Genomic DNA, 144,179 nt, shown 5'->3' with positions numbered 1-144,179 from the left:
AATGAATGGCATGAAAACTTTCGAGTTCACCGACGCTTGAGCATCATTATGATTCCTATGCGGTGGAGTTAACGCTGAAATTCCTTCGACCACGGCATAATAGCCTGGACTATTTCATTATTTGTGACAATTCCGGCGGTGAAAGCTTACATTTTACAAATGCACCTAAGTGCAAAGCTTCAGGACGAAAGTAACTTTCGCATGATGTTCAAAAATGGTTCAAATGGCTCTGAGCACTATGGGACTTATATTCTAAGGTCATCAGTCCCTTGGAACTACTTAAACGTAACTAACCTAAGGACATCACACACTCCATACGCGAGGCAGGATTCGAGCCTGGGACCGTAGCGGTTGCGCGGCTCCAGACTGAAGCGCCTAGAACGGCTCGTCGCATTATGTGTCTCTACCATGTAACCCGACGAAATATGGACCATACATAGACAGAAATGCTAAGGTTTAGTACAGAAGGTAACTGAAAGAAATACGCAGTGAGAAGAAGACAAATGATACATTCAAAGACAATAATTAAATTGAGGTCACTGTGCTTTACCGTGGTCGCCTGGACATTCCGAAAAGCTAGACACGTTTCTTAACATCGTAAGTGATCACCAGAGTCGGCAGTGCATGGTCTGGAACGTGCTCGCACGCTGGCCGCAAGATTGATAAGGAGTCCTTGTGGTAGGGCGTTCGATTCCTCCATTAGCGAGATTGACAGTTGCTCATTTGCCATTGGTAAATGTGAACAAGTTGCAATAAGTCTTCCCAAGCACCCCACAATCATGTGCTTGACAGGATTTAAATCGGGGAAAGGGAAAGCCATTGCATTCGCTTAATATCCTGTTCACCCAAGGGCTTCTCCACCTGCGCTGGTCGACGCTGTAGCGCACTGTCATTCTTAAAACTGAAAGAGTCGAATGCACTCCTGCGAAAACGGACATTGGAAAGGAATTGTTTGTCACAATAACGTTGATTGTTGAGTGTATCGTGGTCAAAGACGCAGAGGCCAGTACGCCCATGTAACGCAGTGCCATCCCACCCCATAACACCTGGGCGACCAAAACGATCATGTTCGACAGTGTTCCGCGATGCAACAAGTGTTGCATCCTCTAGCCATAAGAGGGTACGACCAACATTGACGAACATGATCGTCTTGATGGTCCATATGTTACAGTGTCAGGAGGCATAATGTTGCATGGGTGATCTGGCACACGGTACACTGATCGGTCAATGCTATTGCAAGACTGTACTTCTTCCGATGTGCGTCTTTTCCGGGGTCCATTCGGTCCTGCCTTCATTTTTTTGATGACAATGCGCGACCGTGTTGACCTGCGCAGACGGAGGAGGGGCTGGAACAAGAGGCTGTTCGGCAAACGTACTGGCCTGCCCATTCCCCTGACTTAAATCCCATAGAGCACGTATCAGATGCGTTCGGAAGACATACTGCAGCACGTTCACATGCACTAACGACCATCCAGCGGGTATCAATAGCGTTGCTAGGGAATTGGACGCACTCCCACAAGAAGTCATCAGACTTGTAGCCGGCATGGGAGCACGTTTCAGAGCATGCACTGCCGTCAGTGTGTTCACACGCCCAGTTAAGAAAGATGTCCAGCTTTTTGTAATCTGCCGAGGAACGTCACAAATCGCGGCTACTTCGGTGTAATTATTGCCTTTGAACACAAGTGACATTTCTGTCCGTCTCCTTGTGTGTTTCTTTCAGTTATCTCCTGTACTAAACTATATGTTGTAAACTTGGCCGTGACATCATATGAAAGTTACGTTCACTGTACGTTCTGAACAGCAGTGCATTATCTTTACTCTGTTGTTTTGTAGACGTTGTATGCGGTTTCTTCCGTAAGTAGAATGTAAGTTCATGTGCTTTGTCCTATACATTTACGTGCATCGAAGACACTTTCATGTGACTGTTACAGTTCGCATATTCAAATAAAGTATTCTGACAAGCGGGAGACATAGATATTACTCTCCCAAATTTTCATCCACTGGAGATATTTACTCTCGAGTTGTTCCATGTCAAACACAACATGATACTGAAACATGCAATTCGCCTGAACAAGTTGATTTTCAAAATACACTCAAGCACCAAAGAGACTGGTATAGGCATGCATATTCAAATACAGAGATATGCAAGCAGGCAGAATACGGCGCAGCGGTCGGCAACGGCTATGTAAGACAACAAGTGTCTGGCGCAGTTGTTAGATCGGTTACTGCTGCTACAATGACAGGTTATCAAAATTTAACTGAGTTTGAACGTGGTGTTACAGTCGTCGCAAGAGCGATGGGTCACAGCATCTCCAAGGTATCGATGAAATGGTGGTGTACGACCATTTCACGAATGTACTGTGAATATCAGGAATCCAGTACAACATCAGATCTCCGAATCGCTGTGGCCGGGCAAAGATTGTGGAAGAAGGGGAACAACGGCGAATGAAGAGACTCTTTCAACGTGACAGAACTGCAACCCTTTCGCAAATTGCAGCAGATTTCAATGCTGGGCCATCAACAAGTGTCAGCGTGTGAACCACTCAACGAAACATAATCGATATGGGCTTTCGGAGCAGAAGGACCACTCACGTACCCTTGATAACTGCACTACATTAAGCCTTACGCATTGCCTAGGCCCATCAATACCGACATTGCACTGTTGTTGACTAGACACATTTTGCTGGTCGGACGAATCATGTTGCTGGTCGGACGAGTCTTGTTTCAAATTGTATCGAGCGGATAGGCGTGTACGGGTATGGAGACAACCTCGTGAATCCATGAATGTTAGCAGGAGACTGTTCAAGCTGGTGGAGGCTCTATAATGGTATGGGGAGTGTGCAATTGGAGTGGTATGGGACCGCTGATACGTCTAGATACGATTCTAACAGGTGAGACGCACTTAAGTATCCTGTCCGATCACCTACATCCATTCATGTCCATTGTGCGTTTTGACGGACTTGGTCAATTCCAGCAGGACAGTGCGGCACTCCACAAGTCCAGAGTTGCTACAGAGTGCTCCAGGAACACTTCTGAGTTAAATACTTTCGCTTGCGACGAAACTCCTCAGACTTGAACATCATTGAGCATATGTGGGATTCCTTGCCACGTTGTGTTCATAAGAGACTTCCACCCCCTCGTACTCTTTTAGATTTATTGACAGCCGTGCAGGAGTCATGGTGTCAGTTCCCTCCAGCATTACTTCAGACATTAGTCGTGTCCATGCCACGTCGTGTTGCGGCGCTTCTGCGTGCTCGCGACCGCTCTACCCAATATTAAGCAGGTTTACCAATTTACTTGGCTCTTCAGTGTATTTGTAGCACTCACTGCTGTGGGTTATGGGGTATCGTCACTCTGTTAGAATGTACTGTAGCTTGTGAATTATACAGGGTGGCGCACGAAATGTGTTACCAATTGTTTCTTTCACAATTTACGACGCACATTAGATACCCCGCTGAGATCTCTACAGCAGTCCCAGGAGAGCTTGGAAAAACAAATGAGTTACGAAATGACGTGTAATTCACGATACTGGTGCTAGGAGACTAGTAAGCAGAAATGGCTGACAATGGAAGACTGACGACACAGCAACGATCGGAAATTGTGTTACTTTTTTATGAAACGAAAAGCATTGTTGTGACTCAGAGGCGTTTTCGACAACAGTTTAACACACGATGGGTCCCTTGCAAGAAGAGCATCCACAGGTTGTACGATAGATTTGTACAGAAAGGAACAGTATTGGAAGCGAAGCGACCTCAGGCTAAACCTGTTTGTTCGCCGGGGAATATTGAAGCGGTACGAGTTGCTGTGCAGAGAAGTACCGGAAAATCGTGAAGAAAAGCAGCAGTGCAACTGGGAATATCCAGACGCTCCGTTCAACGCATTCTTAAAAGTGACCTCCGTATGAACCCATACAAGATGACCTGTGAACAGAGGCTCACTGAAAAACACAAGCAGCAGAGACTACTGTTTGCTCAGTTGGCGGAGGATAGGGAAGAAACTCTCAACAACGTTTGGTTTTCAGACGAGACGCATTTTGATTTAGACGGTGTGGTTAACAAACAAAATCTACGCTTTTGGGCCACTGAAAACCCAAAAGTGCATTATGAACGACAACATTATGCTCCGAGGATTACAGTGTGGGTAGCAATTTCCAGTCACGGACTTATTGGACCCATTTTCTTTGAAGACACTGTGAACAGCGAGCGTTTTTTGAACATGCTTCGCAATAGCTTCATTCCACAGCTTCTTGCTACTGCCTGTCCCTTCAACAAGCAGTGGTTCATGCAAGATGGAGCAAGGCCACATAGTGAAAACACTGTGTTGTCGTTTTTGCACGAGCATTTCGACATGTGGATAATTTCACTCAGGTTTCCAGGTCGCTTCAATGACGGACAAAATTGGCGCCCCAATAGTCCAGACCTCAATCCATGTGACTTTTTTCTTTGGGGGTACCTACAGGAAAAATTTTCCCCGAAACGTCCACGTGAAGTAATGGAGCTCAGAAGACTTATTCTTCAAGCTTGCAGTGAAATTACGGAAGACATGTGCGGTAGGGTAATCACTAACATCAGTGTTCGTTTGGAGGAAGTTAGGAAACGAAATGGTGCACATATTGAGCATGTACTGAGTTGGAACAAATCTCCATGGACGGCTCTTCATTGTAGTATATATTCCTTTCAGATTGTATTGACAATAAAGTTTATACTCAGAAAGAAAATGGTAACACATTTCGTAGGCCACCCTGTACGCTGCAGTACCGCCCTCAAACGGGAAGTTTTCGATCACCCCTAATAATTATCTCTCCTTTCGACATTTTTCTGAAGAACTTGCAACCATTGTCATGTTTCAGCCGCGATATCGGAAGAAGAAAATTATTGACACCTGCGATGCACACCGCGTAATGACACAGGAAAACACTGGGGAAAAATCTGACTTTTATGAGAACATACTGACTGATTCTTTTCACACGTTACCTGCGAATGAAATGCGAACAGAGGGGGAGGGAATTCTGATACTGGTCCATAAATATGGTTAATTGAGCAAAGGGGAGCGTAGATTTAAGTTTGTTGAAGCAGCAGATCATCTAAAACGTATCCGGTTCCTCTCGTTACGTGGACTAGACTCGTCACACTAATTGGTGAACATCTCTAGATTGTTGCTTCACGAATGCACTGTTCCAGATGCGACAGAGAGCGGAACAGATGGAGGAAGACAGGCGGGACCTCCTGGAATCTGTCCGCGACGCAGCCAGCGGCGCGGGGCGAGGCGTGTCCGGGTTAGGAGGCGGCGACCCACATCGCATCGCACCGCGGCCCCCTCGGCACCTCGCGGGCGGCGCTGGTCCACTTCTCAGGACGCGCAGGTCGGCAGACGGCCCACAGCCCGCACCGGTTCGCTGTTCTCAGCAGCGGGTACCGTTGGCCGTGTGCCGCTCCTATTGCCAGCCTACCCTACTTGTGCCATTGCTCTTGACCGCGAATCGGGCCGCTACGCGAAATTCCTACACGAGAGAGCTTGTGAGCCAATTTAGTTATCGCCGTCCCGCGCACTTGCCAACTGCAGCGAATGAGTCCGCGACCACATGCGTCAGAGATTGGGCAGTGAGTGCTACGACCCTCTTGCACCGCTCTGACGGGGTTCGCTTGGAAACTAGCCGCGTGTTTTATGTGGGATACCGTGTACAAGGACGACAGCAGCAGCCGCACGACAGTCATCATTTGACAACGGCCGAGGAGCACTCTGGCGGAAGCTCGTGCATTTCACACTTACAGGGTGGCGCACGAAATGTTTTACCATTTTCTTTTTGAATATAAACTTTATTGTCAATACAGTCTGAAAGGAATATATACTACAATGAAGAGCCGTCCATGGAGATTTGTTCTAACTCAACACATGCTCAGTATGTCCACCATTTCGTTTCCTAACTTCCTTCAAACGAACACTGAAGTTAGTGATCACCTAACGGCACATGTCTTCCGTAATTCACTGCAAGCTTGAAGAATAAGTCTACTGAGTTCCATTAAATCACGTGGACGTTTCGGGGAAAATTTTTTTCTTCAGGTACCACCAAAGAAAAAAGTCACATGGGTTGAGGTCTGGACTATTGGGGGGCCCATTTTGTCCGTCATTGAAGCGACCTGGAAACCTGAGTGAAATGATCCGCATGTCGAAATGCTCGTGTAAAAACTCCAACACAGTGTTTGCAGTATGTGGCCTTACTCCATCTTGCATGAACCACTGAATGTTGAAGGGGTGGCAGCAGGAAGAAGCTGTGAAATGATGCTATTCCGAAGCATATTCAAATAACGCTCGCTGTTCACAGTTTCTTCAAAGAAAAAGTGTCCAATAAGTCCATGACTGGAAATTGCTAACCGCGCTGGAATCCTCAGAGCATAATGTTGTCGTTCATGAAGCACTTGTGGGTTTTCAGTGGCCCAAAAGCGTGGATTTTGTTTGTTAACCACACCGTCTGAATCAAAATGCGTCTCGTCTGAAAACCAAACGTTGTTGAGAGTTTCTTCCCCATCCTCCGCCAACTGAGCAAACAGTAGCCTCTGCTGCTTGTGTTCCTCAGCGAGCTTCTGTGCACAGGTCATCTTGTATGGGTACATATGGGGGTCTCTTTTAAGAATGCGTTGAACGGAGCGTCTGGATATTCCCAGTTGCACTGCTGCCTTTCTACACGATTTCTCGGAACTACTCTGTACAGCAACTCGTACCGCTTCAATATTCCCCGGCGAACAAACAGGTTTAGCCTGAGGTCGCTTCGCTTCCAATACTGTTCCTTCCTCTACAAGTTTATCGTACAATATGTGGATGGTCTTCTTGCAAGGGACCCATCGTGTGTCCGCAGCTCGTGGTCGTGCGGTAGCCTTCTCGCTTCCCACGCCCGGGTTCCCGGGTTCGATTCCCGCCGGGGTCAGGGATTTTCTCTGCCTTGTGATGACTGGGTGTTGTGTGCTGTCCTTAGGTTAGTTAGGTTTAAGTAGTTCTAAGTTCTAGGGGACTGATGGCCATAGATGTTAAGTCCCATAGTGCTCAGAGCCATTTGAACCATTTGGATCCATCGTGCGTTAAACTGTTGTCTAAAACGCCTCTGAGTCACAACTAGGCTTTTTGTTTCATGAAAAAGTAACACAATTGCCAATCGTTGCTGTGTCGTCAGTCTTCCATTGTCAGCCATTGCTGCTTACTAGTCTCCTAGCATCAGTATCGTGAATTACACGTCATTTCGTAACTCATTTGTTTTTCCAAGCTCTGCTGGTACTGCTGTAGAGATCCCGGCGGGATATCTAATGTGCGTCGTAAATTGTGAAACAAACAATTTAACACATTTCGTGCGCCGCCCTGTATTAGCAATATTTGGCGACTCCAGTGCACGTATATAAGCACCGACATGGAGGCAAGTGATTAGTTTAGCATTCGTGTCTTCCCGACGTGTGTGCCGTAAATGCGGAAACGTAAACTATGGCGTCGTTATTACCAAATACTTCCAAACAGGACCAAAGTTCTGTAATTCTATTCTTGGCTGCCGAAGGTGATGGGGCAGCATGTCTATCGGAAACAACCGTTGTTGAATGGTGCTGCTGATTCATGAAAACGTATGTCCCCATATAGCAAATGTCGTAACGAAGAAGTTCCACTAACTCAAGTCAGAGACACTCGAACACCCGCACTGTGGACCAGATCTCTCCCAATGCGATTATCATGCCTTCGGCCCCTTAAATAAATGCGTTGACGGACCGACGATACCTGTTGGACGAGGATGTGCGACAGGCAGTTACGGATCTGTTCATACAGCAAGATACGATGTTTTACCTAACGGCTATCTTCAACCTGGTGCTTCAGTGAGATAATTGCCTCAATGCTCACGGTGATTTTGCTCGATTGGCATACCGATTCTGGACTGCAAAGCCTTCGAACGGAAACTTTTTGTCTCACCTTATGTATCCTGGATGTAAGTTCGAAAAATAATGGTACACTCATTTTCCAGGCATTATGCCAGAAGTGATCTGTTTTTTGACTCATTTTGGAACGTCCACACTTAGTATTTCATGCAATAACGTGTTTTCAAATGGCTCTAAGCACTATGGGACTTAACATCTGAGGTCATTAGTCCCCTAGACTTAGAACTACTTAAACCTGACTAACCTAAGGACATCACACACATCCACGCCCGAGGCAGGATTCGAACCTGCGACCGTAGCAGCAGCGTGGTTCCGGACTGAAGCGCCTAGAGCCGCTAGGCAATAACGTGTGTAAAAATAGCAACAAGCATAATCGATGGTGGCATTAAATCCAAAGAAAATTACTGCGACAGGAGTGTACCAATGTAAAACGATTAAAATAACGGATAGGCAGTGAACCCGTAGGTCCAACTGCTCTCTGTCTCGTGTAACGGGAAGCGTCTGTGTTAAATCAAGTTGAGCAAGTGAAGTGCTACTAAAGAAAGGAAACATGAAAGAAGCTAGTATATCTCGCCAATGTCACTGAGTTCGAAAGGAGTAGATTAACCGTTCTGGGAAATATTTCCTATTTTTTAATGCTGTGAGATTTCGGTTCGCTCAAGAAATATTTCTGTGTCAGTTATTGTGCTTATACCTCGCAATGTGATCACAGTATAGCATGACCGCCATGCTGTCCTCATTCCCGTTAATCGTTTAAGCGAACACAGCGACTGTCTCTTTGGAAAGGCCATTCTTGCTTCAAATTTACCTAATCCTAACCACACTCCCTCTCGAACAATTTAGGGATCAACAGAACATACGCTTTAATCCTGATAGCATGGTTATATAGATACAGATTTCCAAAAACATAATTCATGAAGGCTAAAATTATGTTATAGTATAACTGACCGACGTCCGTTTCTTTTAGATCTACGGTATGTCCGCCATGTTATTATTCGTACCCAAATGTGTTTGTTCTTTGAATCAACCGCATTCCTAAATACTCATGCACTTACGAATCTTTTGAATTCGACGAGCTGCAACTGTGACCTGTTACTTAACTTGCTCTCATAACACACCGTTGCTTTGTGTGACTGAATGCCTGTAATAATGCCAGACGTCGGAGAAAATTAAAGTTTCATCAAGCACAGCATATTAATCTCTTTCTTTATTATTCCTGCGTCATCGGAGAAGTTTCTTCGATCAGGTGACCTGTCGAGAGGACAGCCCAAATCGATTGTGAGATACGCTCTAAGTCGGCAAAAGGCTGATGGAATGAGTAACGGTTGTTTCATACCGTCGCCGGTGTGCGTCTTTGTTAGTTCTTTGTGCGCATTCTGTAACTAATAGGAGAAAGTTTATTCATCAGGCTTAATTTTAGCTACTATCAGATATTTACATATTTATTTTTCAGAATTGTGTTCTTATAAACTCCTTATAAGTGTACAGCTGTTCTTCTATACAGAACCGTATCGAGCACATACAATGATCTATATTTGAGGTAATTTAACAGAACTGTTACACAGGATGAATTTTCATTTTAGTTTATCCTTTCTTGCTCAATGTACAGCTGAAGGGTCCTCTCAGAACTTTTTAGGGGGCGCATCTCGTCCCGTTTTTGGCTATCGATAGCAGCAATATAGAGTTTTCTGTATGCTTATTTGAGAAGTATTATTACCTAACCTCTGTAAACCATCTGAAACTGAACACTACCAAATTCTGATACGAATTCATACGAAGCGCCGTATGCCTGTTCCCATGTTTTTCGTTATGGTCATCAGCCATTTGACATTAGCATCTTAATATCTTCTAGGGATTTTTTTTCTAATATTGCTTTAACTTTACAAATCTATTATTCGTCTGCATTCCATCAGATCGTCATGTTGTTCCTTCTTATATCTTGGAATCACCAAAAAACCTTCTCGGTCCACACACATTCACCCGACTACACGTCTCAGTCAATAACAGTTAATTTACATCACGATCACAATCTCCTCTCCCATTGTAGATAATTCCCTAATCTATTTGTTATCACGTGTGAGCTACTAATTGCCAAGATTCACCTTTACATTACTAGCTGGAAAGCCCTATATTTTTAATGCCTCAGTTATACACGATAATGTCTTTAGCAACAGAATTTGTAAATTCTCCTATATTTTAATGGTTTGCTGATTAAAGAAAATGACATACGTTGTAACGCATAAGCCAGGGAAAAAACCTACTGTGCGGGCTTAAGATATTCCAGTGATGTATGCTGCGGCAACGGTTTCGTGGGAATTAGTGCAATTTAAGTGTAAAATAAAGTGTTAATGAACGTAGCTGATATTCAACGATCCAGAAAAGGTTTTATGGCTGAAGTAACCTTATAAAGCGATCGTGTACTATTTCAGACTGACGCTCCAAATAGGTGTACATGGTAAACACATTTAATTACTGACGATCGTCTTCAGAGCCAGACACATACAAGTCTCACACACACACACACACACACACACACATTCTTTCCATGCATTGCTACAAGCAGCGTAAACAATTCGTCTGCTGCCACTACAATGATCGAATGTAAACTTGTCAGAGAGTTTAAAAAGAAAAAAAAAGGACACAGACGAACAACAAATACGTTCATCAGCTGTTAAGTTATAGATACCTATTAGTAGCGAGGAACACAACTTTTCGCCATTACAATGAGTGGAACGACTCTTTGGTATGAAGTCCATGACAGACTGAGAGTTCCGAGATTCCAACCCTATATATAAATATCTCATCTCTCCCAACTTCCTTCAATGGACTTGGCACAGACATTCCTTTCACTTTCAGGTTGCTGGGTCCTTGGGATTCACTATTCAACGTGACAAATGACATACAGTATGTAGAAACACCTGAGAAAAAATTTGTCACTATGAGGTGACATTACGCTAATATCAGGTAACATTGCCTCTCGTCTTGATAATGGCCCCACTTCAGTGAGGGGAGGGGTCCAAAAGTCTCTTCACGTATGTCACATCTAGCTTAAACCACTCATTGACGATTAGATCTCGCAGAGCTAATCCAACTGAAGAATTGCTGATTGGATCATCTCGCGGGTCAGAGGAGATATGATAGCGTGGCGGAGTGTTCGACAAATTTATGCGTCAGCTCTGTGAACACGGGAGATGTCATTTTGGAAGACGCGAGGGTAGACAGCAAACGTATCATTCAGACGTGAAGAAAGGTTCTAGGCGCTTCAGTTTGGAACCGCGCGAGCGCTACGGTCGCAGGTTCGAATCCTGCCTTGGGCATGGATGTGTGTAATGTCCTTAGGTTTAAGTAGTTCTAAGTTCTAGGGGACTGATGACCTCAGATGTTAAGTCCCATAGTGAACCGTTTTGGGAAGAAAGGGTAACAGTTGATGACCGACCGATAAGATTAAGATAAACATAATGGTTCATGTTCACTGAAAACTGAGTAAAGGGGCCACGTCATGGTACGAAAAATACCCCAAAACCCCCTCCGGCTGAAAAATGGTTCAAATGGCTCTGAGCACTGTGGGACTTAACTTCTGAGATCATCACTCCCCTAGAACTTAGAACTAATTAAACCTAACTAACCTAAGGACATCACACACATCCATGCCCGAGGCAGGATTCGAACCTGCGGCCACAGCGGTCGAGTGGTTCCAGACTATAGCGCCTAGAACCGATCGGCCACCTCGGCCGGCCCCTCCGGCTGAACAAGACCCAACCCAAGATAAACTACAGCTTAGCAGCTTTATTGTCTCGTTGGTGCATCAGACGCTACAACCATTTTTAACAGATGCGAAATCGCGACGACACGTCTCCATTCTGGTGATATGCACTTTCTGTGTTGTTTGAGACGTGCATCTTTACGTGCCGCAATGAGCAATGCCCTATGTGAGGTGTTAAACTCTAAAGGTCCACTGTGTGCCATTTCTTCACAATGTTAGCTTCGAGAAATGGTTGACATGGACCTGCATTCACTGGAAGCAGGAATCTGCTCCCCGTTTGCAAACGATTGTGAAGGATAAGGCGTGACACTCGGTCTCTGTTCCGTGTCGGTTACAATCGTTTTACGACCACTGCCACTGCTTCCAAGCAGTGTTACATGGGACAAAATTCCTCGAAGGCATTCCCGTCGTAATCATTTAGCGAGACGTATGAAAAAGTAATGTGGTGTCCATCTGTTCCCAAGTCGCCAGGCGTTGTGGCCGAGCGGTTCTAGGCGCTTCAGTCCGGAACCACGCTGCTGCTACGGTCGCAGGTTCGAATCCTGACTCGGGCACGGATGTGTGTGATGTCCTTAGGTTAGTTAGGTTTAAATAGTTCTAAGTCTAGGGGACTGATGACCTCAGATGTTAAGTCTCATAGTGCTCAGAGCCTCTTGAACCATTTTGAACAACGCGCAACGCCTCTGTTCTTTACGCCAGCCAGCAGCGTTAGTTGGGGGTCTCCGCAATACTCTTGCGCCGACTAAACAGTCCTGTGACGAGGCGAGACGCCGTTCTTTGGATTTCTCTATCTCTTCTATTAGTCCAACATGGTAAGAGTCCAACACTGATGAGCAATACTCAAGAATCGAAGTGTTCTGAAAGCTACTTCTTACGTGACTGAATTGCATTTTATAGTTATCTTCTGAATCTGGTGCCTAATTTTCGTACAATTTGTGTTATGTAACCATTGCACTTTTTGAGATTGCAGGTGGTTAGTCCTAGATATTTTGTGGTAATTACTGTTTCCATCAGTTGTTAGTAACTGTCGGACAGCAGTAGACCCATTCCCTTACTTGTGCTCTATACGTTTCGTTTGCTTACTTTCAACTTATAATACCATTCCTTATAACATTTGTTTTTCATTTACTGTAACATATATAATGATTTACATTTACGAAATGACTGTGAGATACTACTACTATTAGTAATGCAAAACCAAGTTCGCTCGTGATTTTAGCTGGTGGGCCCGAACCCAGGGCGAATGAGTCATAGATTAGATTTAAATCAATCTCATCAGTATTAGAACGAAAGAGTAGCTAACATAACATGTGCAGAGCAATTTCGCAAAGCAATTACGTGGAATACGTACAGCAGGATATAGGTGTCCATCAAAGCCAGACGTCACTACCACGCAGCTGTTCCTATAGAAACACTCCGCGGTACGGCTACGTGATCATTAACTTCCAGAGTAAAAGATATCGAGAAAATTTAAAGATAAATACTGGAAAAATATTTGGAATCAAAACTCAAGGAGGTATCTGAATAGGCAAAAGTTCATAATAACGATATTCGCTGACTGAGCGGTTCACCTCACTTGCACGTAAAAGACGTATGACATTCTATGTTTATATAGCCAAGAAAATCTTCCAGATCATCAGTAAAACCCAGCATTCCAAATATTATGTTGTCTGGTAGACATCCAACGTGACCTCACAGAAACCGGTATTGAGCCACTGGCGACTACACGAGCTACATATAGGTAGAAAATCAGTACATTTAACTTAATTCCCAAGATCCCAACAGGAAGGAATTTCAAGCTTTAAAAACGCGTGAACGCAAGAAGGAATACAGACCCAAAGTGAAAGGACGAGTAAGTTTCGGGAAGATAAGAAGAACAAGTAAGCCAGTGCTAAGTAATGGTTCCACGTGCTCCTTAGAGGGCGAAACGAAATATGCAAGGTGGTCAGAAACATTCTGAAAAAGCTTGTCACAGTGTTGTAGGGTAGGTTGTGCTGAGAAATAATTAGTAAAAGCCCGCATCTCGTGGTCGTGCGGTAGCGTTCTCGCTTCCCACGCCCGGGTTCCCGGGTTCGATTCCCGGCGGGGTCAGGGATTTTCTCTGCCTCGTGATGGCTGGGTGTTGTGTGCTGTCCTTAGTTTAGTTAGGTTTAAGTAGTTCTAAGTTCTAGGGGACTGATGACCATAGATGTTAAGTCCCATAGTGCTCAGAGCCATTTGAACCATTTTTTGAATTATTAAAAACAGTCAATACGTTGCGCCGTTTCCGAGTTAATTAGTATTGAAGTTAGCCAATCGGGCCCTTGCACGAGCAAATGCAAGTGACCCGCCAGATACATTTAGTGTCAGTTGTTTTCATAGCGTACGTGATAGCGCATGAGGCTCCTCAGCCTTTGTCTCGGGTTAGAACCTTACTACCGTTCATGTCCGATGTCTGTGAGCTGTCTCGTACGGTTTTAGGAAAACAAACGAAGAACTCTTTCCTGATGGATACTATGTGGGGAACAGTGGTTGGAAGAGGAAGGAGGGTGGATGGTAAAAGGACAGGAAACAAGTATCAAAAAACGAAGAGGGTAGCAAACGACAGGAATGCATGCAGACTAGATGTGAAGACCTGCCCAAGAGCAAAACAAAAAACCATCTGAAATGCAAAACGAAGTATATTTCTGTGGCCTTTATTTGTGACAGCCGCTGAAATGTCATAGAGGGTGTAAGTAGGCTGTTTAGGTTTTTATGTTGGTAACGCCACTGCTGTGTGCAGTCTGTGGCTGGTTTGCATGGTTGGAATTTGCTATTGTAGTGTTGGGCAGCTGGATGTGAACAGCGCGTAGCGTTGCGCAGTTGGAGGTGAGCCGCCAGCAGTGGTGGATGTGGGGAGAGAGATGGCGGAGTTTTGAAATTTGTAAGAGTGGATGTCATGAACTGATATATATATATTATGAATTTTGAACACTATTAAGGTAAATACATTGTTTGTTCTTTATGAAAATCTTTCATTTGCTAACTATGCCTATCAGTAGTTAGTCCCTTCAGTAGTTTGAATCTTTTATTTAGCTGGCAGTATTGGCGCTCGCTGTATTGCAGTAGTTCTAATAACGAAGATTTTTGTGAGGTAAGTGATTCATGAAAAGTTTGGGTTATTGTTAGTCAGGGCCATTCTTTTTAGGGATTATTAAAAGTCAGATTGCGTTGCGGTAAACATATTGTGTGTCAGTTTAGTGTTGATGAGAATAAGTAAAGAGAGTAATGTCTGAGTACGTTCAGTTTTTCTCAGCTGTTTGAAAAGCAAATAATGTAAGAGGTTTATCAGCACAGTCATTCATAAATTTTTCTATGGGGATGTTTCAAGCGGTATTCTGGCTGTAGTCTCCAGTAATGCTTGGTCAACATATTCGTCGACTCTCTCACCATACCGGTATCCAGTTGTGTATCTCACTGGACAACGTCTGTTCAGTCTGCACTTCTTAGCTAGTGTACAGACGAACCCTAAAATTACTTTGTTGAGTCAGGTAGCTTGCCGCACAGAGGTCTTTCGTGTACTGGACGGACTTGGGAAGGTTCTCGTTGAAATTAGAAAAATTGTATTCGTTTCTGTGGAATTTTGAGTATCATTTTTTCCATACCGACTTTGAACTGTATTGTTGATTTCCTGATGCGGAGATCATCGGAGGAGGTTGGTAAGAGCCAGTTGGAGGTGGTGTATGAACTTTTAGCAGTATCCATATTCCAGTCGAATCGTAGGACCTTGGAAATTTTTACAAACTGGTTAGTACGCTGCAGGGCTTTATTTATTGGCTTTGGGGTAATTAGAACTTTCCGTCTCGCTGGTCAATGGGAGAATGGCGACGCTTATTTAAGCGTCTTTGTTAGCATCTGATCTGGTCCGCCAAGAAGGTTTCCGAGGAGCACTCCAACGGCGTTAAGAGCGCGTGGGTGCTGACTGTGGCTGCCAGAGGGACTATTTCGCTCGACGCTGCGAGAAGGAACTTTCAAGGCGGTGAGAAACACGGCCACTCCCGATGACCTCTGTAAACGTCTCTATGCACAAATGCAAGACTTCTTTTTAGGTAGAGAGAACTAAAATAGGTCAGGTCCATGTGAGCACGACGCTGGGTTTATAGCGTTGAGTCCGCGCAAAATACCGTGGCCGATGCACAGTGACCAAATTTTGTAAATTCGTGGTAAGTTCTATGGGACCAAACTGCTGAGGCCATCGGTCCCTAAGCTTACATACCACTTAATCTAACTTAAACTAACCTACACTATGGACAACACACACATCGATGCCCGAGGGAGGACTCGAGCCTCTGACGGGGGAGTCGCGCGGACTGTGACAAGACAGAAGTCCTAGACCGCGCGGCTACCCCGCCCGGTGCAAAGCGACCAGTTTTCGTCCAAAGCGCTGGGCGTGTTCGTTAGTTTGTTCGAAATGGGAGACCGACAGTATTTGCCATCTCTCGTCAGTCGGCGATGACAGAATCGAGGCGCACGCCCTGCGATGTTTCTCAAATGATTTTACAAAAATTATTCTGTAAAATGATATTCATTTTTGCATTACATATAGCTTTATATGTATGAGAGCATAATTTCGTTATTGGTCATAGCATTTGTGATATTTACATGGAAGCAAAGCAGCGCGAAATTCGGAAAAGATTGCATTGAAAAATAGGGGTCGCTGTGGTTTTGGCGTTTGTTTCATATTTCATGATATGTTGCTGCGCATGAAATTTAGTTAACGTACCGAGCTTTCCTTTAGTCCTGGGTGGAAGTCCCTGTCACCAATATAGAGAAAATTCATGTGGTGTAGCACAATCATGTGCAATCGCGCCGAGCCAGTGATATAGTCAGAATGAAGTATTCACAAAATTCTTCATATTTCTTAAATATTTTGAGATATCTAATGAGGTTTTGGTAAATGATAGCACACAAAGAGGAGAGTATTTTGCCATATGATTATTGTACAAAACGTTATTACCCACCATGTCATTCCACTAACTGCAAACTTTTTGTATATGGAAGAATGTAATTTTTAGAGGCCATCGGTACCTGGTGAAACAAGAAAAGCTATGGGTTTTGGAAAAACATATGTGAAAATATTACACGTTAATTTTGTACCGAGGATGTGCTTTTTCACAAGATACTGACCTTACTTTTTCTCAGTTCCTCGTTGATGATGAGTTCCCATACTCTGAGGAGCGTAGGGGACGATGCGGGAGAGCCGCTCCGCTGTACTAGGCAAGGTCCTAGCTGAGGTGGTTGGCATTGCCTTCCTCCGTCCGTAATGGGGATGAATGATGACGATGAAGACGACACAACGACACCCACTCATCTCAAGGTAGGAAAAGTTCCTGACCCCGCTGGGAATCGAACCCGGGATACCGCGCGTGGGAAGCGAGAACGCTACCGCAAGACCACTAGCTAATAAAGTGAATCTAGCATTGTTTCAGAATTCTCTCACATCTCAGAGAGGTGACACTGTGTAAGAACGGCTGTGTTTTGGCTAAATAAGCAAATTTTAACATGGCAAAAAGAGAAATGTGAATATTCGCCACTCGTGATCCTTCTATGAAAGTTACAAATGATTAACAACCCAGGCGAAAATAAATAGCTGTATTTCAGTGGAATTCTTTTTAGATGCTAACAAAAGAAGAGGTGAGAGATCTTTTTGATTAGTCACCATGCAGGTTTGGGAATGGAGGGGCACCACTTAATATTTACAGAAAATGTGAGCGTAGGTTTCGATTCAGTACGGCTCTTTCCCTCCAGCGCTCGGCATTTCCCCTACAGTGCCTCAACCGCTACTGCTCTCCCCATGCGTGCCCTGCTCTACGACTTGTGTGGCGGGACGGGCTGTTATTTCAGGAGATATTATGTCTTTTGCTTCAATCACTGAAAAATAGCAATGAGAAAGAACGTGTACACAGCCCTGTGTACGATCTCCGTCTCGGTGCAGCGGGCTACCGAAGCAACGGCTCGCCTTCCCCCGGCCGGCGGTCCTGGACGCTGCTAGGCAGTCCGTGGACCGCGAGGCAGGCCGCGGCGGCGAGCTGTGACGCGCGCTGACGGCTGACAGCGGGCAGTGACCTCGGGCAAACGGGGCCCGGCTAGCGCTAGCGCGTCCCGGCTGTTAACTTCATTACCGGCACACGCTGGCCCGCAAGCGCCGCCGCGGCTCTCCCAACAAGTGCACGGAAGAGCGTAACCTCACCGCTCACCGACTCTTACTGGCGCACCGCTGCTCGCTAAGATACTTGCCAGGCGACGACTTCAAGCTGGTTGTTTTCCAAACAGGGACCCTCGGCGGCCATCCTGAAACTCGAGCTGTGACTGGCGCTTTCAAACTCGGCCTGACAGTGGCTTTGTTTGGTGGACTGCACCCCGTTTTCCTGGTTTCTCGGGCACCATACATCTACAGTTATACGCTGCAAACCACTATGAAGTGCCTATGAAAGGGTAGTTACCACTGCACAACATACTAAGATATTTTCCCATTCCGTTTGCATATTGATAGCTGGAGAGTGTCCGTTGGTTCGTTGATTTGGGGGAAGGGACCAAACATCGAGGTCGTCGGCCTCATCGGATTAAGGAAGAATGGGGAAGGAAGTCGGCAGTTCCCTGTCAAAGGAACTATTCCGAAATTTGCCTGAAGCGGTTTGGGGAAATCACGGAGAGTCTAAATCAGGATGGCTGAACGCAGGTTTGAAAAAAATGATTCAAATGGCTCTGAGCACTATGGGACTTAACATCTATGGTCATCAGTCCCCTAGAACTTAGAACTACTTAAACCTAACTACCCTAAGGACATCACACGACACCCAGTCATCACGAGGCAGAGAAAACCCCTGACCCCGCCGGGAATCGAACCCGGGAACCCGGGCGCGGGAAGCGAGAACGCTACCGCACGACCACGAGCTGCGGACCGCAGATTTGAACCGTCGTCCTCCCGAATGCGTGTCCTAGCGTGCTAACCACTGCGCCACCTCACTCGGTAAAGAGTTTGTGTTCCGTTGTCTACCAGCTCAGGTTTCTCGGCCTTTGCCTGACGCTTTCCCGTGGATTAAATGAAACTGTGACTATTCGTGATGTTCAGTCTCCGCTGGCAGTCCCTATCTGGTATCGATCCAATACTCAGTATTCAATACCGCTCAAAACAAACGGGAAAATTTGATGTGACTCTTTATAAGTCCGAGAAAGTGCTTTAGATGGACGTTATGCATTCAGGGCTTGCAATTGTATCTCCTTCACTATCACCATACCAATGAAAACACTTTGACGCGAACGAAGCACTGTTTACAGTCATCACATGATAGAAGCCATTTTTTTCGCTTCGCAGCACTGCAAATAACGCACTCAGCCAGCAATGAGAACAGCTCAGCTCTGCTGTGATGTGCCAGCAGTGAGCAGTGATACGCCAGAAGCGAGCATGCAACGTAAATATGTGATACGCTCCTGTCACCCTTTGGAAAGCTTAAATTGGAAGCTCAACAACGAATTAGCTGGAATTTCTTTGTCTATCGAACATTTACCAAAATAATCAGAAATACACCAACTTTCTAGTTGCTTGATCTCAGCCACACAACTTCCCAATTTCTGCGGCGAGAATCTCTTCTCAAGCGGGAGTTTACAAAAACAGATTGTGACTCTTTCCTCTATGCACATGAGGACATTCCTGCACACAGTAAAAACAACCTTCGCTTCCTTCATTCACCTCTACGAGGTGCAAAATATTTGGTGGACAAAAGAGCAACAGAAATACACCTTTGGACCGGATAGGGCCGAACTATGCTACGCGAGAAAAGTTCAAGATGCCATTTATCCAAACCAGACCGCCAGGTTTTGAAGAGCATCGCAAGACACGGTTTGTACTGAACAGAATAACGACAAATAATGGAAGGTGTGCTGACTCAATGTGCAAACGGCGTTCAACGACATCGGCCAGCTGTGACTGTGGTGCAAAACGACAAATTGTTCAGCATATCACACATACGTGCACAAAACCATCCTTTCTTCGGAGGAGTTCCTGTTGGTAAGAAACACATTAACGATGTGTGTTCAGTAGTTGAATGTATGTCTGTAATCATATTGTGCTTTGTAAACACTGTTAGTGTAATTAACTTATAATTATGATTTTTTTCTGTATGTTACATATATGTATATTTATTGTTAAAGAAAAAAATGTTTTCTTACGTGATGTGGTGCTAGCCACACAATAGGAAAATGAATACTTAAATCTACAAATTCTAATACAAAAATGTTGTTACAGTCTGCTTTAATTTCTAAGTAGCAGACATAAGCGAAAACCATTTATAAATAAAAAGATTAATTTCCTTGGAATGTATCACACGTATTAACTGCCATATGTAGCGTGGAAAGAATGAAAAGCAAAGACGCCGATGTGATATGAAAAGCCTACGTCACATGACTTACGCGTTGCAGTGTACTCAACTGAAAATACACGGTATCCCCTTAAAAGTTGGAACAAAAATAGCTGTTTAGATAATCAGACACGGGACACAAGCTCGGATAGGAAACCATGCCAACAGCCGCTTTAACTGACGTAAGAAATCCACAGAAGCCAGTGTGTGGATAGCCGTAAGGTAATCTGAGCCCTTGCACCATCAGTGAATGCAAGAGCAATTCTTAAAATCCTATGCCTTGAACTGTCTTTTAAAACTATTTATGAACTATTGAAAAACCGTAGGTTATGAAGTACGCAATGGTTCTGTGAGTTGGAGGGCCGCTACCAAGCCACTGTTACACACGCAGGGACCGCTATGCTAGTTTTTCTAAGAAATAGACATCCTTGCATCTGTACAAGCACAGAATATTACCTAACCCAGCAAACAAATAATATCTCTCGTTGTGTTATGTCCCTTTTACTTCCAGTTCGTATTTCATTTCGAATCATAGCTTCATCTTAGACACCGGTTTCAGGCCTCTCTTGTATGAAAATTGTCAGACTGCTGTTTGAGCCTCTCCATATATCGTATGTTTTACATGAGACTCTTACATTAGAGCCTTTCCTAGTCACACCCTCCAGCAACGTCTCTACATAGTCGCCGCCCCGTCTGAGACATTTGTCATAGCGTTGTACCAACGCTCCAATACGTTCGCCACAGAAGGCAGCCGCCTGCACTTTTCGCCAATTCTCTACGCTGATCTGCAGTTCGTTGTCTGCGTCAAAACGTTGACTTCATAGCCAACGATTCATTTCAGCAGAGATGAAAAAAGTCCGGGCTATATAAAGGGCAATCAGACACATCCCATGGAAAACGCTACAGGCGCGCCCTCATTGCCCATGCAGAGTGCTGCCGAGTGCTGTCATGAAGAAGGAAATGCATAACAGTTATATTGCGTGGGCTGCATCAAATCAGGCGAAAACTCTCACGGGCACTCATACTTGGTGGGAGACACTGTTTTCTAGGCATCTTTACGTGCTCACTGTGTGCTCAGAAGTGAAAAGACAGACGTGACGCAATGAGAGGGCATACCGGAGACACTGTCCAACACACCTATGCAAAGTTTTGTCGAATTTTCCGTGTGGTTTCCATTTCGCGACCGATCAGACCTTACTTTCAGAATACGCCTCGTATTTCAGTCTGTTCCTCTCTCTCCCTTTCTCTCTCTCTTTCTCTCTCTCTCCCTCTCTCTCTCATCCCCCTCCCTTTTCTTCTTCTTTTTTTTTTTTTTACATAAGGGAAACACTGGGATATTCCAAATCTAATGACATCGATCACGATGGAACATACACAAACTTAGTGCACCCGTTTACTAGACTATTTACCCTGAACTCTGCTAAATGCATACTTGTTTCTGTACCCGCCGGCATGTAAGACTAACGAATCTTTTTTTCCACTCAAACACAGTCCTTTAATTGAGATAAAACGATTCTGCTGTTTCTTCGATCGGATGCTTCCTCGCTTTCCATGCTTGTACTGGCTGAGCATTTCACCTACACCATCTCCCATCCTCTCATCGCTAGTTTACACTTTAGGCCACTGCTACCTCCAGTGTCTCGTCCAATTTTATCTCCCGCCTGTCGATCCTCCCGCTCAAATCCTTCAAGAATCAGCCCCTTACCACTCTGTCGTAAAACAGCAGTGTGAGGCATATGGCATGCTTCTCTTTTAGATTCAACAGATCATTGATTTTCTGCAGTGAGAGGAGAATTCTCTCACCTGTTATGATGTGAGAGCACCAAGGGCTCGTTAGGCCATTACACTACACAGACGGGAGCATAAGCAAGTCTTCTAGACCAGACTATCTTTGTGTCTCAACAGGAGCCACTAGCAGAACGGCCTCTCTCGCCGGAGGTTCGAGTCCTCTCTCGGTCATGGATATGTGTGTTCTTCTTAGCATAAGTTAGCTGAAGTTAGTTTAAGTAATGTGTAAGTCTAGGGACCGATGACCTCAACAGTTTGGTCCCTTAGGAATTTACACACATTTGAACATTTGAACACTAGCAGAAAAAACATCCATGTCACTATATTTATAGGTCTCTGCGATCGTTCCTTTCTGAACTTCACAAACACTAATTACGTCGTTTCACACGTACTAAAATGATACAGTGCAGAATTTGTGTACATTTTTACTTCAGTTAATAATATTCAACTGTGGTGATAAATACGCTTCAACCTTCTGTACAATGTTAACTGCTTCTTACGGTGTTGATGGTCTATTTACATTAGTTCCTCATTAAAATATTGGTCTTCCTGATAACGTATCTCATGAACCAAAGCGTGGCCTATAAATGCGAGCAGCACTCGACCTCTCACTACAGCACGGTGGCAAACAGCCGGCCGGTGTGGCTGAGCGGTTCTAGGCGCTTCAGTCTGGAACCGCACGGCTGCTACGGTCGCAGGTTCGAATCCTGCCTCGGGCATGGATGTGTGTGATGTCCTTAGGTTAGTTAGGTTTAATTAGTTCTAGGTTCTAGGGGACTGATGACCTCAGATGTTAAGTCCCATAGTGCTCAGAGCCATTTGAACCATTTGAACGATGGCAAACAACATAAGGGGCTACATTCTTCGGGCAAACCCCAACTTGCCAATGATGTCTGATAACGACAAGAAGAACTTTGTCTCTTATAAGTTCAGACGTTGTGAACAGAGTGATAGAAACGAGAAGTCTCATCTGAAGGCAGCATTTGAATAATAACAGTACAATCTTCGCTCAGTAAATTCCATGTTCCACGTTCACATATAAATGTACAGCTCTCCATCCAAGCCTGTCTCAAACCCGAGATTAACTATCACGAACGACTTTCGTCTGCGTTGGCGCCAATAAGTGCTCTGTCTGCCAACATTGCTCTCGAAACTTCTACCCTCCACGCCGTTGACTTATGCTAACAGCTTCGTAATCAGTCTTCGCATAGGTAACCACTAACTTGCCTGGCAATGCCGACAGTATGACAAAAGCTTGGGTGTCTTTGAAAAGTAAAACACATCCAGGAACTAAACTGTTTAATACACTATATTTTAGTAGTATGAAATATTTTGTCTTATGAGAAATAATTCTAAGAGCAGCCATAACATACAACATACAGCGGAGAACCTTAATCTCCTTCTGATCTTTCCATCATGGCAAAACGTAATAATAAATGGTTCCTGTTTACTTGGATATCCTCTGTTGATCTATGTAATCATCCTGGAAAACGATGCCAATTTGTTAAATATTTTCTGTTTCACTATGGTTGACTTGGACGGGCAGAGAGTCTAGTTATTTCTTTATTCAGCCAACGGAATATCAAAGTAAAAGAATGCGTGAAATGTTACACCAAGTATTACTGATAACGCTGTAAGCTTCGAACAACTTATGTGTAATCTAAATATTTAAAAATGGTCACCGAACCCCGACTGACTGTGAAATTTCGTCGGCATATCGCAGCTCGACGTAATGCCAGGAAGTTTCGTTAAAATACGGCTTTGATCTAGTAAGATCACAGGGAGGTCATCTGATTGTTTCGAAAAAAACTTTGCTGCCTCTGAAAAGTAAAACACACACAGGAAAATGGAAGTTATTACGCTGTTTAATATACTGTGTTTTTAGTAGTATGAATCATTTTTGCCCTATAAGAAGTAATTCTTCGTCCTGCCGTAACGTCTACCACATGTGACAACATACAGTGGAAAACAGGAACAAGCAGGAACCTCTAGCCTACTACAACGAAAGTTCAAAAGGAGAGCATGTGTCAGAGAACATCTGTGCTAGTGAATTACAGGGTGCTCGAGGGAGCCAACAAGGATCAGATTAAATCCATTATACATGGAAGACCCCAGACAAAAGTTTCGAGCTCTTTCAGTGCATATGCTGAGACGGTGAGACAAGTAATGAAATAGGAACCCATGCAATCAGGATACCGAAAAAGGTCCTTGAAATGACAGTAACAGGCAAGAAACATAGAGGAAGACCAAGAGGTTGATGGATCTAAGGAGTGAAGGATAGTTTGGCGAAGACAGAAGATGACCGCGACAGAGTGGTAGGCGGACAGGGAAAGACAGATAACCTTTTATTCCAAACAGACCCACCCAGGTGCCGGTAGCTGTGAAAGATGTGATGATAATGAATTTATATATCTTTGACCCACATTTTTATAAAATCGGAGACGATAGTGGGTAAAATTATTTAAAATTTTATAAGGGTGATCAAAAAGTTTTCGTTCGAGGCGCATACAGTCCAGAAAAGGCAATACGCTCAGGCAAAATCGCCGTGAGCTTTGAGGAAATCATCCGATCGACGCACCAGGTTCCATTTGTTAAAACCGTTTGCCCTGCTGCGTGAAGAAGTCAGTAAGTGCCTGCTGGACATCCACGACCGACGGGAGTTGTCAACCCATCAAGGCCATTTTTTAGGGGACCGAAGGCGTGATTATCGCACGGGGAGAGATCAGGACTATAAGGCAGGTGCTCAAGTGTCTCCCATTTGAGTTGGCTTAACTTACACGTTACGAAATCTGTGATATGGGGATGTGCATTATCATGAAGCATCAGTACATCACCCAGAGCGGTAGTTTCGACAGACACGCTGCCCTATACGCGTAATTAATTATCCTATAGTTGTTTACCGGCGTTTGTTCTTCGGCAGTCAAGAAAAGGATAACAGCATGTTAATCCTGTCTGGACCATAGCTCATGGATAGTTCATGTTTTCGCATTTACCACATGTACGTCGGAAAGACACGGATGCCGTCCAAATCCCGTGCATACACGTCGATGTTTGTATACCAGCGTCAGAGTCGCACTATGTTGCATATATGCTGTAGCAAACCCCGTCCAACGGAAATGTTTTGATCGTCACTTACACATCAATTTAGCGTCCCTGTCATTTCACTGTCCTAGTGACAACAGCAGTACGCGAGTAGCAGACTAGCTTCGTCGTCCTCGAGATGTTTGTTCCAGGACGCCGGGCCGTAACATCCCTCCCTTCGTCAGGTTGCTGATGTCAGTGGAATGGCCCGTTCGTCGTCAGTGTCGTTGCGGAATAACTTCCCGCTCGTCTCTCCCCCTTTCATATACTTTTCTTACCGCGTCAGATGCCCGCAACGCCAACCAGGCGACAAACAATCTGGCGGTGAGCAGTGGTCATAATGTTTCTGCTCCTTAGTTTGCAGCAAATCTGTTCGTTAAGGATTGCAGGCTGTCCAAAAATAGATCGAACGAAAGTTTTGTTCCCCATCTTTAACACAAATTAGCTGTATTTTTTCTAAGTACTTCTAATGAACATCAGTCTGATGTTATCGTCTTTTGAATGTTGCAGTCCTTCATATTTCCGTGCTTGCTAGGGAAAACTGGAGAAGAATTCTGCCTTACGCAACATATCATTTTGTAGCGTTGTTTTCTCCTACACACAGCTCACAGCAAATCAGCAGACAGTAAACAACAAGTGATACTTCATGTATTGCAATAAAAAAGTTACACACGGGGTGGGCAATACGTTAAAGAGACAAGAACTCAACGTAGCATACCGAACTACGAAGTGCGGTCAATAAATAATACAATTTTTTTCTCAGTCAGTTTCGGTTGGAAAAGGCATAATTTCTTGTAGGACATCGTGGAACATTCCCGCTTCAGCCTCTGAAGTTTCATGAAGTTCTCATTGGTGCCGGCGCTGTAAGTAACCTACAAAATGGTGTCTGCAACAGAGGTGCGTTCTAAGCAGAAATATGTCATCGAGTTCCTCTTGGTGGAAAACCAGAGCACCGCATATATCATAGGCGCTTGCAGAATGTCTACGGAGACCTGACAGTGAACAAAAGCACGATAGGAAGTTGGACGAGGCCTCTGTCATCATCGCAACAAAGTCGCGCAAAACTGTCCGATGTCCTGCGTGTCGGCCGGCCGGCCACACACAGTTGTGAGTCCTGCAATGTTGGAACGTGCAGACACTCTCATTCGAGGTGATCGACGAATCGCAATCAAACACATCACTGCGCAACTGGACGTCTCTGCTAGTAGTGCTGGCGCACTCGTACGCCAATTGGGGTACTCCAAACTGTGGCTCCGCAGGTCTCCTCGTCGCCTAACAGAAGACCATAAAGAGCAATGAAGGACCAGCTGGGCAGTATTGCTTGCGCGTTACGAGGGTGATCCCGACAATTTTTTGTCGACCGTCGGCTCAGGCGATGAAACATGAGCCTATCTCTTCGAACCGAAAACAAAGCGGCAATCCATGGAGTGGGGCTAGGACACCTCTCCTATGAAGAAAACATTGACAGTCGAGCCCTCAGCCGGTAAAGGCACGGTGACCGTGTTCTGAGAATCTGAAGTGGTTATTCTGCTTGATGCAGATGAAACGGTGAACTCTGAAGTACACTGAGATCCTCAGCAAACTGAAGTAAGGATCTCTGCGTGTTCGTCGCCACAAAAATACAAACGAATTTCTCCTTCTCCATGACAGCGCAAGGCCTTCCACAACTCTGCGCACCCGAGAGGAGCTCGCAAAACTTCATTGGACTGTTCTTCATCATCCACATACATCCCAGTCTTCCACCTTCCAACTTCCATCCGTCAGGTCCAACAAAGGATGCACTTCACCGGAAGCGGTACCTAAATGACAGGTATGTTATTGATGTTGAACAACGTTGGTTCCCACGTCGACCAGTTGAGTGGTACCATGCGGGCACAGACATTCTCAAAGAAAAGTGATATACGGCCGTCACATTGAAAAGAGATTATGTTGAAAAATAGGATTTTGTAGCCGAAAGAATGGGGAACAATATGGTGTGTTGGAATCCTGAATAATACAATCCTGCTTTCACAAAAACTGGACGCCCCTTGTAACGACACAATACGGAGCAGTCTTGGAAGAAATAACAGCAAAACTGACAAATTCAGCCAGTCTGGCGTGTATGAATTAAGTTCAAACAGTTACCAGTCTGTATGGCTGTGTTCACACTGCAGCCACATATCGCTATGAGATGTTTGTCTTTTTGATTTATCATTTTTTGATTATGTTTCAGGAAAGCTACGGACGAACGTTTCAGTTAGCGCTGGTGGGAAGCGAGCGGGCTGAGTTGCTGCATAGCGGTTACGGGGTGGCCACAAGAGGTCTGTTACAAAGGCTCTGTTGGAAGGGGGCCTGACTCATGGGGGCTGCCATCCAATTCGGCTACGAATGCGGTTTTGTCTTTTGAAAGAGGTTGCTGACTAGCCACCAGAGAATTTCCATGTGTGACGAATTCACCTTCCAGTACACAGAACGCAGAAGGGAACGATCTGCCGCCGCTAGCCTACCGTGGGAAAACTCGTTTCTCTCGCTCCAGAAATCTAGTCATCCAATCATATGAATCTTGTCCGACATTATGCTTAGGCATGAAGGACTCGACCAATGGTGGAACATGGCTAGGAGTCAATACCAACTTTTTACACACTAAAATGAATTCATTGAGCCAAGAGTGGCACGATAATGATTGAAGCAGAAGAAGAATGGTGCATTTATGCAGGGTTCCTCCTATTCTGGAGAAGAAAGCGAAATTTCGCTGGTCACCGTGGCAATGCCTGGAGATCCTCCCTTCCAGCTTGAATTTTTCGGGAGCTGAGACAGTTAGGAGATGACGACAATTCCGTTTTGAGTTCTGCCGTGGAGAAGACGCCTGGACCTGTCCTGCTGTCGGTGGCAGCGTTTCCCGGCCGTCATCTCAGTTACTTGCATTCTGTGCTGACTTGTGCGTAGGGGTGCACGTTCCCTGAGTTATAAGTAAGTTTCGCATTTCACAATTATCGGTGACCAATACATGAGCAGCTCACATTTTACCATATTTACAGCGGAACTTCTGTTACTCGATCACTTGACTAATTTCGCGAGTATTGTTCTCGATTACTTTGCGTTTGCGAACTGTGCAGGTTACTAAAGTTTGATGCGCTTCCAAGACAGTCTTCCAGTTATAGTTCACGTATGCTCCAATGCATTAAGGGTACACTTAGGTACAAAAATGAAATGATCGTATGGCATCGTTGGCCGGGAGGTCCTGTCGGGGGTAGTTCGGCCGACGTGTTGCAAGTCTCATTTGATGCGACGCCACATTGGGCGACTTGGGCGTCGATCATGATGAGATGACGATGAGGACAACACAACTCCCAGTCCACGGACTGAGAAAATCTTCAAGCCGGTCAGGATTCGAAGCCGGGCCCGCTGTATTGAAGGCAACGCGTTAGCACTCAGCCTAGCAGGCGGACACTCAGGCACAATTTAGCTTCTAGTGAGCCATTGTTTGCCGTTTAATGGCCACGATAGTAACTGCTTAATAGTTATTTTCTTTGGTTCATGTAGAACTTTGTTCACAATAAACAGATACTGCTTAGTGCATTCTTGCTTTGCAGTTATAAACCGACTGATCTACAATTAGTTCTAACTAGGTGACATGTAAACAATAAATATAGTTAGTTACTTCCGTATCTAATTTGACGTCTGACCGTGACAGTATTTGTTTTGCAATACAGAGCCTCACGTTTCGGAGATCTTGATTAATTTGTTTACATTAATGTATAAAGAATAATGCACTCAGTCAGATAGCATTTCGATGTTGAGATCGTAAGTGTGGTAGGCAGACAGCAACCACAACTGCCGAGCTCCAGTACGACTTCGACATAACGTCTCGTTGGGGCGATGACAGCTTAACCTACAAGGGTGAAGTTTCAATTGCTCAGACATGCAGGAATTTTAGAAGCAGGTATACAGAACATCTCAGAACACTGAAAAGTAATAGCTGCTGCTCAACGTTTCCTTATCACAGAACCATCACACCCATTTAACACTGAAACTGATTTAAAAATTGTAATAACAGTCTATGCAAAAATTAACAATAGAAGAAAATTATCAAATCCAAAAATCGGTTGCCCAGGGAAAGAGTGTACCAGACGAATACACGTCTCTGTGCAATAAAACCCTCTTTGCCACAATAGAAGGACTTTATAAATAACCGCAGTCGAAAACTGCGTATGGTCACGCCCTAAAATCAAAGTCCGCTCCCCATACTCCACACAGTTCACTCTGTCTCCTTACCCTTAACTCCTTTATTTCCCCTTCCCTTCGTCTCTCTCTCCCTAACCCCAACCCCTCCTCCCCTCTGTCTCTCTGTCTGTCTCTCTCTCTCTCTCTCTCTCTCTCTCTCTCTCTCTCTCTCTCTCTCTCTCTCTCTCTCTCACCCTCATTCTCTCTCTCTCTCTCTCTCGCTCATACGCACACACATACACACACATACACAAAAAAACCACGAAGCAGATGACCGCCACACAGCCATAACAAACTCATAATTGCTGCAAAAACTTTGTCCTTGTCGAACAAATCTTACAAAATGCGTGTGTAACAACAACAGCGAAACAACTAATCGTCATACCTCGACAGAAACCAGGGAAAAGATACTACTGGGTCAAGAAATGTGAGTAACACGCTTAGTTACCCGGTATATAGCAATTCTCAGTGGTAAAAGAAGTATAAACAGAAAAATAAAATACGTTGTGTGCAGATGAGGAGCTGTAAATTGTATATCTGGTTTAAAACTACCACCAAAGAAGAAAAAAACCAATAGCTTGATGTGAGACACGTAGACAAATGTATATATCGATGTTATTTCAAAATTTACTATGAAATTAAAACCTTTAGAGACATCGTAAATGAACAACAAGGAATGTGTCAACGCTCTCCTGTAAGCAGACTAGTGTAAAATATTTGACAAATATCGATCAATTTACAAACGTAAATATTTTATATCAAAAGTTCATGTAACCCACACAAGAGGTTAACATGTAGTAACAATTTTCCCGCAAGAAAATAAGCAAATACGCCCACTGAAGTTATCACAGAAAGTGCTAAGACATGTCTGTGTGAAAATAAAATAGTGTCTTGCATAAGAAGGAATTCCTCTCTAATTATCGGTCTAATTTTTGATTCCCCAAAACGAATGTAACGTGGACAGGTATGAGCAAAAATTTAATGTGAGTTGCAATTATTTCTTGGCCCCAGATTTTGTATTCATACAGTACAGTATCTCTAAATATGCATTTGATGATACTGTGCTTTTATACTGATTGCCTGACGTCGAGATTTACATCTTATGTTCTAGTGTCCTTGTTTTTCGCAGGTACTATCATACGCTGTCACCTGTGGCCAGAGAAGAATTCTTGGAAAGTCTGAAGGAGATATGTGGAAAAAAGGAACATCCGTTCCGTGAAGGAATGTAAATGACATTATTGAACTTTATAAACGAGGAGCTCTCTCATTGCAAGTGGACGAGGTACAGCAACTCATGAAATATAGTGCACTCATATTTGATCCCCCAAAATGACGTTAGCGTGGTCACTATAGTTAGAAATGAGCAAAAATCTATTACGTGTTGCCCCCAGATTTTGTATTCATTCAAGCATTTGACGATACGTTGCATTTGCTTTGCTATCATGAACGATGAAACGACCAATCAGATAGACGCAATGCCATTTTCTGGTTGATTCCTGGTTGTGGTTTGCTAAACGGAAAGAAATGCTGTGTCAAATTCTGCTCCATTGGCTTCAGCGCTTGTCCCTGTTCCGAAATGGAAAAGTTTTACTTCGACGCCTACACCCTCCAAAGTAATCTTATCACGCGAGGGCCCTTTTAAGCTCTCCAATTGTGGCTCTGGCCAAAAGTTCTACAATATGCTGTGCGTTATTGCTTCCAGTATTGCAATATTGGTTATCTGACTGTATTAATCCTCTCGGGAATTATTTGAAGACGCTTTTCATTTAGTGCTCGCTTGCTGACGCGTACCAATAACGCGAAAAGGCAATATCGGTAGCTATCGCAGGGTGTTATTACAACTGGACGGACTTCGTGATGGCTGTTGGGCGACTCTTTGCTTCAGCAGTTACCCGTACATGTTCTGTATCCATGGGGATTTCTTGCAGATACAAAATGAAGGATTGTGGTAATAACAGACTTATTTATTGACTGTTCCGTCTTTCTTGTTAGAATATTTTATATATTGTGAATGAAACACACACATAACACTGTTGTAATATTCTACAATATTTATTATTTGTTACACGTACCAATTTTCGGCTGTTACGTCATCATCAGGCACAAAATTGCACTGCACCACATACGTTTCTTTGTACCTGATGGTGGCTTAACAGCCGAAAACCGGTTCGTGTAACAAATGATAAATTTTGTAGAATATTACACCAGTGGTGTGCATGTTTCGTTCGTAACAGACTGTTGTTATCGAAGTTGAATGTCACACGAAAAATGCATCGTGAATGAAGTAATCCAAGCTGCTTGAAGTACAGACCAGGAGAACAAGAATTGTTTTATTTCCGGTGATAATTCTGTAAAAAAGGATGTTTGGCGCCTTCTGTTCACTTACTTTGTAAGTTTATGTGTAATTTTGTTCAATACACGTAATTACGTCTTGAAAACCATTGTAAGATGAACTCTAGCGAACAGTCACACTGCAAGACATCTATAAATGGTTTGTTGAGAAATTTCCTCAGTTAACTGGATCCAGTATTAGCGTTAGTTTAGATTACATGACAGTTGCAAACTTTGAAGAAATTACAGTGAACTAACACATTTTAAAGAACAGGGAACTCTTTTTACTAGAACGACTATGATTGTCAATGTCTGGTGCGCATTTCACGACGGTAACGCAAGACGCTGAAATTTTCACGTCTACAAATCATATCACTCTGACAAATTATGATAGATTTGAGGGAGTTACTGTAGGTTAAGTAGTTCTTAGGAGCTCTACGCCAGTCATATTACCATAAAAATAATGGGTTAGCTGTAGGTTTTAAAAACGAGGGATTTTCACAAATCGTGGGTATCATGGTTACGAAGTTAAGTTTCACTAAAAGTTTGTAGCTGCTTACTAACTCTTCTTCTATTATGTGGGCTTCCAAATTACTCTCAGTCTATGCTTGTATGAGAAACATTGGCAAGTTTCGAGATTAGATGTTCGTGATACCCCTTCTTATGAAATTACTGATGAATACGAAAGTATGGTGCACATCCGGACAGTACTCTTCTAGTCAATCTATGGGCGACGCCTACTCAGCTGGCAACCAGATGATCCGAGCTGTAGGGCACGTAGCATAACATCCGAGCAAAGTATGGATGGCGATTGCATGCTTCGCAACAATGAGTCCGTATTACTGTGATGTGTTGCAAATATGCAGACGAATGATTAATCCTGGTTTCATTTCTAAAGATAGCTTTAATGTGATTGTTAAGGTATGCGTTTCGCAGTAGTCACTAGTAATATGCAGTTAGCATCTCTGACATCACTTAAAACCAGATTCCACATTTTGCAAATAAACAAGCTGCTTGAGGCAACTCTTGTATCATTGATTGAACGACTGTTCTTTTAATATCTTCTGTTGTATTAATTTACAATTAGCATCGGTTCCGGTCACAAACAGTCATCACGGTATTAAAGAAGGAACAATACGATTCACATGTGTTGTTCATTCTTTCATACGCAGATGATTGTTTATGATCGAAACCGACAGTAATAATAAATGAATAGAATACAGCTCTGCGTCATACATTTTTCAGAAGATATTACTGCTGAAGAAAATATTTGATTTTCAAGAGTTTTATTAGTCGATACTTATACCACAGCGGCGTACGCATCATTTATTATATCTTATATTTAACAACTGTTTAGTAAAAACAACATGTTATTTCGATGTAACAAAAAGCTGGAAAAATACTACTGCGTCGTTTTGACATAACTGTACGGATAGACATAGTATCCTGATTTAAACTATTAAAGCCGTTCTTAAGAATGGTTACAGCTTTTAGTGAAAAATTTGATACCACTGCTATGGGATTATTAGTTTCAGTCTGCCGCAGCTACAAATTAAATGTTAAACATTATTTATTTTAAATCTGAGCTTTACTGCCGTGTCTTCATATGGACAATAGGATTACATTATTTTGGACTAGGTAATGTGGATTTTATGGAATTCTTCCTACGTTTAGCATCTATATTAGGCGAATACAACTCATGCAAAACCGCTATAAATTGCTTGTTACCTACAGTACATAATGGATTTAATGCAATTGTCTTCACTGCGATAAAGGAAATTCTGGACACATTTCGTGAATCGATTACATAATATTACAGCTTATAAGCAGTAGGTTACATTTGTAATTTAATATTTGCAGGGGAATAGGAAGGTTGAAACTTCGTGCAGTTACGGTGCCATTTAAAGGAGAAGGTGCGTTAATTGTCGACAGGGCGGTTGATAGTCAGTCCATATTACTTTCCTCTTAGGTCGTCCAGAAAACCCTTTCTGATATCGATAGTGATCGATTTAGAGACGGTAATAGAGCCATATGATGTGGCAAATGAAACTATTCCATCGACAAATGTATCTTCTTTTATGGAATAAAAGCCGTCCATGCCGGCCGCGGTGGTCTAGCGGTTCTAGGCGCTCAGTCCGGAACCGCGGGACTGCTACGGTCGCAGGTTCGAATCCTGCCTCCGGCATGGATGTGTGTGATGTCCTTAGGTTAGTTAGGTTTAAGTAGTTCTAAGTTCTAGGGGACTGATGACCTCAGATGTTAAGTCCCATAGTGCTCCGAGCCATTTGAACCATTTTTTTTTTTTTTTGAAAAGCCGTCCTCTTTCCATATCTCTCTGCGGAACCCATATTGCACTAATAGCATAAAAGCCTCAACAGCGCCTATGAAAAGCGTTTATTACAGTTTCGAATAAAAATCACAGAAAGCTTTTCAGTCACGGTATTTCTGTGGATACATACATGAAGTCCAGACACATACTGTGTAAGATCAAAAATCCAAATTCAGTGTCAGTACCTGATACACCGTTCAGTTGTCTCAACAACTAAACACTTCAACTAACTTGACTTGTGAATCTTTTAAAGTTTTTGACAAATCGCGTAACTGATTATCACGTATGATAATCGAGACTATGTAAGAATACAGAGATAGTCATAATGTTTTCACTGTCACCAGGAAACAGTAAATTAAGTATTTAGACAGGCTACTTACAACTAAGTATTACTGCCCCCCGCCCTCCCTCTGTATTCTGATTTGGTGAGAATGGAATTGTCAGAGATTCCCGCAAAGATGTAAAGCTCAGTTTTCACTGAGATTTTTTCCTCTTTTTCCTCTTAAAAATGGCATTGCATATAATTACACGTACCTGATAATGACGAACTTTCCCTTGGGTACCAGAGCTTTCTGGTGGAGGAGTTTTCGGGTCTTTTGTAGGTGCCGCAGTATCGTGGTTCTCCCAAAGGTCTGTTTTGCCACCAGAGCCTCCTCCACTACTCCTTCACACTAGTCGTTCTCCAGGACCGAATATATTGTCACCGTCCGTCAGGCGGTATCCTCGCCGACAGCTTTCTTTTCGGTATAGTTTCGCAGGCTTAAGCCACTTGAGTTCTGTACACTATCGACAATGAAAAGGGATACTATGTGAAGTCAAGGATAATCACTGCTACCCGGTGCACAGAGAAATTTGGTGGGTAAACAAACTGACTGTGTGTGGATTCCAGAGTAAGTGGAGAGACGGTTTAAAAATTGCAAATGACAGAATCATTGCTGAACAGCAACTTTGTTGCCTACCTAACGAGGCAGCTGTGCAGATTAAGAAATGAAGGCATAACTGCAGGAAAAGTGTCTACAAAAGAAAAAATAGTGCCTATTTTCCAAAATTTTAGAGACGATTATCAGAGTTGAAAGACAAACGTTTAGATTTAGTCGTAAATGTGCCAAATTATCAGGATTACATGACTGCATTGTAAAAAGCAAGAAGGATAGCTACTGCGAAACCCAGAACCATGGCACTAGTTTCGGGATTCAGCTGAGTGAAGACATTTTGAAGGTAACTGAAGTTAACAGCTTTTTGTAAATTGTCAGTGGGTCTGATCCTGACAAAAGAATGCGGGTGTTTGGTTGTGAGGAGACAGAGACAGTTCTGTGTAAAAGTGTGACTGTTCTTATGGACAGGACATTTGACAGCCATTTCAAAAAACTCATACAGCTGTACACCATAAACGTTGACATCAGAATAACAGAAGAATAGACGGGGGTATTTCCTGTTTTATATTCTTTGTTCCCAGACAAAAGTCAAAACACATATGACGACTTTTTTTCCTGATGGAAAAATAAGACTCTGGGTGGTTACCGAAAACTGTAGTGCTAGATTTCGAAATTTGAAATGGCTAGAATTAAAGCTATGATAACAGTGTTTCCTGATACGTCTATTTCTTGTTCCAGTTTTCACTTCAACCAATGTATAAGGAAAAAAAATAAAAGAACTGGGGTTTACAGAGAAGAAGTCTGATTTGCTGCATGTGTATTGCAGTAGCACATTTTTCACCAAACAGAGCTGATGAGGTGTGGATGGTCTTAACGGAGGAAATGGCGAGAAAAGGACATGAAACTCGCAGATTACAAAAAACCCTAACACACCAAGGGAAATGTGGAACGCTGTTAACCAGCACCACAGACCACCAATGCTGTTGAAGGCTAGCGTAGGAAAGTAAACAACTGAGTACACCAAAAACATCCGAACATATAGTCTACTTCCTGATAGATAACTTGAAGGAGGCAGAAGTAAATATTATATCTGAAATTAAAAGAAGATTATATTGGTCTGCGTCTTCTAAAAAGAATGAAAAGGTACACAGATATCGACAAAATGCAAAATAAATAAAAATATTTAAAGACTCGGGAGATTTAAGAATATTTTTTAAATCTCTGCCTTCCTTATAAAAAATTGAGTGCGAATTAAAATTCATAAAATTAGACACTGATTTTAATCATTTGCTGCAGTAATGTTGTGGAAAGGAAGAAAGTTAAAAACAAAAAAGTAGAAGAATAAATAAAAAAGTAAGAAATCTAGGGTCATCCTTGAATTCCCAAAATAAGAGCGGGTTGTTGACCTGTAATATTACCGATTCGTCCGCCTCTAACATGTGGAACAGACGCTGTTGGGGTACCGCCACTAACATGTGGCTGTCCACTTCAGACTTGGACAAGAGGCTGCCTCTTCCGCCAGCTCCGCCGTACCGAAATCTATCTTCACCATCTTCGCTGCCGTTGAGTTCTTCATCGAAACTGTAGCAAAGGACCTTTACGTGGTATTGTCAGTCAGACCTGCTGAACCAAGGCTTTTTCCAGAGGTGTTACTTCTCTGGCACTCCTCTCTTATCCTGACTTGTGACAGGAAACCCTGGAACCTTTAGAACCCAGGCTGGTTGACTTTCCAGCCATCTTTAGTGTATATTGCACCCACTATTTTTCTAACAATCCGACTTTCAAGTATTTCCATTCTGTCCATCTTACATTTCATTGTTACGCATTCACATCCATATAAACATTATGTTCGTATGACTATAGCACAGTGGTATGACCAGAATGTTTATGTGGATGCGAATGCCCAAAACCGAATTACAAGCTGGACTAAATAGAGGTAGGTACCTGAAATATGGATTGTTAAAAAAATACTGGGTGCAATACGAACTAAAAATGGCTGGAGCATGAGCAGTAATGCGTATATCTACAAAAAATAGAGAAAATATGTGAAGTAATGGCTAGAAGAACATTGATCTTTTTTGGACACCTATACCCAATGACTGAGAACATGCTTTCTATACAAATCAAATACTCCTGTATTTCTAGAAGATAGAACCCTTTTTAAAAATAAACTCTAAGTTTAGAGGGCTTACAGTCACAAAAACTAAGAAATTGGGAAGGACATAGACAGGAGAAAGGAAAAGACAACGAGGGGAGAAGGTGAAGAAGTACTGGAAAAAAAGAAAACAACACGGAACGAAGGGGAACTGAAGTCGTTATGTGATCCTAGTTGGTCAATACGAAAATAAAAACCTCAAACTCTGGATAAACTGTAAAGGATTAGAAAATGGTTAGCATCGCCTCCCCAACCACTGGAGTTAGCTTTAACTGTCGGAAAAGCCACGACAAAAATACTTGTGGTCGAAAAAACCACACTGACGTCATGGGTTAGAAAGTCCACGCATGGTGTACGAAAACTGCTGGGTCAATGTGCATAAAAACAAGACAGCAAAAAAAAGCAAAAAAACACTCTACATGCGCAGGTCGGCAAGCGACAACCAACTGAGGTGGTCGCCCCCTTGGAACAGTGGGATGGACTCACCCAGTGCTCAAAACCAGAATGAGTTTCTGCGTACAGAGTTCTACGCTTCTTCAAAGTCCTTCATAGCAAGAACTGACGCTATGATATGATTCTCGGTAAGTTTCTACAAGCTATGGGGTACTACGTACTGGAAAAAAAAAATTTTTTCTGTTCTAGACTTTATACTGGACGATTCAAAGAAATGGGAAAATTTTAAACTTGTGTTGGTAGCCGTGAGCGATTTATAGCAGTGAATAAAGTTTTCCAGCCTGTCAACGACACCTTGCTACTTAGTTATCACCGAATCGTAGAGTGGCGCACAACATGCATTTGCGATCAAAGTGTTTTACAAGAACTTTAGGAAGCCACTATCGTGTTCCATCAGCAAATGCAATTAAAACCAGATATGTAATTTCCAGGAAGCTGATCCGGCAAAGGAAAAGAAACCTCCAGGACGTGCTCAAACCGTTCATACACTAGACAACATCAAAGCCGTCCGAGATGCTGACGTAAGAATTCCATGTCGCTCAATCCATTGACACTCTGGATCTTCAAGTGTCCGAAAATATTGGTACAGAGCCTGCAATGTTAGCTATACAAATTGCAGAACTGCAGGAACTGAAACCCAACAATCATGTTGCGCTGCGACATATCTGCCAATTAATGCTTCAAAAGATGAATGAGAACGAAGAGCTTATTAACAAACTGTGGGTGTAGGACGAAGCTCATTTGCACCTCAGTGTATTTGTTAACAACCAAAATTTTACATATGTACACAATACAATCTTACAAAGCTACAACAGCGTTCATTATACAGCAACAAAGTTACCGTGTGGGGCGCTATGTCATCATATGGTGTGACAGGCCTCTATTTTTTTGAGGACTAAAATGGGCACCGTGTGGTTACAGCCACATCGACTCTTTACGTCGTCGTGCTTGAACCGTCTGTTGTTCAACAACTACAGAGTTTTCCACATATTATTGAGACAGCCTGGTTTCAACTAGATGGATCAACGTCATACACAGCACGAATATCGATGGCTGATGTACGCCAGTTGATCTGAAGAACGTGTAATTTCCAGAAATGCTGACATTCAATGGCCTCCCACATCCCCTGATCTGTCAGCTTGTGATTTCTTTTTGCGGCATCGCCTTAAAAGTAAAATGTTCCCTAGTCGACCTGCTGCAACGGAAGAACTGAAAGCCAACATCCGAGAAGCAGTTGCCGAAATTCCAGCTAAGATGTTACGTCAAACCACGGACAATGTAACGGAGAGACTGCAAAAATGTTTGCGTATAGAAGGAAATCACCTGCAAGGCGTCATCTTCCGAAAATGAATTGTACTGTATGTATTCTAAAATGGCACAATTTTTCTATTAAGAGGGGTAGGACGTCAAACGGGCCGACTTGCAGCAGGAGAGGCACAACAGGACATTTTAATTTCCACTGTCTATACTTTTACAAATAAATTCATAAACCTTGTCAGCATGACCAGGAAGAATTCAGTATTCACACTCATAGCAGTGAAAGTTCGAAAACATAACGAAGTAATTTTTTTTACATGTGAAATTTCATCATTTTTTTTCACTTACTAATGGCAGCATTTGTTGCTATAGGTACACTTTTCTTCATAAGTAAGAGAGATGCTTCGATGAATTTTGCACAGCATACAAACCATACGTAAAGGTGTATGAAACTCTAGAATATTCCAAATCTATTAAAAACTGTGGTAAAAATTGAGGTATCAACTACAAAATTTGTGTTTTTTCTAAACATGAAGTTTAAAATACAACAAACCACCGTTTTTTCATAAATTAAATAAATTCCAGAGTTTCATACGCCTGGAAGTATGGTACGTAAGCTGTGCAAAATTCATCGAAGAATCTCTCTAACTTATGAAGAAAAGTGTACCTATAGCAACAAATGCAGCCATTAGTCAGTGAAAAAGTTATGAAATTTCACACGTAAAAAAAATTATTTTGTTATGTTTTCGAACTTCTACTGCAGTGAGTGTGAATCCTGAATCCTTCCTGGTCATGCTCACAAAGTATTATGAATTTATTTGTAAAAGTATAGACACTGGAAATTAAAATATCCTGTGATGTCTCTCCTGCTCAAACTCGGCCCGTTTGACGTCTTACCCCCCCCCCCCCTTAAATGACATACATAAATTTTGGATAAGATAATTTTGGCTGCCGGCCGCGGTGGTCGTGCGGTTCTAGGCGCTCCAGTCCGGAGCCGCTCTGCTGCTACGGTCGCAGGTTCGAATCCTGCCTCGGGCATGGATGTGTGTGATGTCCTTAGGTTAGTTAGGTTTAAATAGTTCTAAGTTCTAGGGGACTGATGACCACAGCAGTTGAGTCCCATAGTGCTCAGAGCCATTTGAACCATTTTTAATTTTGGCTATTGGGCCGAGTCATTGTAACTACCAAACAGGTAAACAGTTAAGCCGCCGAAGTTTCGACCAACTTGCTATAGTTCTTTTCAGGGACTGCACTGCTGAAGAGGATCCCAGAAAGTCGGTCGGAACGTCGGAAGTTTGTCTGTTTAGTAGTTACAATGATCCGGTCGAATACCCCGAATTATTTTATCCAAAATAAAGCGGGCCATGGAAGCCTACGAACTTATGAACAACATTTTTTAAAAAAATTGGGTTTCATGAAATTATTCACTCATCTAAATTTCCCGTTTCTTTGAATCACCCTCGTTAGGCTCATCGGTATGTAGTGCCCGTACTTTTCTGTCTTTAGCTCCCGAACGATTCCTGTGCTGGAGCAACTCTTGAACGTCTATACAGTGGCAGTGCTGCGCTCTGCCTACAAGCCGTGAGACGACGAGGGAAAGTGTTGTCAGAGTAGAGGCCCGGTCTCAGCCCTGCTGCCTCTAACCTCCTCCCCCCCCCCCCCCTTCCCTCACCCAGCCACTCGTTAGGATGCAGCGTGGCACTGCAGCGCCCTCGTTAACACGGTCGTTAGCAGCGCAGCGCAGTGCTCGCTCCTCGCTCTACTACCGCGCCTGCTTTCCGCTCCCCCCCCCCCCCCCTTTCTCACCCCATACCACGCCATCCTACTCGGCGACCTAATTTGGCCGCTGATACTCGTCGCACGGACGACAAGTTAGATTAGCGTAACAGAATCGTACGCGAACACGATTAGCGTTGACTCGGCCTCGCCGTTATCCGTTGGGCGCGTTGTAGGTTATGGCGAAAAATATGGCAGGGAGCACAGGTAACGCGTCTCGACTGGTTCATTTCCTAAGTTTATCTTTGCGCGGCGAGTGCAACGGAAGACGTTTTACTGCGGTATATCTTTCTACGAAATACAGCATCCTACTGGCATTTTACTAATATCTGAAACTGAGATAAGAAATTAATCACTGGTATACAGATTTCGCCATTTATCTTGACCACCTAAATATCTTTACGTCCAGAAACAAAATTAAAATAAATTGTGCTTGATGTACAGACACCACCCACAAATCGGTTTTAGGTTACTTTATTCAAAAAGTACCGTTACCGGTTTCGAATTTATACAATTCGTCAACGGAGAGTTTTCATGCGTTCATCAAAACATATGATGCATTTGTTTATTGATGAGTTGCTATGAAATATCCCCCTGGAACATTTGTTTATACGGCTTTCTTCCAACAAATAGTATTCGCAAAGTTGTTTGTTTGTTCACCATCGCATTATACGAGGCGTATTCGGAAAATAAGGTCCAATTAGGTGCAAAATGGAAACCATTGTCAAGATCTGATGGACAAATGTGTTTGGCAGTGTCTTTCGTATGCCTGTCGATCTCTTCACGTCTCTCTTTTCAGTTCAGAGCTCAAAGTGATCACTTAGAAATGCCTAAAACAACAGTGTCTCCCACCAAGTATGTGGATCTGGTAAGAGATTTCGCCTGAAGCTATACAGCCCACAGATCCTAAACTTCATGCGTTTTTTTCTTCAAGACAATTTTCAGCCGCATTCTGCAGGGGCAATGAAGAAGCTCTCACAGCGTTTTCGATGGGAAGTGTTTGTGCACCCACAGTACAGACCTTAATTGGCTCCTTCAGTTGTTCATCTCTGCTCACATGAACCGCTGGCTACGAAGACAACATTTTTGTACAAACAACGAAAGGCAAACCAGCGTAGAGAAGTGGCGGAAAGCACAGGCGGCTGTTTTCTGTGACGAGAGTACCGGAAAATTTGTACAACGCCACGACAAATGTCTAAATCGGAGCAGCGACTATTTAGAGAGGTAGCTCGAAGGTGGGACTAACTGTTGCTAATAAAAAAATTTTGATTTTCACTGTGGTTTTCATTTTGCGACTGATCGGACCTTACTTTCCGGACAGACCTCGTAAAATTGTTTCGTTTGGTCAGAAAACGTATTTCCATACTACATGTTATGGATCAAAACGTATGTAGTACCAAATTTGGCAAACATACTGCGTAGTACCTTCATCTGGAAAGAAATACTGAGGTGGGTAAGGCCCACCAACCTCCTGTTGTTTTAAGGATGTTAACTTGAACAGCAGATGGAAAAGCGGGGAGGGAGAAGGAGACACAGATTGGGGACACAGATGAACACAGATTGTAGAGAGGAGGAGATGGGCAAACAGAGGGGTAGGTTGATGTCGACAGAGAAACAGATGACGAGGAGGAACAGAAAAAGGGAAGGGGAGGAGATGGTGAAAGAGGGACGAAGAAGAGGTGGGCAGAGAGCAGGGGGAGGAGATGGACAGAGAGAAGATGGAAAGAAACTGGGGGGAGGGGATAGACACAAAGTGGGAGAAGGAGGAGATGGATAGAGAGGGGGAAGGCGAGATGACCAGAGAGAGGGGTAGCAGGAGATGAACTAATGGAATATTGGAATAAACACACAACGCAGGGTACGCAGCTAATAATCGAATAAATAGTGTAATTGCTGTTGTTGTTGTCTTAATCCGAATATCGGTTTGTTGCAGCTCTCCACGCTATTCTATCCCGTGGAAGCCTCTTCATCTCCTATTATCTAGAGGAACCCATCCATCAAGCACGCTTATTGTACTTGTCTCTTGGTCTACCTCTGCATTTTTTACTCCCCACACTTCTCTCCAAAACTAAAGTGATGATTCCTTCATAACATGTAACTGACTATTTCTTGAGATCATTTAATTACGTGGGCAGCTGTAATATATCGACCACACAGGACGCTTAGCCCACCGCCCATATACAATAACTACGTGGTGGAAAAGTGATAAACACTTGCGCAGTTTGTAGTCACAGGTCCAATGACGCCACGGAGTGTTCACTCATATGTCCGAAGATATGTAGGACACACATGCGTATTCTCAAGCAGCTGTGTCGGTAGATGTTTAAAGCACTTTTCGAAAGCAATTGTGGCGCCACGCTTGTTCCTAACACCAACTCCACGTATAAATCCCACGGGATGCGTCAATCATAGAGTGTTATTCTCCCCCTGTGCTACGTAGTTATACCAAATTGACATGAATGACATGCAATCTCGCTTGATATTACGTCAGTTGGGTTACAGTACAGAGTATTACGATTCATATATTTCATTTGAGTTTCCAGTTAGTTGTAGTCTGTGAATTCATGTCGGGAACCTGAACTTGGCTGTGCGGTCGTGAACGCTACCATTCTCTGGGCGCAAGTCGGGGTGTGAGGCCGGCCGGGCCATCCCCGAGCCTTCAGACACAATGCGCGCCCGGAAAAAGTAGCGGAACCTCTGTGTTCCGAAGCAAAGCTCGCTTAACCAGTCTACAGTAAGGAAATACCTAATCCGGAAGACTGTCAGACCTATACAACTGACGCCTCTTGAGAGAGTAGGTTGGCCTCAAGGCATAAGATTTTTCCACTTTTAGCCATGTGGAAATGAAACCAGAATCCGCAAATTGAAGGGCAAGTTCCCATTCGCTAACAGTGACAAACCGTAGAGTAGGGAGTGATGGAGATATCAGAGGGAGAAGGAAAGTAGTCGTAACCGAGAGGACTCGTGGTAGGGAGGAAATAAAACATTAGAACTTCAAATGAACCACACCACTGGCTGGAGACAGCGAAGTGGGAGTCGTGAGTTCATTTCTGGCCCCTGAAAATTAGTGCATTGCCACAGTAAACTTAAGTACAGAAAACAGAAGTTCATAAAAGTAACAACAATTCTGTTTCGCCTAAGTCCATCCCACCTAACATGAGAGGCAGCTCGCCCCAATAAACCGAATCGGAAAGGTAAATCTCATATCTTCAGGGAACACTCTAGTTGCTGGCGTCCAGTAAGACTGTTGTTGCTGACATCGTCCAAGAAGCGCGACTCCACTACACCTGCCTTAGCTGTCGACGGCTGTGATCCAGTGTAGTCCACGTGAGACTATGATAAATTGACACCGGCCGACGTAATGCATCACGATTTGCAGCCATCTCACGCTTCGGCATCTCATCAGATAACATGGTGAGACCGAACCAGCAGCAATTAGGGCGTAGGGAATTTTACAGGATGGCAATGCTCAATAAGCTTCACTCATTCCAGTTTAAAATCCATATTTGGGCTTGCATTTGCTCATGACTTGATATCAACTAAGGTTGTAAGAGGTCCATGACATGAATTTTTTGCTAGCGCACTCGAGTAGATGTAATTTCGATGGGTTGCTCACGCGCTGCCTGCGATATGTAAGCTATAAGAGAATTTCAGACCAGAGAGCAGTGTTGTATGCAGTAAGAGCAGTGTCAATAGCAGTAGGAGTAGGTTGTAGCTAGCAGCCTGGTGTATCGAGTTGGCTGGGCGGGTCGTGGGGAGCGATGGCGGCGCCTGGGCGATGTAGTATAAGGTAAAAGCAGCCTCGCGCATATGTACTATTGTTATATCATACTTTCTAAGTATTAGAATCTGTTGATTGGCTAACAACACAAGCCTTTGACTACCATTCTATTCTGTGAAAACCGCATATCAATGGCACTTTCTATCTCCTCAATAACTGCGGTGCAAGTTTTATTTAGCTGATTCGGCCTGTGTAATCACAGCCGTTCCCTTTCTCTTCAGGGATACGTTTACATCTGACTATACGTCATATATGATAAAGGAAGAATGTATTAGAATGTCATGACAGCAGAAAGTGATCTTCGGAAGCGTACACGTGCCGAGAGGTCTGCTTAGGTCACAGTCCTAGTTCCGCGACGTTGTTGTTTTGTTTGTTCCGCATGCGGCCGGGAAGAGTTGGTGCGTAGGCAGTACGTTGCTAGGAGACGGCCCAACTTCGCCGGCTTCCTCCGCAGCGCTGGCGCCGCGCCCGCCCAGAGACGCGGCACGTGCGCTATGGTAAGCAGACGCCGCCTGCATACTAAGCATTCTGCCACACCGTTGCCAAAACACGTTGCTTATTTTGCTTCATAAAAACGCTCTGAACCGTAGTCTCACAGTTACAGACAAATTCGATTTTAGAATGTTTACTGCTCCTTATAATTCGACTATTCGTTAAGAACATGCAGTAAAATTCATTGCACGCGTGACTACTAGCTTTGGAAAACGTCATGAAGGAGCACATATAACGATATATATTTCTTTTTTTTTTAAATCTGTCCTTTTCCTGAAATTGTCAGTAATGAGTCTTCCCAAAAATGAACGACTAAAGAAAAATACGTCTGACCGCTTAAGGAACATAACATAACCAGGGGACTCGTGCAAAACTCTCGCAGTTTTATACTTTTAAATAATGACAGTATTTTGAATCAGTGTAATCGTGGGGAATAAGGGTAGGAGTCCCCTGTATATACATTTTCACGCATTAGTTCTTGTAATTCCTAGTTTTCTGCCGTAATATTTTCATTTATCCGTTGTTCAAGAGAAGTTTAATGATAAATACGAATATAAAATACATAGAGATAAATAAATGTGAAATGTATAGGTGGGAACGTATTTTTTTGTTTCATACCTGGTATATCACTAAAGCCACAATAACCTCTGGGAGTATTTTGAGATTTTCATTGCGTATTCGTACTTTTACACCTGTTAAGCCGTAGCAGCAATAGGTAAATCACAATTCAAGGTGACAACGACAAATATTTTTGTCGTTTCGGAAAGTAAAATCGTTCAAAAAAAGTCAGCTTGTACGACGGGCAGAGTTAATGGACTGCTGCTCTGGACGCGGTTATTATCTACACTCCTGGAAATTGAAATAAGAACACCGTGAATTCATTGTCCCAGGAAGGGGAAACTTTATTGACACATTCCTGGGGTCACATACATCACATGATCACACTGACAGAACCACAGGCACATAGACACAGGCAACAGAGCATGCACAATGTCGGCACTAGTACAGTGTATATCCACCTTTCGCAGCAATGCAGGCTGCTATTCTCCCATGGAGACGATCGTAGAGATGCTGGATGTAGTCCTGTGGAACGGCTTGCCATGCCATTTCCACCTGGCGCCTCAGTTGGACCAGCGTTCGTGCTGGACGTGCAGACCGCGTGAGACGACGCTTCATCCAGTCCCAAACATGCTCAATGGGGGACAGATCCGGAGATCTTGCTGGCCAGGGTAGTTGACTTACACCTTCTAGAGCACGTTGGGTGGCACGGGATACATGCGGACGTGCATTGTCCTGTTGGAACAGCAAGTTCCCTTGCCGGTCTAGGAATGGTAGAACGACGGGTTCGATGACGGTTTGGATGTACCGTGCACTATTCAGTGTCCCCTCGACGATCACCAGTGTAGGAGATCGCTCCCCACACCATGATGCCGGGTGTTGGCCCTGTGTGCCTCGGTCGTATGCAGTCCTGATTGTGGCGCTCACCTGCACGGCGCCAAACACGCATACGACCATCATTGGCACCAAGGCAGAAGCGACTCTCATCGCTGAAGACGACACGTCTCCATTCGTCCCTCCATTCACGCCTGTCGCGACACCACTGGAGGCGGGCTGCACGATGTTGGGGCGTGAGCGGAAGACGGCCTAACGCTGTGCGGGACCGTAGCCCAGCTTCATGGAGACGGTTGCGAATGGTCCTCGCCGATACCCCAGGAGCAACAGTGTCCCTAATTTGCTGGGAAGTGGCGGTGCGGTCCCCTACGGCACTGCGTAGGATCCTACGGTCTTGGCGTGCATCCGTGCGTCGCTGCGGTCCGGTCCCAGGTCGACGGGCACGTGCACCTTCCGCCGACCACTGGCGACAACATCGATGTACTGTGGAGACCTCACGCCCCACGTGTTGAGCAATTCGGCGGTACGTCCACCCGGCCTCCCGCATGCCCACTATACGCCCTCGCTCAAAGTCCGTCAACTGCACATACGGTTCACGTCCACGCTGTCGCGGCATGCTACCAGTGTTAAAGACTGCGATGGAGCTCCGTATGCCACGGCAAACTGGCTGACACTGACGGCGGCGGTGCACAAATGCTGCGCAGCTAGCGCCATTCGACGGCCAATACCGCGGTTCCTGGTGTGTCCGCTGTGCCGTGCGTGTGATCATTGCTTGTACAGCCCTCTCGCAGTGTCCGGAGCAAGTATGGTGGGTCTGACACACCGGTGTCAATGTGTTCTTTTTTCCATTTCCAGGAGTGTATGACAATGCTGTAAACAGGATATCGAGAACATAAGTACATTAAGACAAATAAATTTGTATTTGTAACATGGCAATTTGAAACAATAATAATAATACCGTAAAATATGGGTTCGAAGCTTCGCATCCATGATGTTCTTTTGCCCATAACTGTTAAAAGCTTATTTATGTTAAAATTTTCCACACATAGTAAGTTTTAGCGTAAAATCGGCATGCAACGTCACCAGCGATATGTCATACAATCCTCTACGATTAGCATTTGTTGAAACAAAAAAAGGGATCTTGACTTAAGAAATAATATACTAACGTAAGAAAAAACGCGACAGCAACATGGATTTGCACGACGCAAACGAAAGTCGGTAGGCGAGTTTCTACACCCGAAAGATGATGTCTGTTCAAATTTCGCGCTAATCGCATAAGAGTGGCGCTAGTAGCACCACTCTGAGGATGCGAATCTTGTTCGCTTTAAATGCACGATGTAACCGTCGTGAGCGTTACTTAACTATGAGACTGGGCGTGGTGAGTTGATTTTAGTCAAGAACGCCTTTAAGGTGAGAAAGAGGCCATTAGCAAGACGTCACTGAGTTTGAACGAAGTCGTGTTAGAGGGCTACGAGAAGCTGGATGTTTCTTCTGCGATATCGCAGAAAGATTTGGCAGGAATGTTGCCACTGTACATGATTGTTGGCAGTGGTAGTCACGAGACCGCACGGTCACAAGAAGACCGGGCTCTGGTTGGCCATATAGCATTAAATAGAGCGAAGATAATCGTGTTCGGCGTACAGCTCTCGAGCGTCGTACTGCATCTGGAGCAGCAATTTGGGGAGCAGTTGGCACTAAAGTGACACTACGAACGGTTACAAATCGGTTATTTTAAAGACAGCTCCCAGCCAGTTACACTGTAGCGTTCACTCCACTGATCCTAAACCATCGCCATTTGCGACTTCAGTGGTGTCAAGCGAGAGCTCACTGGAGTGTTGTGTTTTCCGATTAAATCTGGTTCTTCCTCGGTGCCATTGATTGCCTTGTGTTGGTTATAGGAGGGTCAGTTGAGGGCCTGCAACCAACCTGTCTGTGTTCTATACACACTGGACCTACACCTGCAGTTATGGCCTCGAGAGCGATTTCGAATGACAGTAGGAGCACTCTCGTGTTTATCCCACGCACACTGACTGCGAATTTATATGTGAATTCAGTGATTCGACCTCTTATCCTGCCATTCCTGTACAGCAGCCGGCCGGAGTGGCCGTGCGGTTCTAGGCGCTACAGTCTGGAGCCGAGCGACCGATACGGTCGCAGGTTCGAATCCTGCCTCGGGCATGGATGTGTGTGATGTCCTTAGTTTAGTTAGGTTTAATTAGTTCTAAGTTTTAGGCGACTGATGACCTCAGAAGTTAAGTCGCATAATGCTCAGAGCCATTAGCCTGTACAGCATACCAGGGGGTGTTTTGCAAAAGGTTAACACTCGCTAACACACTTCTGTTGTAACCCAACATGGTTTACAGACTGTCGCCATGTTGGTTTGGTGTGTTCGACCACCAGATATATCTCCAACCAGGCACATATGGGACATCATTAGGTGACAATTCCAGCATCATCCGCAGACAGCATTAACCGTCCTTGTATGGACTGACCGAGTGCAAGAGGCATACAGCTCCTTTCCACAAACTGGCATCCATCACTTGTAGAACACAATTCATACATGTTCGCATGCTTGCATTCAAGATCCTGGCAGATACATCGATTATTGATGTACCAGCATTTCACATTTTTAATGTCTTATCTCGCGCTTTCATTAACTCGTGATCCTGCAAAAACTATGCAATATCCGTCTTTGACGCAGATATTCGAGTCTGTCCTACATGACTGAAGCTCCTATAATTGGTATTTTGTCTACATATTTTGTGCGCGGTTCTTAGATTTGTTTGTTTTACCCTGAGGACGCGGTAAAATCATAATACCGTAATTTAATTCCCATGCTATTGATTCCCGGCAACGGCCTTGCCCCAGTGGATACACCGGTTCCCGTCAGATCACCGAAATTAAGCGCTGTCGGCTGTGGCCGGCACTTTGATGGGAGACCATCCGAGCCGCCATGCGCTGTTGCCGTTTTTCGGGGTGCAATCAGTCTCGTGCTGCCAATTGAGGACCTACTCGACCGAATAGTAGCGGCTCCGGTCACAGAAAACCATCGTAACGATCGGGAGAGCGGTGTGCTGACCACACGCCCCTCCTACCACATCCTCAGCTGAGGATGACACGGCGGTCGGATGGTCCCGATGGGCCACTTGTGGCCTGAATATGGAGTGCTATTGACTTCTAAATCAAAATACTGAAATTCATATGACTGCCTAATACCGATTCACTAGGAGGTAAGGAGAAAGAAAGATAAGAGTTAAGCTTCCCACTGGCATTAACTTTGTTAGCCGTAGGTTTCCTAGCTGAGTAATGATAATAAAAGTGATAACAACTTCATGTGGAGCACGAGCTGGTGTAGCCAACGGTACTTCACCCCTCTGGCCTACAAGGATATCATGTTACTCAACTGCAACAAAATGGTTCAAATGGCTCTGAGCACTATGCGACTTAACTTATAAGGTCATCAGTCGCCTAGAACTTAGAGCTAATTAAACCTAACTAACCTAAGGACATCACACACATCCATGCCCGAGGCAGGATTCGAACCTGCGACCGTAGCGGTCGCTCGGTGCCAGACTGTAGCGCCTAGAACCGCACGGCCACTCCGGCCGGCAACTGCAACAAAGGAACTTCATTTGTGATTATTAAAATGCCCACATTGACTGCTTAGGATTTTATCATAAATTCATTGTGCCGGCCCAGCATCGGGTCACATACCCAAATTCAGTGGCACAGTGCGAGTAGCGCTCTTTAAGATATTCACTACAAACGATCCGTAAGTGCCTCTTGTTTGTAGAAACACACGTTGGCGAACTATACGAACGTCGACAGACTGGGGCCACGCTGGTGGTTCGGTCGTCATGTGTGCTGAAGAGCACCAACTGTATAAAAAATTTAAGTTTCGTAGAAGTGATCCTCAAGAAAGCGTTCGGACTTGTTGCTTAGTTCCGTATGACTTATTACTGATGATCACGACAGAGAATGGTTACGTTAAAACCAGGCGCCGGTACGTAGTGTAGCCTACCTCGCTCGAGTAACACCCTGAGCGCCGTCCAGCCATAGGGTCTCGTCTGGCGGATAGGTCACTTCCTACAGCGTCAGAAGCCCTCATTCAATGAAACTGGTCTGATAAGTTCATACTTTAATCCCATGTATTCTGCTGCACAGCCTCTTGGTCAGAAAAGCCCTCTTTCCCCCATTCCCAAACGTTCCATACCCTAGCGTCCTTTCATTAAGATTTAACGAAGGAAATTTCTAAAATATGCAACATTCGGGCCATCTAGTTAAGATGTCTAGCACCGTGGGTTATGGAGGCGAGTATATATGGTCGGAAATATGAACCCTGCCCCTTCTGAATAAGCGGCCTGAGCCTCAGCCATCGCACCATCGACTATATTAACAATATTAATAAAGACGGACATGAATTTGGCGATTACTCACAGCATAAGCACTCCCGCATTCCATAAACTGCCAGGAAAGAACACAAAATATTTTTGCTACAAGTCGTCAGTACGTTACTCTAGTTGTAGGAGCAACGAAGGGTTCGAAGATTCGCCGCAGGGTCGGAGGAGATTTTCACCGCGAGGTGACTCTCTGTTGTGTTGCCCATATCTCCGTATAGTCATCACTGAGTCGAAAGTCACGTGAATGGAGTGGGCACGACAAGTCTTAAGCCTATGAAAACTCATACCCGGGAATGCTTTAAAAACTAGTGTATGTTCAGAATTGTCAAAGCAAACAGTCATATCATCCTTCCAAAGTTGAGATGGCTCTACGGGGTCGACCCGAAAACCAATAAATTAAAAAAATAATTAAAAACTATTTTCATGCTTAAGATGGGTTGTCGTGCAGATCCACGTAATTATCCACCCATGATATGATTTCCTGAGACAAGCTGGCCTACAACTTTTGTAGTTGGTCTGGGACGTAGTTGACGTCCGAACTGGTACCACACATATTCTGTCGGGGACAGATCTGAGGATCGTGATGGCCACAGAGGTACCTCAAACTCACGCATACAGAGCTTAGTGACGCTCACTCACTGCGAACGAGTATTGTCCTGTTGGAAAGTGACACCAAGATACTATCCCATGAGAGGTTACAGATAAGGGTTCAGGATGTCCGTGACGTACCGTTGTGCCGTATGATACACCTACATCGCTAATAGAGGTGACCTCAAGTCATACCCCATGGTACCTTACACCATGACGCTAAGAGTACGCTGCTGTGCCTCTCCAAAACAATGGAAATTGGACATCTTCTTAGGTCGCCAACATACTTGCCGTCAATAGTGTTTCGGGGTTATGCAGCATCACGATACATCGTTGAACACAGTACGACGCCATTCATCAACAATGCATGCTTCCTGGTGACGCCACTGCTCCAAACGCAGCCTTTTGTGTTGTGTTAATTACCGGCAGCTGCTGCTAGTTTCCGACCAATGATACGGGACGACACATGAAACAGATTGTTTCTGGGAGTACATTAACCGTTCTCGACCCGCGGTCGAAAATGTGAAGGTCTCAGGATGTGCCTGGCGCACAGTACGACGACCATCCCTTGTGGTGGTCATAGGTAATCGCCAGAACCTTCGCAAAATGTAGGCGTGACTTCACGATAAGTATGCATCCCTTCATATTCCAATGGAGTCCAACATCGGGTGACTTTCATACCAAAATACTCCACAAATCTGGATAAGTCACTATTCGGTCCGCCGGCCGAATGAAGACCTGCGTAAGTCTTCCGTTCAGAAACCTGTCGGGTGCTGATACCGCTGTTTCACGCGAGTATGCAGCATTTCCATGTTCTTCACAATGACCACTCAACATCTGATGCTGTTCAGGCGCCTTATACAAGGTGTGACAATAAAGTAATGAGACTGATGCGAAAGCCGGCCGAAGTGGCCGTGCGGTTAAAGGCGCTGCAGTCTGGAACCGTAAGACCGCTACGGTCGCAGGTTCGAATCCTGCCTCGGGCATGGATGTTTGTGATGTCCTTAGGTTAGTTAGGTTTAACTAGTTCTAAGTTCTAGGGGACTAATGACCTCAGCAGTTGAGTCCCATAGTGCTCAGAGCCATTTGAACCATTTGAACTGATGCGAAAAAAAATGTTGCTTACCGTTTTAATCAAGTTTAGTGTTGTCTCCTTCAAAGTAGTTCCCTTCTGATTGCACACACTTTTTTCCACTCTGCCATTGATGGTAACATTTCTGGAACTCATCGTCTGTAATATCCTTCAAGACCCTCGTCACAGCTCTTTGGACATCTTGTGTTGTTTGAAAATGGTGTCCCTTGACCGCCATCTTGACTCTTGGAAATAGAAAAAGCCGCACGAAGCGATATATGAGGAATAAGGTGGCTGTGGTAGTACTGAAATTTGTTTTGAGGTTGAAAATTGCTGCACTGAAACAGTAGTACGGGATGGCGCATTATCGTGATCCAGACTCGAATTCTTTCCCATACCAAGATCTTCAGTTATTGTTAGACGAACCGTTTCTCGATTGATATTCAGTTCTTCTGCAATCATTTCCACAGATAATCGTCGATCAGATCCTACGAGTTCACGCACTCTGGCCAAGTTGACATATGTCCGTGGGGTTGATGGTCGTCCACTGCGGTCTTCACCTTCAACATTCGTTCTGCCTTCACTAAACATTTTATGCCGACGAAAACTTGAGCTCTTCACATAACCTCCTCTCCAAAAGCCTACTGAAGCTTACCGTAAGTTTTCATCGCGTTTTCACCTAGTTTAACGCAAAAAGAAATGGCATACCGTTGCGCAGTATTACGTGGTTCCATTTCCGTGACGAGAGACACAAACATGTGTTAACTTATTACAGCACATCTCACGACTAAGCAGGTGCATAGATGTGCCGCATGCACTAGAAGTAGCTTATAGACCAAGCTCAAAGATACTGTGCCTACGCAAGGCTGCAGGGTTGCCACATCTTGCAAAGAAAATCAGACTCATTACTTTATTGTCGCACCTCGTACACCCTGTTAACAAGACGAACAACATTAATGGTGTCGCGCCCGTTCCACCTGCCACAGAGAACTGCAACTCCCATCGTTCACACACCCGCCCATGGCGCGCACGTATACGAAGTGACGTTGACATCTGACCTTACCATCTCCTTGCTTCACCTTTTTCGTCAGGCAATGTATATAGGACTATTCAGCTGACCCTATTGCTGTCGTTTCATACCACCCTGAACGGTTTGCGTTAGGACTTTCAAACTCCACGGTTGGCCGCGGGGCATGATGGAAATTATCATGTTGGTTCAGCGTCGAAGCCCACTTTCATTTGAATGCGTTCGTCAATAAGGAAAATTGGCGCATTTGGGGGACTGTGAATCCGCATTTCGCGGTCTCCTCATCCTCAACGCGTGACTGTGTGGAGTGCAATTTCCAGTCAAGGAATAATCCGTGCTATGTTCCTTGATAACACAGTGACTACCGAACGGTACGTGAAGCTTTTGGAAGATGATTTCATCCCCATTATCCAAAGTGCCCTGAGGTCGACAAGATGTGGTTCGTGCAAGACGGAGCTCGACCCCCATCGCAGCAGGAGAGTGTTTGATGTCCTGGAGGAGTTCTTTGAGGAGCACATTCTGGCTCTAGGGTATCCAGAGGCACTTTTATGGTGCTCGATTACCCACCATGTTCTCCTCATATGAACACGTGCGACTCCTTTTTGTGGAGCTATATTAAAGACAAGGTGTACAGCAATAAACCCAAAACCATTTCTGAGCTGAAAACAGCTGCATCGATGTTTCGACACTTTAGCGGGACATGCTGAATTTCACTGTTCGTCTGCGCCCATCATCGCCAGTGGTGGCTGGCATATCGAACATGTCCTAACGTAAATCCGAATATCTGTAGTGACGTTTACATGTTGCTTAAAGTGTGTGCACACCATAGGTTGTAACTAATTTCCTTCTTTTTCCATACAGTTCAATAACTGTCATCCTGTAAATCTTTTCTTCAAAAACACTGCGCAAAATTTTCATATTCTCTCTCGCTGCGCACAAACTATTAGTCCTACAGAAAAATAAACAGGACCTTTTCTGTAGGAAATTTAATGTAGTTAAATTTTTCAGCGAAATATATTTTCTCTAGAGGCTGTAGTTTTCGAGTTATTCAAGAAAAATATACAAATTTGACTTTCAAACGCCTCGCTACTCCAATACTCACCCCCACTCGTCAGGAATTTAGTATGTTGTTACGGCACTCTGTCCTGCTACTGTACAAAAATTTTCGACTGCACGAATTGTTTTCCACATTATACCCTTTTTAGTCTTCATTGACTAGCCTTATTACGCCACCGGTTTAGTCGAGCACTTAAAAATTGTAAAACAGATATTTGTATAAATGTCACTTATCAATTTTGTGAGTGTTAACAGCACAAAATAAACGATAACGTTGTTGTATTCGTCAGAAGGTGTTACTATGAAACTATGGTCGTAACGGTTAAGTTTGTTCTAATTGTCAACGTAATTAGATGACAAAAGCAGTTTTTCTTTCGTTAGACTCAGAGGCAAGTTTAAACAAATAATGTTAACGAAATAGACCACTATGTTGGTCAACTCAACAGAGACCGAAAAAGGTCGAATATCGGGAATAGTTCGTATAGTCGGAAATTTTTGTACAGTAGTAGGAGGGAGTGCCACGGACAACATAAAAGAAGTCACGACTGGTGGCGGATGAGTGTGGGGGTGGAGGTGCGTTTCCAGGTCACTTGTGTATTTTTTTCTTGAATAACTTGGTAACCGTTGCGTCCAGAGATAAAGCATCAGAGTACGAAATTTAACTGCTATAAATTTCCTACAAAATAGGTCCTTTTTATTTTCAGTTAGAAGTAATAGTTCGCGCATGGAGAGTGAGAGAACATGAAAATCTCGCACGTTGTTTTTGAAGGCCGGGTATAACACTGTGGTTTTGATTAAACAACAGCGGTAGGTACCACTGAATCATCCTGTATATTATTTATACATGCGTGTGTGTGCATGTGCATGTGTCTGTGGATAAAGGCTTCCTCTAGAATAAAGAAGCACAAACAAAACCCCACGGGGCACATAAGGCGTGTCGTTGATTTGATAGGTGACCGCCTTTCATAGTTCGTTCTTGTGATTTTTTTGTCATTCATCCTTTATTACCTCCCGAAAACGGGAGGGCTGGCCTTTGTAGAATTTAATTCCTCTGAGCCACGCCGGGTTAGATGGCACTGAAGCAGCGGGATCACAATTCGAAATGGTAACTTGTCCCAACGCACGTTATTTTTTTTAAATCCGCAATTTCGCAGTAGTACAGTTGCGGGAACAAGAGCTTCATCTGGGCATGATGGAAACGACATTGTTTAGTCATCAGTGGTTCGGTATTGCGCTTGTCTACGACAAACACTAAGCCAAACATCAAAGCAACTGTGAAATCAATTGAGTGTCGTGTAACACATTAAACTGCGTGAATAATGTTTCTATACAAGTAGAGTGTTGTCATTATAACTGACTTCCCCTCAAATTATGGGTTTTCAGCTGTACACATACCTCCTTACCTCCTCCACCAACCCACTTATCAATGGAAAGGGGAATGATGTGTCGGAAAGCAAAGTGAAAGCAAGCAAATCGCATTTCCCGCATGACTGTGCGCAGTTAGAGCGGCAGCCCACATTCTGCCATGGTTCCTGGAATGCGAGTCACCTCGTTACGGGCGCGAGTGACAGTCGACTAGGAATACTTTCCTCCGTGCGGCGAATTCTGAGAGGAGCACATGTACACAAGCAGAATAAGACGATAGATATCTAGTCTCCTGAAACATGAAAACTTAAACACTTTTTCTGGACTCTGTAGTGTTACTTATTGTGACTCTCTGTCGACTATGAAGTTAACTTCTAGCTCCAGACACCGTGGAGACCTCAGTGGAGTATATGGTGGTGTGCCGGCCGAAGTGGCCGTGCGGTTAAAGGCGCTGCAGTCTGGACCCGCAAGACCGCTACGGTCGCAGGTTCGAATCCTGCCACGGGCATGGATGTTTGTGATGTCCTTAGGTTAGTTAGGTTTAACTAGTTCTAAGTTCTAGGGGACTAATGACCTCAGCAGTTGAGTCCCATAGTGCTCAGAGCCATTTGAACCATTTTTTATATGGTGGTGTACGCATTCAGTAGCAACAATAAACAATGAGAGTGTTGTGACACATGCTTTCTTCAAGAAATATCCTCTCATTCCACTACATAGAGACACCGTCCGTTCTCAAAGTCTCATCTTAGAGTAGGAATGAGGAGAAATTTAAAGAATAATGACTCGTTGCTGCAAATTTGTTCAATAGAGACGGAGCGTGTGTTTGACTGGACTAGGATGGGAATGAAAACAGGGAGGCGACAATTATTATTTGTTTCTCATTATGCAGCTACCTTAGTCATATTTACACAGTTTTTCCCCACAAATATCATTGCAACAATTGTAAGGCCTGAAGCAGTTTTTTGCCCTTCATATTATTCATACCCAATTCATAATCTAGAGATTTTGACACGTCCTCAAGAAAACTGACAGAGATTGTGTTTTAAACAGTGGCTGATTTTCTGCTAGCATCCCCCACCTCAAATATTAGTTTTATCGCTTGTTTAAATTTTCGTTAACAGTATTGTTCGGCAAGAAATAGTGTTTCTCCAGATGTAATTCGCTTTTCGTGGCCCTCTGTAGTAGATTATCTCGAGGAAGGCTGAGAGGGCGTGCTGATAAGTAATACCTCCAAATTTTTTATCCTTTTTCAGTATAGGTTGGGGCCGGCCGTGGCCGTGAGGTTCTAGGCGCTACAGTCTGGAACCGCGTGACCGCTACGGTCGCAGGTTCGAATCCTGACTCGGGCATGGATGTGTGTGATGTCCTTAGGTTAGTTAGGTTTAAGTAGTTCTAAGTTCTAGAGGACTGATGACCACAGATGTTAAGTCCCATAGTGCTCAGAGCCATTTGAACCATTTTTTTCTCAGTATAGGTTGAGGTATTATACGTACATCATGCATATTTTTTGACTGATTTTCCAGCTTTGCTGAGTCCGCAGCTCGTGGTCTAGTGGCTAGCGTTGCTGCCTCTGGATTACGGGGTACCGGTTTCGATTCCCCTCCGTGTTGGGGATATTCTCTGCCCAGGGACTGGGTGTTTGTGTTGTCCACATCATTTCATCATCATCATCATCATCATTTGTGACAGTGGCTAGCTTGGACTACGTAAAAATTGGAGTGCGAAAAAAATTTGAGACTTGGTACGGGCGCTGATGATCGCGCAGTTGAGCGCCCCACGAACCAGACTTCATCCTCATCATCATCCCGGTTTACTGACGCAAGTTGCAGCCCTCTACCGATAGTGGGCTACTAATACTGTCATGTAACGTGGCGGTGTCTAACGTAAGTACGTCGGTGAGTGAGAGACCCTCAGAAAACCGGAAACACGAATTCAATGAACTGTGCACACACGCAGCAGCCTGCCCTTCAGCATGACAACGCCAGACCACACACGAACGCTGCAACACCTGCGGAAAACCGACACCTTGGGTTTACTGTCATCGACCTTCCTCCATTCACTCCCGACTTGACCCCATTCGAGTTTCACCTGTTCCCAAAATTTAAAGAACAATTACAGGACTTCACTTTGACCCTTATGAGTCGGTGCAAGAGGAGGTGAAGTTATGACTCATTGAAGTCAAACTTTCTATATTGACTGTATCAACAACCTGGGCTACCTTTGGGAGAAACGTGTTCGTCGTCAGGGTGTCTATGTTGACAAAAAATATGGCCACCCAGATCCGGCAGTAGCTGGCGCGGGATCCGGATATAGATGGATGAAGGATAAAGGCGTACAATGTTAACATTGTTTATTTTATTCAAACAATATTTAAGAGCTTTCACATAAAGAATTTGGAGGCATTACTTTTTAGCACAATTTCGTTGCATTGCTCAGAAAAATCTATTAATGAAAAACGGTTCTTACTTGTTAAAAAGATGTGCACACTATAGTTCTACAGTTAAATTCCACAAATCATCTTACAGTGTGCAGTGAAGAGTACATTATGTCCTAAAACCATTTATCGACTCCCCGTTTTTCACACTCGCTTGGCGAATAGTCGAAAAGCATGCAAGATGTATATCTGATTTTGTCCATTACAGATTTTTTTGAAAGGATTTGACTACGAATACCATGGATTTGTTTATAAATATCTATTCTACTACAAATCACGATTTTCTTTTATTCATATTTTACAAGACGATTTTCGAGAAACGATTCCCATTTTCAAGCGTAAGGTGTGCAATTCTCATAAATCCTTAAGAGGAGCATTTAGTAACATCATTATAAGCACTGTCATAATTCTGATATTGCGACCTGCTTATCTAACCGTTAGGTTCACATGCAGAGATTGAGAAAGTGAGGCGGCTGACTGGTGGGCAAATCACGGGTAAATCAATTAATGTCTTGGAGCAACTACACAGGGACAATAAGGATGCTGGCCGTCCTGTTTACGAACTGTTCCCAGACATTCTCGAAAGAAAGAAACTACAATGTGAACCCAAGCAGAACAATGATTCACTTCATAGCAGTACGCGGTCAGAACCCTACCTTTGCTGTATAAAAGCGACTAAAGGCAGTCAACCAGATGTAAATGTGGAGATGACGTTGTGTTGCAGTGTCCTCCAAATAGTGGTCCGTGATGTTAGCAGCAACAACACTGTATGTGTAGTCTTATCCATTGTTGTTGTTGTGGTCTTCAGTCCTGAGACTGGTTTGATGGAGCGCTCCATGCTACTCTATCCTGTGCAAGCGTCTTCATCTCCCAGTACCTACTGCAGCCTACATCCTTCTGATTCTGCTTAGTGGTTTCAGCTCTTGGTCTCCCTCTACGATTTTTACCCTCCATGCTGCCCTCCAATACTAAATTGGCGATCCCTCGATGTCTCAGAACACGTTCTACCAACCGATCCTTTCTTCTAGTCAAGTTGTGCCACAAGCTCCTTTTCTCCCCAATTCTATTCAATACCTCCCCATTAGTTATGTTATCTACCCATCTAATCTTCAGCATTCTTCTGTAGCACCACATTTCGAAAGCTTCTATTCTCTTCTTGTCTAAACTATTTATAGTCCACGTTTCACTTCCATACATGGCTACACTCCATACAAATACTTTCAGAAACGACTTCCTGACATTTAAATCTATACTCGAAGTTAACAAATTTTTCTTCTTCAGAAACGCTTTCCTTGCCATTGACAGTCTACATTTTATATCCTCTCTGCTTTGACCATCATCAGTTACTTTGCTCCCCAAATAGCAAACTCCTTTTCTACTTTAAGTGTCTCATTTCCTAATCTAATTCCCTCAGCATCTCTCGATTTAATTCGACTACATTCCATTATCCTCGTTTTGCTTTTGTTGATGTTCATCTTATACCCTCCTTTCAAGACACTGTCCATTCCGTTCAACTGCTCTTCCATGTCCTCTGCTGTCTCTGACAGAATTACAATGTCATCGGCGAACCTCAAAGTTTTTATTTCTTCTCCATGGATTTTAATACCTACTCCGAACTCTTCTTTTGTTTCCTTTATTGCTTTCTCAATATACGGATTGAATAACATCAGGGATAGGCTACAGCCCTGTCTCACTCCCTTCCCAACCACTGCTTCCCTTTCATACCCCTCAACTCTTATAACTGCCATCGGGTTTCTGTACAAATTGTAAATGGCCTTTCGCTCCCTGTATTTTACCCCTGCGACCTTCAGAATTTGAAACAGAGTATTCCAATCAACATTGTGAAAAGCTTTCTCTAAGTCTACAAGTGCTATAAACGTAGGTTTGCCTTTCCTTAATCTTTCTTCTAAGATGAGTCGTAGGGTCAGTATTGCCTCACGTGTTCCAACATTTTTACGGAATCCAAACTGATCTTCCCCGAGGTCGGCTTCTACCAGTTTTTCCATTCGTCTGTAAAGAATTCGCGTTAGTATTTTGCAGCTGTGACTTATTAAACTGATAGTTAGATATTTTCCACATCTGTCAACACCTGCTTTCTTTGGGATTGGAATTATTATATTCTTCCTGAAGTGTGAGGGTATTTCGCCTGTCTCATACATCTTGCTCACCAGATGGTGGAGTTTTGTCAGGACTGGCTCTCCCAAGGCTGTCAGTAGTTCTAATGGAATGTTGTCTACTCCAGGGGACTTGTTTCGACTCAGGTCTTCCAGTGCTCTGTCAAACTGTTCACGCAGTATCATATCTCCCATTTCATCTTCATCTAGATCCTCTTCCATTTCCATAATATTGTCCTCAAGTACATCGCCCTTGTATAGACCCTCTAAATACTCCTTCCATCTTTCTGCATTCCCTTCTTTACTTAGAACTGGGTTTCCATCAAAGCTCTTGATATTCATGCAAGTGGTTCTCCTTTCTCCAAAGGTCTCTTTAATTTTCCTGTAGGCAGTATCTATCTTACCCCTAGTGAGATAAGCCTCTACATCCATACATTTGTCCTCTAGCCATCCCTGCTTAGCTATTTTGCACTTCCTGTCGATATCATTTTTGAGACGTTTGTATTCCTTTTTGCCTGCTCCATTTACTGCATTTTTATATTTTCTCCTTTCATCAATTAAATTCAATATTTCTTCTGTTACCCAAGGATTTCTACTAGCCCTCGTCTTTTTACCTATTTGACCCTCTGCTGCCTTTACTATTTCATCCCTCAGAGCTACCCATTCTTCTTCTAATGTATTTCTTTCCCCCATTCCTGTCAGTTGTTCCCTTATGATCTCCCTGAAACTCTGTACAACCTCTGGTTCTTTCAGTTTACCCAGGTCCCATCTCCTTAAATTCCCACCTTTTTGCAGTTTCTTCAGTTTTAATCTACAGTTCATAACCAATAGATTGTGGTCTGAGTCCACATCTGCCCCTGGAAATGTCTTACAATTTTAAACCTGGTTTCTAAATCTCTGTCTTACCATTATATAATCTGTCTGATACCTTTTAGTATCTCCAGGGTTCTTTCATGTATACAACCTTCTTTCATGATTCTTAAACCAAGTGTTAGCTATGATTAAGTTATGCTCTGCGCAAAATTCTACCAGGCGGCTTCCTCTTTCATTTCTTAGCCCCAATCCATATTCACCTACTATGTTTCCTTCTCTCCTTTTTCCTACTCTTGAATTCCAGTCACCCATGACTATTAAATTTTCGTCTCCCTTCACTACCTGAATGATTTATTTTATCTCATCATACATTTCATCAATTTCTTCGTCATCTGCAGAGCTAGTTGGGATATAAACTTGTACTACTGTAGGCCCGCCGCAGTGGCTGTGCGGTTCTAGGCGCTACAGTCTGGAACCGCGAGACCACTACGGTCGCAGGTTCGAATCCTGCCTCGGGCATGGATGTGTGTGATGTCCTTAGGTCAGTTAGGTTTAAGTTGTTCTAAGTTCTAGGGGACTGATGACCTCAGAAGTTAAGTCCCATAGTGCTCAGAGCCATTTGAACCATTTTTTTTTTTTTGTACTACTGTAGTAGGCGTGGGCTTCGTGCGTATCTTGGCCACATTAATGCGTTCACTATGCTGTTTGTAGTAGCTTACCCGTACTCCTATTTTTTTATTCATTATTAAACCTACTCCTGCATTACCCCTATTTGATTTTGTATTTATAACCCTGTATTCACCTGACCAAAAGTCTTGTTCCTCCTGCCACCGAACTTCACTAATTCCCACTAAATCTAACTTTAACCTATCCATTTCCCTTTTTAAATTTTCTAACCTACCTGCCCGATTAAGGGATCTGACATTCCACACTCCGATCCGTAGAACGCCAGTTTTCTTTCTCCTGATAACAACGTCCTCTTGAGTAGTGCCCACCCGGAGATCCGAATGGGGCACTATTTTACCTCCGGAATATTTTACCCAAGAGGACGCCATCATCATTTAATCATACAGTAAAGCTGCATGCCCCCGGGAAAAATTACGGCTGTAGTTTCTCCTTTCTTTCAGCCGTTCGCAGTACCAAAACAGCAAGGCCATTTTGATTAGTGTTACATGGCCAGATCAGTCAATCATCGAGACTGTTGCCCCTGCAACTACTGAAAAGGCTGCTGCCTCTCTTCAGGAACCACACGTTTGTCAGGCCTCTCAATAGATACCACTCCGTTGTTGTCTTATCCACAGACAACTACAAATAACACCCTACAGGAAGTTGGATAGGATTAGGATGCGTCAGTATCCAGACATTTAATGCAGTTATTGTTACCTAATGTACTTAATGCAAGGGATGAACAGTCTTTTCTTGTTTCATTTTAAACCTTTTATAATTCACAAAGAAATTACAGACACCTGCTGCGAGCGGACATTGCTCTAAAGCAATGGGAAAAGTTGAAAACTTGTACTGGACCGGAACTTTCCTCATTGCTTCAAAGCAAAGCCCGCTTGCAGCCGATGTTTTTAATTCCTTTGTGTCTTAATTCAAAGTGGCTGTTAGATCAATATGACGGCTTTTCTTTCGTGTATGTCCGAAAGAACAGACATCACATGTATACCTCGTGTAACTGTTTCTAATTGGATCTGATACGCTGTTTACTGTAAGTGTAGGCGTACTGTGTTCCATAAAACTTAACAACTAGTAACTGAGTTCTACGCAGTCTTGCAAAACCGTAGGGGTTCTTCAGGAAATAGAAACCCTATACTGCTGTTGTCGGCGTTGTGACTGGAGTTTTACTGAGACCTGGACAGAACCGATAGATAATAAAGATTTAGTTTAGATTTAACTAGAGAATCGGAGGAGTATTATATATACTTAACAGTTGGGGCACAGGCCTACTATTAAAATTTGATATTGTATTTTATATTTATTTTAAAGTCTTTTTCTTTTCATTCTTTTCTTTTCTTGCTATTATTATTATTATTATTTCATTAAGCTGGAAAACGCCTAAACTCTCTAAATATATTACACTGTCATTAAACTCCCTGATAGACTGGACTTTGTTCGGGGACGGGACTCGAACTCGGACCATTGGCGATCATGGGCACTTTCTAACCACCTGAGCTACCTATGTACGACTCATAGCCTGCCCTCACTGATTCAAATTTACCACCTGCTTCCTAGACTTCTGGGTTCGAGTCTGCCAGCAACTTTCACACAAGCGTACCCTCTGCTGTGGAGTCAAAATTCGTTTCGGATATTTCTGCCGTATCAGGAAATATGCATTTATACAACATTTTCTAGTCAACTGAGGAACAAGTCTTTTAGATTGAAAGCCCTGATAAATGTTAAAAATAAGACGATTGTCCTCTGTGTAGGCTCTTATTTCTCTAATTTTGCGATTGTAGCTACCTTGCTAGAACAAATGGATGGATCTGAGCACTATGAGACTTAACTTCTGAGGTCATCAGTCCCCTAGAACTTAGAAACAACTTAAACCTAAGTAACCTAAGGACGTCACACAGGTCCATGCCCGAGGCAGGATTCGAACCTGCGACCGTAGCGGTCGCGCGGTTCCAGACTGTAGCGCCTATAACCGCTCGGCCACCCCAGCCGGCTTGCTAGAACACAATACTTTTCTTTACTCGTAATCGAAAGCGGCTTTCTTTTTTTTTTAATTTTAAGGATGCAGTTCTCGGCGCTGCTGAACACCTGTCTTTTAGCGTCTCTATTTGAAATTCGTTAAAGATTCTATGTTCTGTCCGCGCTGACTAAATGAGTGTGTGACAGATCGCCCTGTTATTCTTGTCTGTACCATATTTCAGTTTCATTTCGTAAGAGACCTCGTCCGACAAAACAACACTCAATAATTGGTCGAATGACGGTGTTCTAAACAACCGCCTTCCAGTTTCAAATACACTTCCTGGTGATCCTTCGAAACTATCACTGTTTGTCGTCCGTCCTCCCAACGGCTAAACTTGTGAGGTCGTTCACTCTTGAGTCGTCCTGGAAGGGCTGACCTAGATACGTGACGGTTGCGATCGACCCCTGTGATCGATCGCCGACGGTGTAAATAAGTGACAGTGGGTCTTTGTCGTCTATTTAAGGACATTAAATTACAGTTGTTAGCGCCGCCTGCCATCTTTACACCTACCACTCGTCATTTTCTTTCCCTCTCGCATCTCATACAACATTTTCGTGATTGAACATGAGGACTTAACGTGATCCAGAAACAATAATACGATTTCACAAGACTGTATCCTCCACACATGACTGAACGTAGAAACTCTAAGTGAATTTTAACTTACGCATTGTATTAAAGGTTTTTATTTTGAAAAGAACTATCCTGTCTTACAGAGCAAGGGAAGATTGCCGTCGATGGGCCATCTAAAGAAAATATTTAATAAAATCCTCATACACTGTAATAAATATTTTATTTTCAGTATGACTTGAATGTTACGCTTTACATTTTAACATAGTAGACACGGAAGTCATCAATATTTACCCTTGATGGAGTATTTCGAAAATAAAAACATATGTCATAGGCCCATTCAAGGAGACTGTTTCCTTTGCCCTTCCGTGAATGGGCTATAGTGTGAAAGGTGTTAAATACTACATATACCTAAATAAGAGCCAATAAACCTTTTTTTTAATTTTTAGGTCATGTTTGTGGAATCTGAAACGGAATAACCAGTGTTCGACACCAAGCAGACTAAAAGTAGAAATTTCGCCCTCAGAGTAAAAAAAGAAAAAAAAAAAACTTCTAAGCAAACTAGAGGTTGGTTGGTTGGCTGATTTCGTGGAGTCGTGGAGGGGACCAAAAGCGAGGTCGAACTGTCGTCCTTCCTAACACGTGTCCAGTGTGCTAACCACTGCGCGACCTCGCTCGGTCAAAAAGTAATGCGAATAATTGTGAAATGGTGTCTCTAGTGTGGTTCCAGGCTGTCGTGGATGCCGGTGATCGTCACACTGAGCAACGTTTATAACCTGGAACATAAACATGTACGCAATTAACAAATATTACCTTCTCGCGTGGAAATTAATATGTGTTTCTCTAGGTGGTTTATTCGCTGTATCTCTTCCACATTTCTTAACAACTGTCCTAGTATCACTCGTTTTTCGTGGGGGGCCTCTCAAGTAGCGGAAGTTTAATTACAACCTCCCTGTACATGGGAGTTCGACTCTTTAAGGAATGAGGGGCTTACTGGTTGTTAACAAATGCTCGGAAGTGGAGGTTCCACAGTGCGATGGAGCTTCAGCTTGTTGAAAAATTTTCAGCATGTTCTGGCGAATGTGTAAAATGACAAATCACCAACACATCAAGGTACGTGATTCACATAAACTTCTTTTCGTCAGAAAAGACTTGATCGTCAGTCTTTCTCGGGAAACGATGCTAAACGCTTTGGTGAGTCACTCGTGGGCGAGGATGGCATGTGCTGCAACTTTTCCCGTATTCTTAAGTTGCGGCAAGTAACTTCCCGTTTAAACGGGACTCAGCCTCAACAGTGAATATTGAACATGACAGAAAATAGTTATCTTTGAACTAGAGGCACTGAATCAGCTCACTAAACTTTACACGTTGTTGCTTATCAGCCGGCCGCTGTGGCCGAGCGGTTCTAGGCGCTTCAGTCCGGAACCGCGCTGCTGCTACGGTCGCAGGTTCGAATCCTGCCTCGGGCTAGGATGTGTGTGATGTCCTTAGGTTTAAGTAGTTCTAAGTCTAGGGGACTGATGACCTCAGATGTTAAGTCCCACAATGCTTAGAGCCACTTGAACCATTTTGTTGTTTATCACAATGATTTACAACTTGCAGATATTGTATCCTGTATGCTTTACAGTACGAACGTCATCGCATGATATGTCGGACAGATTCTACGTGAAATAACTTGCTCTCGGTTGGAACGTCGAGTAGATTTCTGCGGAGATGTGTGCAAAGCTCTTCATCCTGATCGAGCACGCAGGAGCGATCTGTGGACTTCCCGTTACATAAGCATTGCCTTCAAATTGCTGATGCCATCATAGAATGCTTTAAGCTTTAGGAGATGTACAGGCGCAATTTCGACGAAAATCATGCCTTACAGTTGTAACCGAAGTGCACTTTTCGAAACGGAGACCGTCTAACGTCTTCTGTATGTGTGTTATTGCCACTTTGACAGTGATTAATGAACGAATAGAGAGCGAGAGGGCGAGCTGCTCCAGTGAGACCTGCACGGGTAACCACACGAACCAGCAAGCTACGAGGGGCGTTCAGTAAGTAATGCAACATTTTTTTCCTCGGCCAGTTTAGGTTTAAAAGATCCAGAATTTGTTGTGGGACGCTCTGCAACATTCCCGCTTCAGCCCTTATAGTTTCATGAAGTTCCGACAGGTGGCGGCGCTTTACGTAGCATTCTAAAATGGCTTCTGCAACGAAGGTGCGTTCCAAACAGAGAGCTGTCATTGAGTTTCTTTTTGCAGAAAAACAGTGAATTACAGATATTCGTTGGCGCAGAATGGCTACGAAGTCCTGGCAGTGAAAAAAAAAAAAGATCAGTTGTGGGAGAAGAGGCTGTTATCGCAACAAGGTCGCGCAAACCAGTCCTGCTGCACACAGCTGTGACCCTTGCGTGCTGGAACGTGCGGACAGTCTCATTCAAGCTGACCGACTCATCACAGCTAAACACGTCTCTGCACGCTGTATGTCTGTGTTGGTAGCGCTGTCACACTCGTCCACCCATTGGGGTGTTCAAAACGTGTGTGCCCACTGTATTCCTCTCCGCATAACAGAACTCCATTAAGAGCAACGAAGGACTTTATGCGCGGAATTGCTTGCGCATTACGAAGCTGATTGTGACGATTTTTTGTCGAGCATTCTCACAGGCGATGAAACAAAGTGTCATCACATCGAACCGGAAACGAAACAGCAATCTGTGGACTGGCACCACAACAACTCTACTCCGAAGGAAATGTTCAAAGCCTCTCCATCAACCGGTAAAATCATGGCGACGGTCTTCTGGGATTCTGAAGGAGTTACTCTGTTTGATGTCCTCCGTCATGCTGCAACGATCAAGTTTGAAGTGTATTGTGCTACCCTCAGGAAATTGAAGAAATAACTTCAACGCGTACATCGCCATAAAAATGCAAACCCATTCTTTCCATAACAAGTCTGTGAACGCGAGAAGAGCTCAAAGAACTTCATTGGACTTTTCTTCCTCATCCATCCTATAGCCTGGATTTCGCAGCTTCCGGCTTCCTTCAGTTTGGTCCAGTGAAGGATGCACTCAGCGGGAAGGAGTACATGGATGATGCTGAGGTTGCTGATGCAGCAAGACGCTGACTCCGACGTGGACCGGTAGAGTTGTCCCATGAGGACATACGTGTCCTGCCAGTAAGGTGGCGTATCACCGTCGCATTATGTTGAAAAAATAGGCTTTTGTAGTCAAAAGAGTAGGGAATAATATGGTGTACCGCAATCGTGAACAAAACCAACCTGCTTTCAGAAAAAAATGTGTTGCATTACTTACTGAACGCTCCTCATACAACTGGCGCCAAGCTAACAAGCCATTTACTTTCAATACGTCCCTCTCTTGATTATTACTGAAAATGTAGTCTTGTGAAACGAGATGAATGCGTTTTAGACTCCCTGTAGTTCAAAGACTGTTTGTTGTATCTGACTCTGAAGCCTACGGAAACGCAAAAACAAAACAGCGGCAGAGTACGTATCAGCGGCTTGTGAGTTCGCCAACGTGAAGATTCCTGCACAGTGTTTCCAGCGGAGACAATGGGCTGGAGTGCCGTCTGTCGAGGCGACAGCAAGTGAGGCGAGCATTGAGGTCACACGCTACGCTGCCACGGGCAGCCCTTGTTCGCGGGCGCTCGTGTGGAAGAGCAGCTTAACAAAGGCCCGGCCGCTCTGACACCCACGTCTGTTTACGGCTCTCTCCCACCCCCACTCCCCCCACTCCCCCTCCCCCTCTTCACCATCCCACAGTTATCTGCTTGCTACTCTACATGTACAGATGTTCCGGAGCTACCATACGAGTTTCTACTCGAGTATCGTCCGAAAGACTTTGGTGACAGCATTTATTCTCGATATACTTGTTATGTCAAGCGCGAACTGAAACATTGTTTTATGCACCTAAATCTATACTCTGCAAACAATGGTAAGGATTACAGCAGCGGGTACTGCTTATTATACCGTTCCAAGGAATGCCTGTCCCTCAGGTTTAAAACTAACAACAGTTATAATATAAAGAATGAAATTTTCACTCTACACTGGAGTGTGCACTGATATGAAACTTCCTGACAGATTAAAACAGTGTGTCAGACCAAAACTAGAATTCGGGACCATTGCTTAAGGCGGGCAAGTGCTCTACCAACTGACCGACCCAAGCGTAATTCACAACCCCTCCTCACAGCTTTACTTCCGCCTTTATCTCGTCTCCTACCTTTCTAACTTCACACAAGTTGTCCTGTGATCCTTGCGCGATTAGCAAACCTGGAAAAAAGACACGACGGAGACATGGCTTAGCTACAGCCTATGGGATACGTATTATCAAACTGTATGCAACGCTGGGCACATCCAACCGTTGTCAACGTTGTGTTCTTTACTCTGTAGGCATCACCCCCCTTTGCCTTGGTCGTTTGACCATACTATAGTGGGAGGCGACATTAATTACGTATTGCATCTGAAAGGTCAGCATCCTGGCCACTTATCATGCCCAGCCCTACTTACAATGGTGGAAGGCTTCTATCTTACTGACGCATGCGAGAAGATCCACGACGGCACCACTGATCACAAACATCTTACAAACCATTCTGCAAGAATCTCTACATCTCCGGCACCCTCCAGTCCAGAGTCCTTCCCGCAGAAAAATGACCACTCACCTTTTCCAACCAATGCCGCCCATCAGCTCCCTCCTACGTCCAGTGCAGTCAGTCTGGCACAGCCATGAGATGCAAAGGCTCAACATGTCCTCCCTTGAGACCAATCTGTCGCCACCGCATCGCAGTAATGTGGACTTAACTGTGAATACCAGCTTCCAGATACCCCTCTACACTGATGTGCTGGCTCAGCTGCGCCAAACCAATTATCACGAGGGTGTTAATCCAGTGGCACCATGACACCATGAATTTTTACTACATCATTTTGCGGGAACTCGACAACCAGCCTCCACCACTTGAAACGCACAGGAAACGACTACGCGTAAAGGCCAAGTTTTTTTCGTTTGACTGACTATAAGCTACAGAGTATAGTGGTGAGATCAAGCCGAAAGGATATCAGCCTGATGAAACACCTTGTAAGTTCCATACCACATGTGATCATCGTCGTCATCACCAACAGTTTCTCACCACCCTCCACAAGCAAGACGGCAGCCATGTCAGTACACAGACGACTATTGTCTCCACCTTTGCTGCCCACTATCAACAATTTTACGACGACACAACATGGATGATACGACATCTGAAGGCGTTCACCGACACGTCGAACGTACTGGCAACGCTGCATAGGCAACATCCTTGGTGGCTGCGATTGCTATGGACGAGGTGGCGGGTGTTACCGCTAAAGGCACGTCGAACACATTGCCAGGCCCAGACGGCCTTCCAGTTCAACACTCCCAGATGTTCCATGACCTGATGATCCAGCAATGAACCGATATGTTCCAGGAACTACTAACTTCCACGAACCAACGGCCGTTGTGGTGGCGGCACACATACACACAGTACTGCCCTCAATCCTTTCACAGGACTCGATGTTGCATGGTCGTGGTGCCAACATACAAACTGCCACTGGTGAATGACATGATCTCATTGCGCTTGCCATGTCCTGCCCCCTCCATGTGGAACTGGTATCGATTAGCTTCAATAGTGCCTTTGATAGTTCCTGGCACCAGTTCCTTCCATCCGTGGTGATGCATATGAGGTTCCTTCTGCAATTTGTCGACACCTTAAGACGCTTGCTTACCAGTGCCACATTAAGTATTCATGTCAAGTGACAACAGGCGGGACCGATTCTAATACGACATTCCGTCAGACAGTGCTGTCTCCTGTCCACTGTGCTGTTCTCCATCACCCACTAAACCGTTATCGGAGCTCTCCTACCATGTCTAATTTGCCTCACCCTCTGCATCCATACCTTCCTTTGCCGGCATATGCGGACGACCTCCTGCTCCTGGCACTAACACATATGGAAATACATAACGCCATCACATGGATCCAGCAGTATGGGAGTAGCTCGGGAAGTATCTTCAGTGTGGCCAAATCCGCTATTATGAACATCGGTCGTGGCCTCCAAGATGAAGGAGCAATGCCTACAGTGGACAAACTCCGTTACTGGGGTATCATCATTTACCAGGTATCCCACCATGCAGCAGTGTAAGCCTGCTGCTCTTTGCTTGAGACGATACAAGCACACATCCAACACAACCTCCACCGCATCCAGAATCCAGTCCAGCGAATGGACTATGTCAACATCTATGTTGCACCCAAGCTGGTAACGTTGCCTACATCCTCCCTCTTCCAATGGTCCTAGGACTTTGGGCACTTCGTATCGGCAGGAACCATCATTTAAGGTCCGCTGTGACACCCTCAACCTCCCCACTTCAGCAGGAGAATTCAGTATTGTCCACATTAGAGCCAGGACATTTGCCTCATACTTCACTACTTTGATGAGGTATTAACATGGGCCTACCACCTCCCTTACGAGCAGCCTCTTGGTAATGCTTATGCCAGCCTCCTCTGTCTCCCCAGTCAATGTGGCTCACATTGCCGCAACACTTTCCCAAATATCGATCTACTTTGTCGAACTCATCACCATACGTAAAGCCCTTCTGACCACACAAGCACTACGAGCAGAAGATTTTTACACGTTGTTTTCGTAATGGATCACTAGCATATGTAGGAGAACCTCCACCCAGATGTCCATTGGACGTCAGTTGGAACAACGTCCATGTTCCCTTCTTAACAATCGATGCATGAGCCTCAAGGTACCGCATCATTAATGGTATATACCCGACAAACGAGCGACTTCACTGTATTGGACTGTCGAAATCACTGTTATGGACTCTCTGCCGCAGCGATAGTACTGTTGAGCATCGTCTCACATGTATGTCGAGGAACGATGTAAGACAACTTGTGCAACAAATACTAGCATGTAACCTTCGTGCCCCGGTAACGACTGTCAGCCCGCAATTGCTTTTGCTTCCGGAGGACACACATTTTCCACTTATCAAGCACCATCCCATAACGTGGTTCAAGGGTCTGACGACTGCATGCCACTTCAGCGACGGTGTGCACTCCAAGCTAAATTTTTGGTATTATCTTTCAGTTGCTCTCACAGCACTTGGACGAACGCCATACTACTGCTGTCAATTTGCTAGTTACTTACACAGTGTAATTTACAACCCAGCCTTAGTTGGGGCGTACCCAACGTTCGACATGCGTGACATCTAAAGAGAACCTTTTTGGGGCCAAACCCTGTATCAACGTAGTCCAGGCCAGTGAGCGGGAGTCACTCTACAAGAAGTGCGCAGTGCATCTCCCAACTTACGTTTCTTTGTTTTCTGATTTTTTGTGGCCCCAAGGTTCTGTGGCTCTGGAGCTGTTAGGAAAGTAAACCCTTACTGAACAATGCTGGGACGACAAGGAAAATATATTCACATATATTAATAACAATAAAATTTAGAAAACACCAATACACACATAAATAAAAACAAAAAGCCCTCTAAATTCGTAACTTGACACAGCAGTCACCATGGATGACTGGGACTTCGTGGCCAGGTCTCGGGTTACGATCCGTGTCCATTTCGCCCCCTTCCCCCTGACAATCGTTGTGCCTCCTCTTCTAAAAAAAAAAAGTAATTGTTACATAACTTGCCAGTGTAAAACAACGGTCCCGAGTGTGAGTCCCGTTTTGGCACATAGTTTTAATCTACCAGGAAGTTTAAAATATACCTTTTCTACACATTTATTTGCACAGGGTTTGTCTTATAAGTAAACGATCAGGCCGTGAACATCTATTGCACAGAATAGATAGGACGAGTCGCGCAAGCTGTAACACCCTAGTTCTCTCGTGAACGGTTCTATACTTCGAAGCGAGGTTTTTGATAAATAGTACTATGAAGAAGGCCTCGTAATTGTCCGGCACATTTAATTCTCTTAACTCTTCTATAAACCGGGATATTGAAGCAAGAATGTTTTCTTAATGTAACGATGCTCTTTTGAAGCCTAAGTCCCACATACAAACAAAAACTGAAACAACCCAAAATTAGTGTAAGGAGAGCAATGTATGAAGCTTTCATCGAATTCGAAAGTAGTGTTCTATCCACCTATCTGATAGAAAATCCTAAGAAATTATGGTCTGACCACAGTCAGCACTGCTGGTAGTGAATGTATCTGCCTTCGAGGCCAGCTGATATACCACAGCAAAGCTGGAGTTCCGAGGTGTCTGACGGCGTGGGAAACGCTCCGCATACAACTGACGAACAGCCCTCCCATCGCACCGAGCTTTGATGTACGATAACATCACACCGACGTATTCTGCAAACATGTAGTTCACCACGGTCAACAGCAGTGCACTAAAAATGAAATGTAGGTACAACTTGCATTCTGTGCTGAAGTGAATGATTGCTACTGTAAGGCGTATATTTTGAGCAAAGACCACAGTCACATCAGCAGTTACAAATAAATCTCTCTGGACAGATCACAAACTCACCGGCGGTGGGCATGGGTCGTCAGGTGATCGGTGAATGACGTGCGTAAGCCCTGGTCAATGTATAACAGCACAACTCTGTAGATGATCATACATTTTCTACGTGCTTTACGAAGTTTTTCTATTAGTTGCTCTGAATATTATTCTTGTAAATATGTCGTCAAGTTACAAATGCTATTTGTTATTTAAGAAAGAGAATATGCGCGGAATGTTGACATTTTGTAAGTAGACACGCTGGTCTAGTCAGAGAAAGGCTATTGCCAAAGCGTATAATAAATTGTATATGTATTATCGCTGGACGTGCGAGCGCGCCAAAAATTTAGTAGTTCGGAGTCGCGAGAAGACGATAGATGTCGTTGGTTGTGTGTATTCACCGGTGTGGCTACGCAAAAGTGCAGAGATACAAAGTTTGTTTCCGAAATTCGGAGCAGTGAAAACTGAAATGGTTGTTTTGGCGGATGTTTAATATGGGCAAGCTATGGCATTTATTGGGCACAGTACAAATGCAGCAAGAGTAATACACCTACCATCAAGTGTGGCTATGTTATGACAAGAAGACAAACCTGTGCCCTATTTTATCGCTAAATGAAGACGCTCGACAAACCAACAGCATCATAAAGTGAAGTAAGTTCTAGACTTTTTATAACTAGAAGTGTAATAGGCTGACCAGCGTTGTTGGAATTTTATTTCTTAAATAACATTGTTTTTGTGTATATTGTCACGTAAATAATTTTTCTAAGTCATTATCCAAGTAGTTTCCATCCTATCCCTTTGTAAGAACCGAGATAATCAGAAAATGAACCGAACATGAAGTGAACATTAATTTATTAGATTATCGAAGCATAGTTTCCCAATTTTTGAACATTAACATAAAAATGAAATCTTCGGCTGTAGTATGAATAACATCAGAAAAAGAATGATGCAAAAGGCGGTATTAATTCATTTGCCAAAAACACAGTAACTTTCATAATAAAAAGTTAGTAGTAAAACTTTGCGTACTCGTAAATTGGACACTGAATTTCACTGTCAAAGCACAGTTTCTAATTTATAGCTTGTGGCATAATTTATAACTTTTATTACAAAGAAATGTCAGAGTAACTGCTAGGTAAATGATAGTCCTTACCAATGAGTAAATTCAAACAACGTTTCTGCTTGCTGCAATTAAGACAGTCAGTATTACGGTGAGCAACGCAACAAAAAGTTTCTGACCACAGTCATTGCACAATATTACTTTTACTGATCTTTGAAAATTAATATAATATGTTATATGTGTTTGCTATTTGATTATTATCTGACTACAGTGACATGTGTTGCGTGAAGTGCTTGAAAGTGTGCTTTAGGTATTGCTCCCACGTCATGACGCCAGTAACTATTCAGACGTACGACTGCTTAAGAGTATGAAGTTCAGTTTTAATTTAATTATTCTTGTTCCGGCGACCGTAGGTTATTTTCACTAGTGACATAATTTGAAAACCTTTTTTCCAAATTTTCCGCTTACTATGGTTAGTTAAAAATTAATTTACGTAATAAAACTTTAACCTAACTTTGTTTCTAATCGTCATTGCTAAGGTCCTGAGCAGTGGCTATTCGGTTATAACTTCATATACTTCTCTCGGGTTTGCATTATTCAGATTAGATGCCTTTTCCCCACAGATTAGGGACTTTTAGTACACGGTCACATAGAAAAGCCTAATTAGCCGGAGAGATTTGGGGGGGGGGGGGGGGGGGTTATAAGTGGCGCCCATATTTCGGAAGATATGAATGTGTGTTGTGATATTTTGCGTGTACTGGAAAAACGGCACCTTTCCGGACGTGAGCTCTTATGCTAAATTTAACCATTTTGGCCACCATCACAAATTTTCAACATCTGTAAAGGGACTTTAGTTACATCCTGTATTGTACATTTTATGATGATAAAGAGTTGCTGAACATTTAGCTATGTTACAATGTACTTCAGGTAGTTCCATCTTGCCCTTTCACAGATTCGTCCGACGGTGTATCCATGATTAACAGTACCAGTCACAAAATACGCATACAATCACGGTATGGACTTTTTGTGAGTGCATCTAATTTCCCAGTACGCTTTTCGTGCATCAGCTCATTATGAGAAGATTACTGTTGCATTATACGAATATATTAACATTCCTTGCTTGTAACGTTTGGAAAGCGGGACGTCCCGTAGATAGAAACAAGTGAACAATTTCGGTGATAATAGATTAACATAGAATTACTACTAAATATTGCAAAATTGGTCTGTGTACAGTGTCTACTTTTCCACTGCGCCAACCCATGCGACTCAACCTCCATTCTCGGCCGAATAAATGAAAGAATCCTACACAACAACTCGCGGTAGAAGTAGCCAGAGACAGTGTGGAAAGAGCCAAAGCGGCCCTGCTGAAGAGATATACAGCAGCTGAGCTGTGTGACTCCGCTTATTATATCCCTGGAATAAATCGATCACTCACACAGTGGCACGGCGTGTGCGGTGTATCCAAGGTGTCAACAGTGAGCGATTTGTCAGCTTTAAATTGGTGGCATGCAAACACGGCAATAAGTTTATGCATAGCTTTATTTGCAAGTATATTGGCAACTGATTTCCACACAACGCTGTTCACGAGACTGGCGTTATCGTATTAAGAGTTGCAACGTTCTAACCACAGAATTAAATACTGCTGTTAAAAATTTACTTTAAGCAATGTCCCAAGAAAGAAAGCGTAGTTTTACCTCGTATGCAAGCACAACATAAATTTAAATGAAAAATTTTAAGGCTTTAAAACGAATAACCTAGCTAATTAATAACGTGCAATTCAACAGATTATAAAGTTTGGATGGGATTTAAATTACAGAGTGTGGTAGCGTGTTTCCAGAATTCTCATAATTTTGAGGTTAAATCTCTCCACAATGCACAGCGCCATTCATAATCTTTTTTTTTTTGACTCATTCGGACTAATTTAACTAACTCAAGAAGTTCTTCTTCACACCGTCTGTTCTCTTCCAGTGGCCCAAATTGGTACGAGTTCCTGACTGAAGAACAACACTTACGAACGGCCCGATTAAGGATTTTCTTAAGTGAAGAGTACTTCATTAGAATTCTACTGCCAAACCTCATTTTGGTATCTGTCTTCCTATTGGTTAGATTTATATAAGCTTTCCGCATTAAATCGCTCTATACACATATTCCTACATACGTGACGACTGATTCCAGCGAGTAGTCGGCAGGCCGGCCGAAGTGGCCGTGCGGTTAAAGGCGCTGCAGTCTGGAACCGCAAGACCGCTACGGTCGCAGGTTCGAATCCTGCCTCGGGCATGGATGTTTGTGATGTCCTTAGGTTAGTTAGGTTTAACTAGTTCTAAGTTCTAGGGGACTGATGACCTCAGCAGTTGAGTCCCATAGTGCTCAGAGCCATTTGAACCATTTGAGTAGTCGGCAACTGTGTAGTCAAAGAACATAAGAAACTTTCACCTATTTGTCCGCATTACAAAACGTGTATTTATATTGAGTGTCAGCTCCAAATATTTGCATCATATGCTGAGCATCTCCAACCCACAATGCTCTGCTAAGGACCAGATCTTACTGTATTCAATTACACAGTCTGCGTACAGCTTTAAGGGACGTCTGATATTGTCTGCCATAAAACAGTAACGATCCTATCTAGCTTCCTGGATGGACGCTACTTCCGCTTTTGATAACATCTCATCATTGAGAACTGACTTCAAGTTCTGTTAATTGAATAGATGCCTTTGTCTAATGTGAGACCGAAGTCTCTCAAATTAATTTTGGTTCGGATCTCCCTCCTACTGCAGACCACAGGCAATGTAATATCAGGTGTTATCATTCCAGTTCCTGGATTTTCTACTTATTTGCCGACCGGTGTGGCCGTGCTGTTCTAGGTGCTACAGTCTGGAACCGAGCGACCGCTACGGTCCAGGTTCATGCCTCGGGTATGGATGTGTGTGATGTCCTTGGGTTAGTTAGGTTTAATTAGTTCTAAGTTCTAGGCGACTGATGACCTCAGAAGTTAAGTCGCATAGTGCTCAGAGCCATTTGAACCATTTTTCTACTTATTTTAGGTAGCAGTTGTTCAATAGCAGAGTTGTTGCTAAGTGGGTTCTAACGGATTTGTTATCCTAGCCGAAATAACCACTTCTGTTAATGACTAAATGGGTTGTATGGTGTTATTGTGCGTAGTTCAGTAGCGCAGTTAAAAAAGTTATTATTTTGAGAAAATTTGAACAATGATACATGAAGATTATGATCGTTTTATATGTGTCTACTGTAAACCTACGCAAATACTACAGAAGAAAAGGAGAAAGAAGGAGAAACAGAGGACAGAGAAGATAAAGAGAAAGATATAGCACTGATGTAATACCCAAACAATGAGTCTTGACCACGTCGCTACTGTACACGGTAGAACCTCTTCAGTCTTAGTTTTAATCTGTTATATGACTCGTATAGAATTTGCCCACGCATCTAAACAAAACCCATTTGGGACATGACTGAAATGGGGGACCAAATGGAATGCAGGCTTGGAAACAAATTATTCATTATACTGCCAAATGGACGTGCCACTCAAAGTGAATTATTGACCACGCTGCTGTTAACGGCATTCCGCATCAAAGAAGTTAATGAAATGTCAACTGCGGTCCACCTAAACCCCATTCACTGATTTGTCCGGGGGCTTGATGTTCGCCGCAGCTAATTAAATGGAAAGGCAGTGGCGCCTCCCCCTATCTGCAAAGGAAAAAAACCTCGAATATACGTACCCGATCCGTTCCTTCTAGCCGGCGTTTCTACAAGGAATTAATTAAACTGATTCCTTTCCTCTGGAGACTAATATTTCTTTGTGTATAACATAAAACATGGGCTTCTAAGAAGTTTCCTGTAGGTTGTTATCAAACAGAAACGAAACGTAACTAAACAAATATTGCTGCCTAAGAACATTTGCCTTCCTTTCTTTATCTTTAAATATTTCGATAGAGTTCCCTGACGTTCAGCGTTCCATTTTGTGTATTTACCCTCTTCACCATTTCTTTGTCCACTTCTCACTCCACCGCCTCAAAATGTTTACAGAGTCGCAACCACACGAAACGGAGCTTTTGAAACAATCAATATTAGGAATATTTAACACACAAGAATTAAATATTGTCAGTAGCATTACACACCTTTTTGTATAAGAATCTTCTAATGTATCACCTGTTTCTGTTTTGGTTGCGCGAATGGTTATTCTCAACTGCAACTATCAATTTAAGTACAGAGGTAAAGGTAACTAGTTACTTCATTCATGTTTGGTTTTCGGAAATTTGGAAATTTGTGGTAAGGTCTTACGGGACCAAACTGCTGAGGTCATCGGCCCCTAAGCTTACGCACTACTTTCTTTTTAGAAACGGTGTCCACATCACACACTTCACTTTCATGAACTAAAACAAGCTGCTTACAGTTATTTCTGCAATCCAGGTGATAATAGCAGTCACTGTTAGACGTAACGTAAAACTGGGTTTGTAGTGAAAACGATTAATGCTCTCCTGTGTGCAAATGTTGTCACATTCAGCATTCTGACCCTCACTCCTTCCATTCTTCTACGTAAATTGCGCTTATTTAGCGAATTCTTATTACCATTGATGTTCGATGTGTCTCGGAGAACTGGTTGAGAAATCTGAGATGTAGTTGATGTTACTGTTCTGCCGTCGTACATGTGTGGAATTAAAATACTTGGCAGCGGTGGGATTCGAACCCACGCCTCCGAAGAGACTGGTGCCTTAAACCAGCGCCTTAGACCGCTCGGCCACGCTACCACGACAAGCACTGTGCCTTAGCACTTCATATGCATATTCAACTGCTACATGTTTTGCTATTGCGAAATTTTATTTTTAGTACAAATCACTCTACCCTCCAAATCTTACATCACAAGATATCGTTTCTGCAGTCCAATAAGAGTTGAGCAATACACCTACGGCCTCGTTTAGCATTGACCGACTCGTCGTTGTGTCTCACTTGTACCACACGCTGACACATCTACTACAGCTACGTTTGTAGCTCGCAAGCTGGCTTATGCTGTGTGGTGGAGGGTACTTTTTGTACCTGTATCAGTTCCCCCCTTCCCTGTTCTAGACGCTAATGGTCGAGACGAGGACGTGTTTCCAGTTTCCGTGAGAGCTCTAATTTTATCTTCACGGTCTTTTCGCGGGATGTACGTAGGAGGACGCAGTATGTTATTGGCTGCATTTTCTAGCAAAGTACGCTCACGGAATTTTACCAGATAACCGCTCCGTAATGCAAAACACGTCACTGGCGCGAAGTAAACGTATAGTTTACACATAAGTATTTAGTTGACATGTTACACATTTTACTATTGTGACGCCATATCATTTTTCCTGGTTTTTCTTGTGCTACTTTTGCAGTGAAAAATAAAATTCATAGTGTTTAAAATCTGGAGGAAAAGATGTGAGTCACATTATTCTTGTCGTCTGAGCTCGGGGTTTTGTCTGTCTTTCTCTGTCACTTCCTTCGTTACCTTTCCTTCTCCCGGCCTTGGTTTGTTAAGATATATGAATCATGGTATAGACACATAAGTGCGGATAATTAGTTATTTATTTCAGGTAATGACTTTTGTTTCATTGTTTCTTAACATTATATATTATTGCGGGGACGTAGCGAGAATTTTGTGAAGGGAGGGGGGGGGGGTGTTTTGTAGAAAGACTAACGTATTTTATTCATTCCTAAAAACTCCATCAATAACGATAAATTTTATTCGACATTGATCCAGGAGTTTTCGCCAAGCGGAGATGTAATCTCGTTATTTAGGAGCGCTGAATGCTGTATACTGGCAACACTGCAAAGACACAGCCATGTTCCAATCTCCCTTCAGCCTCCAAGGTCATTTTACTCTCTTCTCCTTTCAGCCCGGATTGGAACAGGAGGATCAGGAACGGACGAGCGCTAATATTTTAAGATACCGTAGTTATTATCTACGGGGCATTTGGAATAAAGATATCTATGTTCGACAGAGAAGCTAGAAGGAGTTTTGGTGGCGATAATGCAAAGGATCCGGAATTATTCAACCTTACACTTTCTCAAATTTCCTCATTTATGTACGTATCTGTCACTTCTTGGAAGCTAAGAGACATCATTTTTTGCATTAAAGAACGTTCCGGCAAGCAAATGCAAGAGCCTGAATGAGAAAATTTGGAATATTATTCACTTATCATATGACTATTAGTGCTCAGAGTCTTCGAAGAGATTCTGGGCTCGTCTTCGATGCAGCTCTTTTCATTTCAGCAGAGGGAATTAAAATCGTTCAGGGAAGAAAGATATTCGGAAGGAATTGGCTGGCCCCTGGCCTATAGTAAAGGACCAATCCCGGCATTTGCCAAAATTGAAAATGGAGACCCACAGAAGATCATTTTCAAGGCAGCTGGTGGATGGATTCAAACCACATCGCCTTCCGAACCCAGGGAGTGCTAGCTCAGCGACCCAACATGTAGAGTTACACCAAGTAGATGGAGAATGTGGAAAAACTAGTTGCTGTACATTGTTTTAAAGTAAAATAAAATTCCTCACTACAGAAGATTGAATTCCTACCTCGCTTTTTGCTTTTAGTTGTGGATATTGTGTCATTTGATAGTGCATGAATGCATGCACATTTTAAGATTTAATTGTGCATGGAATTACGTGCTTCAGTTGATATCGTGTTACAACAGCGTAAACATATTTTGAACGGAAGGAAAAGGCGGGGGGACAAGGGGAGGGATGCAGAGCGCAGTCGGCCCGAACGAAACCAAGCAGCTCGCTGAAAAAATCTTACAGAAACGAAATATAGAATGTGCCGTCATCCTCTACACCTTCCGCTCTCCACAAACCCTTCCCCATCGTTCCATACCGAAACTGGTTTTAGTATCTGAGTACCGCCGCGGTGACCACACTGAGCGATATTTTGCCATTTGGGCTACTGACGGTAGAATATTAAGCAAATTTTTTAAAGAAATGCAACCTTCGCCGTTTGGGCGACATTTTTGTTGATGAACGCTATTTCTGGGTGACACAGACAAACCTAAATATATTTTTATGCACTTATTTTAATTTGTCACTTCTAATGATATTCACTCCTCCGCTGCCTTGTGAAATACTGAAGTATTGCAATCCCAAAGTTCTGTCAGTCTCTAAATAACGATTCCAGTGCTAATATTAAACTGCTATAGGCTATTATAGTAGTGCGTACGTACTTTTAACTTACCGTATCGCTAGGGAATGAATCGAAATCGATTTTCATCTTCTTTCTTGTTATAAAGTTATCCATAATTCGAAACTCTCACAACAACACACAGTAGCACTTACATTAAATTCAGTAGGAGTTAAGAACCCAACTGATTAACAAAACAACTGAATTCAAACAAGACCATCAAATGCTCTTGGTTAAAATAGGGATGGGCGACAATAACATGGATGTACAGATAGTTTAAATCTATCGATAGAGCGTATTCCTTTTTCGTCGTATGAAGAAAATCAAAATATCTTTCAATTTCACTACTCAGCAGCTTGGTCATGTGTAATTTCATTTAGATTACAAGGTAGAGGCCGGACCCCCTGGACCATCCCCTACCCTTTTGGCTACGGCTTTGGTTGCTGACATTTTCCCAAGTGGAAAGGTGGGTGAGTTTTATTGCATGAGCTCGTGTAACTGGCTTGAGCGACATTTGTTTAGCCGACGTTGTGACCATTTCGTCGAGACAACGAATTATAGTAACTGCTCGCATATCATTTCATTAAAAATTCCGGTTGCCCAGTGCATATCAAACTAGCGCACTTGAGACGTTTCACATATTCATGGTCACGGAAATAGGAAGGCGAGCCAATGATTCCGAGAGAATAATATTTTGTGTTACCCATTTAAAATTCGTAGACTTTTCGTCAATCTAACACGTCCGTTTCTAAATAAGATGATTTAAACGATCGTGCTGGTTAGAAAAGAAAACTAAAAATGTATTATTTTCTCTTAGTGGTTCTGCGAAAGGATAATTTTCGTACAGTATTTTGTTTTATCAAACCTAGCAGCTTTCATCATCTTATTCGTTGCTCAACTTTTAACCGATTATTAATATACTGCATTCTTGTTTCTTCCGTTTATCATGATGCTTCATAGCGATCAAAGGCTGACTTTTACAAAACTACACAAATGACATCTGCAGGGGGTATCAAATCGTTTAAACAAATTGCTATGTTCCGTGCCGGACTAGATGTCTACCAACAGCTGTTTTACCATACTGAAAATATGCTTCGGAAAGGCAGAAGAATGGAACAAAAATTTACTAGGAAACAAACTGAAATGATTACTGTCCATGTTCTCTATTGACCTCGATGTCAACGGATCGTTAAACCCTGTAGACCATGTTGGTGAAAAACAATCTAACATTAACAACTTAACGTCTTCGTGAAGCAAACCATCTGCTAGAATATTTGAACAGAAAAGTGCACTAGTTAGCATAAAAAACCGTTCAGATATTTCTTTAGTATCTTTTGGGCAGATTGTGGAGTCCACATGCAATTAATAGTTTCGCGTATCACTCTACTTTACTGTTCCCTTGTCTCGCGTTTGAACAATTGCATTGCGCTTCTGCGGACAACCGTCTGGTCCATTCTAGCACATACACGAACGGGTCCTGTTGCTTAATCTTCAGCTGCATTTTCGTTCAGCGCAAGAGGCCTCGGTAGCTGACGCCATAGGAATGACAGCGCCGACGCAGGAATAGAGTCGTAACTAGCAGGCGCTGACGACCGTAAGTGATGGCGCTTATTCTCTGCTGTCCCGCCGAGCCACGCGATCTTAACGGCCGTCTCTCACGCGAAAGCTGCTCCCTCGTCACAGCGTCCAACGCGGAAACGAGGGTCATTTTACACAGCAACGAGCAAGCAGGCAGTTGCTTCAGGGCCAGCAACAGCACCTCGTCCTCAGCTCGTGGTCTGGTGGCTAGCACGAGTCGGGAAGTTTCTTCCCCCTTGGACTGGGTGTTCGTGTTGTCCTCATCACCTAATCATCATTTGGGAAGAGTCAAGACTGGAAATGGAAAGATCTGGAACTTGCACGGGCGGTGATGACTAAGATGTTGAGCGCCCCACAAACCAACAGCATCGCGCACCCGTTGACACTGAACAGTCTTGTTCCAGTAAAATTTGTAATTCAAAGGTATCATCGCTGCAACTGTTTGTTAGGCAACAACCAATAATTATTGTCTGCTGTAGGCGAAACTGAATCTATTATCATTTACACTCTAGGAAGTGTGGGTCGCCTTGGTGCTGTACACTTCATTAGCCGCACCTAAACTAGTTTTACTAAAGTTTATTTGTCGACAGAAAGTTTTTAATCATTTTTCATGTACATATTTATTCTATCACTACCATTTTGCTGAGGTTGGAGTCTACTGTTGTCATTTTTCCATTTTAACAATTTACATTTGCTTTTTAAAAGCTCCGTCTTACTGTTCCTTGCCAAAACATTCTTGACACCTACGCCTCACCTTCAATTTCTGTATTACAAAACTCACACGCCTCCCGCCGGAGGTTCGAGTCCTCCCTCGGGCATGGGTGTGTGTGTCGTTCTTAGAATAAATGGCTCTGAGCACTATGCGACTTAACTACTGAGGTCATCAATCGCCTTGAACTTAGAACTAATTAAACCTAACTAACCTAAGGACATCACACTCATCCATGCCCGAGGCAGGATTCGAACCTGCGACCGTAGCGGTAGCTCGGTTCCAGACTGCAGCGCCTAGAACCGCACGGCCACTCCGGCCGGCGTTCTTAGAATAAGTTAGTTTAGGTAGTGTGTAAATCTAAGGACCGATGACCTTAGCAGTTTAGTCCCTTAGGAATTCACACGCATTTCAACATTTGAAAGCCGGCACCAAACACTGAAAATTAGCGTCACACGGGCCAAAAGAAACAATAAACAAGTGAGCAGCGTCAGTTAATCAACATCTACCGGCCGCGCGGAGTAGCCGTGCGGTCTGATGACGCCTTGTCACGTTTCGCGCGGCTGCACCTTTCGGAGGTTCGAGTCCTCCCTCGGGCATGGGTGTGTGTGCTGTCCTTAGCGTTAATTTAGTTTAAGTTAGGTAGTGCGTAAGCTTAGGGAACGATGACCTCAGCAGTGTTGTCCCATAGAACTTACCACGAATTTCAATTTCAAAATTTACCAATGACAAGGGCTACATAAAGTTTCCTAAACTTCGTTTTGCGAATAAAAACTTAAGGGGCCAAGTGAGAGTTGACGGAAAATAGTCTGAAGAACAGTACATGTATTTACAACGAGCAAAAGGAGCAAACCAGGGACGTACAGGGAACGTAGGTACAGAACAAAAAATCGCTCTGAGCACTATGCGACTTAACTTCTGAGGTCATCAGTCGCCTAGAACTTAGAACTAATTAAAACTAACTAACTTAAGGACATCACACACATCCATGCCCGAGGCAGGATTCGAACCTGCGACCGTAGCGGTCGCTCGGTTCCAGACTGTAGCGCCTAGAACCGCACGGCCACTCCGGCCGGCCTATGTACAGAACATACAAATATTTAGTGTTTGCGCAGCGAAGGAAATCTATCCTGTTAATTTGAGGGTGACGTGTTCTCAACCCATGAAATGACTACGAATGAGTCAATCTATACAATCCCGTCCGTTCATCCTCATTCACATGAGTGATACCTACAAAACAAGATGCATATGTTTCGGTTTTTAGGCCTAAAACTGAAAACGAGCCGTAAGTTTATGCTAGCAAAAGTCTTATCTATTGTGCACTTGTTGACTTTCCTGCGCTGGAGAATTCGCTACTCCTTATCCGACTCTGTTGCTAGTGGGCTCGGAGACTTAGTTTATAGGAGTATCCTAGCATACAACTATGCACGAACTATTTTGCAGATGTAATTTCGAAAATGCTTGGAGTGGAGGGTAGTTCCCAGAATGAGTACACACGGTGACAAAAAAAAAAAAAAAAAAAATCTGAAAGTGTGGGTTAAAGTGTGAGCCATCGAAGGTGAGTAGATGTTCAGCGAGCAAATTCTTGCCGACAGCATTCGTATTAGACAGTGCCCGCATTCGCCTCACATGAGATAACGAAGCTACTCCAGAATATATCTCCAGTGTCCTAATCGTGGGTAACCTCGCGAAGAACCTAAGACGAGTAGATGGTTGTGAATTTTCTTGATGTTCTATTGCACCAATTGGGTCAACAGTCTGCCATATTCGGGATTATCCACACATTTCCGCAATCCAAGACGACCTCCTTTACTTAATCAAGGTACGCAGAAATTCAGTGTCCAAACTGACTTATGATGACATGCACAACAACTTAGATATATCTTTAAGGAACCAGATATCAGAAATACCTGATACCTCCTCTGAGTCCTCATGGCTGGAATCAATACCTTGTAGCCCTAGAGAACGAAATCCAACGGGCGACTGGGATCTAGGATCTTGCAGGGCAATGTACAGGTCCTTTCTGGCCAACCACCGACTTCTGAAAGTAGTGGATGCCTAAAGGATCTCTCCATGTTATGTACTGCTTCCGTCAAGCAGGCACTACAACACTACATGCTTTCTACTGTCTCAGTGCGGACATCAGGACGTCACAACACAATGTACCTCGAATCAACTTTGATTTAACGATACGTAAAAAATTTATTTTTTTGTTTATATCATTCGCTGTTGGCGTATTTACGCATACTTTTTGTTCACTCAGTATGCATTCCGACACCTGATTATTTAACGTAATATTTGTTAGTTCACTCGTAATATCGGTCTGTTGGGGCACTGAATTATTGAACACCCTGCAGATCTTTTGCCTGAGGTTACTGATCAGGCTAGCTGGCTATGATAGCAATAGTTTCGCGAATCGACGTCATCCCAAAAGATTTTAAGGAGGAACGTCAAGCAGTGACTGCTTGACTATGATAGTCTAGCTTTTACCAATTACCGAGAGACGTTGGGAGTTTCCTAATTGGTCACCCACACAATCAACCATTTCAAGGTCTGTCGATAGCACAATCACGTGACCTGCCAAACTCCTCCAATCATCAGCTATATAGTAGCCCCCTCTCTCCTAGCAATTTGGAAATTTGTGGTAGGATCTTATGGGACCAAACTGCTGAGTCAACGGTCCCTAAGGTTACACACTACTTAATCTAACTTAAACTAACTTACACTAAGGACAACACACACACCCAAGCCGTGAGGGAGGATTCGAACCTTCGACAGGGAAGCTGCGCGAACCGTAACAGGACGCCTGAGACCGCGCGGTTACACCGCTTGGTACCTCTCTCCTAACTGGCTCGTATACAATAGAACCTAACAACAGCTAAAAGAGTATTAAAAACTGTGTACTTATTACCACATTAGAATCAATTCATAACACAATTAATGAAAACAATTATGTAAAGCAAAAGACATCAGTTGTAAAACAAAATACTTGTAAATCTGCTTCAGTGACGACAGGATTGAGGCTTTCCAGAGCTCTCGCCACTGAAATAGCTACATATTCAGGGACAAATTGTCTATTTCACTAACTTCTTTACTATTTGTATTTTCTTTAATAATTATTTATATTTTCCAAGCTTTGTATTTTATTTTATAACCTGTATTTATATTAACAAAGATCTAAAAAGAAACTCCAATTGTTAACACACTGTCACAGTAGTAATTGTATTAGTAGAACTGTATTAGTAATTATACTGTCCACGAACTGTAATAAAGAGTATAGATAGTGGGCTAACTGTAGCAAATAAATAAAAAACAAAACCTATGGACAGTCCAAGTGATTCTCAGTATAATACGAAATTAAGAGTGAGTTCCCTCGATATACCCTGGCGAACCCATCGGTACCTGCCGACCGCCGTGTCCTCCTCATCATTGACTTTAGTGGATGCGGTGAGGGCGGGTGAGGGATAAGTACTCCGCTCTCCTTGCCATTGCTAGGTTTCGTGACCTGGAGTGGCTGCCAGTCGGTAAAGTAAGTTCTCAATTGGCATCACGAGGCTGAGTGCACCCCACTTCAATCCTCTCACCAAGGGAAAATCCCTGGCAGTGCTGGGAACGGAACCCGGGTCCTCTGCTTGGCAGTCAGCAGCAAAGACCATTCAGTTACTGTGGTGGACAGTATTAAGAGCACTTCACCAAATGCTTTACAGATGTAGCACAAATGTGTACTTGATAAACGTCCACAGCCACCTTCCTCGCCTGTTTATAGAACATAGGGATGATTCTCGTTTCTGCTTCAAGTACATGTTGTTTCGACGCGTAAAACAGGAAAAAAACCTGATAAACCCGTTTTGCACGATACGCAGCGCGAGATGAAAGCCATTTTTGTCAGCCATTGAGGTTTGCTTTGCTCCTTTTTGGAGCGCTGTCGGGGCGGTGTTTTTCATCCAGCCGGAAATTCGACGATGCGGAGGTGGCTGTGCCTCAGGGCATCATCACGTTATTTTTACGATCAGGAAATATTCACCACTGAAGCTACACGTGCAGTTACAAACTTCCAAAAATAAACAAACTCGGAGAATGCTAACGCAAAATCAAGCATGAAGGCAGAAGAGCAGCATGGGCAGAAAAATAAGCAGCATCGCGTGGACAATGTGACTAACATGAAACATGTTTATTTATCAAGGACCTGTGATTATGCACTCCCGATAAAATTTTCTAAAATCATTTGCGAAAAGGGAGTAGTAACCCGCCCTTTCTCTACTGGGAGTTTAGAAAGTATTATGTCCTACACATGAGCAAGTATAGCAACTAGAAGTGAGTAATTTTACATTGCACGGTGAAGCTGGAAGTTTTCCTTGGCCAATTATAAGCAGGCGGTACATTTCGTTGGCGGGAGGGGCCTCCTAAAAGATGGTTCAAATAGCTCTAAGCACTATGGGACTTAACATACGAGGTCATCAGTCCCCTAGACTTAGAACTACTTAAACCTAACTAACCTAAGCACATCACACACATCCATGCCCGAGGCAGGATTCGAACCTGCGACCGTAGCAGCAGTTCGGTTCCGGACTGAAGCCTAGGCAAGGGGCCTTCCGGTCAAGCGCGAACCAAGTAATTGTTTCTGGGCGGTGGGTGTAGGGTGGAGGGTGGGGAAGTGCGTGTTTTTGTCCCTCCCCTCCTCCACACTGAAATATCACATCATCCTCATTTCTAATGTGTCGCAGCTGCATACAACTGTAATAATAATACTAATAATAGTCATAATAGTACAATATATAAAATGTCGTAATTTACTGCCTGACACTAAAGTGAAGCACCCAGAGGACATGGGTAGGAGGTCAGTGTAATTTCGTACACGTACATATTGTCGCGAGTATGTAAATGATGAGCTTTGTAATTACCTGTGACAGGTAGAATGGCCTCCAGACTGCATTAGTGTTGTTCATGATTAGTGTTATTACCAAGCCCGTTAGGATATATGAGATGCGTAAACAGCCTCAGATGTTCAGTTTTCATTATGAAGGACAGGTCAGATGCGACGTAATCGTGTGAGGCGGCGCCAGCAGCATGTCCCCCAGTTTGAAATGGGCCTCGTTGTAGGTCCCCATTTGGACGGCTGGTCGAATCGTGCAGTAAACTGATTTATGGGGCGTACGGACGTGACAGTAGTCTGATGTTAGCTGCATGTGTACGTTAGGGGAAGCACACTCGTCCTCAAGGTTTGTAACCTCCCCCTCACTTATCGACCTTAATGACAGCGAAAAATTAAACCGCGTGTACCTAATGGAAATTTGGGAAAAGCAATCGTCACCGAAGTTAATCTGACGGTAAAGAGGGAGGAAAGGGTTACATCTAAATGAAAGGAAAAATGCAAATGAAACTGGTGGAAATTAATTTTGAAAAGGGGTAGAGTTAATAAAGAAAGTAAATGTGCGGCCGTTACATTAACAATTAACTAGCGGTAATTAGATATTTGAGATTTGGGGAAAATTACGGTCGCCAGTCCTGTGGACAATTACTATAGTAACTGAAAAAGACAGGTTATTACACATATAATTAGCACTAGAAGCGTGGCAACTGAAGGTTGACACGTGTAGTGTGAAAACTGAAAGCTTGTCAGAAGTAATAAATTTCGCTACACTCTGACTTAATTTAGCAAAAGAATTAATAAAACCGGAAAATTGAAAGTTAATTTAGTGACTGAAATTAATAGTGAGCTTCGTTTCTGAAGCACATCGAAATTCAGTAAAATACGGTTAGTCTTGGGCTACCTCAACAATCATTTCACAAGCTACTTGAATCTACGCAATTTAGAAATAAGGGATTTAACTTTGAACTTGAATTAAATGATTCTGAACAATTAACGATAGTAAAATTTAGTACGTACCAAGCTGAGCTGCAGTCACAGGTAAGCTAATATTCGGTAAAAAAACTCGCACTCTTAATTTGTGCTTGTGTAATCTAAATATTGTAGCCAGCTATGAATACCTTAACAGAACTTTGAAATTAAAGCAGTGAAATCGAATGATGCTGGCGTTTGAATTTCAAAGACACTCGGGTTCATTCCGGAAAAGGAAGGGACCCTGCTTGGTAATGCATTTGGGACAATGAGCAACAAATGTTCATGCTACGTTGCTGCAATTTAGTGAGAAAAATTTAACAGTTTGAAAAGCTGAGGTTTGCCGTTCAGTTCTAAAACTTTACGTCGTACCAGTCTTCCTTGTTGGTTGATTGAAGGTTTGAAGTCGTCGATCGAGGAGGTGGCGACAGTCACTCATTGTCGGCCGTCGCTGTTGCAGAAGCTGGATGTTGGCGCGCCATCTTCTCGACACGGTCTCCAGCCGAAACGGGCTCTGGATGCGTGCCAGCTAACGCTTCCCGTCCGCGACACCATGTCAGAAACGAACATAGCAAGTCGAGCGCAATTACATGCTGCCAAACCCCGAACGCGCGACAACTCGCGGGAGCGTCACACAACACACTCCACTGCACTTCCCCAGCCAGACTCTCCTCTGCCCGCGCTCCACGCCGCCGAGTTAACACTACTAAAGATCCTAAACACTTTGGTTCTCCACACGACCTATCGATGTATTCGTTCGATAGCATAGTTTTCCTTAGGTGAGACCCAGCGTAAAAATACAAATAATATCTACAAAACAAACCAATTATACATCGACATAAATGCATGTATATACAAATAGTAAAACAATTACAATATACAAAGACACAGAAACGTCATATCTTCAGTTAACAAAATAAGGAAAAAATTTATAATACAGTAGATGGAAATAGGAGGATATGCATTTCCGGCGTTACAGCCTCTAGTCGACCACGTCTAAGCACCACAAGGGGGGAATGCCGTATTGTCCACAAGCAAATCGTAATCAGTTCACATCTGCTCCTTTCGTTTCGGAAAAAGTAACGAGCTCTCTGCAGAATTCTGTGTCGTCCCGCACCATCGTCGACCAGCCTGGCGGCGACCTGATGAGAGATATCCACGGCAACAGACAGAGCTACACATGTGTTACTGGGCGTTCAGTGAGTAGCCTTGACTGGGTCTATGCCTCCCAGTGACTTACGGCTGCAACTGTTGACGCAGAGATATGGCTGGCAGCCTTCACAGATCATGATGCCTGCCTCTGCATCATATCCCTCCCCTGCGTGTTGCTGTTACCACCATGACACGTCTAGTAGGTAGAGTAGTTGGTGCAGTAGACTCCGAATTCGGGCAATCAAAATTCTCGTAAATATCGCTGCTGAGCAGTGTAAGAGGCCGGTAATGGTCAACTCCCTGTCTGGCAGATGGCTTGGGAACCAATATAAGGATGCCATCGACAAAGGCAGATGGCAACTACATCAGGGCATCATAACGTCACTGAACGTATGACGGAAATCCATTGGGAGTCCATCTCGGCCCAGCGGTATGTTGGTCGCCCTTTTGCTTGGGGCATCAGCGACGCCCTCCGTCGTTATGGGGTCCGTGAGGGTCGCCACAGCGTTGACATCGAGAGCCAGAGGCAGCAAGCAGAGTACTTCATCCATTGCCGTAGCATCCTCGTCTTCTGCGGCATAGAAGTGTCGGTAATGATCTAAGAAGGCGTTGGCAATGTCTTTTTTGGCAGTTAGCAACCGACCATCCGCCGTCTGTAATATGGAGATCAGTATTCTGCAACAACTGCGATGTTCACGGATAATGTGATGCACGACTGGCAGTTTGCCCCCAATCCGGTCTTGAATACACATACGAAAAGCATGCTCTCGAGACGACGACGTCGTGTAAGCGTTATGATCTTTGCTTGTAATCTCTGGATCTCAGCCTGAAGCCCTGGCGATGGTTGTTGGGTAGTTATCTCCTGCAGCAGCATAAAATGATACTCTATGGTGCGCCGTTTCTAATGCATAGTCTCTCGACCGTAATTTATCATCACATACCACAGTGCAGGTTTGCGCATTCGAGCCACCAATCGATGATGGAGGAAACATCGGGTACCGCCTCTCACTGTTCCTCCAGGTCTCCATTATCCTCTGCCGACACTCTGGATCCTCGAGGAGCGTTACGTTCTACATCTACATCTACCTCCATACTCCACAAGCCACCTGACGGTGTGTGGCGGAGGGTACCTTGAGTACCTCTATCGGTTCTCCCTTCTATTCCAGTCTATTGTTCGTGGAAAGAAGGATTGTCGGTATGCCTCTCTGTGGGCACTAATCTCTCTGATGTTATCCTCATGGTCTCTTCGCGAGATATACGTAGAAGAGAGCAATATACTGCTTGACTCCTCGGTGAAGGTATGTTCTCGAAACTTCAACAAAAGCCCGTACCGAGCTACTGAGCGTCTCTCCTGCAGAGTCTTCCACTGGAGTTTATCTATCATCTCCGTAACGCTTTCGCGATTCCTAAATGATCCTGTAACGAAGCGCGCTACTCTCCGTTGGATCTTCTCTCTCTCTTCCATCAACCCTATCTGGTACGAATCCCACACTGGTGAGCAGTATTCAAGCAGTGGCCGAACAAGTGTACTGTAACCTACTTCCTTTGTTTTCGGATTGCATTCCTTAGGATTCTTCTAATGAATCTCAGTATCTGCTTTACCGACGATCAACTTTATATGATCATTTCATTTTAAATCACTCCTAATGCCTACTCCCAGATAATTTATGGAATTAACTGCTTCCAGTTGCTGACCTGCTATATGGTAGCTAAATGATAAGGGATCTTTCTTTCTATGTATTCGCAGCACATTACACTTGTCTACATTGAGATTAAATTGTCATTCCCTGCACCATGCGTCAATTCGCTTCAGATCCTCCTGCATTTCAGTACAACTTTCCATTGTTACACCCTCTCGATATACCACAGCATCATCCGCATAAAGCCTCAGTGAACTTCCGATGTTATCCACCAGGTCATTTATGTATGTTGTGAATAGCAACGGTCCTACGACACTCCCCTGCAGCACACCTGAAATCACTCTTACTTCGGAAGACTTCTCTCCATTGAGAATGACATGCTGCGTTATGTTATCTAGGAACTCTTCAATCTAATCACACAATTGGTCTGATAGTCCATATACTCTTTGTTCATTAAACGAATGTGGGGAACTGTATCGAACGCCTTGCGGAAGTCAAGAAACACGGCATCTACCTGGGAGCCCGTGTCTATGGCCCTCTGAGTCTCGTGGACGAATAGCGCGAGTTTGGTTTCACACGATCGTCTTTTTCGAAACCCATGCTGATTTCTCTTCGTCTTCCAAGTGCTCCTACACCACCTCTGTCGTGATGTCTTGGCAGGCAGGGGAGGGGGCGGGGGTGAGGGCGTGTCGCGTGTGCGGAGCCTCAGTGTCAATGGACTTTGACCACGCTTTTGATAGAGTATGCCTCGATTACCTTGAGAAGGAGCTGTGACAGCTGGCCTTCCCCCATCCTTCGTAAACACTATTATGCACCTTCTGCGTGGCGCGACTTCACAGGTTAAATCAATCGACGTATAGCGGGCAAGTTCACTATCGCACACTTTGAGGCAAGGTTTCCCCCTGTCAGTGGTTATGTTTGCCATTGCCATGGACCCAGAGTTACACGGACTGTGATGCTGGCTGCAAGGACTTACGTTGAGAGGACATACCTTTGTCTGCCGAGCGTATGCGGGCGGTCTGACGTTTTTAGTGCATTCACTAGCCAAAGTGCAAAGATCACTGGAATGGATCGCCCAATATGGCCCCATAGTCATAAGGCACTTGAACTTGGAGAAGTCTAAAGCAATGGTTACTGGCAGCGGCTTCCCAGAAGGGAGCTTGGCTCCATACCAACCCCGGATACTATGAAAAGTTTGGGGATTATCTTTAAGCGTGACACTCGATGGACAGCATACCTCACCTATACTCGTCTCCTATAAGGAAGAAGTATAGATGTTTGTAGTAACTTGCTCCGATCTTTGAACATGGTACAGTGGATGGCTTGTGTCAACATCTATCTGGCATTCAGGACACCTCATCTGGCCAAGGTCCTCCCGAAGCCAAAGGCAATAGCCTGCAGTTTACAAGCTGTCTTTGGTTACTTTGCCAGCGCAGGAATGATCATCGAAGTGCGATACGACACACTCACTCTTCCTATAAGAAAGGGCGACCTTAGAATGATCAATGTGCGGGTTAGGGCCGCTGCCTTATATATCGCCGTCCCCAGTACCATCTACCTGATACAGATGAACAATGTCTGGAATGTAAGTCTGTCATGGAGGTGTGGAGGTTGACGGGACTGATTCTGGCCCTCATTCAGTGCACTACCCCTACACTAATGACTTCGACATGCCTTCTTAAGACGTTTCATCCACATACTAAGATGAATGCAGTGATACGGACCAAGGACCTGACCATATTGTGTCCTCGCTGTGATGATGTCAAACATTTTCTCGATTTTTGGACCTTCTTATTGGAACGATTCACTTTGCCAGTTATCTGGGTAGTGTCTTCTTGGACCCTCCCCACAGTTGAGGTGTGCCAGGTATGAGAAGTTAACCTTACTTTGATGTTAACTTTACGAAACGGACCAGAACACGTGATAGAAATATATGAAACCTTTCTTCCTGAAGACGTGCCCGTCCCAAATGATGGATTAAAAGGATCTATGGACATGTTAATCGATGGTAACAGTGGGTGTGTTGTGTAATGTTGGTTCCGCTAGAAGGGCGGCTTTACGTTCAATTTATGGTTTAATGATTTTGTTGGTTATTACCTTCTTTACCCCTAGAAGGGAACCATTGTATTGTTTGCCATTGTGAAATATCCTCATACGAATCTCACGGGGAAAAGAAACGTCGTTACCGTTGCTGAAGATTTCACGTATCGGCAACAATTTCTCGTAAACCACGCAGGACGGATCACTTTACCGAAAACTAACGCTTTCAACTGATTATGAATCAAGATAAACTACAGGAATTTCACCGAAATAATTTCAAATGATTATCTAATTCATTTATTGCTGTCTTTTTCATTACTCACCAAACATAATATTAGTACACGCACATGGACAACGTTATTTCAGTATACTTTGGAGAATATTCGTTTAGTAATCTTCCACGGTCATGGCTGGGCAGACGAAAAATAAAAATAATAATTGGGTTTAGAACGCCGGGAGCAGACACGTGAAACAGCGACGCTAGCTGCTGTCACACCTATTCAGTTGAACGATTTACTAGGTAAATGACAAATAAAATACCTCAAAAAATTTGACAGCCGTTTTCTCAGAAACTTTAGAGTACCTAAGGGTAATAGCCAGGTACGTGTTCACTTTTGATCCCTCTTCCACTGAGCGAAATTTGTGGGATATCGAGTTAAAACTTGCTGTGTTCTCAGGCCAACACGGCCGGCGAACAGCTGGTGTTGTCCGGTATCGATAAACTGCATCCAGAGGGGCTTCCGCAATCCGGGGAAGGGAATGAAAGCCTGCTCCATTGTTCGCGGTGGCCTCTTCCGAGAGAGAATGCCAGGTTCCGCGGGGAAAGCCAGACGGACCTCTGTTGGACAAGCGAGTAATTAACCGCGCCTGGCCCTTAATTAACTTTCGCGCCGCGGTCGCCTGGGATGGGATGGGAGGGTAGACTCTGCCCCCCGCTGTCCACCGATACCAGACCGCGGGTCCGCTTGCATAATACGCTTAAAATTCACGGCGAGCAACACTCGCTGTAGCAGCTTCTGCATTTACAAGCACTTGACCATCAGCGGATTTATTTATATTGTTTACTGGTCACCATTTATCACAGTTGTATCAACATTGACATATGTTCTGGAGTCTTGGTGGGGGTGCGAAAAGTGTCAGACTTTCAAGCAAATAGGTAGAAGCAGCGTTAATATGCCGAGTGCGTCAAGAACATTCGTATGGTTTCACTAGACTATCTTCTGCATGAAAGACGATGGAAACTTGGAATGAGAAACAATAACTTATACATAAGATTTCAACGATTTTTTTCCCCAAAAGCGTCATCTAATTTTACGAAGATCAGACGCGCGGGGTAGCCGTGCGGTCTGAGGGGTCTTGTCACGGTTCGCGCAGCTGCCCCCGTCGTCGGAGGTTCGAGTTATCCCTCGTGCATGGGTGTGTGTGTAGTGGAAAGTTGGAAATCTGTGGTAAGGACTATGGAACCAAACTGCTGAGGTCATCGGTCCTTAGGTTTACACACTACTTAATCTAACTTAAACTAACTTACGATAAGGACAACACACATGCCCGAGGGAGCACTCGCACCTCCCGGGGGGGGAGGGGGGGGGGGAGGAGCCACGCGAACCGTGACAAGGCGCCCCATACCGCACAGCTACCCCGAGCGGCTTGTGTGTGTTGTCCTTAGCGAAAGTTAGTTTTTAGTTGGGTTAAGTAGTGCTTCAGCCTAGGGACCGATAACCTCAGCAGTTTGGTCCCATAGTCATTACCACAAATTTCCATAACATAGGCCTAACATTTACATGCATGCACATACAACTTTTGTGTACACGTTTCCTATCAAGGTTTCTTTTTGACCTCCACAGATGTTCTATCCACATCGCCGGCCCTTGTGGCCGAGCGGTTCTAGGCGCTTCAGTCCGGAACCGCGCGACTGCTACGGTCGCAGGTTCGAGTCCTGCCTCGGCATGGATGTGTGCGCTGTCCTTAGGTTAGTTAGGTTGAAGTAGTTCTAAGTTCTAGAGGACTGATGACCTCAGATGTTAAGTCCCATAGTGCTGAGAGCCATTTGAACCATTTTTTCTATCCACATGGAAAACTTCCAGTCAATAGTCAAACTCGTCGCATTCTTTTGCGAGCGTGTCTGGAATTGGTGCATCCATTACTTGATACAAGCGTCCCAATTCACCCAAAAGTGTTAGCAGAAGAGGCACAGACATTGAGTGTTCCACAAAACCTCAGTAAAGAAAATCATACGGTGAGATCGGGCGGGTATACAATGGTTGAGTCAACTGTTTGTGAGTACTATTATTAGTTCTCACATGCAGGCGCCAGTATTCTGTACTACAGAAAAATGAAAGTTTCAGCATGTCCTCGCAAATGAAGAGGAAAGCCAGACGGGCGACCGAACGAGCTAGCTGCACTAGGGTTGCGCGCCCAATGCAAGTTAAGGAGTTCATACCCCCCCCCCCCCCGGTCCACCCCCCACCCCAGTCCCTCAAACACATTTCAGTAGTTTCGAATATATGTTTGCATGTATAGCTTTCCAAATTTCAACAGCTAACTTTCGGAGAATAAAGTGGCATGATAAGCAGGAGTCTCAAAAGCTGCAAGAAATTCTAGTAATTACAAACTAATTAAGCTTTTTAACACAGGACACATTAGAGTTACTTGCGCGAGGGCCTGTTCACGCGGGTGTACTTGCGGTCTGGCTCTTAGCGCAGTAGAGAGGTAAAGCCGCCTATGAACAGGTTTTGCTATCCCGCCATGGGCAACAAATACGACACTGCTCATGACTCCACAGGTAGGAATCCGTTGCTGATCGAATCCTGTCGCGGGGTACGACAAGCACATCTTCCTGTTGGAGATGGTCGTCACCGTCGAGATCTTCGTCTTCTGTTGACTTCGTCCTGTAGGTATCAGATGGAGCCAGTCGACGTTTCTTCCGTCGCTTTGGAGCCCGTTGTTTTCGGATGTGAGTATCGTCATCCAACAACCATTGGGGGTCGTTGCCATCAGGGACGAAAGCTTCGGTTCTCAACACCAAATATGCGGTAGCGAACCTCTTCTGCAGGCCCGTTTGGTCCTCGCATTACAAAGCTTATTCCAGGGTTGCTCTGGCAGTGCAGAATGTCCGTCTGTAGTGTCCTGCTACCACGTCGGAGGCTGCTCAATGTCGACTGAAGGCGACGCTTCTGTCGACGTTCGATGATCAGATGGAACAGTTTGAAGGCCCCACACGTATGTCAATGGGAGCACCGTTAGATTGGGTGACATCTTCTTCCCCCCCCGTCGGTAGTTCAGTGATGTGAAGTTGGAGACAGTTTGATCTGATGTCCCTCTTGCCCCACTGATGTGAAGTTGCAGACAGTTTGATCTGTGGTGTCCCTCTTGCCCACATCCCTAACAGGTCTTTGCTTAGCCGTCTAAATTACGATGACGTGGCATCTGCCGATGTTCAAATAGAACGGGGCATGTTTAGTACCCCATCCAGAACGGGGTACATGGTAAAATGTGCCCTTTTTTCCCGCGTATGGCTTATCACAATGTCATGGGGTCTCAATAGTGCAATCACCATCACTGCTGGCACCTCAAACAGCAACTCGACACACGGACCGTCCTCTGCACGAGACGTGCATGTTCCACTTTCACAGTGCTAATGTGTCCATCCGAATACCTGAACTGATGGTCGCTCATCCTTTTGAGAATCTTTTCACAGGCGACGTCGTCCGCAAATTTCACGTAGACCATGCTGCTCACGATGGAGAGGTGAATCCCTATTAGGTCGTGGTGCTCGATGTGAACGTCATCTCGTAAAAACTGTTCAATCCCCAATGCTTTAGGTCGTGCGTACTCGGTCTTAAAACTGAATTTAAATCTCACTTTCGTTGTGAATATGTCATAGTGCGTCGAAGTAAGTAAGCTGCACGGATCCGACTGTAAACCACAACACCGCGAGCGCGCCAACGCAGCAGGGACGTAAACATGACGCCAGACCCGCTGCCCCGCCGAAAGCAGACTGTGTACCACCGTTACGTCTGAGATAATCACGCGCTACAAGGCTTTTAAATTACATCAGACAATGTGATCGTCGTTTTATGAAGTCTCTACGGATAAGCTGAGACACTTGTTCGCTTATTTCGATCTTCTTCCACTGAGGAAAGTTGTTTCTGGGAAATCGGGTTATGGTTCTTGCCGTGTTCTCCTCGTGAGTGCAAGTCTTGTTCTTGACTTAAAGGTCAAGAAGACCCAGCTGAGAGGTCTTTTTATTGTTGTAAATCATTCTCCCTTACTATCACTTATTGTATATAAGAATTGTGTCTTTCCCTGACAATTTTTCATATTTTGTTCATCGATTTTCTTTCACATTGTTAGATTTTTTCATAGCAGTAGCAGTGTCGTCCATACAACTCCATTTCTAGTATTTTATTTTTGTATTTACTGTGTCTAAATCATACGATGTGCTTCCAGTATTTGACTCAATTAACAAGATTGCCGCCGGCCGGAGTGGCCGTGCGGTTCTAGGCGCTACAGTCTGGAACCGAGCGACCGCTACGGTCGCAGGTTCGAATCCTGCCTCGGGGATGGATGTCTATGATGTCCTTAGATTAGTTAGGTTCAATTAGTTCTAAGTTCTAGGCGACTGATGACCTCAGAAGTTAAGTCGCATAGTGCTCAGAGCCATTTGAACCATATGAACAAGATTGCCAGTCACCATATGTCGATAGTTCTTTGACATACCTAAGTATCAGCAGGGTTGGGCACTACACCAATTTCATTCTTCACAGAGGCGCAACGTATTTCTCACTTGCGGACGCTTCGAACGTTTCTTTCGCCTACTACTTAGGGCTACCGCAGCTGCCGTGTGCAACCGTGTGCAGAATCCACGCTCTGTTGGCTGTATGCACCTTCTGAGGTGTAATGCGCTATTTACTTGTATGAAAATTAGGTCGAAAATCTTATACATTGATTTACATTTATACTCCAATGTGTTACTCTATCAGAAGAGTCTAAATAACTGTCACCAGCCTCGCTCTGACCCGCGAAGCAGATTTAGAACAGTCACTACTCTTACACTTCTAATGAATGCCCGTAGCAACCTAATTACTTAGAGACAGACTGCGATATCCGACCACTGGACTGCTCATACACCATTCCAGCAGGCTCCTAGCAGCTTACGCTCATAATCACGAAATCTAAAACCGGACAACAGTGCAAAGCCAATAGACAAGAGTTGCACAGAAACACCAGACGTCAAGTTTCGTCTTCAGCTAATACCAACCTCAGATAGCCAATGGCTATCCAGTGGTCTATGCAGCCTTCCTATATCGAGCGTGTCCACACAATTGCAATACTCGCCGAGAAGAATAATAAAAATAAGCGCAGTTCCATCGCTCGCACATAGGAGCACACTTTCGAACTCTTAAAAGCTTTTCGTACTGTCTGAATAACTTCAGTGATGGCTGAGGGTCGCTAACTCCCGACCTGATACACCCAACGCAGTCGAGACACTGCCTCCGCTCTACAGCAGCTAGGGCAGTCTTGTGATTTCACCATTTCGCGAGCAAAAATTAGCTGCAAGAAACTACGAGGGGCGTTCGGTATGTAATGTAACACATTTTTTGTGAAAGTAGGTTGGTTTTATTCGAGATTCCAACATACCATATTATTCCCCACTCTTTTGGCTACAAAACCCCATTTTTACATAGGTCAGAAAGAATAGATCCATTTTGATCCCGCAGTCAGTACGAATCAAGACACAAAGGAATTAACCACATTAGGTGCTAGTCGGCATTCATTTAAATCAAGGGAGAAAGTTGAAAATTTGTACCGGAGCGGGATTCAAACCTGGGTCTCCTGCTTGCAAGGCAGATATGCCGATCACTGCGCCATCCATCCACAGCGGTCATCGGAACAGCCCGGACTTCCCTAGCACACCTCCCGTTAGACCCACATTCTCAACTTATCCAGGCATTACAGATGTAATGTTCTTTGCCCATTATCCTCGTAACTCGTGGCGTTTCCAAGATTCCCGTAAGAGTTCGACTGTGGTGTGCATCTGCACTGAGCCGATCTATAGGTCGTCTTCACCTTCATTGTGTATTAGGTGTCTGTTCTGTCAGACATGACAGGAGGCGTGCTAAGGTAGTCCGGGAAGTTTCAATGACCACTGTAGCTAGACAGTGCAGCAGCCAGCGCATCTGCGATGTAAGCAGCAGACCTGGTCTGACACAAATTCTCAACTTTCCCATCAATGCCCTCTAGCTAATACCATTAATTCGCTAGCGTTTTGATTCATACTGGCTGAGGGATCAAAATGCGTCTGTTCTTTCGCACATGTCCGAAAGAACAAACACCAGATGCATAATTAAGGTGAAGACTTTTACGAAAATCGGTGAAATACCGCGAGTAACGAGGATATTGGGCAAGGGGCAATACATCAGTAGTGTGTGGATAAGTTGAGAATTTTGGTCTGACGGGAGGTGTGCTAAGGTAATCGGTACAGTTGTGATGACCACTGTGTTCGGGTGGCTCAGTGATCAGTGCATCTGCCAAGTAAGCAGGAGACCTGGGTTGGATGCCCAGTGCGGCAAAAATTTTCCACTTTCCCCAATGATTTAAATTGGTGCCCACTAGCAGCTAATGCCATCAGTTCCTTCGTGTCGTGATTCAGAATAGCTGTGAGGTCAAAAAGTGTCCTCATACTGCACTTCACTAATTTTTACTGTATCTAACTTCACCATATTTAGTTCCCTTTGTATATTGTCTAACCTACTTAGCCAATGAAGGGTTCCGACAGTCCGCGCTCCTACCTGTAGATCTTTAGTTTTGTTTTCCTTGATGACAACACCCTGCTGAGTAATACTCAGCCAGAGATTTGAATGAGGTTCTGTTTGTACCCAGAGCTCAAAAATGGCTCCGAGCACTATGCAACTTAACTTCTGAGGTCATCAGTCGCCTAGACCTTAGAACTAATTAAACCTAACTAACCTAAGGACATCACACACATCCATGCCCGAGGCAGGATTCGAACCTGCGATCGTAGCGGTCGCTCGGCTCCAGACTGTAACGCCTAGAACCGCACGGCCACTCTGGCTAGCTGTACCCAGAGCCATCATAATTAAGCCATACGGTACGGTAGTTACGGATTCGTACAAGTAATCTGGTAGCACTCCGTCTCCGTCTTCAGGCCACAAGTGGCCCATCGGAACCATTCGACCGCCGTGTCACGCTCAGCTGAGGATGAGGATTGGAGGGGTGTGTGGTCAGCATACTGCTCTCCTCGTCGCTATGATCGTTTTCTTTGACCAGAGCCGCTACTATTTGGTCGAGAAGCTCCTCAATTGGCAACACGAGGCTGAGTCCACCCCGACAAATGGCAACAGCGCATGGCAGCCTGGATTGTCACCCATCCAAGTGCCGGCGACGCCCGACAGCGCTTAACTTCGGTGATCTGACGGGAACCGGTGTATCCACTGCGGCAGGGCCGGTGCCTTCAAGTAACCTGGGAACATCCCATAAATCTTGACAAGATTGTACAATTCGATGCACCAGAGTTTCAATCGTGTCATCGTGAATGCTGTACATTTAATTTTCGGTATGACTCTGGATGGAAAGATCCAGAGGATTGAGAAGATGAAAACCCTGCTTCACCTACCCATTTAGGACCGTAATGGTGCTTCAGATGTCGTCTTAACATCAGTAACAAAGAGTACAAGTACTCCATCATGCATGCACCACATTTCCCAACGACGGGTCATGTATGACAATTGAGCCCAGTTGGATGGATCTTGATCATAACGTTGTCATTTCAAACACTTCTGAACTATCCACTCAGTGGTGGCTCGTAAACAAGCACTCTGTCACTCGCAAATAATTTGTTTGCGGATCATATTTACTGGAAGCTTTTCGCTTCTGTTATCAGTTTTCATAGTTCATTGTGATACATGCTATATGTGGAAATGTTTTCGTTCAGTCTCACAAGTGGTAACTTCAACATATAATGTGGAGTATGCGACTATAAAGAAGCATATTCACGAGTTACAGACTGCAACATTTGAAACTTTTGCTCTTTTGACTTAGCCAGCCGCTGTGGCCGAGCGGTTCTAGGCGCTTCGCAGGTTCGAATCCTGCCTCGGGCATGGATGTGTGTGATGTCCATACGTTAGGTAGGTTCAAATGTTAAGTCCCATAGAGCTTAGAGCCATTCTCTTTTCATTTATACGTTTAACAGGCATGTCTGTCTGTAACACTTCACTGCTCATTGCGACTAAGTTCCCACAGTGACAGCGGAAGACGTTGGCCTTGTTTAAGAGTTCCGGCAATTTCTCTTCAAAATACCATTATTAGTCTTCATGGTACGGGTAATATTTACAACTGCCGTTTTTACATTAGACCTGCGCACTAGAAGCAACTGCAGGTCATGTTTCACAGTTACTACCATTACCGACATTTAATAAATTATCTTCATTTCATAGAAAGTTCCACCTCGATAGCTGAGCGCTCAGTGTGGCGGATTGCTAATCGAAGGGACCCAGATTCGATTCCCCACCGGATCCGAGGTGTCCTCCGCTCATGGACTGGGCGTTGCGTTGTCTTCACGTTCGTGTTGTCGTATTTGACGTTACGCTATTGAGATGGCTGTATGGGCACGTCCCGAAAGCCAATAAATTAAAAAAAACCTCTAAGTTACCATTTCAATCACGGTTAGTAAACTTATTTATTTATTATTTATTTTTAGCAAACTCTGTTAGACGGCTGCGCCGCAGCAGGAGAGGGATCGATGGAGAACTGGCTCGCTTCAGCAGATTAACACGGGCGTTCGCCGCAGCCGCTCGACCTTGCCGGCGACAACACTGCAAACGTGGATAAGCCGGCGATAAGGCAAACACGGCGCGATAAGGCGCGCAAACACGGCGCGCTCGCTAAACAGCTCGTCGCAGCCGCCCTTGACCCGACCGACACAGCGCTGGCTGGCTGGCTGCGCTGCCGGCAACTTCGCTGACAGAGTTTTGGAGTAAAGCAGGCGATGCTCGTTTCCTGGGAATCCAAACAGCTGTCGCTAGGCTTTAGCGGCTGTAATTACTCATTTCACCTCTAATCATCTGAGTCATGAATGTAGGATTGTATCATTGGTCTGTAGCCGCGTACGTTCCATACTGCTAACTATACGAGTGACGTGTGGTTGGAAAGTAAAACAACTGAAAAAAATAAAATAGAAGAAAGGAGCGGAGCAGCCTTGTTGATAATACGCGATGCATTCCCTGCCACAGTGCGTAAAGACTTCTCAGACATGGTGTCCACTCTTTTTTATTCATCATTTTCACAGCCAGTTTCTAATAAGCTAATCGCGACAAAATATTAGTCAACCTTGTAAGGGGTCCGTAGGCCCTTACTATAAGTTTTGCGACAGCACAGGTCGACAGGACAAACAATCGATAGTGTGTGTCGGGTTGCGAGAGTGAGAGTGAGAGCGAGTGTTGAGTCAGTAGAGTGGGACCCAGGCTGCGGGCCGGGGCGCAGGGCGGCCGGTGGCCGTAATGCAAGGCCGTACCGAAAAAGGGGGTGGCCATCGCCGCGGTTTAACCCCTTTTGTGTTAGAAATATACGGGAAAGTGAACAAGTACAATTACTAGTGTGATTCAGGGATATTTCAGTGCCGATATTTGTATTTTCGCGTCTACCGCGCCGGCATTATTTGGATTGCAGTGTTGGGTTGCAGTGTTGGATACAGTGATTGAGATTGCGTGTGACGATAATGAAAAACAAAGAGGCCTGTGATGAGATTAGCCGTTATTAATTCTGTACGACGAAGGCAGTGGCAGTCTCTTTGTGTTTTTGTGATGAATATAGTTCGTTGATTAATGAAGCTGTGTTGTTGTTGTTCTTGCCACCAGACATTCATTATTACAGCATTCGAGAAGGACAAAATGGAATGTAACAACTCCGTAGCAGTCCAATCCGATTGCCAGCCCCATTAGGTACACGGTCACATTAATTAGTATCTATTTTGGGCTGCTATCAGATCCCGATCGAGCGGGATAAGTCAGTAAGATCAAACCGGAGTGTTACAACCTCTTAAAAGAGCACACTGGTCACTGCGGAGAACTTTAAATCGTGTAGGTCTAATACCAGGTGCTCAAGTGATATTCCAGTGCCAACGTAAGTGATGGCAGTGGAGCGGTGTGTGTGTGTGTGTGTGTGTGTGTGTGTGTGTGTGTGTGTGTGTGTGTGTGTGTGTGTGTGTGTGTACCAGTTGGCTGTATGGAATCAAACCAGAAAGATGGGTCGACTTAGAGGAGTGACATAATGACAGAGAGCAGCTATCCCGTTTGTCGGTGCCCACGACCACACCGTTATGAACATGCCTAATTTGTTGTGTCTGCGGGGACTCTCCAAAGTGTGCTGTCGACAAGGAATGGTATACAAATCGCAGCAATGTAACGCGCCATAAGAGCACAGGCCATAAAAAGATCCTAATCCTCAAGGACCCGAGACGTGCGTCACATCTTGTCAATGACAATCGGGTTTCAAACTCGAAAGGAAAGACTGCCGTCAGACAGCGCAGGTCGACCTCGTCCAGTTTACGAACACTGCGAAGGGAACTGCATATAGTGGTCGATGGAATAGCGTACGTCCCAGAAGTCCACTGCTCACAGAACGGATAATGGTGGACTGAAGCTCGAGGTGTTTCTGTGGTGTTTTGGTGGTGTTTCCATACCACGACCTGGCTTCATTCATCCAAGTTTCCGTAGTCGTGAACCACAATGTTTTAGTTCAACATACTCGGTGGCCCACTGCTGCCATTTTCCTACATACTCATGAAGACGAAACTGTGGACACTCGGACACTCACGTCTTCCAAGATGACAACAGCCATGTCCACAAGCCTGGACACACGCGTTTCTGTTTTGTCATATAGCAGACTGTTCATTCACATTTTTGGTGTATAGACCAATAAAGTTTCTTACTACGAAAGAGAAATTCCGATTATAGCTCTAATCAGAAGTGAAATTAAAGCCAACGGCGGCAAGTGTAAATTTTATGCCAGAGTGGGACCCGAACCTGGAAATCCAGCTTACTGCTAGCGATCTCCTTATCCAGTTCGGCTATCCAAGTGTGCTTACCGTCCAAACCAAATTTCCATATGACGCACCTTGCATACATAACGTCCCTTTTCAATAATCCTCATCACTCGAAGCTTCACCTGATTTCCGCGAGAGATCGAACAAAGAGTGCATCCGCACTGAAGGTATCAATATTTTTCGCCAAGCCGCACATATTTACAAGTGTGATGTCTGTTCTTTTAGGAAGAACAGACACCACTAGTGTAAATGTCTCGTACGTACAGTGAAGTTCCTACGGTCGAACACTCTGCCACCAATAGTACCTCGGCTGATTCGCTGAATCTCGTGATCTTAATCCCATAGAAGTAGTTTGGGACAATTAGAAAACGCCGGGTGAAAACTAGCATTCAGTATACCTCCTGAACTGAGCTCGTTATTTACTCTAAATACGGTATTACGTGGTATTAACATGATGGCCTAAAAAATTTAGAGGTGTTGATCGGAAGCTAGGGACTTCACATACCAGTGGTTGTAAATACCATGAATATCGCTCAGTGTGTGTGTTTGTCCTTAGGATAATTTAGGTTAAGTAGTGTGTAAGCTTAGGGACTGATGACCTTAGCAGTTAAGTCCCATAAGATTTCACACACATTTGAACATTGTTGAATATCGCTCAGTGTCTCTCCATATAAACGTCTTGAATCCAAGTGACTAGTCCTGGGAGCTGGGCGGTTTGGTTAGTTGATGGTGATTAATTCCATTGTCGGGTTTCCGAAAGTTCTCAGTTTTTGCTATGCCTCTCCAAAAAGTTCAGCCTGCTTCTCTGTACAAAATTTTGCCTTAAATTTGGTTAAACCGCTGCAGAAACGCATCAAATACTGAAGCAAACTTTTGGAGATAATCCTCTATTTTAGATACCAGACTTCGACTGGTGCGAAGTTCCAAATCAGACCGACATCGATTGATGCTGACAGCTGATTCGGTAGGCCATCAACCGGCATCACAACAGGCAATGTTTAGAAAATGACGGACCTGACTCTGCAGGATGGTAGACAGATCGTGAAAGAAACCAGCATCATCTTCGGAGTAAATTAGAATCAGAAGAATTCAGCATGAGAAGGACTATGACGGAGTTTGTGGAAAGATTGCTTCAAGACGATCAGAGCATAATTGCGTGGAATTCTGCAGGATACTCAGACATCTGCTCCAAGACGATTCAGACCTTTCTTTCAAAGGTTGCCACTGGTAACGATAGTTGAGTTTCTGGCCATAATCCTGAAATCTATGGAAGAGTCCTCCCTTGCGTCAGCATAAAAAGCTCGACAATTCAACAGTAACTTTAAAGCCTCACTGACCTTTTTATTTATTGTTGGGACGTTTATCTAGGAGTCCGTCTCTCCTGATCAGGCGGTCGATTAAGAATTCTATCGCGATGTTCTGAAACGCGTAAAGGAGATCATGGGGATAAATTCCACAGAAGTGGCATGCGAATAACAATTCTCCATCATGACGATGTATGACCGCATTCAGCCTACGTTATTCAGCAATGTTTGACTGAAAACAAGATGACACTTTTACCAAGAGGTCTTTCGAGGCAGACTAGCTGTATAAACTGTTCTCGGTGCACTTGTCGAGTGAATTCGCTATAAAGATTCCAGCTTTCGATAATACCTTGTCTTCGTCATGCAGTCAGTTGGCAGATAGACGGTACCGCGATTTGTTTCGACTTCTAAGTAAGCAGTCATCAAATCTTCTGTTTAAAGTAAGAGAAGAAAGGGACGCGTTAGAAATTAGGAAACTGAATTACAAATGAAATTAACATCTATTAACAACTACACGTACTCGAATACGCTACATAGTAATTCGATTACTGAGAACGCCAAGAGAAGCGGACGTAATGCGAATATAACTCAATAAATAAAAGGATTTCGATAAACGGCAGTCACTGTATTCCCCTTAGGAAGTACGCATAGTCTGTGTAAACTTCATCGTTATTTTCCCTGTGGCTGCAAAGTTAAATAACTTTTTGTAACTCACCATACCCCTAGTTGCTGACAATAACTCCACATTTCAATAGATCAAGTAATAAGTGGGTTGTCTGTTGTGATCGCAGAGAGCAGCCGAAGATCACGTGGCTATTGTCCTGCTCCCCACACGCTCACTGTCGTGAGCCTTTCCATCGTAGCTGATGATGGTGTTACCTGAAACTTCTGTGATTGAAGTGGAAGTGCAACTACCTGCACAAACCTATGAAGTCAAAATTATACAGTCAGCAGAAGATCCTAGGCAGATTTTTTCTAAATAAGTAAACGACGATCCGTAATGTATGTTTAAGATAGTATGAGGCGTTGAATGAGCAAGGCGTGAGGCACACTCACATTTTGTTACAGACTGGCTACCGTAAACATTTGTATGCCACTACCTTCAGAAATAATAAACAGTCGTTTGTTTTATAGGCGACTCATGAATGTTCATCATGAAGTAGTCTTCTGTAAATGCACTGTTTGCTGAACTTCTTCATCAAGTGAATACTTGTTTGTGATACAAGAAGTTGTTGAAGAAATCTTTCGCCATAGTTTTGATGCCTTCCTTGTTTCAGCCAACTAATGCAATCTTATCTACTCTGTAAAAGATCGCTTTGACTTTTTTTACTGAGTCTTCCCCAATTCTGATTTTCATCAAGGCTTCGTGGTAGTCTTCAGCATTTATATCCGTTTCGCCTTTTTTTACAAACCGAGAGTGTGTAAAAGAAATGGCATGTCCATTTCAGTTAACAGGTTCCCAATATATATCTCGATTTATTAAAAAAGGCTTTATCTAACGAGAGCCTTAAAGTTGGGCCATTTTCTATTGTTCTTTAGTTCAACTATTCAGTATTTCCTTAACTTCTTTCGCTGTTTTTCTGTTGCTTAAATCAAAAAGTAATTATAGTATGTTATTCTCTTGCGTAATATTCAGTTTCAAAGGCTCTTGTCTTCCCTGGTTTCTTATTACAATTACTGCGCATTTCTCTTTGCAAATATCACAGGATTGGTTTTTTGTAGTACATCTCGATTTTGCTCAATATTTAGGACATTTTATTTCGTCTGCCATTGTCGAAGACATCCTGTAAGTCCACAAATGTCATGGAGTCACCTTCATTTCTTCGCTTTTGACTCTTACCTTAACAAGTGCTGTAACAGAATTGTTACTACACCATTTATCTCTAATCAGTTACTCATTTTTTCATGTTCTTTTGCATACTATTGATCTCAATAACTATGTATTACATTCCTCAGTCACTGCTTTCTTCCATAGTTCATGATAATTATTATTTGTAAATCTGATAATGTAATACCAGCTGCACAAGGTTTAAAAGGTATTGCAACTGTGGTTGAGCAGTAGTTTGTTTGTCAGCATTCTACTAGAGTAGTGGCTCATCACTTTCCTTACTCACTGCGACACATACCTGATTGTTCCATTCCGTATCCCACTCTTCGCACCTTGCACCTGTGTGTCTGAGGTTGTAACCTCCCCCTCACTTATCGACCTTAATGACAGTGAAAAATTAAACCGCTTGTACCTAATGGAAATTTGGGATAAGCAATCGTCACCGAAGTTAATCTGTCGGTAAAGAGGGAGGAAAGGGTTACATCTAAATGAAAGGAAAAATGCAAATGAAACTGGTGGAAATTAAATTTGAAAAGGGGTAAAGTTAACAAAGAAAGTAAATGTGCGGCCGTTACGTTAACAATTAACTAGCGGTAATTAGATATTTGAGATTTGGGGGAAATTATGGTCGCCAATCCTATGGACAATTACTATAGTAACTGAAAAAGGGTTAGCGCTAGAAACGTGGCGACTGAAGGTTGACACGTTTAGTGTGAAAACTGAAAGTTTGTCAGAAGTAATAAATTTCGCTACACTCTGACTTAATTTAGCAAAAGAATTAATAAAATCGGAAAATTGAAAGTTAATTTAGTGACTGAAATTAATAGTGAGCTTTGTTTCTGAAGCATATCGAAATTCAGTAAAATACGGTTAGTCTTGGGCTACCTCACAATCATTTCAAAAGCTACTTGAATCTACGCAGTTTAGAAATAAGAAATTTAACTTTGAACTTGAATCAAATGATTCTGAACAATTAACAATAGTAAAATTTAGTAAGTACCAAGCTGAGCTGCAGTTAAAGGTAAGCTAAAATATGCTAACAAAAGTCGCACTCTTAATTTGTGCTTGTGTAATCTAAATATTGTAGCCAGCTATGAATACTTTAACTGAACTTTGAAATTAAAGCAGTGAAATCGAATTATATTACTTTAATGCTGGCGTTTGAATTTCAACGACACTCGGGTTCATTCCGGAAAAGGAAGGGACCCTGCTTGTCAATGCAATTGGGACAATGAGCAACAAAGGTTCATGCTAAGTTGCTATAATTTTGTGATGTAACAATTTTAAAAGCTGAGGTCTGCCATACAGTTCTGAAACTTTACGTGCTTTTAGTCTTCCTTGTTGGTTGATTGAAGTTTTGAAGTCGTCGATCGAGGAGGTGGCGACAGTCACTCATTGTCGGCCGTCGCTGTTGCAGAAGCTGGATGCTGGCGCGCCTTCTTCTCGACACGGTCACCAGGCGAAACGGGCTCTTGATGTGTGCCAGCTAATGCTTCCCGTCCGCGACACCGTGCTAGAAACTATTATAGCCAGTCGAGCGCAATTACATGCTGCCAAACCCCGAACGCGCGGCAACTCGCGGGAGCGTCACACAACACACCTGCTCCACTGCACTACCCCAGCCAGACTCCCTCTGCCCGCGCTCCACGCGGCCGAGTTAACACTACCAAAGATCCTAAACACTTTCGTTCTCCACACGACCTATCGATGTATTCGTTCGATAGCATAGTTTTCCCTAGGCCAGACCCAGCGTATAAATACAAATAATATTCACAAAACAAACCAATTATACATCGACATAAATGCATATATATACAAATAGTAAAACAATTACAGTATACAAAGACACAGAAATGTTATATCTTCAGGTAACAAATAAGGAAAAAAAAATTGCAGTGCAATAGATGGAAATAGGAGGATATGCATTTCCGGCGTTACAAGGTGTCTGACATCAATATGACTTATCAAACCAGTAACGAAAGCCTTTCAGCTTTAGCTGTTAGTGCTGCGCATATTTGCGTTTTACAAAACTGGCATCCGTCACACGTGAGCGAGCATTCGCATAAGAGTGAGTTGTTCATATGGGTCCATTCCGCTCATTTGATTCTTATGGCCACTTTAGGCTTATGGTCCTAGAACTACTATTGATAACATTAGTTCTTCCCCTTACCTCACAGTTTCGCGTATATACGAGGGTTGGAACTTTAATAGTGGCGAATGTTTATTTACCACTTATACAAAATAGATAAATGTTTCAAAGTTTTACTGTCCTTCAGAGTAGTCACCAGAATTGTGTACAACCAGTTGCCAATGATGTGGAACTCGTAGGATAGCTTTCGCAGCGCCAGTTGTCCTGATAGTTTGAGAGGAGCGGTCTATTTCCCGAATCTTTGTAACAGTTCTGAAACGAATGCCAAGAAGCGCTTCCTTCATCTTACGAATCAAAATGAAATCACAAGGGCTTCGGTCCTGGGACTGTGGTGGGTTACAGGTTGTGTTCCAAAAATGAACAGCTTAGAGAAAGAAGCGGTAACACTTTCTGCAGGATCCGCCCATCATTTTATAGGACAATGCCCGGTCTCGTTTGGCACCAACTTGCGACTGATATGGTTGATCGATGGGGCTTGATTCCTGCGATGAAAGAACCACTTCATGGCATTCGCTTCAGAACTGTTAGAGATTCGTCGGGCAGTAGACCGCTCCACTCGATGCATCAACACATCTGGCGCTGCTAAATGTGTCCTACGACTTCCACGTTGCTGGTAATGTCTTATACACGATGCTGGTGACTAATCTCAAACACTGGAAAACTTTGATACGTGTCTGCTTTTTGTGTAAATTGTAAATAAATATTTGCCATTATTAAAGTTCCAACCTTCGTATTTATCAGAAGTGCTTTGACGAGACCCTTCATGGACAATTCACCAATTACTTCACGAACAAAATATGTGTGTTTCTTTTGTAAATAAGCTACTAACGACCATTTATCTTACACACTGAACACGAAAACTTCTTGACATTCGTATCTAATTTCCTTAAGACGTCCTTCACGACTTGTTCGTTACATAACTGCGATATAATGGCGTTTTCTGTATGCCTGTGGAAGGTATTACGATACTTTCATCGTGAGAGGACTGTAAAACACGTCTTTGTGGAAATTTCTAGATAATTCATTCGACAAGACTCTACAAGATAATTTGTGTGTCGTTCACAGCAAACCAGAAGTTGCCTCAGTAGAAGGTCATCAGGCTGAACGTACATTATTTTCATTTGCAAAGGTGAGAAGAATTTTAAATATTTATCCTCGGCATTTCTTCATATTGGTCGGCAAGTATAGAGGCAAGTAAAAATCAGAAAAACAACGTTCTTAGTCTAGTAAGATACAATAAGGAAACAAAATACAACATCATCTAGCAATTTGCTCCCGTAGGTCAATATATCCCCACTAAGGTTAACAAGCTTCGCCGTGTCCTCTCGATGTTAACCAGATGATTAAATTGTTCATCACGTACTAGGCTAATACAATCAAAAAAATATACTTTAAACGCTCTGAAGAGTAACTAGGTACATTACGAGAAATTATGAGTTTCCTTTTACAAGTTTCTACCTTCACTCCTTCGTCAAAGTTGTATTAAAACAAGTATATTACCGACACATGTATTTAAGTGAAGAGCGGGAAAACTCGTGCCTGTGAACTAGTGTGGAGTGGGTTTACTCTGAAAGTTTCCCGAATGATCAACGTTCCATACTTTTCCCTCAGTTTAGATTAATAGCACCATACACTGCTTTTCATATAATTACTAGACAGTAATTGCATTCAGTATGTGAGAGTGGTTTACCATTGTCCATTCCGAATACAGTAGTGGAGAACTAAAAATTACCTATAAAGATATGACATAAGAAACGTCATATCTGCAGTGGTGCTCACAGATGTCGGTAAGGGCAGGAATTCAGCGTGTTATACTCCACGGAACTAGCAACCACATAGTGAGGTCCAAAATTTCTGGAACGAAATATTGTGCAGTATTTGACTTGCTGAAATAATTGCTCTTACAAGTATACTTCTGGCTTAGTAAACATTGCTGAGAAGTAACGACGGTGACAACGAACATATCTGATATAGTCAACTGTACCTCATCCAAATGATATGGTGGACTTTCAGAAGACAAGACAACACTTCTGAAAAATTTCACAGTAGGTGAGGTGCCGGATACGAGCAATCTTCTTGCAGGTGGTGAGAGTACAACGCTATTTGTCTTTGTTAGGACGCGTGGATTCTGATGATCTATCACTGCTTTCCGGCATATAGAGTCAGCATAGAGGACCAAGTGACGTTGCCTGTAAGTTGGGCTACAAGCTACGCTATCGCTGAGCAAGCTTTATCTGACACATCTTCACTTTGCAGCCTCATTGCCACTGTGTTGCGTAGGACATACGCAACGGTTTTCCCAGAAACACTCAAGTAACATATGCAAATTCATAATGAAAGACTCATTTGATTAGAATATTTAATTGACTACAAGGAATGTGATAAGCAGGAGTACTAGTGTTTGTCTACAACTGAATAGTGCAGCCTTGGTCTTCTTTTACTCCTGATCTAATCTGCATGCCTTGTAGAAGTGGGAGAACACTGAAAACATTCTGAATGCTGGAAAAGCGAGCGGCTCACCAGACAGTAGAGTTGGCTACCACCTTTGGAGCGAATTTGTAGGAGGCCTGCCGAGGAGAAGGCAGCTATGGGCTATGCTGTCGTAGTGCTGCGCCATTACGTCCAGTTTTGTTCAGAATGGCTACAGATAGGATCTCACTTAGGGCAAACAGCGAAAAGGTTCACTGTATAGCAGAAGGCACTATTGTGCTCATATGTAGAAAGTTGACTGTTTTTCAAAAAAGCACTATATGCTGAAGACAAACGCCTCGAAGACGATTTGGGGTCTCGCAATGTAGGCGCTTTGAAAACAAATGTTTATGCAGTGTATGAACCGCCAGCATTGGCTACAATAAATGAACTAAAAGTTAGCAAGAGGAACAGAACGATGACGACCAAGGCCACATCATTGGTAACTTAGCGAGATAGAGAGAGAGTAAAGCGACATTTTTGGGGAAGACGGTAGAACGAACACTACTCATTGACCAGATGGAGGAAGGGGCCTAGTGTTTCTTAAGGAGCATTTTTATCGGTCGGCACTCGGGAAGATCTGGAGCCAGCCAATCTGAAATTAGTAAGAGACGCAAAATGCAGCCATGTGGAGTTTGCTTTTAATTAACATTCGATCACAAACCGATCGATATTCAGGAGCCTCCAAAACCTCTACCGCCAGACTTCCACGCTGAGAGCCGATCGAATCCAGCGGCCTGCCTCACCGCCTGGGGATTCAGAAAAATTTGAGACTGATCTGCACCTAGCCGTTGGGAGAATCGTTGGTTTTTTCACTGACTGATTCTGAAGCACCTTCAATGTCCATCTCCAATAACCTGGAGAGATCGAGTCGCAGCCGTGAGACGATGTGCGATGACATTAAAGCCATTTTATAATAATTCAGTGACGTCAGCCTTTACTTGCATTTTAACAATGACCAGTTTGCTTACAACTTTGATCAGATTTGACGTATTCCCTTCAGTAGCACTATCTTTTCTCAGTTAACATCACAACAGTCACTGGACACATCCCATTTACAATTAATTCAGTTGTGCGAATATTAGTATCTTCATACATCCCCCCTCCCCTGACCCACATGTCATATTTGCCAAGGCCTTATGATATTACTGTTCACATTGTTGTTCATTTGTTTTGTCAATAATGTTATAGAAAGTATCCGTGATTCTCTTTCTTGGTAGTTACAAGTTTCCGCAGTCATTATTTTGAATGGTTCCGTGATATAATCGAGAGAAACGCTGGGATGAATTTCCAGTAGTGAAAACAAGCCACCTTGCAATAGGAGTCACTGTTATGTTTAGGTATAAGGACACACACTGCATGCTCAAAAATTACAAAACACAACGAAAAAATTTCCTTGTGTTAGATAGTTTTGGGCATTGAACCTCGGTTTCCTCTATCATGTGCAGTTTTGTCACAGTCTCACTTCGTCATAAAATACGCTGGTGGTCACTAAAGCTGCAACATCAGGAAAGATACGAAATTACTAAGTTTTACATTGTAATAGTACACAAAACCGATGCGCTCACTTGGAAGGACGATGGGATGCCAGCCGTGCCTCCACCGGTGTCGTTGGGCACAGCACTGCCACTGCACTCCCCTCTCTTACCGCGTCAGGGTAATCCGTAACAATGGTCACCATGCCGACTGCACGCTGCACGGAAGAGCGACCAGCATATCCGTCCTCTCGAGTGCTAGTCGCATCAGGAGATCGATGTCTTTCATGGCGTTGAATACTGACTTCCTGATCTTATCAATTCAGTGTTCGCATGACAGTTTAGGATCCCGACCAGTGCTAACAATAATACCGTGAAACGATAAGCTGCAGTCTCAGTGATCCATAAACCAGCCACAGTCGAGCTGTTTTGCGTTTTCTTGGACATATTTCTCCTTGTTCGAAATCTTCTAACAAACCTTCAGTATTCAAATGCCACTTGCGAACGAGAAACCCACTGGGTAGGCTTTTCTTATGAATGGAATGTACATGCGCAACGGCCACCTAATTTGTAGGGTTGAGCTGAAGGGCTAATCATTTGCGTTTCTAAGCGTGTAGGTCACTTCATGACTATTTGACATTTTTCGCATGCCGCCTTCATAGTGCTGCAGCTTTAATGGCCAGCAGTGAAGAAAATTAGCAAGACGCGTGTAACTGCAACGAAGAGTAATTCAGGTTTCAATATGAATAAAGGTTCTCTTAAAGGATAAATATGAAAACACGTCTTTGTGTATTTAAATCGAAGATAGGTGGGTGAGAAAAGAAAGGAAGTAACCATTACGCGGAATCAGCGGCGTCGACTGACCTTTCTTCTCCCCTCACAGCCCTTCCTTGCTTCCTCCAAAGGTGCATCCATCGCCGAACTTAGTTTCTTTAGTTAAAAGTAAACGTAAATGTCACGTTCCGGCTAGGGGTGATTCATAATCTTCTCAGTTTTGCAGCAATAAAGAACGAAACCAAGAAATGAATGACATGAAATGAAACTTTAAACGTTTCTCAGAGTACATGCGCCGTGACGACAGTTCCTTTTTGAGAACTGAACCTTCATGGTGTATAGCAAAACAGAAAGTGTGTTTCTTCGTAATGCAAATTTATAAACGGATATCTTCACGTATAGTTCTTCTTAAAGCCAAACAAGGAACGAAGGAGAAAATACAATAAGCAGCAGATGGACCAACTGACAGTCCATCATAAGAGTTTATAGTCTGTGGCTTTACTTGGTAGTCAGACAAAAAAATAAAATATTCACTGGACGCTGTACAAAAATAATATTCGTTAGCGAAGCACATCGCGAAAACGTTCTTCTGTGGATCACAAAACCAACGGCTTCTAAAGCAAAAACTCATGACGGAAATATTGAATATACAATATCATAATCTGACAGCAGACATCCTCGCTGACACTCGAAGTAAATGTTTGCCTCCAGAGGTTACCTCCTGTCTGGGTATAAAATGTAAATTTAATAAAGGAAATAGAAGTTTCTTCCAGCTGTTATAGAGGTCCAGTCTTAGGCAGTGTCGTTCAGTAGACAAACCGCATATCACCACCACACAAGGAGACATGTACTGGTACGTGCAACACTCCAGGGAAGCTCAGAACACTCTTGAGACAAGTTGCCTACGTCTGTTTTTCGATCAGTACTCTTCCAATAAAGTGTTACGTAACGAAAAACTCTCAGCACATGGAGCATAGAAAAGTGAATAAGGGCTTCGGACATTACATGAAAAGAGAACACTAAAGAAAAACAAATAAATTATAATACCGTATCACCATACGTTTTTGTCAATGGCATTTTCAGGCAACTAGTAAAGAGTTTGCTATATTTCTTTCGAGTTTGTTCCTTACCGTGTTCATTCCACAAATATTCCAAGAAATACAATGTGTCACACATTTTTTGGAAGAATGTACCGTGAATTGTCTGTCCCGTAATCCAGGTCGTAACATTTGCCTTTTTTTCCCTTTGTTTTGGGTCAGGGGTTCCATTAGGGTATATGGAGTAAGACACTGTGATGTGTTTCATAGCGCATATGTTTATAAATCGCAGCATGTCTCTTACAGTGTCCCAGATGATACGAAATTTGCGGTACACAAAGCGATGTTCGATTGTGTCTTCTTCTGCACACACTTCGCAGTCATTTAATCGAGGTAGGTGAACTGAGTAAGTTTAGAGTTTGAATAGTCCGATTTACGACTTTGTAACACGTTGAGCGCGCACTTTCAGAGGGTACCTTGGAGGCTAGATTTTTCCACACAGGTCGCCTGTAAGTGGACGGGGATTCGAAACCGGGACCTCCTGCTTACTACGCAGTTGCTTTAAACGCTGCCACGTCCGGACATAGTGTTCGTTGCGTTGAGCGTACTATCTCGGCACGCCTTCCGGTCGACCCACATTCCCACCTAGCGCCACGTATCCTCCATGCTCTTTGCTTTGATATTCCCGCAGGAGATTGAACGATGTTGTGCATGTCCGACAGAGCGGACCATATGCATTCATATAATCACAAATGTTAAAGCTTTTCGTCCTAAGAACTACCTGTCGCAGTTGTCGATGGTGCGACACACAGTAGTCTTCCATCATATTGGTATTCAAGAGGCGCTGATATTGTCTTTCCACCATTTTGCTGCCTTAATGACAGTGCTCATCTTGTTCTTGTCTGATAAACCCTAAATGTTAGGAGAACATTCAAGTTGACTATCGAGGTTCATAACATAGTCTAGCCTCTTCAACTCTTCCTGCGTTTTTGCAACCACAGAAGTATAACATGAATCCTTCCCATTGCCAAACTTCTTGAGTAATAATGAAATCTCACTCTCTTTCAAATCAAAGCTATAGCTGAATATCAGTTTTCGAGTGCCAGGCCCAACAAACATTCGTTCTTTCAATTCAGTTATTCTTCCTGTTTCTGTTTCTTGAAACAATATCCATCTTCGGTGATGCAACAGAATCTTTTTCGAATCCACGATGTTCTCGAGTAGAACTCTCCCGCACGGTTCAAAGATATTCTTGGACGCCAGTTTATTACGGACAAATTCTGATCCCTTGCCCTGCTATATGGTTAACAATTCGTATTATTAAACGACAAAGCATACGAAATACACGTCGTTAAATAAATTAAACATGAATTCTTCAAATAATGAGTGGTGTTTGTACAAAAACTGGTCAGTGATCCAGTTGCTTGTTATGCTAGTGTGCAGCACACTAAGAACCACAAAAACAAACCTCTTCCAGTAAAAATGTTTTTTTCATCTTCGATCCATGTTACGTCATCTTTAAGTGCAGCATCGATCAGAATACGGGTAAATGCCAAAATGTATCAGGCAGTGACGTACAGTATCAATGGGGTTCAGCAGACTACAATGATCCTTATGTCTTTGGTAGCTGTTGAGGGAACACTGAACGGCGTCGGCTACGCCTGAGAATCACCCTGCTTATTCTATTGCCGTATCTAAAACGGCAGGAAGGTACGATCTTGTTAGGGAGCTATGCCTTTTCTAAAATTTCACTCGTGTCCCAACGCGATGTTGGTCAACTTCGCTTGATGAGCCGCCCATTGAGCATGTGTCGGGCATAACACGACGGCAGCTGGTCTCTTGACCACAAGAGACTAAGGATAACTATAGTGAAGAACTGCCCAAATTCATACAAGACATGATTTTGGCCCCTTATTCCTAGAATTACGGCACTACTTTGTAGGTTGAGGAAGTGGCAAATCTCAGCGTTGTAGATTGGGTGCCAATACCACTTTTCTTATTCCTTGTAGTAAGAAGTTATATATTTGCAAATGATTAAAAAAATCTCGAAAAATAAAATATTCAGGAGATTTTCCCACTCCATCAAACTGACAGGTGCAGCAACCGTATTAAGATTATTTTGAAGAAAAACTGTTTTGGTTCGGAAAATTGTTGTTTAATGACACGTTTCGCCTTTTTAGGGCATCAACAGATGTTGTTCGGTGTTGGGCTGTGAAATAATCTGAAGATACCCAAAAGGCTGTTATTCTCTTTTCATGTGTGAATCTGACATGACAGAGATTAGCCGAAGACGACTGAGTTGTGCTATCCGCCAACAACCGGAATAAAACGTGTCATTAAACAATAATTTTCGCATCCAAAACTGTTCTTCAAAATAATACCAGGAGTGTCTGTTAGTAAACGATAGGAATCCTGACGATGTGTGCATCTCCAGTCCGAGTATGTGCGCTGCCTGTACGCCATACAGAACTATGTACCACGGATCGTAAGCAGCACGACACGAAACACACGCAATGTCAACGTGTGCAGTTAATTCTGCCTCGAGTCCCTTTTGGAGTTTCAAGAAACTCGCCACACGACTGAACAGGAAGTCGTGACGTTCGAGTAACTCCTTCGTTCTGAATCTGACGAATTTTGCTCACAACCACGGTAGAAGCAGAACTGGCCAAAACTACTTTTTCGTAAGGAAGCGTGAACAGTTATGGTAAGCTCAATTCTAATATCGCCAACAGCGTTATGCCGCGAGCCCCTGCACATCAGCAGCAAAATATGGACTTTGCTGTTTTCACGCGGACTAACGCCCAGCCTCAACTGGGAAGTTGGTAAGACATAAAACATAAACAAAACCCACTACACTACGTAACCGATTTTACATGTTACAGGGTCTGGAGTTGTACCAGGAGACAATGTCAGTGCACAGCGACGACGGTAACTACACAATTATAAACGTGTCCCTGCACTTTCACACGAATTGCCGCGGATAGCAACCAGCATAATCCACCAGCAGCCCTAATACCCATCCAGGCTATTGCAGAGCTATTCTTCCCCCCCCCCCCCCCCCCCCACCCATCTTAAACACAGCTACGATTCTTTCTACTACTACTTAAGGGATACGGTGAGCACCCACACCTAGGCACAGTATCACAGACCCGCAAACTGTGAATCTTCGATAGCAGCTAACCCATACGCAACGTAGGTAACAGTAGGACTATTGGAATGGGCAACATTCAAGTCCGTGCATTGGGGAATCAGTTTCTCTCTTGTTTAAAAAAAAAAGTTAATACGTCATAGGATGGTGACTGTGGTGATCTTGTGAGTAGAAGTCATATCCTGGAGATACCGGCTTAAATCCTGAATTTTCCTCTTTCCAATCCCTCCAGGAAGGTCCCAGGTCCAGTTAGCCTGCTACCGAAACAAGTATCGCGGGTCTTTTCCGGGTGTAAAAGGTGGCCGGGTCAGTGGGTCCGCCACAACCCTCCCCCTCCTAGAGCTGCTATAAAAAACGCTGCACTGTGCTTGCCGTGCGACCAATACCCTGCCCACTGGCTGTACCTGCACACATTGTTTTATACTGAAGGGAACCAAATAACCAAATGCTGCTGCGTTACAGGTAAAATTTAGAAAAGAGAACAGAATTCCTCAGAAGATTATGTTTTAATACCATCTTCAGATTTTCTCCATTTATCATATTCTGTAAACTTGCTCGTAATCGTTGCCAAGATGGGTGGGGAACTTATTTGGTCAACTGCTATAAACATCAGCCAGGACGTGATTCTTTGCTGCTTTTAAAGTGATTTAGTTTACGTTTCTGCATGAGAATCACAATATTAAGCGAAGGATGTTAAACGGATCGCAGTCATTCCGCTCCTGTAAGTCCTTCCCTGGTGATTCAGTTCACTAAAAATGAAACTGAGCTAACACTAATGTTAAATACATTTATTTAAAGATAAAACGAACAGAAACATGAAAAAGTACGCTCTGCTGACCCAACGGATCTTATGTAAATTGTTGTATTATAACATGAATATGAATTAATTTTGTTTCAGTTAACTGACAGTATGAATGTTCACACCCTTTACAGAGCGAACCAGAACACCACCTACTAGTTCTCTGAGGCTGTTAAGGAATACTTTCTGTGTATTTTGGTGTAGTGGACACTTAGTGTCTATTGACTCGTTACAGATAACCGAATTTCGTTTTTCTCACCCCCACTTACCTTTATATCGCCCGCCCCTGGTAGCTGAGTGGTCAGCTCGACAGAATGTCATACCTAACGACCCGGGTTCGATTCCCGGCTGGGTCGGAGATTTTTTCCTCTCAGGGACTAGGTGTTGTGTTGTACTTATCATCATTTCATCCCCATCGACACGCAAGTCGCCGAAGTGGCGTCAACTCCAAAGACTTTCACCAGGCGAACGGTCTACCCGACGGGCGGCCCTAGCCACACGGCATTTCCATTTCCATCTTTATATCTGCATTGCACTGAAAATATCTGCACAAGAGTGCTAATGCTGACGGCGTGGGCCGTATGTCTTGTTCGGAAACAAACTAATTCCGGTCATTGATGGCAAATTCTGTTGGCAACAATGATTTCTGCTTCAATCTCCACCGTTAAGCCTGCATTCAGTACTACTCGGTTCCGTGTCGGCTTTGTTTTTCCATGAGTGTTAGCTGTACGTTAATGCTGATATACATCAGTGTAGTCATGACTGCTACTGTAGAGTTGTCCGATAAGCACCACGTGTATGGATTCAACGAATAAAATGAAAATGCAGCATATCGATGTTATGCTGAGCTTTTCCCGCAACGACGGCAACCGCATCACAGAACTTTCTCATCAGTACATGGGAGCCTGCTATAAACAGGATCCTTCCGTCTCAAGATGGAAAGTACTGTCCATACAAACTATGTCATAACATCCGATCTAGAAGAACATGCGTTACACTAGCAGTCGGAGTACTGCAGGATCTCTGAACACAAGCCAAGTAACGGGCCTGAGATTTGCTACATTACTCTGTGTGTTGTGTATAATGTTTTGGTAACTGAATACTACACGCTTTTTCACTTTTGTGAAGATATTTTCACAAAACCAATGGCAATTGGGGTTACAAGGCGAATGAGCCATGACTGCATTGTTACTCTGTAATGAGTCACAGATCACAGGCCCCTTATGCCAAAGTCTCAGAAAATATTTGTAAACAACAACCGAAATTTTATCGGCTGAATGCAGGTGTACCCTACACTGTTGTGTATAATAAAGTGCCTATTAGAGTAACTTCTTGTTGCAACAGGGAAGCACATCATTCTGTTCTAGTAGGAACCTACAAACGACACGATGTTATCAGGAACCTGTTCCCCACTTCTCATATAAACCTGAAAGTTGGAAGATTAGATTTAACGTCTCGTTGACATCGAGATTATTAATGTCAGAGTCCTAGGTTGCAACGTGACCGCATCTACTTATCACCGATTTCCTCCAAATTTGTGGTATATGTAGTGCTTGATCAGAAATGAATGTGTTAGGAGTGGGAGCTTAACTAGAAAGACAAATTTGGTTTACATTCGTAGACAGATCTCTCTAATCGCTTAGTTTGGCAGCAAACCACGTGTAACGCATCATTTCGCCAACTAATGACGAGACAGCTGGTGATCTACAATCTAATGTAATTTTATGTAGTCTTCACGGGATGCCAATTCTTCTTTTCTCTCTGTAGGATAATAGCAGTTCTGAGGCTTTTTTTATCAAATTCTCTACCAGACTATAAAAATATACATCGCAGGATTGCAGTGGCGGAGTGTATTTGGGGAGAATCACTCTAATACTTCACGATGGCACTCCTTCTACATATTGAAAAATCTAGTCATGTAATTGTGGATTTGTTTGTCCTCGCCACGAGTCAGTTAACAGAATAAATTTTTTCTCCTTCACACAGCGTTGCTATATTTTACCGTCGTCATTTTTTGAATCCTCGGTCCAGACTTTACTTTGTCTTTCGCCCTTGCGTTTTTCGAGAATATCAGTAAATGTAATATACTGCCCATTATTTCGGTTTATCTGAAATTTAAAAAATCGAATACAAGAAAAAAGTTTCCGCATAGGGATTCGACCCTACGATTCTCGGATTACCGTCCTATATTGTTTCAGTTGCGGCAACCGCAGCCTGCGAACTGCGATCACGTAAATGACGTATGTCTAGCCCAACCAGCGCTAAAAATGCTTTTTTTTTTCTAAACGCTTGTCCATGTTGAGCTACCATTTCTCCCACTTTTATTTCTAGCCAAGCCATACATACAATGAAGCGCCAAAGAAATCGGTGTAGACATGCGTACTCAAATATAGAGATATTTGAACAGGCAGAATACTGCAATACGGTCGGCAACGCTTATATAAGACAAGTGTCTGGAGCAGTTGTTACATCGGTTACTGCTGCTACAGTGGCAGGTTATCAAGTTTTAAGTGAGTTTGAACGTGGTGTTATAGTCGACGCACGAGCGATGGGGAACAGTATCTACGAGGTATCGATGAAGTGGGGATTTGCCCGCACGATCATTTCACGAGTGTGCCATGAACTTCAAAAATCCAGTAAAACATCAAATCTCTATCACTGCGGCCAGAAAAAAAAGTCCTACAAGATCGGGAGTAACGACGACTGAGGAGAATCTTTAAACGTGAAAGAAGTGTAACCCTTCCACAAATTCCTGCAGATTTCGATGCTGAGCCATCAACAAGTGCCAGCGTGCGAACCATTCAATGAAACATTATCGATATGGGCTTTCGGAGCCGAAGGCCCACCCGTGTAACCTTGATGAGTGCACGACACAAAGCTTTAAGCCTCACCTGGGCCCGTCAGCACCGACATTGGACTGTTGATGACTGGAAATATGTTTCCTGATCGGACGAGCCTTGTTTCAAATTATATCGAGCGGATGGAGGTGTACGCGTATGGAGACAACCTCATGGATCCATGGACCCTGCATGGCAGCAGGGTACTGTTCAAGTTGTTGGTGCGGGACGTGTGCAGCTGGAGAGATACGGGACCCCTGATACGTCTAGGTAAGACTCTGACAGGTGAAACCTTCTTAAGAGACCTGTCTGATCACCTGATCACCTGCTTCCATTCATGTCCATTGTGCAATCCGACGGTCTTGGGCAATTCCAGCAGAACAATGCGACACGCCACACGTCAAGAATTGCTACAGAGTGGCTCCAGGAACACTCTTGTGAGTTGAAACACTTCCGCTAGCCGCCAAACGCCCCAGGTATGAACATCATTGAGCATATCTGGGATGCCCTGCAACGTGCTGTTCAGAAGAGATCTCCACCCCGTCGTACTCTTACGGATTTATGGACAACCGTGTGGGATTAATGGTGTCAACACTACTTCAGACGTCAGTCGAATCCATGCCACGTCGTGTTGTGACACTTCTGCGCGTTCACGAGAGCTCTGCACGATATTATGCCGGTGTACCAGTTTCTTCGGCTCTTCAGAGTTTATTATAAATTTGGACATTATCGATGATGACATATAGGTCTTATTACGTGGATAATGTGCAGCGAAATATTGGTCGTGACTTCCATGAAGCTCTGATGGTGGCATTCACACCAATGAATTGAGATAATAATGGAAATCTCAAATTACGATTAGTGGATAGCTATCTGAATCCCACTGCTCTTGAATATGAATCAATTATCCTAACCACTGGTCCTCTGTGTTGGATACCTGTTGTGTCACAGATAGTAACGAAAAGAGTGGAAGCGTGGCGTTAGTCCGCGTTACGTGGCAGTCACTTCTGATTCCGTACCGATGCTTTGATTGCAACGAGCTGCCGCTGTGGAATCCGGAAGACGTTAAGGCCCCAGGGTGAAACGTCTCCCCCCTGGATGGCAGTGGGCACCGGAATGTGAAAGCCGGGTGGCCCGCTTCTGCTGCCGTTAGCTATGCGCTCTGCAAGAAGCGCCGGGGCGCCCGCTTTCATCTTCGCCGACTAAATTTCCTTACAGTTCCGTCCTGGACGAAGTGAGCAAAACAAAGCGCTGCGCGAAGCAAGGGCGGAACAGTAGGCAGTCTTGTCAAATGGTGCTGGGTCAGAAACATGGAGAGGATCCATGTCTAGTCTCTTAATATACAGTGTTCATCCAATTTCATTACACTACACCGTCCGTTCAAAAAGTTCTGAGATTGGTTTTATTCGTGGCGCATAAGAAACGTCAATGCAGTAACTACGGTAGCAGCTTTAACTGACAGCTGTAAAATACAGATGTTCAGTCAGCTGTGACAAGGCAGTGTTAGGCATTGTTACGAGGAAGAAATACGGTCGTAGTGTGTGAAAGTTTTGTGAAAATCGCAATGGAGCAACATCTCCAGATTAACTGTTCAAGACATTGTGCAGAATGTTTCGGAGAAAAGTGTGTGTGTGTGTGTGTGTGTGTGTGTGTGTGAGTGTGTGTGAAGCCGGCACCGCACATCTTGACTCTCGAACAAAAATAACGAATCGTGGACGCGTGTTGCGACTTGATTGAAAATCGAAAAGCCAGCAGTTCTTTCCGGAAAAAATCGTCAGGGGCGGGGGGGGGGGGGGGGGGGGGGGGCGGAGCGGAGCAGATTTGGTGTTATCAAAACGACCCTACAACAAACAGAACTACGTAGAGCAGGCGTTCACATGAGGATTCAATGCTTTAACGACATAAGACATTCTAGCGAGTTTGATATGCGAGATTTTTCGGACAGTTTCACATGGTTGTGTGGCCGTTCGTGATCGTTGTACTCAAGTAGGGGGAGGGAGGGGTTGGGGACTACGTAGAATACCTGAAGGATTAAAACCCCAATATCTTAATTTTTCTCTATTTTTTAGGGTTCTGTGCTTCAGTCTGCAGAAACGGAACCCTTACAGTAACTTTTTGTTGTCGGTCTGCCCATCCCACTGTTAGGAGCCCTCATTCTCAGGAACGAGTAGACGTATCAAGTTCGAATTTATGTCACATATTACGATCAATGGTCCCTTGGGGGTGTGAAAATCTTGAGCTTCTTGGTCACTGGAATCAAAAGATACAACCCTTTATGTGACATATTTTGATACGCGAAAACTCATTCATCAAAACTTATAGGCTACTCCCGTTGACCTAGAATCATGAAATTTGATAAGAAGCAGGGTTTCACAGTACAAGTAAAGGGAAAAAGATCTGAAAATTCTTAATTTCTAATTATATAACTGGAAAAAAAATTTCTAACTTTTTATCGATCGGTATGTTTGGCTCTTCGTCTGTTAAGACCCTTTTTCTCTCGAACAGTTTGGCGTATCAAGCTCAGATTCATTTCACACACAAAAGTTAATGCGGCTCCCCACGTCTGAGATTCGAGTCCTCCCTCGTATATGGACGTGTGTGTTGTCCTCAGCATAAGTTAGTTTAAGTGAGATTAAGTAGTGTGTAAGCTTAGGGATCGATGACCTCCGCCGTTTGGTCCTAAAAGACCTTACCACAAATTTCCAATTTTTTTACAAAAGTTAATGGCCCCTTAAAGCAATCAAAAGATACGACCATTTATGTCACATATTCTGATATTCGAAGACTCAGTCATCAAAACCTGTAGGGTACTTCCCGGTGACCCAGAAACGTAAGATTAGGCGAGAAGCAACGTTACATAGTACAAGTAAAGAGAAAAATCCTAAATTGTTAATTTATAATAATTTATAATTCTTCTTTTGTCATTATTATGCGACTTACTACTTCAAATTAAAACATTCTCGAACATCTTGGCGTCCTTGGGGCTAATATTTAGCCAATATGAATGTAAATACCAGACAGAAATCTTCAGTACACTTGATTCCGGGAATGGACAGACTCTCTATATACATAATTAGGTTTTCATGTAATCCACACTGCGTTAGTCCTACTAGCAACTGGTCAAATTCTTTTTTAATGCAGTCTAGAAACTTCTTGGACTATAAGAATAAAGATGGAATCTCGGGGTAAATTTTAGCTTACGGATCGAAGTTAAAAGTTTACCTGGGCGCCAATTGTAATTTTCTGGCTCATGTACTTGCCTGGTGCAGGTAGAAAGTTCGCTTCTTCTTTAACCAGTGTTTGTCGAGTTGAGGTGGTGATTATATCCGAGGCATTTACATTGTAAAGATATAATGAAAGGCAGATACAAGAGGTTAGAAGTGTCATATTCCCGTAATTACAACTTAATCATAAATTCAGTTGGGAGGAGCATATCACAGAACTTCTGAAGCGCCATGACAATTATTTATATACAATGTGGCTGTTGCCAGACATAGGTGTTTTAAAATTTTAAAGAATCTAGTACACTTCGCTTGATTTCTTTCTAAAATGTCATACAGGATCATTTTTTGTGGTAGCTCATGAAGTCACTTCTGCTGTTTGGTCGCCTCAGTCAAATCAACCAACCAAACAGCTCATGAAGTCAGTATAATGCTTTCCGCGTCCAGAAGTGTCTAATGCGAAATATTTGCGGTGTCAGCTTTAAAACATTCTTCAGAGGCCTATTCAAGGAACTGATGACACTAAAAACTGATTCCTAATATATTTATTCTATTCGCTAATGAAACTGGTTATAAGTAATAATCTTTTTTTTTTTTTAAAAAAAAAAAAGACTAACAGTTCAGTTCAGCGAATCAGTACCATAAATAACAACACTATTTATGAGGGATGAGGGATGAAAGACACAATGTTTGGTCGAGAATGGTGTCCATTATTCAGGAACACACATATTCAATAAGTTGCCAACAGCCATAAGAAACTCAGCTAATAATAGCGTTCAGTTTAAGAGGGAGCAAAAACAGAGCCTAAACATTTTAGGTGAGCCCAACTCTTTCTAGTCCACTGAAGAGTTTCTTAGTAGAACTGGTCGATGCATGTGTTATTAATAATATCAAATAACGTGAGTGCTACGTCTTCCATCCAGTAATATGATTAATGCAAATAAGTGATGTTAACTGATGTTTAAGAGTTTCTGGTCTAGTCCCCATCCACGAGGACCATCTCACTTGATATTTATGGAAGAAACATTAGTATCTCCATTTTGTGTAAGTGTATTATGTATTCAAGTTGTAGGAAGTGTTCTACATTCTTGAAGATCTCCTCACTTTATATCTATGGGGCAGAAATATCTTTAATCTAGCCCTAGTTATTTGTCTTTCTTGTTGTTTAACTTATTTCTTCTCGTAGGCCTACACATGGCTTGGGAAATAGACATTGAGCGATTCATTTCCTTAGTGGAAGAACGGCCAGTTTTGTGGGACAGATCTCAAGAAAATTGTAAGGACAAAACTTATACAAAAGTGCGTGGGTCGAGGTATTAAAGGAACTGAGTGGATCATTTCAAAACACGAACAACAAGCAAAAAATGAATAAAGTAAATAGGGTGTTCAATGATTTAAAGATATTTTGTTTAACCATTTTCAGAAACGTTTTTACATTGACTCCAGTAACAACAGTCTTTCCAAAAATTATATTTCAGAGAACTGTTAGTTTACAGAACCAGTTGAAGCCAAAAAGAACCATATTATTATGTTCGTCACATCATTTACTGAAATTCCGCAACATACCTGTCTACCTGTCTGCACTCGTTAAAGTCAAGTTATCGAAAGTGTATCTTCTGTTTCGAAGCCTCCTCTGTCAAGCGTAGTGTTATACAAAACGACATCAAAGTGCCACAGTCTTTCCAAATGTGTACAGAAAAATCAAGGTCGAAGCTCAATAATGTTTTAAAGACTGTCCAATCAGTGCTCAATATGATCTACAAGTAAAGGAACAAATTCCTTTTGAAATTCTTGAATAACATATTTCGTTATTCCTCTGTTCTAACAGTAGTTGGTTACCGAAAATTATGATACGCTGAATGCCAGTTATTAAGACCTTGCCATATTCCGAAAAAGTATTTTTATTTCATTTACTTAATGACGATATCCAACGTTTGTACAGGTTGAATAGCTTCCCCAAAGAACTTGTTGTCGCACTCTAACGAATCCTTCTTCTGCCCACGTAATTCATTCGAACATACTGGTACAACGTCTCATGATCGCTACGGAGCACTTGCAGTTGGGCGCCAGCCTTCGTTCCTTTTCAAGTTAATTAGAAGAATTCACTGTATTCTGTTCCTCCTGTTTTTAGGCGACGATAAAGTGAAATGCATGCTGGCGTTTGTTGGCGTTCCATTTCGCCTGGATTGTGCTGAGAGACTGGAAAGGAAGAAAATGAAGAAATCTATCGTGCCGTGCTGTGCACAAAGCAACCCAAGATACAGGGCAGTCAGAAGCCGTCTGAAGAGCTTGCATAGTATCATGTGCTGAGAAATATTTGTTAGAAAAGACATTTGATACGTGGCGCCGTCTTTGAATTAATTAGCGCCGAAGTTAGCCAGTCAGCCCGTTGCGTGCACAAATTCTTGCGGCTCTCCACTTACAATTAGTACCACCTGTTCTCATAGCGTAGAAGACGGCGCACAAGACTGCTCAACCTCTGACTCTGTTCGATTCCTAGTACTGTCCGAATCTTAGTCCTGCATCGTTTGGAAACCGAAAGGAGAACACGTTTGGCGACACCGTCTCTGGCGGACCGCTCAAGTTTGCTCGTTTAACGTCCCGATTTGCTGACTTAAGTGCTAATTAACTCGGCAACGGCGCAACGTATCTAATTTTTTTCTTAGCAATTATTTCTCTGAACAGCCTACCCTGCAATACCCTTACACGCTTTTCAGGCTGTTTCTGACCAACCTGTATGTGAAACCGCCGCGGTGCCATTTGAACAGCTGCCAGACAAGGGTGAAACGCGCCATAAGGGCTCGTAGTCCAAAGGAGTGGTGTCAGGCACACATCCTGGGTTGGGTTTTGGATTCTGAGTGGGGGCATCTATCTTTTACTGAATACCGGGTGGTTATAATTAAACTTTCCCTATTTAACACGTTATAACGCGGAAACTAATTACCGTACGAGTACGAAACTTAGTAGCATTAATGTCCATGCAGTATGGGGGTGCAGGATTTCTATGCGTTGCAGCGCCACATCCAGTTCCAACTATGGCCATGAGGTCCTGTGAATCTGTTATCAAAACAACAGTAATGCTGCAGCTGGACTCTGAGAATATCGCCCGCTGAAAGGATTACCGAAACGTCCTCTTTCTCCACCCGCTGTGTGGAGCATGGTGATAAAGTTCAAATAAACTGAGAATCGCTGTTGCTGTGACAGACAACGCTGCGCACCATTCCTGATCGTCAGGTAGTGCGCGTGCTGTGTGACAATTGACATGGTCCGCTGTGCGGAAGGTGCTTCGAACCATTCTCAAATGCTATCTGTACAAGATCCATATCGTACAACAGCTTGCACCACAGGACGCAAAACGACGTGTTGACTTCGCTCTCGCAAGGACGAGGGCTGGCCCTGGACCATCCTATGGACACACGAAGCTCATATTTCTTTGACGGATGATGTGAACACAAAGAATTGTCGAACGGGGGGATCTTCACCTCCAGTCACTGTTCTTGAAGTTCCTCTGTGTGGTGAAGGTGTCACCATATGGTGTGACTTCACGATTACGTTCATCATTGGCCCATTCTTTTTCGAGTAGGTTGGCGCTTAAGGATCAAACACGTGCCGTGTGACTGCCCAGCTTTACTGCGATATACTTCGTCAAAATGTCATACCCACCATACAGGAGAGAGACGCATTGAACTCAACAGTTTTCATGGAATATGGAGGCCCCACCGCACGTCACTCGTAAAGTCCACCTGCTTCTCTGAAACACATTTGGAAACGATCGAGTTATCAGCGATCGCTTCCAAATGCTTAGCCGGCACGATCACCTGATCTCACTCCCTGTGATTTGTGGTTGTGGGGCTACATGAAGGACGGGGTTTACCGGGTGAACACCAAACATCTGCTGATATGAAGCGCGGCATATCAAGAGAGATAGCCAGCATAGCTGCTGCAGAGTGCAATCCTGTACTTGCAGACTCTTCTGGACACTGATGGGCGCCATATTGAGCCACTTTTGTAGCAGTAATGGTACCGATATGTAATGGTATGATGTACCGTTGCAGCACATTAAAAGTGTTTCAATTGAATTGATTCCGCATTAATTCTCTTCCCCATGTTCTTGACATTAATGCTGTCAAGTTTGGTACTCGCACGGTAATTAGTTTCCGTGTTACAATGTCTTGAATAGGGAAAGTTTAATTGCAACCACCATGTATAATCACGAATTCACATAGCGCCTTTGCTTTCTTCTTTTGGGGAGGGGGCGGGGAAGAGAGGTGTCGTAATGTATTACATACCTGGCGTGCTGCCGCATAAACCCAATTTCTTGCCCTAATATTTCTCCCGTACATTATTCTGCCATCTTTAAAGTGAGTCGTCAGACTGAAGTTACAGCAATCGCTCCGTCATTCTACATCCACGAACCGCGTCACACTGTGTTTGCGGCAAGAGATACACAAGCGCCAGAGGCAATGACCGGCGCAAAAACTCACGCAAAATTTAATCTATGGCTATGTGGTCGATCTACGTCGTGATATCGATGTACCATTATGCACTGCGCTGCACTGCAGCGACGTCTTTGCAGGTTAATCCGCTATCACTATTAATGGATTTCTTCGTCAAAGGTTTTCCAACTGCTGCTTTTCATGAATAAACCCCAACAAGATGGCGTCGACGCTACAATGTCGACATTTTCGTACGATATAGAGTGACCGGTGCCGGTTCATTGTGCTGTAGGAGCTGGTTGTACCTACGGCGTTCCGTGCGTTTGTCATGGACTGTACGAGTCGTCTGTTACAGCTCCTGGCTGTCGGCTCACTCCGGAGATGGCCTAAAGGTATAAGGGCGAAACAAAATGAGAAGAAATAAAAGGTTATATGTTTGAGAGATGTCAGAAAAGTGAAAAACTATATACAAGAAATTACGGAAATTTAATACTTGTTGACGGTACTACATATGTAGACGAGTCTGGAGTTTGCGTATGAAGTTTGTGCCACAGCACACAGCACACACAATTATCACTCAACGTGTCCGCCACTGCGAATGCGTCCTTTTCGCGTCACGTTGCACGCAACATTTCTCTAGTGATTTGTTGAAAGCTCACTGTATATGCTCCATATGTCAACCGGATTCTGTGTTCTTTGTGCATAGACTGTTGACTTGACGTTGCGCGACACAAAAAAAATCTGTAGGCATTAGATTGGCGCTATTAGGATGCCATGGGACAGGTCCACCACGTCTCCACCATCGATCTCCGAATATCTGTGTTAATTGTTCTCGCACTATGAGCCCTATGCGGTGGTGTGCCGTCCTGTTGTCCAGTACCCCATCTTGCTGCAATTGACGGACTACATACTGCTCGATCGTTTCAAGGTAATGCACGGCAACGAACAGTCTCCTCAGCAAAAAGGAATGGGCCGGTAACGCTGTGACGATGTCTGAAAGCTTGCTCGGTTTCTACGACACTCATAAATTTATCATAACATATTTTTTCACTAAAATTTCGAGGCACACTGAACGCTCTGACTCGTGGCACCTCCATATAATGTTTCAGGAATTTCATGACACTTGATTGCATTAGAACAATTCATTTATTTGCAAAGAATTCCGCAGCATTTGTTTTCGTTTGTAACATCTTGTGTTTGCGCTGTCAACAACGCGCTGTTAGCTTGCTTCCCAAAGGTTCGTCACCCATTGTTAACTCCCATTATTTTTACGTACATTACAGAAATTTAACTTAATAAATACAGTGTTATGCTTTCCTGGTATCTCCAATGGATCACCCGGTGGGGTTTTATGGTTGCGTCCCGAAATTCAGTGCACCGCGATCATGTGAAGATTCGTATCACACAAATATATTTTCATCAAAGTAAATACAAAAATGTTTCATGGTGTACGTTTCTTTACATCACATAATCTAGCTTTCACATTTGGTCCATTTGTTGCATGAACAACATTGTGCATTTAAAAACAGAAACAAAAATAGGACGAGAAACCCCCTGATTTAAGATATTTATGACCGTAATGTACCTTTCAGTTTTAGTCTGTTAGTCTAGAATTTGGAAAGTTTACTACTACTTTCGTGCATCTTGCATACAGAGCACAGTGCACGATTATAAAAGGGCACAATACACCATAATTCTTCAGTACCAAGAACTGTTCGTTTGAAACAGGAACGGACATTAATTGCATAGAAACTGAAATCCACCCTCGTTCCGAAAGATTCCTAGAAGGATCGCTAAAGCAATCGAGAAATATCGGGTGGACACGGATGTCACATAACTTCCAAACCGTCGAAGTGCTAATGACCACCACATTAACCTTAATGCAAAAGAACTTCAAACTCGCGTTAGCAGCGGATACGACGTGCTGACTCTTCATATCCTCTGAATCTGCAGCGGACAAGAAACGAACGACAAAGTAGGAGTACCGGAGAAAGAAAATACGGAAAGGGGAACACGTCTGCCGTGGAAAAAGTGAGCAAAACGATACGTGCAAACAAGGGAGAGCAACGGTGTGCGTCGTGTTGCAGCGGGCGGTAAAAGTTCAAAATAACTTCCCGCACTCACACAGAAACACGGCCGCCGCAAGTGAGAAAACCATTGTGTTCACAGGGCGTGCAGTGTGCCTTCGCCTTTCTCTCGCTCGTCTCTCAAGTTACCGCTCGTTTTCTAATTACGAATCTTGTCACTGAAATGAAAACTGTGCAGATTACTAATGTAGTCTCAGTCACTTAATACAAGAATTATTTAAACACATACAATTAACGACAGGTTCATATACGTATGATTTATTACAATTTGTATTCTTTGACTATTCTGTCTACCACCGGCATTTCAAACCACAAAAGCGAAAAAAAACAACACTCAACAAAGTGAATAGCGTAATAGAAGGAATATTTTCAAGTATTTTTTTTTTGTGAACTACCATTGACCTTGTTTATTAGACCCTGTCCTATAATTATCCTCCAGGCCTTATTTCCAGCTCCATTTCAGCAATACTAAATCCCGTCAGTCTCGTATTTCTAGTAACGTTGAATGCAAGTTACGATAAGAGAATCTAATCGTTTACCGAGTAGCATAATTTCATTCTTCATTAATATGCCGTGCTGTAAGATAGGTTTCCCAAACGTATTGTTGCAATATGTGCTGAAATTCTTGGCAGACAGTTCACGAGTTACAGTCACGAACAACGTACAACTCTGTAGTACCTCGAAGGAAATAAACAGCCAAACTCAAGAAAATTCCACTTTTGTGATTTCCGTGTTATTAATGAAACTGGGTTATCTTCCAAGAATCGTACCCGCAGAGGACATAAGAAAATGAAATTGCTTCATAAAATTCCATTTCGGGTGAACCAAGCGATACCGTCCACAAATTTTTAAAATCATTTAATGTAAGACTCGAGGCATAGGCAAAAAATAATCCAAAGCAAATAATCAGAATCTAAATCTGCCGAAAGACGAGAGGATCTTAGAATCCAAAGTGAAAAGAAGAGGAGCTTTGTCTTCATCATGCAGTCAGGACCAGTGGTACCTTATTTAACATGCAAACTATTTCTCGTAACTTTCGACAGTTCTATATAACTACAATCAACTGATGTTCTTGTTGAGGAACAACAGGACAACGTGTTGCATAATCGCACCTGCATTCGATCCTTCATATTAACTGTTCTCACCACTCACTAAAATTATTTTGGTACAGATGTTTCATGCAATGTAATGCGGTTCCTTGGATTTATTATTTACATCGTTGGAACGTTTGAACTTTGAAGAATATTAAATTACATATTATTTCACTCTGAATCATCTGGAAAAATTTACACTGGGCGGAAGCATAAATTCACCCCACGAAAATATTAAGATACTGTCTAACGAAGGTGATCTTTTCATTGTTTAGGAATGTGGATTTTGTAAATCTGAAAAAAATTTGCACATACTCTAAGGTAAAGCAGGCTTAAAGTCAAGTAAGCACCAAAAACCACAGAAATCATAAAAACGAACGCTTCCTACGTATTTTTTAATTTATGTTTAATGAGGGAACAACAAAAAATTATGATCTATAGATTTGTTATTTGTGTTTAATGAAAGAACACGTGCAATTTTGACATACTGATTCTTTCGAGGATGGGGATCTGTAGATTCAAAATTGATGGCCTAGAAGCGAACGATTCATAGCCTCTGATAGTGACTATCAGACATTCTACAAATCAGCAGGTGCCATAAGAAGTTACCATTTGCGTTCCAATGTGGTCAAAAATGCAATGTAATGACCAGGTTACGAAAAATTTTACCCTTAGCTTAACATATGGAAAGAGATGCGCTGACTTATAATGGAAAAACGGCATTCAGTAGAAAACTTTTCATCCGTGCTCAGATAACGACATTGAGAATTTGTTGGATAAAGGAAGGCGTCATGTACTACAAACTACTTCCCAGCAATGTAAACTTAATTGCTGACATCCACTATCAACCACAAAGACGCTGAGAGTGAAGAAAAATGGCAGAGGATACTGATTCCCGTGATGCGGGACTGTCCAGATAACTGAGTGGTCCCCCATCTTCTCAAGATCATGTGGCCTGAGACTTAACATATTTTATGTTATTTGTATGGCAATGTCTGAGAGAACTTAAGTAACGAAGATGTTCCCCACACACTTGTTAAAGACTTGTTCCACTTCAGATCAGCACATTTCGCTAAAACGATGACTACAGTTCTTGAGATTATAGCACAAATTAACAAATTTTTGTAGGAAACCTTTCTTTTGAATCCTAAAAAGTCATTCAGTTTCAGGGTGAAACGATGAAAGTATAAAGTAGATTTCTTCGATCTCGCAGTCTCTAGCAGTTTTTCGTCGTTCTTGCTTCTGGAAATTGCTTTTATGTGTGTGTTATAGAAATGGAATCAACAAACATTTTAGTTTCAAATTCTGTCCAGCGTCATCAGATATCTTATAGACGTTTCCAAGTATCAGAACTTGATCACATGGTATACGACAGCTACGGCTGGTATCTCAGTGTTCCACTCATAATAACGTGGCTTTCAAATTACTAATGTGCATGACAGAGAATACTTCCCATACTGCCTAGTTACACTGTGAAATTCCGAATGAAAGCAGGAATGGAGCGTGGGAAGGCTGTATGTTAACGTTTCGCATCCAACTATTATCATTACTCCAATCTTTTCTACTGCTGCCCTTAACGTAAGGCTTAGAAGGCTAGCTTGTAACTCTGAGAGTTAAGTGTGATTAATATCGTAGGCAAACGTCTATTCCGAAATGCCATCCCTAACAGTTGAAAAACAAAATCACAATGGAAAAAATCGACACTAATCGCAAATTTATTGAGAACATCACTGTCTCTTCCACTTTGTGTTCTGATAAAGGTATGGTAACTTGAAGAGCTTCGGGCCTACGAAATGGAACAAATCCTTACATACAGAAGTAGGTAAGTGGACCCTTAGTGACCGGAGAATTGACGCTGGTCTGAGCCCTAGGATATTTCTAGAAAATTCGGCGAATTAGTCCCATGAAATCTTTTGAGCTACAATATGACAGCAATGGTATTTACTGGATTTCTCTGCGTACATTCAAATTTTGTTCAGTGACTTTTACAATTGATGGGTATCCTTGGATACCCATAAAGATAAAAATAGAACTGTACGGACTTTCGATGAAAGGAAAGAAAGTTCGAGTGTAACGTCCCGTCGACGTCAACATCATTAGAAACTGCGTACGAGCTTAAACTACGGAAAGATGAGGACGATACGAGGCTGTGTCATTTTCATAGTAACAATCGTGGCATTTTCTGTAAGCTATTTAACGAATCTCCGGAAAACCTGAATGTGGATGATCGGGCAAGGATTTGATCCCGTTCTCATCCCGAATGTTACTGCACAGTTTAAAACCCAACGTTCACATGTATTGTTTAGTGGATAAACCTGCTTCGACGCTTGCGTTATTCTTAATAGCCTTATGAAACAAGAAAGAGTAATACAAAAACACATTTTCCAACATTATATTAACAATTTAGGTAAACACTGAACTACATTACATAATACTATAAAAGATGCCCTTATGATATTGCCTCTTAGCGGACGGCTCCATTGGTGTGTAGCAGAAGCGTACGTCTCTTCAGGTCTGCTACTAGAGGACTGGGTAGGGATAATCAGTGGAAGTCTTATACAGCTAGGCGTGTCTGTATAAGTTACTACAATTTAATTTTGTATGGGCGTAAAATAATACACAAAAGTGCATAACGTTTTTAAAAAAACGTATAAAAATTATTAAGAACTGCCTTAAAAGTATGAAGTAATCAAACAGCATTGCAACATATATGTCTTTAGTCAATGGTTTGAAATCAGGTGAAGTAATGTCAAAGATGCTCAGATTGCATAAGAAGCCAGTGACGTATTCAGAGACTGATCACGGCAGATGCCACATCTCCGTTGACTGGACGGCAAAGCGTTTCTTAGCGATGGCAACGTCAGCATCGTCTAGCAGCGTCAGCACCGTCTTTTGATGTTGTAGACAGGGCAGCAGGTGTACTCGTTGGCGATGTTGGCGTAGTTTGCTACCCGACCACCTGTGCGCTGAGCTGCCGAGCATTACTGATAAACTGTAGTATCAACCCCGTTGAGGTGATACAGATTGCTGTGAGAAAACGTTCGATGTACAGGATAACTGTTCAACATATTGGATATAGTTACTACTACTACTACTAATAATAATAATTATTATTATTATTTTTATTATAACTGGAACAGCTTCTAGTCCCTTCAAAATTACATCAGGAGTCAGACAATGAGACAGTCTGTCACCACCATTACTCAACTATATTCTGGAAAAAGTTGTAAGAGAAAAACAAAAGACTTTTAACTGCATAAAGATGGGAAGATCGAAAGAAGCAATACATTTTCTGCTCTTTGCAGACGATCTCATAATAATAGATGGAATCTTAGTGAATGAAAAGAGAATAGTAGAATTTATGAAAGGAATCGTTGGAAAGGCAGCTCTGCAAACAACGTTTGCAAAGACAGAATTCATGGCCACTGAAAGTTATCAAGATTTTTAGAAAAACAAGTGTAACACTATCAAGAAAACAGACAACTTTAAATATCCGGACAAAATTTTAATATAAAATATGAAGAAGAAGCAAGTAAATTCAAAACTAAAAAAAGTGGAAAGAGCATACATCGAAGTAAGAAATATGTACAATAAAAAATATTTTTTCTAAAGGTGTTAAATTAGGGCGTTATAATACAATTGTAAAACCAGAAGCCGTCTACAGATTGAATACACTCCTGTTATGTGGATTCAAAAGGGCACTGGAAGATTTCGAAAAAGTAGGAAAAGATATTAAAATATTAGGTCCAATCTAGAATAAATACGCAATTTCATTTTAAGACCAAATAAGGAAATTCATTGGTTCAAATGGCTCTGAGCACTATGGGACTTAACTTCTGTGGTCATCAGTCCCCTAGAACTTAGAACTACTTAAACCTAACTAACCTAAGGACATCACACACATCCATGCCCGAGGCAGGATTCGAACCTGCGACCGTAGCAGTCGCGCGGTTCCGGACTGAGCGCCTGAACCGCTAGACCACCGCGGCCGGCAAGGAAATTCATTAATTCTATCTGCGAATAACAGATGAGATCAGGAAAAGACGTAACACTCTTGGACATCTGTAGAGAACGAAGGGAGGCAGATCAACAAAGAAGAACATTCTTGGAAAACAGGGAAACAGATAAAGAAAATTGGTGGGGGAGGGGGGGAGGGGCAAAATAAAAAAAAAGACTTAGAAGAATTGCAGATTGAATAGGATACCTTCCTGAACAGAGACAAATTCAGACTAGAAGTCAAGAAATTCAGAGATTTTTTGAAAGATGAAACAAACACAACGATACTGGAGTCAGACAGTCAGATGAGAGGAAAAGAGCTCGTTCTGTGAAAATGGTAGAGTTTTGGAGAAAGATGAAGAAAAAGGCAAATAAATATAGTTATCTTGGTGCGGTCCGTAAGTGGCCTGAAATTAAGTGAAAATAGTAACAAAGGAAAGAGATGAAGAACAGTAATGTGTTTGCCGAAATAACAATGGTCGTCTGTTTGTAAAAGATAACAGTACGTTATCGGTTGCGACAGCCATCGTACAACTGTATTACGAATCAGCACTGAGAATATCAAGCACCAGTTGGCGAAAATGTGCGTTTTCTTTAATACGACGTATTTCGGGATTACATTATCCAACTATCAAATTCTATAAAACAGGGAAACAAAAATCATTATTTCGCAGTGCTACAGATATTGACACACACGCAAATTTATCTTTATCCCTCTGTGGTATTGCATTCGTTAAAGTTAATATGTCATTAGGCACCATCAAAAGTAAACAGCGTTCAGCAAAATTACAGTGACAGACATATAAAACTGGTCCTTGTGCATCTCATGATGGCATGAAACACTCTCACAAAACTCAGTTGTTAACTAAAGTCAACCGCTCTCATCTATCAAAGATATTACTATCATGTCACATATATCTCAGAACTGATAACGCTGATACTGTCTACAGTAACATCTTCCAACGCTTATACGTCGCGTCATAGCACTAGAGCATCGTTGCGGACATACGGTATGTATAACTATGGAGTGAGCATAGCCTACTGTCCATGTTATCAACATGAAATCGGGCTGGTTGCATGATTTTGGGTCTATTCTGCTTGTCTGCAATTAGCGGTTACGTTGTAACTTGAACATTACACGCCTTGTCTTACATATTTTCCTGCACGTCCGAATTTTAGTAACAGCAGTGGTGCAGTATTGCCGTTGCTACGGATGTAAAAAGAAGTATCTGAAAGGAAGACCAGTTACTTTTCAGGTATGGAAAGTAAATGTATGATTCTAAATGTCGTACCTATATGAGGCACTTTATACGTTGAAAAATATCGAGATACGGTATTACAAAGTCTTGTATTATAGAGATAATTTCCGCTATTCTAGGGACGTGTTTACAATAAAAGTGCTACATAAATTAGCAAGTGTGTTTGAATGAGACAGTTTCCTATAGAGTCACATTGTAACGCAATTAGTTATAATAGATTCGACCATATGAATCAGTGCACTAGAAAATCTAAAAAAAGAAAAGTTGGCTGTCGCTTCTTTTATTACTACAAAATTAGAGCACTGATTTTGCATTTTTTAAATTTTATTATTGTGCAAAGTGTATAGTTTTACTTTTCTGATGGGATGACTAAAAATGTTATAGATATTTTACTTGCCTGTGAAAAGAAGTGTAAATAAAGAAAATTTGAAAATAGTAACGGACAAGCAGGTATTGCAAATCGGTTACCACCATTACTGTAACCGTTTATAGTTCCAAATGCTTCCTTTTTTTATGACACTTCTGCACCTTATACAGCGTCACTGTAATGTAATTAATTAGAACAGAGATTCGACAATATGAAAAAGTGTAGTACAAAGCATAAAAAATATTGCTAGCAGTTAGTTCCTACCGTGTTACCGAAAAAATGGTAAATAAAGTGAAATCTGAGGCATGATACTGCAGTGAAAAAGCACAATATTATTGCTATTCACATTTTTTAGTCAACTTCAGTTCTTGTTATCAAATTATTAAGACGGCCGTAAAACGCGTATACAAAGTTTCAAGAGACTTCTGAAGGTGATCTATCTGCCGCAGCGAAATAATATCTCAAAACAGGATAAGCGCCGTAAGGACTAAAATGCACTGTCCCAAAATGACGTGACTGGAGCTAGCAGATGTTGCGGACAGAATTCTTGTTCTGCGCATCCGAATGCTGACTCCATAGATGTTTATGTTGGGGACCGTGCTACGTATATAACATGACAGTTAAATCTCTGGTAGATGAGGACTTCATTTGATACCTGAACTTTGTGAGAGTGCTATGTGCGAATACAAGAGGTACAAGGAAGTTTTATATGTCCGCCGATACGTGTTTTCTGCTTACTATTTACTTTTGATGGTATCTAATGGCATGTCAGCTTGAAGGTATGAGATACTAAGGGGCAATACAGGTGAATTTGCATGTGTGTCAGTATGTGTAGCAATGCAAAGTAATGGTTGGTGTTAACTTGCTTTATACAACAGAATTTGATAGTTGGATAACGTAGCCACGAAACGTGCTGTGTGAAACAAGCCACACATTTTCGACAACTGGTGCTTATTATTAGCTGTGCTAATGTAACAGTAGCGTAACGGTCTCGAAAGTATGTTGATGCAGATGGTGTAAAAAGCATTCCTGCTACATCGATCTTGCTCGTTAAGTGGAAAAAATGGTTCAAATGGCTCTGAGCACTATTGGACTCAACATCTTAGATCATAAGTCCCCTAGAACTTAGAACTACTTAAACCTAACTAACCTAAGGACATCACACACACCCATGCCCGAGGCAGGATTCGAACCTGCGACCGTAGCAGTCCTGCGGTTCCGGACTCCAGCGCCAGAACCGCACGGCCACCGCGGCCGGCTCGTTAAGTGAATTCAGTGGCTCTGGTTTCAGTGGAGCTGTAAATTTCAAGATCCTCCAGAGCATTCTTGACTTTTATTTTTCAGCACGATGAAGGATATGCTAATTGTCATTTATACGAGGGTATTCCTAAAAGTGAGGTCTCCTATTTTTTATAAGTACATAGACCTGTTTATTTCTACAATGGTTTACATCAGTTTACAGCTTGAACATTTAGCTATTTTTGACATAATCACCATTTCTGTCGCTGCATGTTTGTAGACGCTGTGGCAGTTTTTGTATGCCCATGTCATACTAGATCGCCGCCATGCTGTTCAGAAAGTTATGAACCTCTTTTTTCACCTTGTCGGCGGAGCTGAAACGCTGGGACCACAGTTAACGCTGATGGGTACGGTGAGACTCCGAAAAACTTCAAGCGGACAATTCAGAACCGGAGAAGAGGAATGTTGAGCAAGGGGGTACACATTCTCCATGACAACACTCGCCCACACATCGCTCGGCAAACAGTTGCTCTCCTGCAACAGTTTCAGTGGAACATAATCACCCACCCGCCCTGTAGTCCTGAATTGGCGCCCAATGACTATCACTGTTCCCTAGGTTAAAAGCCGGCCGAGGTGGCCGTGCGGTTCTAGGCGCTGCAGTCTGGAACGGCGAGACCGCTACGGTCGCAGGTTCGAATCCTGCGTCGGGCATGGATGTGTGTGACGTCCTTCGGTTGGTTGGGTTTAACTAGTTCTAAGTTCTAGGGGACTAATGACCTCAGAAGTTGAGTCCCATAGTGCTGAGAGCCATTTGAACCATTTTGAACCTAGGTTAAAAGAACATTTGGCCGGAAAGCGGTTCAGCTCGGACGACGAGGTGAAAGAAGAGGTTCATAACTTTCTGAACGGCATGGCGGCGAGCTGGTATGGCATGGGCATACAAAAACTGCCACAGCGTCTACAAAAATGCAGCGACAAAAATTGTGATTATGTCGAAAAATAGCTAAATGTTCAAGCTGTAAACTGTGTACTTATAAAAAATAGTAGACCTTACTTTTGGGATGACCCTCGTAGTACCACCTTTATATGTGAATGTCACTAGGTGATTTCTGAAAGCAAATCCAGTCCTGTATCTTATCATTGTACCTCCTCACTCGGTACTTTCGACGAAAAGGGAAGAATTAAAAGTTATCGCACCAAAACCAAGATCTTTTGGTAGGCAAGCAAACGGATTTATTCGTGACCAAGCTTTAATTGGTGCAGTACATCCGTTGCTGAAGCCTGAGTTAAGGGATCAACAACATAGAGGTAGATACTAAGTAAAACTGAGGACACGTTCTCGCTGTGGCAGCGCTACTGGTGGAACGCTGGGTCTAACGCCTACAGATGGCAAATAATTGACCCTGAGAGCGAAGCCTCCCTCCTGTGGTGACGCACGGACTGTGGCTTGCAAGTGTTTCCCGCGGCGCGGCGCGGCCTCGGCTGCCCGGATGTGGAGCCGGCCAGCCTTGTGGCTGGCAACAGCTTCCCCGCGGCGTGGACTCGACCGCGGCCGCTCCTGCGGTTTTACTGCCGGTAAACATCCGCAGGCCGCGGACCGGAGCCGAGAATAGTTCCGGGGAGGACCGGCAGCGCAGCCAACAAGTCGCGCGGGTCGCACACGCCGCTCTGCCGCCCCACCCATCGAACACCGCCGCTGCCACGACGCCGTTTTCCGGCCGGAAGCTGATCCGACACCTGTCATAGCGGAATCAAATATTCCTTCCATCAGTAATGAGTGTATTTCTCCACAGTCGAGAGTAAGGAATTTCTAAGATCTGCCATAACAACAGATATTTTCTGGACGTTTATTTACTGTGCAGACAACACTCAAACACTGATCTACAGTGCATCACAAAAGTATTCGACCACCCTCATTGTTCTTGAAATGTGAAGTTCTCTTGGATCATTTGAGGCCCACGGGAAGCAATTGCCGGTCCATTCTGTAGTGTGAATACGAGATTTGTCCTGAAAATACGTACAAAAGTTGAATAATGTCTTTATGTTACAAGTTGCAGTCACCGCCAGGTGGGACTACTGCTGTAATCAATCCCATCAACGCTCACTTCGAGTCAGAGCGCTCTGCGTGAAGGTGGGAGTGTGCGGCAACTTGTTGACAGTTACCCTTTTTCACCTGCCGTCGGCATGGAGCTCTCTCTGATTGAGGAACAGCGCGTCAACATCAAATTTCTTGCAAAGCTATGCAAGAATGGCCGTGAGATTTTTGAGTGTTTCAACCATGTTTACGGAGACAATTCTCTGAAGGAACCAACCGTGAACAAGTGGTTAAAAAGGTTCCGGGATGGCCGAGAAGAAATGAAAGATGACCCTCGCCCAGGACGCCCGTCGACATCGAGTTCCGATGCAAATGTTGAACGAATTCGGGCTTGTGTTCTTAAAGACCGTAGATTGACAGTCAGAATGATTGCTGACGAGCTGTCAATCCCCAAAACAATCGTTCACGAAATCCTGACACAAAAACTTGAAATGGAGAAATTGTGTGCGAAAATCGCACCGAAGCTCTTGAGGCCAGAACAGAAAGCCAAGAGGATTGAGTACTGTGAGGATTGGTTGGAAGCAGAGGAACGAGGGGACTTTCTCAACCGATTCATCACTGGAGACGAGTCCTGGTTTTACGGATTCAATGTGGAGCTCAAATCTCAAAGTGAGGAACGGAAACTAGCAGGAGAACCGAGAACAAAAAAGGCGAAATCATGGTCCAATGTGAAGACGATGTTGATTGTTTTCTTTGATTCTAGGGGCATTGTTCACAAGGAATTTGTCCCTCCCGGCCAGAGAGTGAACGGAAATTTTTCGTTGAAGTTCTGACACGTCTCAGAGCTCGTGTGGCCCGAGTTAGACCGGAGTTGGCAAAAGGGGGCAGTTGGATCCTTCATCACGACAATGCGCCCGCTCACACGTCGCTCGTTGTGCGCGAGTTTTTGGCCCGAAGCTCAATCACCGTGACAGACCACCCGCCTTATTCACCCGACTTTTCCCCGTGTGACTTCTTCATGTTCCCGAAATGCAAAATGGTGCTTCGGGGGCGGCACTTGGGATATGTAGAAGCCATCAAAGCGGAAACGACACGGCAACTGAACAACATCACAACTGAAGACTTTCAGCAATGTTATCAACAGTGGAAACGGCGTTAGCAGAAGTGTATCGCGTCTCAGGGCGAATACTTTGAAGGAGACCATATTGTAATACCTGAATAATTGTAAAATAAAGTTATTATTCATCTTTTATACATATTTTCCGGACAAACCTCGTATTGTCTGACAGTGTAACACAAGCAAGTCGCTGTATAATGTAATTAACTACGTGGAATGTATATTTGCCTAATAATACACCACAGCATGCAATCCCTTTATTATTCGGGCACATGTCGTATAGATGGCCGTGATGCTAACTGTGGGCCGAGCAGGCTCATTCTGCGCTGCGCTTCCGTATTATTAACACACATGGTGCACAGTACGATGGGGCGGAAAGGAAACAATACGTCATTTGAAAAGAGACAACTTGTTATTTTCCATCACGCTAAAGGAGGTTCCGAAAGACAGATTGCCGCATTGTTAACAAATAAGTAACAATACTGTAGGTGACATTATACGAAGATTCAACAGAGAATATAGAATTGAATATAACCAAAAACAGGGCGAGCGAAGAAGCTGAATAGGAGAGAGGAAACCGGAGTAATAAGAAAAATTAAAACAAATCCAAAGTGGTCGGCAACGAAATTTGCTGCCGCAGTACAGCAGTAATATGGGAAGGACGTGCACCCTGAAACAGTCCGACGAATTATCAGACGAGAGGGGTATAATGGTCGAGTAAGCAGGAAGAAGCGTATGATAAATGAG

The 144,179-nt window shown here is 43.4% G+C and overlaps 1 non-coding gene across 1 annotated transcript; it reads right to left on the bottom strand.

The window, feature by feature from the left end:
• Window positions 1–78,278: 78,278 nt before the first annotated feature.
• Window positions 78,279–78,360, bottom strand: Trnal-aag (transfer RNA leucine (anticodon AAG)). The gene has a single exon. It is a non-coding gene; the product is annotated as a tRNA-Leu (tRNA).
• Window positions 78,361–144,179: the final 65,819 nt, after the last annotated feature.

The sequence above is a fragment of the Schistocerca serialis genome, chromosome 1 (assembly GCF_023864345.2).
Source record: "Schistocerca serialis cubense isolate TAMUIC-IGC-003099 chromosome 1, iqSchSeri2.2, whole genome shotgun sequence".
NCBI lineage: Eukaryota > Metazoa > Arthropoda > Insecta > Orthoptera > Acrididae > Schistocerca > Schistocerca serialis.
The sequence above is the reverse complement of the archived record's forward strand: the minus strand, read 5'-3'. Positions and strand labels throughout refer to the sequence as shown.